At 38.7% G+C, this 109,734-nt stretch overlaps 2 protein-coding genes across 8 annotated transcripts in view; one reads left to right on the forward strand and one right to left on the reverse strand.

Annotated features, from left to right (window-relative positions):
* Positions 1 to 15,954: 15,954 nt before the first annotated feature.
* On the forward strand, positions 15,955 to 86,335 carry ct (homeobox protein, cut). Of its 2 annotated transcripts, none has more exons than XM_017145954.3 (7): positions 15,955 to 17,201; positions 54,488 to 55,612; positions 69,438 to 69,982; positions 70,082 to 70,260; positions 71,844 to 72,749; positions 81,316 to 81,772; positions 82,259 to 86,335. In XM_017145954.3, the coding sequence occupies exons 1-7, from the start codon at positions 17,079 to 17,081 to the stop codon at positions 85,449 to 85,451; spliced, it is 6,528 nt and encodes a 2,175-aa protein (XP_017001443.2). In that variant the 5' UTR covers positions 15,955 to 17,078; the 3' UTR covers positions 85,452 to 86,335. The 2 variants fall into 2 exon arrangements, with proteins under 2 accessions (XP_017001443.2, XP_070074441.1); XM_070218340.1 differs by having other exon boundaries at positions 70,085 to 70,260.
* A 6,067-nt stretch (positions 86,336 to 92,402) lies between these two features.
* Positions 92,403 to 109,734, reverse strand: part of CHES-1-like (Checkpoint suppressor 1-like) — a 23,638-nt gene continuing 6,306 nt past the window's right edge. For 3 of the 6 annotated variants that reach the window (XM_070218299.1, XM_070218296.1, XM_070218300.1), the window contains exons 2-6: positions 97,751 to 99,256; positions 96,952 to 97,434; positions 95,976 to 96,887; positions 95,693 to 95,914; positions 92,403 to 95,515 (exon numbers count right to left, since the gene is read on the reverse strand). In XM_070218299.1, the coding sequence (XP_070074400.1) occupies positions 94,864 to 95,515; positions 95,693 to 95,914; positions 95,976 to 96,887; positions 96,952 to 97,434; positions 97,751 to 99,255 (3,774 nt within the window). In that variant the 5' untranslated portion in view covers position 99,256 and the 3' untranslated portion in view covers positions 92,403 to 94,863. Of the gene's footprint in view, positions 95,516 to 95,692; positions 95,915 to 95,975; positions 96,888 to 96,951; positions 97,435 to 97,750; positions 99,257 to 106,424; positions 106,792 to 109,734 lie in introns of those variants that run through there. The other 3 variants (XM_070218297.1, XM_070218298.1, XM_070218301.1) reach the window with 3 other exon arrangements.

Consider the following 109,734-nt stretch of genomic DNA (forward strand, 5'->3'; position numbering starts at 1 on the left):
ACTTAAGGGAGTTGTTAACTTTGCCGTGGATATACGATAATTATACAGTAATCGAAAGGCAGCAGGAGCTAATCAAATTTATCATATAATTTGGAAGCCTTTTTGCTCAATTTAATGACATTTTTCATGTAACGTTACAGTATATTAAAGAACTATTAGAATTAAATATAAAATTCCATCTTTAGATCATTATTATTGTTTCAAAAAGAAAAAAACAGAGTTTTTAGGGATCTGAGTTTTTGTTTTTTCAAACATTCTGATTGGTTTTAGTGGAATATCAGAAATTGGGGTTTTTAACAAAATAGGGATATTTTTATGTGGTTTTTATACCCGTTACTCGTAGAGTAAAAGGGTATATTAGATTCGTGCAAAAGTATGTAACAGGTAGAAGGAAGCGTTTCCGACCCTATAAACTATATATATTCTTGATCGGGATCACTAGCCGAGTCGATCTAGCCATGTCCGTCTGTCCGTCTGTCTGTCCGTCTGTCTGTCCGTCTGTCTGTCCGTCTGTCTGTCCGTCTGTCTGTCTGTCTGTATGAACGCTGAGATCTCGGAAACTATAAAAGCTAGAAGATTGACATTTTGCATGCAGATTCTAGGAGTTCCTACGCAGCGCAAGTTTGTTTCAAAAGGGTGCCACGCCCCCTCTAACGCCCACAATCGCTAATATACGATTTTAAAAATTTCAATATTTTGGAAAAGTAAAAATGCAGTTTTATTGTGTTTATCAATACCTATCGAAATGTAGAAGAAATTTTTTAAATCGGACCATTCGTTAAAAAGTTACGGCGGATCAAAGTTTTTCACCATCTCCTTCGCACTCCCTTTAGCTGAGTAACGGGTATCTGATAGTCGGGGCACCCGACTATAGCGTTCTCTCTTGTTTTGCTATAGTTTGGTCAAAAATTGTCCCAAATCGAAGATACCTACTGTTTTGAACAACTAACAACCCAATAAATAAATATCTTTTACTTTTTGACTGATTTATAAAAATTAGATTTTTGCCAAATTTTTGCATTTTTTATAAGGGGTTACATCATATTTTTTGAAAAAAATGACAAAAATTAAACATTTTCAGGTTGAAATGCCAATCTATTAGGGATTTTATTACGAGTTCAACGAGGTATGGCATTCGATACTTTGACCATTACTTCAATTTTTATGACCAAAATACTATTTTCGTTTGGGTGGAAAATCAGGATTTTAATTTTTGGTACAAATTTGAAATTTTTATTAATCGATTTTTTGCTGTAACTTGGGCAAAAATGGTCCCAAATCAAAAAGGCATACCTAATAATTAACATTATTACATTTTTTGGCAGATTTAAAAAAATTAATATTTGACCCAATTTTTTCATTTTTAAAAGGGGTACCATCATAATTTTTTGAAAAAAAATGGCAAAATTAAAAAAATTTCTGGTTTAAATTCCAATCGTTAGGGAATTTAATTACGAGCTCAATAAGGTATTACATTCCATATTTGGATCAATATTTCCATTGTTACGGCCAAAAAACTGATATTTTAGGGTGGAAAATATGGATTAAAATTTCGGACAAAAATAAACATTTTTTGCGGTTTTTCACTCGTAATTTGGACAAATAAAGGCCTACAGCTAAAAGACCGACTGTTTTGAACAGCTTACGACTTATACTAACGAATCCTATCACTTTCTGCGAAATTTATTTTTTGATCAATTTTTCCATTTTTACATGATAATTTAAAAAAAAAAATGACAAAATTTAAAAATTTTCAGGTTTAAATGCAGATCGATTGGGGATTTTATTACGAGTTCAACGAGGTATGGCATTCGATATTTGGATCATTATTTCTATTGTTTCGGCTAAAAAACCGAGTTTTTGGATGGGAAACAGGGATCTAGATTAATTTTCCCTTCTCTATTTTTGCTGTAACTTAACTAAAAATTCATTCATATTTTTAATCTAAAATTGAGGAACCTCTTGTAGCACTACTCTTTCCACACCAATAGGTCGGGGTGATATCCATATTAATTATGCATTGGGACTAACCTGAAATTTCACACATTTTTTATCTCGTTGTGCGGCCATCAAGTGGCATTGATGCTCCGATCGGCTACCGTTTCACCTTTAAGGATTCAGCTGCCGTCCTGGTATTTACATATGAAACAAACTGACAAACTGCAACTCCAACTCCAGGCGAAATTCCAGCGAGAAAGGAAGGAAGCAGGGATCAATCAATAGGAATTTCGGTTATGTAAATGACGAGGAACAATCGAGCATGTTTTCGTTTCCATTTCCATCTGAAGACCCTGAAGACTCTGAAATATATATATCGACACCGACTCGGAGGCCGGAAAGGCCTGCATTTATAATTATGAGAAAATCGGGCTGGCCAAAGGTAAAATCGATCGGGCGGCAGACATCTGCACCCATTAGAAGAAGGAGAAGACTGGCGAAATCCGAAATGAGAAATGCCCGAAAATAATGGAAATAAATAATATCCGCTGGCATTGATATGCAAATGATCGGAAGGAAGTGTATTGAAATCGGAATCGGGAAAAGGGATCGTCAACCCTTGGAAATACCTCAGAATTGCCTCAAGATTATGATTATGCAAATCGGGGCGAAACAACTGCCGCTTCTTTTTTTTTCTTCAGGGGGTTGAAACTCACTTCACCGATAATATATCTCACATCCTTTTCAAGGACCTTGCGATTTGGCAAATTTGCCAAAATCAAATCGATTGTTCGCATTGTGCGATTTGCGACAATTTCGAGTGGCATTTTGTGGTAATTGATACGAGTCCGAGAAAACCATTATCGAACCCAAATCCCAAACCCAAATTCTTTTTGTGCGAAAATTTGCCAGCCTGGTGAATGGAAAGTTGGCAAAACAGCGCAAAAACATTTGGCGAAAGGGTGAAAGTGCCAAATCTGAACCTTAACCCTTTTCAGCCGAAAAAAAGGCAATGTATCATGTAATGAGATCAACTTGGCTTTGTTGGGAAAGTGATATGCGAGATCCCAAGTGCCAAACAATAGTTCCCGCTGGGATTGTGTCGTTTTTCGGGAGTTAATCTGTCGTTTATGTCGGCTGACTTCTATATGCTAGATTGGATCTATGAATGCCAAATTTTACAGTGATTTTTGGGAATTAACTTTGTGAGGCAAAACAGTTGAGCTTGTAAATAAAATTAAGGAATATTTATAATATAATAAAATAAAAAATAAGAATATGCAGGTTTTTATATTAATTTTAATTTTCTATAGTTAAATATAAATCATTTATTTAATATTTATTTTTATTATTTATCCACTAACTAACTAATTTAGTTGGTTGAAATAACTCAACATAATATTTATATGTATACTTATACTCTTTTCGATCCCACCCTATTTTAAAAATATTTTATATCTTGGTTATTCCCACTTTATCTGCGCTTTCATCTGCTTATTTTGTCCGATGTGGAATCTCGTCTTGCATTTCGAGATACTTTTTATGGCTGCTCTAGATGCATCCATAACCAATCTGCTTTCAAGATCATCTGTCGATTGTCGAGAAGTCAAGAGAACGTGTGTGAATTTTTTTCAGTTTTTATTGAGTGGAGGGGGTGGGGGGGGCTATAACCCCCCTTTTTCTAAAACCCAGGGGGTTCACGTAAGCTTCTGTGGTCGCAACTGTTTGTCTATTGTTCTAGACAACTGCGACTGTTGCACGAAAATTAATTTCCAACGGCAAGTGCAATGGTTCTATGTGCGGGGGCGGGGCTTCAGGGGGTTAAGGGGGTAAGGCAGGGGTGTGGGTTAAGGGAGGGGGCATTGCAGATTTACCAGGCACTGATAAAAACCAGACACTAAGGCTTGAAAAGGTCGTCGTTTGCGGCTGTTGTTGCTGCTGCTGCTGTGTGTGTTGCATGTTGCTGTTGGCCATGTTGCTGTTGCTTCTACTACCATTGTTGTTGTTGTTGTTAAGTTTTCGCGGGCCGCATAGCAAAATGCACCGTTATGCGAACGGCGAACGGCAAACGGCGAATTGCGAATTGCGAACCATGTGCCCTGCGTATCTATGAGATACAAATGGGCAAAAAGGCAAGTTTACATATGCCGCATCTCAACTGCTGCCTCTACTGCCACGCCCCCCTCCGCAGCCCATTCCGGCCGCCCCCATTTTGGCCAATGTTATTTAGTAGTTAATAATGAGCATGTTGCCGCTGTCGTTGTTGGTTTTTCGCCCACGCTTCCCTTGATTTTTTTTGGATTTTAGCCAGGGTATCATGGGTTAAGCCGAATTTTTTGATATAAAATAAAGCAAATTTAAAGGAAAAGTTTTTTGGAGATTTTTAGAGGCTATATTTTGAAGTTAAAGTGCTAAAAAAATTTAATTTATATTATTAATAATATTTTAAAATTATTTATTATTAATATTTTTAAAAATAAATTATTATATATATTCTAAATATTTGAAATTGTTTAGAATATATATTTAATTTATTTACTTTATTTTCTTTTTTAGCTTGGAGGATATTTTGTGAATGCAACCCTGCGAATGCAACCCTGTGTTCCTCTGGCACGCACTTGTTGCCCTGCTTCGCATATCGATGCGTGCATCTAGTGCACTTTCTCCCCGCCCCTTTTCGCCCCACCCCCTAAAATACTGCTCTAAATTCGCAGAGGGAATCCTGGGCTGCCTGGGCTGCCTGTCCTGGCATAATGTGATATAGGGATACATATAGGTAACTGCCTTTGTGGAACTCAAGGACATGCCGCTTCTCACGGACTCACAAACTCACAAACTCACCTCCCCTGAATGGTTATGCAAATTTGGAGCAGCCGATTATATATATAGACCTATAATGCATTGTGCGATGGAATTCCCACCGAATAAAAGGGAGCCCATTGATTGGCTCACGCACTTGTTGTTCCTGGGCCATTAATCAATGGGCCAAACGAGATGACGGCGGTTTCTTTATGCTAATGCATTGGATTCTTGGATTCTTGGGTTTTTGGATTCCAGAATTACCGGAAAATAGGGCAGAGACTTTTTGCTAAATGCCAGAAAATGCTAATAAATCACATACGAAAGAGAGAAAGAGGCAGTTTGCGGTTTTCTCATCGCTTCACTTGTCAGCGGCATCATTAATAATCCTTTACTTTGCGTTACATAGCCTACTTAACGGCGGAAAAGTGGAGAAAACTCACTGTGTATGTGTGTGTTCGAGGAAAAACCCGGAGAAAGTCTGAAGTGGATGTGGAAGGTAAATGATGCAAATAAACAAATGTCATATGCGCTGCGCATCTGCAGACGGTGGAAAACCCTTTTCGACTGCTGCTGTCAACCTCAAAAATGTCATTAGGCAGAGGACGTGCTTTCTCCTCTCTCCTCGCTCCTCTCTTTCTCCACTTTCTCTTTGGATCCTTTTCGCTTTTCCCAGCCTGTCACACATATGCTCGATTCGTGTAATTCGATTCAAAAGGACTCGCATTCCTTGATTCGGAATTAATGCAAATTAATGATGCCCAAAAAATAAAGGATCCCCGAGAATGCTTCCCTGTTTTTTTTGCCCAAGACTCTTGCAAATAGTTTTTTAATGATTTTCCCTTTCAGGCTTTTTATCCTCCACATTTTATTGTATTTCTTGGGAAAAACGGTTCACGGGAATATCTGCAACTTAAAAATATTTTAGGGGATATATTTTGATTTATATTTGATATTTATTTATTAAACATTTTTTTGGGCTAGCAAAAAATTTCAGAAAATATTTATATTTTTATTTCCATAAATGTTTTTAATTTCTAATAATAACTAGATTATTTTCTCTATTTTTTCTCCATTAAATAACACTCAATATCTTCCCTGTCTAGCTTGAAACTAACATTTTTTAAATACCCCACACACGTCAGCCAGCCAATCTCCAGCTATTTTGGCACTTAAAAATTAATAATCCACCTGCCAGCTGCCCTGGCAACAAGAAATAAAAGAAATAAAGATCTCCAACCGGCGAGTGGCACTTAAGAGTGATGGAAGCCGAACGAACAATCAAATCTGAATTATTATACAAGCCGTAAATGGGAATTAACAGAAGCCGAAGCTAAAAACTAAACTTGATGCTGAAAATGGAAATGAAAATATAAATGAAAATAAAAATACAAATAAATATGAAAAAGCCCCAAATGTGCTAAGAAAAAATTATAGTTTGAAGCTGAGAATCAAGGGAAAATCTCTTGCTTTATTTTATATACCCTAATATTTTTGTATATATTTTTTTTGGAAGCTGAAACAATTTCAAGAAGCCCCATTAACCTCAATTAGTGACTTCGGCCACGAACGATATGCAAAACAATGGCAGCCAAACAAACCAAACGCAGAAAAAACACACACACAAAACACAGAAAACTCGAACTGAAACTGCTAATTAAAATAATGTCAATAAAATTGTTGTCCATTATATGCCAGCCGAAAATTGCATCCGAATGCCGGAGACTTGAAAACTCGGAGACTCGGATTGCCAAACGCTGAGAGGGCCAAAAGTCGAACAAAAAAACAAATACAGAAAAAATAATTCAACACAAAACAGAAAATAATCACAAGTTGGCCATAAAAGTCAAACTCAAAGTACAAAGCAAGCCATAAACGAAAAACGAAAGATGAAAACAATAAGTCAAGGAGTTAACTTATTTACTCACACGCCGGCCACAGTGCGCGTCATAAGTGTATAGCCTAAATTAAAGTTTTTAAAATGTTAAATATTTAATTTTCTTCAGCAAAATAATAAACAGATTTCGATGTTCTTAAAATCTAGATTTAATATAATAAGTCTACAACCTAAATAGGAATATTAAAGATTATAATATTACATTTTTCAGTTTTTAAATTTTATATTTATAACTAAGTTTAAGCTTTAAAACCTAATTTTAATTTTTAAAAATATTAGGACACTCCCTAATATTATCTATTATTTTTTAAAAACATATCTTAAACTTTTGACAGCCACTGTATTACTAACCATATAAACTGAACAATCGAACGGGAAAATATTCCCACAAATTTCGTAAGTTTCGCTGCCTGCAACTGTGGCCGCTGGCTGGCAGAGCTAATTATTAGTTAACTTGTATCTTTAAGATACGCGGCTCAGGTCGCAGCATTGCTTAATAGACCAGAACTCCCCCGGCTTCTTCTTCTTCTTTGCCCAGTAAAATCTAGTAATAGTAATGTAAGAAGAGAGACCCCCGAGATTGCCGCCAAAAGTCCGCTCCATTGTCATAACACGTTTCCGTGCAGTTCGTCGCTTAGAGGTTTTGTATCTCATGGATGCACACACAAAGTCCATCCAATAGTACAATTCATTGGCTTTCCCAGCGCTGTCAAATGCATGATTTTCACATGTATCTATTAGATACGTTTGTATCTCTATGATTTTTTCTTTCTATTTTTTTCTTCGTTTATTTTTTTTTTGGCTTACTGAGCGTGTCAATGCGTAGCAAACGACACAGTTTACTCCGCGAAAGGCAACGCCCACCACTCGAACAAAATTATATAGTCCATGTACTATATAGTATAACTGCAGCTAGTTGGTTAGTAATTTTCCAAGAAAGATTTCTCCCCCTGTGGGAAATGTGAGAAGAAGTAGAAAAATGGGTATCTCGAAAGGTATTGAAAAGGTGGACTATCTCTCTCGAAAAGCTAACAGCTTGCTAAAAGTAGAAAAAGGCCAGCGATCATCGCCCGTAATTCGGAAATTTGCATATTTATAACTGATTGCAGGACACAGATACTTTTCATCGCACAGTGGACCCAATCTATTATAAAAGGATGGAAAAATAATTTTTTCATGATCAAATTTATTTTTAATATTAATATAAGCTTGACTAAATTAATATAATATTTATAAAAATGTATTTATTGTAAAATATTTTTACCACCTTTTGAAAGAATACAATTTTTTCCTCATCCAAAATCCCATTTAAATTATTTAAGGAAATATATTTTATTCCTATTTCATTATTAACATACATTTTATTTCATTTTTATATTTTTTAAAATCCTAAAATACCTATTTGAAACCACTGTTCCTGGGCTAAACCTCCCAGGGGTTGAGGCCGTTGTTGTGCACACTCATTAGAGAAAGGTCAGAAGTGGGTTGGAAAAATCAAACATTTGTGCAGTTGCGATGCAGGAATCCCGCAGGAATCGCCGCTATCTATAATGCGTTATGTGTATCTGTATCTGTATCCGCGATTGCCAATTGTAAACTCTCGAATACTCGTATAGATTTTAATGTTTCCAGTCGGTGTGGCATATGCAAGAGTCATAAATCTACATCGAAATGCTGCTGATGATGAGCTATGCGTTTTCCATGCAAATCGCAAGGGGGGAGAGAAACGAAGGGGGAGGAGGAGGTGGAAGCTACTCGGTTTAATTGAAATGCAAATGCAGGAGATTGGCATTTGGCAACTGGCGACTGGCGGCCATTGTGGCCAGAAGATCACGCTTTCAAAACAATTCCAAAAACGAATCCAAAACAAATTCAAAACACGATCAAATGCTAAGCGAAATCCGAGATCGCTGACGTCGGTTCTATGCATCTATGTATCCATCTGTATTTGTATCTGTGTATCTGTATCTCCATCTGTGGCTTTTGTCTTTTGTTATCCAATAGCCCCCGGCTATCCGCAATTCACAAATCCACAAGTCACAATTCCACAAGTCCAGGTATATCGGTGTCCATTGGACGTAATTAGAACGAAAAGCTCGAAAAAGATGCAACGGAAATTTATCTGGCGGATTCTAATTCCAATTAAAGAGGCGCTTACCCAGGCGTTGAAGGATGTTTACCAAAGCGTAATGCGATCTCATCTATCAGCGGCACTCAAAGAAAACAAAATATAATACATTTCAAAAAAAAATCAAATTTTAAATTAGTTTAAAAAAAATGTATAAACAAATTTTTAGGTTTATAATATTTATATTATAATATTATAGTTTTATATTTCTAGTGTTTCAATCGAACTCGTGTACCAACCTACGTTTGAGGAAAGGAGACTGTACAATTTTTTTTTTATTTTGTTTTTAATTTATTTAATTGTACTAAAGCAATTTTCTATGCAGTGCAGCCGCGTGATCATTCCGATCGAGAGCCACGTTGCCGATTTTCACGGCAATCGAAACTTGAGGCAGCTGCTGCTGGCATCTTCTCGGCACCCTGACACCCTAGACTCAAAACTCGCCACCCTCCCTCCCCCCGCTTGATTATAATAATTTAAGCCGTATAAGAAGTAACCGAAGAACCGAAGAAAGCGCCTTCAACAAAGAACAAGAAAAAAGAAAAATTGCTGCCTAGGAAGTGGAAGTGGATGTGGAAGTGGGATGGTTTAAAGGGAGCTCCGAACTGCGCCTGCAATATGCAAATTAGCACGAGCCGAATCGAGATATGTGTGTATAGTATACCTACAATATATACATACCTACATATAAAATACACCCGGCTCTCGTAAGAGGGGCACCCTTTCGATTTTTTCAAAAAGCGGACAAACCCCTGGAATCGAAGAGTCCAAAGTTCCGAGTTCCAAGTGAGGCGAATAATGAGCAAAGGTGTTTAATTGTCGGCTGGCAGGACGAGGGAATTTTTTTGTAGGTATTTCTCAAAAGCAGCTGGAGACCTGAAAATGTAGCAATTGCCCGGTAATGGCTAACTTTTTGAGACGCAATTTTAATTTGTGTGAAATATCAATCGCAAAAGGGGGTAGATTAAATAAAGTGTAAAAAAAATGTTAGAAAATATAAGGATAAATATCTTAAAACGTTGATAACTTTTGGAATAAATGTATAATAGTTGTAGATATTTTATCAAATTTTCGTAGAATTTAAAAATAACAAGTTTATTAATTTATTTTATTTAAATTACGTTACCCCTACTTTACTTACTTGGTTATATATATCTTTAGCAACTTTTCTTGGTAAATTTTTTTAAATATTTTTATAAAAAATATTAAAAAATTCAAAGTTAATTAAACAATTGCATTTAATTTTATTTTACCCCTAAGACTTACTTCCCACGTATTTAAAAGTGCTTAATTAATATTAATTCCCCTTTGGAAAATACCAACGTGCCCCCATTAACTCTTGCATTTCATTTCACTCCATCGTTTTTGGCCTGCGGCCGTGTAAACAACAATTCGCGAATCATTTATCTATTACGCAATTACGACGGCGCAACAATTGCCGCCTGTTGCTCCTTTTTACCCCCTTCGGGGTGGAATTACCCACACCATCCGATACTTTCTGCTCGAAATTCGCATTGCTAAATTTGGTGTAATTTTTTTTTTTGCAGCTTTTTGTTGCCCAAACCACCAACAATGCAGGAGCAACAATGGCACGCACTGTTATTACCCCCGTCTTTAAGTTAAGCACCCCGGCACCCCTTTTTCGCCCGCCCAACCCTTTTGCCCTTCACACACACACATTTTCAGGTTCAGCACCCCTCTTTCAACCCCTTGCAATTGCAACACCTTTTGCGTACTCGCCACCCCCTCATGGCATTTCCCTTTCTCTATTCTCCATTTCCCTTTCTCCATTCGCCTTTCTCCTCATGTGTGCAATTATCGCGCATTTATTGCGAAACAATGCAAAATACACGGCGGCAACGCAGCAAAGGTCCAGGTTCTATCAACTGTTGCTCTATCTTCTTTTGAAGTCCAAAAAATGCAAGTATCCTTACAAAAAAAAAATTTTTACTTTTCCACGTTTTAAAAGGTTCTAATTTCAATTTATATTTTAACACTTTTTCCTTTTTAAATTATAGATTCTGAAAAATATATATTTTTGAAGACACTAATGTAAGAAATGAATATCTTCGGGTATGACACGAACTCGGTACCCTAAATATCTTTAAATATTTGTAGACAAGTAAAACAGAAAGACATTTGAAAAAACCATTTTTTAATTGTTTACATGTTTCATAAAATAAATTCTCAATTAAAAATAGTTTTTTAAGAGGGAAATTTAATTTTATATTTTTTATGTACTTATTAATTTGGTCCTTAATTATTTTTCGCACTGTATTCGTGTGTTATGCAATTTGCCATTCTATTATATTTTTTTTTGGCAAAAAGGTCAAAAGACAACCGATGTCCTGCGGCGCTGCTGACGCCGACAGAGCTACTCCTGTAATTGCTGTCAATCTGCAGTATGGTTGCTGTTGTTGTCGCTCTTCTTCTTTTTTTTTTGGCAGCGAAAGGGAAAGCAAATTTTGTTCGGTTTTTTTTTGAGATTTTTCATGTTTACGTCTAATTAACAGTAATTAACGCATTAAATGGGCGTGTGTATGGGGTTTTTTTCGGAGTGAAAGTGTTTAGCCAGGCCCTTAAATAATTATAGAAACCGTGTGTGAAATAGGAATAGTACAGAAACATTTTTGGAAATAAGAAAAGAGAACAAGTTAAAGGAATAAAATACAATAGATTCTTGCAATATAAAATGGTGTAATGCTAAAATAAAATGGGCTTAAATAATATTTAAGAAGTACCGTTGATCTATTGAACAATATATTTTAACAATATCTTAAAATAAAACCATAAATTGCCATTATGGGTAGTAAAAACTAAAAAGATATAAGATAACTTAAAGGAACATATAATTGATTTCATTTACTTGTAAAAATTAAATTTACCAAATGATCCTAAAAATTACAATATTTTTAAAAATTTGAATACAAATATTTTATGATTAAATCAATGAGTGAAAATTACAAGTGTACACTGTTCAAAACCGAATTGATTCATTTGTTGCCCAAGAAACCCGAAAAAAGTCAAAACAAATCAAATCAATTTGCGACGCACACACACACGCGAGGCACATGTCGAATCAGCCAACCAAAAACAACGCTAATATGACACTTTAACAGTTAGACCAACACACACACATACACACACTCACACACACGCACAACTAATAATAAAAAATCATAATTTCAATCAGCGACAACAACAACAACAATGAATGCGAACGAACGAGCGAGAGCAAATGAGAGAGAGGGAGCGAGATGGAGAGGCAAAGCATCATCGGCACCTGCATATCGCTCACTCCCTTGCACACATGCACTCACCATTGCCGCAGTCGGCAGCGCAGTCGACGCAAAAAGAAATAAAACAAAAATAATAAAAGTAAAGCAACAGCAAAAAATATCACTCAAATATTTTTAAAAGCCGACGACGAGAGAGCGCTTGCGCGCGCCTCAAAAGAGAGTGAGTGAGTGTGAGTGCGAAAATGAGTGAGAGAGAGAGTGCGGTGGAGTGAGTTTCTGGTGCGAGCGAGAGTGAGAGCGGGGGGGCAGTGCGTGCGAGCGAGAGAGGGCGAAAAGTAAACTTGAAAGCCGAAGAAAAATCAAAGCCAAAAGCTGTTCGAAAAAAAAGTAGAAAAAAAAGTAGAAATATAAAGAAGAGACATTCAATGGCGTTTGGTGCGAGCGAGATGGAGCGTGGAAGTTGTTGTGTCTCTCTCCTGTTCTATCACCGCCTTTCCTTGATTTTTTACCATTAGTATTGGCCCTTAATTTTAACCTTCAAAAAAACTATTGATAAATTAAATACCTTTTTGGCTAATATGGTTAATATTGAATTTTTTATACTCGTACTTTTTTTTTGATATTTCTTATTAATTTAAAAGTTGTTTTAAGCCCTTCTTGAGTTTATATTTACTTTATTGTTATCTTTTTTCCTATTCTAAAAAAAAGACTATGTTTTTCAAACCGTTTTTTCAAAACTTTTTTTTAATGTTTAGTGAATATTAATTTCTGTCTTTAGTTTATTTAATTGTTTTACATTTTTAAATACTAAACAACATTTTTAATAAGTTTATGATTTTTTGTTATCTACATTTTAGTGGTACGCTTTGGTGTTAAATCTAGAAGTTAATTTTCACATTTTAATATGTTAAACAAATTTTGATAACGTTTTTTGGGTGTTTGCTGAATTTTGCTTTTAATCTACATTTAAGTTTTAGATTGTTTTCTAAACTTATACGGTAGACTTTATTTATTTTCAGAAACGCAATTTTAAAGTTCCTTAACATTTGTTTAAACTACTTTTTTGCTAGATTTTAAATAAATTAATTGCCATATATTGTTTATAATTATATTTATATTTTTACATAAAAAATTTATTTGATTTATGTTTTTAGTATTTTATTATGGTCTATATAAACTTTAAGATCTCAATAAAACAAGAATTTTAGTAGTGGCATTTTTAAATTTATTTTGTTTTTGTATCTTTCCTAAGCCACGTTTTTTTCTTGGGATTATCATAATTTTTTGTCGATGTTTTTAAGTTTTTGCGAGAGCAACAGATATTGGATGCTCCTCTGCCGCTGCGCAGGTAGCAGCGACGTCAAACACACACATGCACACATGTCGCATGTTCACGTGTGTGTGTGTTGTCCATTGACGTTGTCGTCGTCTACTTTTCTGCTTTTCTTTTTGCTCGCCAATCAAATGGGGCGGGGCTTAAATCGTTCGCCTCGCTTTTTTCTTCTTTTTTGTCTGTCTTTTGCCCTCTGCCACCAGCCGCTGCCTCGGTCGTCGGCGTCGCTGCCGCCGCGCTTCTTCTTCGACTTTTTATGTGACACTTGTCTGTGTGTGTGTGTGTGCCTGCGATTTGGTTTGGTTTTTATTATGCGAATTATCGAAAATTGAGAGCGCCTGTCATCCGAGTGCTTTTTTTCGTTTTGGCGCTTGAGTGAGTTATTTTCTATGGCGGGTTAATCGAGCGATCGAGGGTTAAGGATAACTTCGGGTTTTTATGCATTTATTCGGATTAAATATATTTTATACAATAAAAATAAAAAAATGTTAAAGTAAATATATATTTTTGGACATTTTTATTTTACCTAACCATAACCAAAAAATAGAGCCCAATAATATTAATTCGATCAGGGTAAAAATGTAAATAATCGATTGAAAATATAAGCTATAAGACATTGTAAATATATCCTTAAAATAACTGATCAGTAAAAAAACACAATCGAACATTTAATGAATGGGAATTCTTCAAACAAACAAGTTCGAAAATGTTTCGATAACGAGTTCGAACCCCTTGCATTTGCGACTCAAATGAGAGACTGAGTGAGTGAAAATCTTGAGAGTTTTCCGATTGAGTCGTTCGCTTAGTTTAATCTAGTTGGAATTTGGCTGGTTGGCGGAGACACTTGTTTTTTATGAGGATTTTGAGGGGCTTAAAATGCATTTTATTTATGTTTTGATTAAATGGAGGAATCTTTATATTTACAAGTTTAAAGAGATTTAAAAGAAACTTTCTATCTTTGAATTCAGTGTAGGGACCATATAAAAATAATTGTAAATGCATAGTTACAGATGGTAGGTTAAGGAATTTCGTTTGGATTAGCTGATAAATTATTTTTATTAATAAAAAAAATAAATATATATTTTTTGGTATATGGTTAGAAATTTAAGAAGAAAATATAATACATATAAATTATTTTGTAAATTTTTTTAAGGTTTTTGTACATGTTCATTTTAAATTCAAAGATGTTGACCTTACTTTATTTTTTAACTTAATTTGTTCTAAATATAAACAAATGTTGTGCTGATTTTTAAGTTCTAAGATTTTTTATGAAGTATAAAAAAATTATAGAAAAATACCTATTGGTTGTTCCAATAATATGTGGCCAAAAACTCTTACCTTTGGGGTAAAAAAGAAATGAGTAATATTTTTTTTGGGGTGAGTACATTTTTCGTCGGCTACGACGGAACCGAGCATCGTTTTTTGTCTTCGTGTAGGTGGCGCTGCCCTTTCTCTCGGCTCTCCCGTTATTTTCGTTATTTGCCAGCCGACGACAAAGTCCCCGAGCAGATCCAAGCCCCCAATATCCCCCCCCCCCATTTTCCTCCCGCCTTTCAACCGATTTTCCTCTCAGACTGCAGCAACGCATCTGCGACTGCGACTTGGGTTCTGAGTCTCAGTTTAGGTGTAAGCCATAACCCCTTGGAAAATCCTCCCCTCCCCCTTTCAGAATCATGGGTTAAGAGGAAAAATAGGGGCGGGAAAATCCAAGGGGGGCGTCTGCATTGCACTTGGCGCTTCGATACAATTTGAACTTTTCTTTATGCGAAAATCCCGCAACGGGACAGCCGAATTCCAGGGGTGTGCGGAATAAAAAACACAAAATACCTGCAGGCTGAGTGGGGGTTACACGCCCATTAAATATTCCATGGATTTCTGAGGAGCCAAACAGAGAGGCAGTCATGGGAATTAAGTTTGGATTTCGGTTTAAGGTGCATCGCAAAATTATGTAAAAAACTGACAAGGCTATCTTTTCTTGAATAAAGGGATATTTTTCGAAACCATATAAATTGTACAGTAAATTTTATATTAATTATAATTAATTATTTATATTAATTTCAGGTAAAACCCCCTTTTTCCACACCCACTCAAAAACCAAAATAAGAATAAGTTTTGAAAAATCCGCAACCGAAATCCCTCTGCCGGCGTCGCTGCCGCCGTTGCACTCAATCCTGCGCTCAATAAGCAGCAACAACAATGCGAAGGGAGAGGGAGAGCGGCTGGTCCGTTCGTTTCCAATAAGAAAGGCGGCGTGCGAGCGAGAGGGCGACAGGGCCCAAGTGTCTGTGAATGAATGAATTTCAATACATGCAACTGACATGCGGCGGCGCAGAAAAATGCTCAAAATAAGAGTAGGAAAAAAAAGGTAAATAAAGGCAAAAAAAGGGGAGACGAATGGAGAAAAAAAGCGAGAAAATCAAAAAGCTATTGAAAGAAATCAAAAGCAGTGCAGGAAAATTGAGTGAGATTCCCGCGAGAGCGGGAGCGCGTGAGAGCGCGAGCGAGAGCGTGTGTGTGCCGTGGCGCCCGCTGCCGCTGCCGCCGCCGACGCCGCAGCCGGCGAAGGCAGAGGGTTGTCGGCGCTTCGTTAGGGTTCGATTTGTTCAGTCATCAACAGCATTCGTGACTGGCAACGTCGCCTGGCTAACGTCGCCCCGTTCGAAAGAAATCGAGACTTTCGGAAGAAGACTTGGGACTCGGACTCCGATTCTCCACTGCCCCGCTAGAAGGCAGTGCTTTCTGCAGTCGCATTCTTCTGCTGCCTCTTCTTCTTCTTCGTAGCCGCGGCGCGGGTGTGTGAGTGCGTGTGCCAGCCCCCCTCTCTCTCTCGCTCGTTCGATTCGATCTACCTGCTGCTGTGTGTGTACGCGCGTGTGTGTGTGTGTGTGTGCGGGCAGAAGAATCCAAACCACCCACTACTCCACACAATCACAACAAAATAGAAATGCAAGTGCATTAATTACCTGTAAATCGATGAAGAAGAAGAAACGGTAAAGAGATCAAAGCCAAAAAAACCAAACAAAAACAAAACGAAGCACACAAAAGGACTAGAAAGCGAAACTGTTTATTATTTTTTTCAAGTGTATTTCTGTTCGCTGACATAAAAATATGTGCGCGTGTATGAGTGTCAAGTGTAAGCAACAACAAGAGCAGCAACAACAAGAGCCACAGCAACAACAACGACAGCAAACATGTGCAAAATAAGCCAAAGCCAGCAAGCAACAACAACATAATAATAATAATAATAATGGCTTGAAAAATCATAATAAAAAATCAAGCACACACAACAACCAAAACAACAACAACATCAAACCCTCACCATTCGCCAACAACTACAACTACAACAATCCCCCCACACAACTACAACAACAAGCCCCTTTTCTAAAAAATAAATACCAGAATTTATTTGATTCGAAACTTGAAAGTGAAAATAATTAAATTAATAAAATATTAACACACAGAAATTGGCTTATTTATGAATTTTTTTGAGCACGTAACTGAAAACATAGAATACTTAAGGTGTAAATGTGATGACTAAAACCTAAAAACATAGAAATCAATATAATAACAACTAACAAAAACAAAGAAAAGAACCTATATAATGCCAGGCCTTATTAGCCCCAAATTGGTAGAATCCAAAAACTGAAGAGCGAAAAAAAAAACAACACAACTAAAAACCCGAAAACCAAAACCGTGGAAAACCAAACTGACTGAGCAATTGAATTAACCCCAGAAAGCCCACGAATGCAGCCAACATTGCCACAAGCCGCTGGGACAGCCGATATGGATCTGACGGCTGTTCAATCAATCAACGATTGGTTTTTCAAAAAGGAGCAAATTTATTTATTGGCACAGTTTTGGCAACAGGTAAGAAAAAAGTCAGCGAAAATTAGGAAAATTAGGTGTTTTAAATGTGAGAGGTGAAAATACACCTGTGATATCAAGTGCTTTTAAAGGGAAAATAATTCGAAATGGACCCTATAATTTTCTGTTCTTATAAAATAATATATCTTTTTTTGTGAATGGGTTCTTATAAAATGTTTCTTATCCCAACGTCTTTTGTTTTTGTTATTTTATCCTTTGTTTATCTTCAATATATCTCGGGTTCTAAAAGTTTACTCAACAATAAGTTGAAATTACACCTCTTATATGCGGTTTTTAATTTGATTCCTTGTTGTTTTGGCTAAAGTTTATATGAATGAAATGAATTTGATTCACCCAAAAAAACGGCCACAAAAAGTGTGATAAATAAATTTCATATTTCATATGAATGAAATAAATATGTTTTTGGATTTTCAAGTGAAAAGTTTCAAGTGAATTTTAAAGAAAAATACAAAAAAAAACCGATTTTATTAGAAAACAATAATGAAAAGAAAATAATAAATATCATAGAATATTCGTTGCATTCGCTTCAAAACTCCCACGATTGACAACAATAACCCTTGAGCGCCCAGCCGCCCAACCACCCACTTTAACCCCCCAGCAGCCCCCATATTTTTGCCCCGCCAACTGCTTAACTTAACTTAAGTTAACTAATTGAGTTTGCGTGTCTATGGCAAATGTGTTTTTATTGTTGCTGCCACACCCCCCCTGCCCACCGCCCCCCTTTTGTTATTGTTGTCTAATTTCTTGTTGTTAATTTATTTATATTTTTTTCACCGCTATTATTGATTTCTGAACACACAAATTTGTTTACACAAAAGGAAGAAATAAAAATGCAAAGTGCAACAAGCAAATAATAAGTGAACAATTTATTGCTTGAATAATTGTTAGTTTTTTTTTAGTGAACCGAAAAAGTTAAAGCCAGACGAAGAAGATCGGCCAGACAGACAGACAGGAGAGATAATGCTAAAGGGGGGCGTGGAAAATCGGTAGGCGGGGTGGCCCAGACGAGGCTAAGAATTTCGCTGGCCAAATGCCAGACTCCGAACAAATAAGGCGGCAAAATAACATTAGAGAAAAATGAGGGAAAAAGAAAATACTGCCAGACGACCAGACATGGAAATATCAACTCGAATATATATATATATTTTTGCGAATATTTCTATATTTATAGACAAATGCACACTCTCTATATGGTTTGGCAAGTTAATTAGGTTGCGTCGACAGCCGGGTAAATTTTTAATTGGAGTCTCTTCTTCGATTGATCCTGAAAAGCGAAGGAAAAGTTCCCGGAAAAACTAGACATTTGCCGTCGGTGAATGGCGTTTTTTTCTCTGCAAACTGCAATCAATAAAACTAAAATAAGCATTGACTTTTTCCCAAGAACCACAACAAAAAAATATTATGAGAAGCCGCAGAACTCGTTAGGATTGTCGAAATACAGGGGAGTACGCAGGATTTTATCAAGGGGGTTTAAATATTTTTTAATAATTTATCATTTAGCAAGTTCGTTGATTTTAGATAACCCAAAGATTCCCCAAAAACTTATATATAAATAACGCCCCTGACTTTCCTAACGATCATTTGATGGTTTTATTCATTTCAAAAGCTTCGAAGAGCCCAAAACTTTCAAGACCCCGTCCGTCGAATGATCGATTGTAATCAATGAATCAATATTTGAAAGGTTCCGTCATGCCTTCGCATATGAGGTTTTTTTCGTATGAGAGCTCAAAACAAAATTAGAACTCGATCCATAAATACCATTTCACTACGGAATACGAATAAAAAGGTTATTCAACATTTTTTGTTTTGTTTTGTTTCAATTTGCTAACCAAAAATAGAAGTTTATTAAGTAAATTAAACAAACCGCAGACAGACTACAGTCTACAGCTGTCCAAATGAGTTGATGAAATACTTTTTTTATAGTATTTCTCTTATTTATTTATTTACATTTCAAGAACAGAGAGCGCGCGCGAAAAAATTGACACAAATCGAAATCGAAAAGGCAACAACAAAAACAATAAAAAATGTGCTTGATTAACACAAAGTTTTGTCATTAAATATATAGAGCGGTGGCACCGAAACAAAAACGATCACAAAAAAACCAGAGTAGTAATAAAAAAACAAGAGCAAGAACAAGAAACCCAAAGAAGAACCACCAGTTAAAAAGAGCAAAATTAATTTCCGTAATGCAATCTATAAACTTGACCCATTAACATCGAACAGAGATTTTTTTTTTTAAAGCTTCTACAATTACCGAAATCCGAAAAACCCAAAAAACTAAACGAAAGATGAGGTTTTTTGTCATTGATTTGATTTTTGTGCTGATCCAAACTAGAAATATACAAAGAGTGGAAAACGAAAAGACAACAAAACCAAACTAATTGCCAAATGCATTTGCTGACTTAAAAAAAAAATAGAATAGTAAAAAAAGATGAGAGAAAATCGAGTTTGGGTTCCGTTTTTAATCGAATTGAAACCGGTTTATAGGGTAGTCACCACCACCATCCGGCACCATCACAGATGCAGATACGGATATAAAGTACGAAATACGAAATACGAATTATACCGGGGACGACGAGCATTGATAGTTTATAAAGTTTAATTTTCAAAGATGGCGCTCATTCTGGGCATTTGCATATGCCGAAAATCGAAAATGAGCAGCCCAAGGGTTGTCGCGTTGTCTCTTAAGCCCTTCAGGAAGATACCCCCAGATATGATATATAATGTACCAAAGTAGAGATACACTCTTTATACGGCTACCAGAATATATAGATTGAGATCTGGGCGGCGTGTGTCGTATAATTTTTAGCGTTTTAAGTGCAATTTACTCGCCAGCTAGCTAATGAGTCAGAGACCCCGGGAAAAAAGGGGTTATACCAAGAATCACAGACCGAATTCAACCACCCACACACAACGCAGATACAATATACATACACACATACGATATGCGACGAAAAATATTTCAGTCAGTTCAATCGTTCGATCGCTGGAAAGATATGTTAATATAATTAAATTAATTTGTCAGCACGGAAATTAAAACAGAAGCAGCAGAGGCAGAGGCAGCGGCAGAAACCGAAATATCCATCCCATCCACATCGTATCGCACAATATATATATGGTATATGGTGTCTATAACACAGAAAAATGCGACGAACGAATCGAAACCGAAACGAAACGAGACGAATCGAAATGAAAATCGAACAATTAAAAGCTTGTGGGTGGAGATCGGCGATCTGAACCCGAGAACCCGAGAACTCGAACTCGATCTGAACTACCACGCAACTAATAATGTGAAATAAAAAATCATTTGGAAATTATTATTAAAAATTGAGTTCATGAACTATGTGTGTGTGTGTGCTATGCTGTGCTGTGCATTTGTTTGTGTGCTTGATCAATTTTTATTATGATTATTTGCTGTTTCCCTCTCTTTCCGGTTTATGGCATTAATTATGAATAGCCATTGAAGCTAATTGAAGCCGGTCGAGTGGAGTGTCCTCAAGTAACTTGGGAACTAGCCATCAAACGCACTTCAAATTTCCCATGTGATATGTTTAGGCTGTAATTAGCCGATTTTCAATCGAATGAAGCATCCAACTATGCAATGACCTCAAGTAACTCAGCTTGCAGTCATCTTAATCAATTGAAATTTCACATTGGGCATTCAAAAGTATGTGGGTATTGTGTTTGAGAAGTTTTAAAAAATTAATCTAAGGAAAGTCAGCTTGTGGTCATTTATTAATTTTTTAAAAATGAAAATTGGTATTTAAGTTCATTCGTCTGTGCAATAGCTAATAAAATCAATCTAATATTTGTGATAAACACTGTAATCAACCTCTTGTAACTCCGGTTCCAGCTGTTAAATCAAGCTGAAACTTTGCATATTTGTAGTAAACACCAAAATTAGTACATATAAATGGTGGCCAGCCGGTTGTCTTTCCACCAACCTCATGTAACTCAGCTTGCGGCCATCAAATCAAGCTGAAACTTCACACTCGCATCAAGGGGGGCGGGGGAAAAGATCTCCACACGGCAACAGCGACACTAATTGAGCATAAATATCATAAATGCTAAATGCGCTTTGCGTGGTGTGCATCAATTGTCATTGCATCATTAATTCCGCATCTAGACGACCGAACCGAACTGAAAACCATCTCACAAAAGCTGTGCGAGATGCCAAAAATGAAGAAGCGGCATCAGCGTTAAAGAAAAGATTCGACGGCTTTTGTGTACAACTTAATAACAACTAATTGTCTTTTTATATGCATATATATATGTATATGGTTGTATGAGTAACCAGAGGGACATAGGAAAAAGCCAAGCCAGACCAAAAACCGATTGTGGAGCGGAAAAAAAAGGGGGAAAGGATGTGGCAAACCTGTCTTCAAAATCTTTGTCTTTGTCTTTGTTTTGTTTGATTTGGTTTTTTTTTTTTCTCTTTCCGAATGTTGAGCCCCGCGCGCTGATGCTTCTTTCATCTTTCAGTTGTCAGTAATTTGTGCAGCTCAATATATCAGTCGATATCTTATGAGTTTTTAATTTCAGGTTTCTCATGTGTGTGTCTCTCCATCAATTTGATTTCCTACACGGCGAGTTTTTCTTTTTCTCGCTTGAAAAGGACAAATCGTTAAAACGAAAGAGGCAAAAAACAGAAAAACTGAAAACCCAGTGATGTTGAGGATATTGAATAAAATATCATTTTGTGCACGCCCCTTTTTTTCGAGAGGAAAAAGGCGAAGAAGAGGAAGAATAAATATAAACCGAACCAACTGATGATGATGAGTTTTGTGTGAGCTGTGAGCTTCTCTTCCTCTCGGGATTCCCGTGGTATTGGCAACATTTTGTGTGATCGATACGTTGAATGCAAAAAGCAAAAAGTTAAAGGCAAGCGAAGAGTCCCAACTGAAGCTACGAAGAATCCCCTGAAAAGTTCGTTTCTTGAGTAATGACCAACGCCCGAGGAGTGCACATTAAAAAGGAATCATCATTATTGGCAGGGGGGATCAAGGATTTTATTGGCGGGCTCACTCCATTAAGGCAAAAAACTTAAAAAAATTATATCTCTTGATCTTTTCTTTATTCTTTAATTTTTATCCCCCTTTTTTTTGATCCGAATTTTTGCCCACATTTTTACAGCGTTTTTCAGATGTTTTTACAATTTTTTATTGATGCTTTAATTAAGTTGTTGGTTTTTGCGCGCCTAACACGCCCACGCCAGACTCGCCCCCTTGCCCCCCTTTGGCCCACGCCCCTGCATTTATATGCATTTCGCCGTCTGCCTCGGCTCTCTTTTTATTATTTTTGGCACGACATGAAAATTAGTTTAGAATTTAATTCGCTTTGACTTTTGAGTGCTTGTTACCATTTGCAATCGCCCCCTTCTTCTCTTTTCCCGCCGCCGCCGCCCCTGTTTTCCTATGTGCACAAAGCAGTTTTATGTTTAATTTGATGTTATTGAAATATTTGATGTGGCATAACTTTGACTGTTTACCTTAGGAGTAGGCACATCTAGAATCTAGAATCAAGCCAAGTCAACACAGAACGTATATTTCTTTTTCATCGGAATCGACAGACGCTCGATTGAGCTTTATAGTTGCACAGTACAAATAACGGCAGCTTGTCGAAATGTTTATATAATTAATTATGTGAAATTTTCCCCCCAAGAATTCCATATCGTTTCTGCGGCTTTGCACTGCGGTATAATGATGTTTGTGTGTGAGATTGCTGATTGTTTTCACAGGGAATAAGCCTTGAAATTTCCTCCTGAAGAGAGAGAGCTCGTTGGAATTTTCGGGTGCTTTTTTCGTATGTGCGATAAGAGGGTTCCAAGTAAAACTTACTTGGGAACACAAGGCGTTTCGCTTTAAAAATATAATCATATGCGCGAGGGGTTGAGCAACCTTCTTGATAATTAGTTGCGAAACACTGAGTAAATCAAATTAAATATTTAAAGCTGTACCGAAACTAAATGCGTTGTTTAAATTTGGACGAATTTTATAGTGATTTGTGGGTTGTATTTTATAGGGTATGGTATAGTTTAAGTATTAAATCAGATTAAATATTAAAACTAAAAATTTGCTTAAATTTTGCCGAGTTTCATAGTGATTTGTGGGTTGTATTTTACAGAGTATAGTATAGTTTTTCTAAATTGTATGCTTTAAAAAAAAAACCCTTTGGGATGCAAGCTGCTCTAGGTATATATTTTCCAAATTCTCCATGGTTAACCTAATTGAATTAATTTTCTTGACTGTACTGCTCATAGAGAGAGGCCAGGATATAATCCCACGAGGAGAAGAACCCGTTTGCAGCTCGGATCTTGTCATCGTTCGATTAATTCCCTGTCTTGGCAGGGTTTTGACCCTTTCACATGGGTGGGTTGCTCTTTTCCGCCGGAAGGGTTGGTGGTCTTTTCTGGTCCTGGGGTTGGATTGGCTTCGGTTTTTAGTTTTTTGTTAGACCGTTGGGCCAGTTTGTCAATTGTCGGGCCTGTTTCGCTATAATTTATCAGTTGGTATGCAAATGAGTTTGATTTATTCAATGAGCTGAGCACAATTCCAATTTTTATATTCGAGAGGAGCGCATTGCGCCGAAAAAAATCAAACGAAATTATATATTCCTCTGATATTTTTTTTTTATGGACAGCTGGGATTAAATTCTCGATTTTTTTGATATTTTTTTCGGTGTTTTTTTTGCATTTTTTCTAGCTTTGCCTGCAGCATGCCACAAAATGTTGCGCCTCATTGCAAGGCAACAGACGTAAAAAACAAAAAACAAAATAAGAGATAGAGAGGGGAGAAATATATCTGCGGCATATGCGGCATATGAATATCGGGGGTTGGTTAAGATTCCCCGATTCCGATTCCGATGCCGATCCCGAGTAAAATAAAAACACATTTATGCATTTTATCTGAGAGTAGAGTATGTGCCCCACTCAATCATAAAGCATTGGCAGGCGTAAATCAAATCAAGTAGCAACGGTTGCAGTTGCAGATGGAGAAGGAGAATGGAGATGGAGAATGTAGACTGGAGAACGGAGAATGGAGATCGAGTTGAAGATGCTGCATGCTGCACGCACACAACACAAAGACAATGATTAAGTAGGCAAAATACACTCACTTCCCTCTTCTTCCCCACAGATTCTTCGGCCTTCTTCTCCAATTCTCCGGATCGGATCTCCCGGTCTTTAGTTCGTCAGTCTTTTTCAGTTTTTTCGGGCTACCCTTTGCCGGTTTTTCATTTCTTTCCTTCTTTTTTTTTTATGTTTTTAATTATTGCCGTACGGTGGCTGACAAAAGTCTGCGGCCAAACAGTGACAAACAATGCGCACATGTTGGCTTCCCTTTGCTTCCCTATATTTAGATTCTTGTGTTTTCCCGCTTGATTTCCCTATTGATCACACGATTTTTTACTCTGTATGTGTGTGCTTAACCATATCGTTTTCATCTTTCGCTTGAAATGCAACTTGAACTGCAACGATTGATAGAAGAACTCAAGAACTTTGGTGGCATAACTCGAGAATAACTCAAGAGTTCGATTTTCAGATAATAAACGCCCACATGCAATTTGGGAAAATTCTCATCGAGTTTTGCTTTTCACACACATCAAAGCTTCTTCTTCTACTCGAAAACTCAAAACTCCGCATTCAATTGAAGACCCCTCATCAAAACCAAGATAGATTTCTACTTCTGCTTCTGCTGACGCGGCTTTTTCAAGTTCTCCCTCTCATTGTGCGATGATCATCTTCGCTTGTTGTTCCCAAATAATGCTTAAACATATGAATTATTATATAGATCAGCTGCAAATGTACAGCGACAATGAGAAGAGAGGACAGATCAACAGGGACACTGGAGAAAATAAGGGTGTTTTTTAGTAGATGATTATAAAATAATATTGCAATTTAAGAAGTTAACTTCTTTACTTACAATAATATTTAAAGAAAGGAAAGTTGGTAGGCAACACTGTATTTTAATTATTTATTTAAACTAATATTTAATAAAAGGAAAGTTGGTACTCAAAAAGTATGTAATCTTCACGTTCTTCTGAATAGTACCCACTATTTTTCTCAGTGCTTCTGCAGAGACAGCTACTTGAGATATTTGTTGGTGCTTGTGTTTTACTAAATACTTTGTCTGTTTAGATATACAGACACACACAACTGGCAGCCAGCGATCAATGTGATCAATCGCGCTTCAATTTTTCTTCTTTTCAAAGAAGAAAGAGATTTGGTTTGCTGCTGCTTTTTTTTTTGTCAGCGGAAATCTTTTGTGCCACTCTATATATACTGTGATGTGGCCTCAAGTGGCTGCCGTTGTTGTTGTATTATTAGCTAGTTTGGTTTTTTATATATTTCTTTTTTTTTTTGGGGGTGTAGGTCTCCAACAAGTGGCAGTTGAACGGTTGCTAAGTAGCTCAGATAATGGCATAGCGTAATGCCTTCCACTCCCCTTCAAAAGAAAAACAAAAAAAATACCATATACACCCCCGCCCTCGAATAATTGAGTGTCAATTATACACACACATGAGCCAGGGGGCTCTTCAGTCTTTCAGTTTTTGGTGTTACTCGATGTCAGCTGTTGAAAATATTAGAAAAAATTATGGACGTAAATATTATGCATTTCATTGATGGTTTTCCGCTCTTTGGGGGAAAATATATGGGGGCGTGGAAAAACAGTTTTTTAATGTGCGGGGGAAACCAAAAGAAAAAAAAAAACATCTTCATTTATTAATTTATGGATCTGCAGGCCAAAAGAGGAAAATGTGTGTGTGTGTGGAAATTCGGGGAAAAATTAAACAAGTTTTTTTTTGTTTTTATAATCATGCAGCAGCTTCTCCTTTTTGGCAAATTGATGATCTCAGTTGATTTTTGTGCATCTGCAGCAGCAGCAACTCAACTCTACGGTTCTCGAAATGTTTTCAAAAGAACAAGGAAACACAATTTCCATACATATAGACATGCATAAAATCAAATTGCACTTGTTGGCAGCCATCGTCACTGGGGAACTGAGAGGCTAATAAAAAATTTTCGCTGCTGCCATATCGAACGACATAAAAACTGATCGACAACGACAAATATAACTCGGTGCGGCGGCGGTGGCTTCGTTTTGTTTTCAGTTTTTCAGTATACCCCTGGTATTATGTGGGGGTATATAGGAATCTCGGGACCTTTAAGAGCCAGGTCGATTGAGTATAGATTTTACTATTCATTCTAATGATATTAGCTCACATACCAAAAATTGTGGATATAGAACCATTTATAAGAAAGTCAGCTCTGAATCTCAGGACCTTTAAGAGCCAAGTCGTGTAAATATAGATTTTATTATTTTTTCTAACGATATAAGCTCACATACCAAAAATTATAATAATCAGGCAATTTATAAGAAAGTTAGCTTAGTTAGATTTCGTCCCCTTTGGGTATGCAATATATTTTTGTTAATAAGTAGCGGGTATTTCCTAGTCGTTGCATTATAAACTCGTTGCTTTGGGAGGCATGAAAAAATAATGCCTGCCTTTTCTGGGATCGGAATCAGAAATCGGGACTGGGACTGTGACTACTGGGCCTTTCGAACTGTGGGGCCTGGTGTTGTTGTAAATTTTAATGATCTGTCATTTCGATTTATTTTATTTTCAACCGAAAACCCAGAAAGAGACAGAAACAGAAACTGAAACAGAAACAACAGAGAGACAAAAGCGAACTGACTGACTGATCGGACGGCGATCGTAGAGCGCACGTCAGCTGCATATTAAATTAAAAGGTATTATATTGTACTAAATATATATATATGTATATCTCTCGTGCGAAAGAGTGTGATGAGTGGGGGTTTCGAGGGGGGGGGGATTGCGCTCTTCCTCTTTGTTGTTCATGTGACATGACGAAGTGATCTGCTCCGGTCTCGACTCGACTTCGATAAAAATATCCACACATCGATAGAATTTGAATTTGAATTTGACTTTTCGGTTTCAGTTCTTGTTTTTTGTTGTTGTTATTGTTGTTTTTTTCAGGGCCCCACCACCACCCTTCCCCCAATTTGGCATAGTTTTCGTGGCCCATTGTTGGGGAACTAATTCTTGCCGCCGTATATTTGATTCGATGGGAACTAGAGCGCATTGCATGCTTTGTTCTGGTGTCTCTTCTAGTTCACATGTCGCTACGTTATACTTTTTTTTCTCTATATTTTTCTTTTAATTTATTTGTTTTTTTGATTTCACAATATTTCGATCGGGCCAGGCAAATAAATTCTCAAACAGAATATACGAATAATAATTTTACTGGGCTTTCAGAAAAAACGGGAAAATTTATTGAAAATCCAAGAGCAGACAAAAAACAAAGAAAAGCAAAGTTTGTCATAAAATTTTATAACTTTTCCCGACGCCGCGCTACTTATAATATATACACTAGATCTAGTATATCTATAGTCTATATAGAGTCTAGGATATCAGTTGTGACAATTTATGGTGATTGCCAATACTTTTGCCTCTATGTGTGGGCGATGGTCCATTGTTATGTTCCGGGGGATTAGTTTGCCACTGTTAATTTGTTAAAATTTATTTCAAATAGTTCTGTTTCTTGTGGTGTTTTCTTTCCCCGCGGTTTTTATGGGGAATCGGGTATGGGGATGGGTATAAGTATTTATGGTGTGTGTCCATGATAGTTTTGCTCATTTGGCTGGGGCTCATTTGGTATCGGGGCATCATAAATATTTAAGAGGTCATAAAAGCGAGGGCAGGACCATTCACCCACCACCACCCCATTCTCTCCTCATAATTGGCAAGCACTGATAAGCGCACACACACACACTTGCTAATATTGTATCGTATATTCCCTTTAATTATGATATAATGTTGTTGGGCCAAAAGTTTTCCCTTCGCTCTTAATTGCCAAACATTTTTGGCATCCGAGGGTTTTTGGTAAATTTCTATTGAATTCTCTAGTCTTGTTTGGTTGTTGTTTTTTTTTTTTTCTGCTCGTTCGAGTAAACCGTTTATGAAGTCATAATTTCTGTCATATCATGCTCTTGGCCCAGATCGGTGACTTATGATAAGCCCGCTTCAATAAAAACCAACAACAACAACGAGGAAAACAACGAGGGTCAACTGATGAATCTTAAGTGGCCTGTGCCGAAGGGTCTCGAGTGTTTAATTTGATTTCGGCCGAATCAAATTGCGGTGTTTGTTTAGGTTTTAAGGTATTTGCGCTACTAGTGTGGCCAGCATGGCATTCTACGCACTCCACATTCGTCTGCCAGTGTGGCCAGCCTCCAGTGTCATTAACCTACACACACACGCACACAAGTGCAGGGTTTTTAGAGAGCATTAACTGCTTTGGCTTGTGTTTCGGTGCCAGCCAAAAACTATGCCAAAAACTTTCAAGGACACATGCAATGCACGCAGCAGCAGCAACAACAAAGCTTTTGGGTGGGTGGTTGGTGGGTGGTGGAGGAGGGAATCATGCGTTTGCGGCATTTTCCGAGACGCGCACATGCAGCCTTGCCACCCATCTCACTCCCACTCCACAAACTCTCTATCTCTCTCTCTCACTCACTCTGTCGTCACCGCAAAACGTGCGTAATTAAAAGTGCCGTAGTGTGCGTGGCTACCGGCGTATGTGTGTGTGTATGTGTGTGTTTACAGTTAAATTTTTGCATTCACAAAAGTCTTTAAACAACTTAATTCAAGCTAATTCCAGTTTGTTTTCTTTTTCGAAGAGTGACCAGCTTTTAATATTAAAGTGACCAGCTTCGCAAGAGAAGCAAGGCCTTTACCTATTTTGAATTATTTCACTTAAGGCACCTAACCATCTCTTTCGCCTGGCTTAAACTGTTGCTCGCTTTAAAGTTGTCTCAGCCTTGTAGACATTTTAGGCTCAACAGCTCACACACACATATACTTATATATATATGTAGCCTGGCATATTGAAGCTCAAGGACGTGGTCTAAGTTTAAGACAGCACAGAATAAAAAAAAGAAGAAAATACACTCACAAACAAACAACAACACTAATACAAAGCCAAAAGTGCCTTGTCTTTCTCTGGCTTTGAAACCCCCTACCCCTAAACCCCCCTCCCCCCACACACACACACACTACTCCACTGCTCCTACCCCCTTTTTTAGACCACGTCTTCGTCTTTTTGCTCGGCTCTTTTTGCTACTAATTTTGCTACTTTGCCTGCCAGCTGAAGAAAGAGAAGGGGCTAGCTGTGAGTGAAAGAGATGGGGCTATATAGAGCGTTTAATTTACTTCAGGGCGCCTTACACTAGGCAAGGTTTTATTTTCCTTGCTTTTTTTGTGGAAAAGGGAAGGGGGTTTGGAAGGGGTTTCTAGTAGTAGTTGTAGTAGTAGTAGTACTACTCCCCGGTTTTTCCTTTAAATTTAATTTCTTTTGCTAGTTTTTCGCCGGGCCAGCTGACGAAGTCGTTGTCGGCTTTTGCTTAGAATTTTCGTTATTGTTTTGTTGTCTGAGGTTAGTTTTCACTGCCGACGTAGTCGTCGTCGTCGTTGTCGTCGTCATCATCATCATCATGATGATGATCATCATCGTTGCCTCTTGGCACATTTTCCGTCTTTTCCCGTCTGCCACTCTGTGTGTGTTTGTGCCTTTTACTGTTGGCTTTAATTAGAACATTTCACTCTTTTTTGGGGTGGCAACAGTTGGGCGGCTTTAAGCCAAAAACTCCAACTCAAGGCCTCGAATTTAATCGCATTAAAATTGAAGCCAAAGTCGCAATTTAAATACTCTAAATTTTATAAAGTTCGCTTATAAGAAAAACACATTTTCAACTTATCTAACCATGTTTCTTTTTTTTCTATTTTATTTCCAGGTATGTGTACATTGACGGCTCATTGCAGTGTGACCCCAATTTGTTTAGTTTTTAATCAAAATTAAATGTAAGTACAAAAATTTCATGGAACGGAGGCAGGAAGTGAATCAGTGATAAAGAAAAAAAAACTGATTAGCAACAAGTATGTAATCCTAAGAATTTTATTTGATATTAGTTTTGGGTTTAGAAATTTTAATGGGAAATATTTAACAAAAAGAAAACGGAAGCTGAGTAAGAGATTAGAGAACTTCGGTGTTCTGCTATTATACTTGATTTTGTATTAGCTTGAAAAATAGTCGTCGGTTTTCTGTTTTTTTTATGACACCCAGAAATATCCCCAAGATATAATGTTTTGGTTGCACTTATCGCACATCTGTTGGACATAACACTTCATAGCTCCTTTGGTTCCCATCTTAAATGTGGGATATATGGATATTCCCCTCCTTGATCCCGAAAGAGCGCATCTCATTGAATTCGTCGCACATCCCTCACACATACAAATATGATATATGGGCACACCTTTTACGGGGGAGATACCGAAAATGAGGTCTGTAATTCCTTGAGGAAGCCAAAAATAGACAGCCCAAGCGCAGCCTTTAATTGGGAGGAAGTCATTGAATCACATATTTCATTGTTGGAGAAACATAAGTCCGCATTTTGATTTATATGCACGCCCGCGCATTTAATGTATATCTTCTTTAACGCTTAATGTTCGATCGCCACGACTTCAACTGAATAGAGGTTCAGTTCAGTTCTGTTCTGTTCTGTTATGCAAATCCCGAACTGAAACTGAAGAAATCAAATTAAAGGCGGGCGAAACGCATCATTGTCAGCAAAGCAAAGCAATGCACTCCCGCTCCCTTATGGCATTCAATTTTAATTTGAATTTCCGTTGAGCATAAAAAAAAGAAGAGAAGAGAAGTACGAGATCTGTAAAGGAATCGAGGGTCTGGGATTGTGGATTGTGGATTCTCTGATGGGTCTGCCGCCTAATAAATCTATAAAGTGGCAAACTCAGAAGTACACGCATTATTACTTTGATTTTTTATGATGAAGCAGCACAGGAAGCAGCTTCTTCCCCACACCATCGAACACACAGAGGAAAAACCCATATGGATATGGAGTAGAACAATAAAATGTTGGCCCCGCTTCTGTTTCGACTTTTGTTTCACTCCTACTGATTGCCTTTGATTTTCGGGCTATTTATGCTGTGAGCTCAGAGCTCAGAGCTCAGCTTTGCTTTTGCTTTGCTCTTGCTTTGCTTTCAATTTATTTTGGAGCGACTTCCGTTTGTTCTACATTGACATGCCAAAGTCGGACCCGCTCAGTAGTCAGTAGTCAGTCCATCCATCCATCCAGTCAGTCGTCAAATCGAATTCAATTAAGTGTCTTTCCGCCGCCAACGTCCGGCGGTGGATCTCATATCTCATATCTGAGATACGAACTCAGCCGGTAGTCGAACTGATTTACCAGTTAAACGCAACACTTTTTCTGCTCGCTACCCGGGCAATTGATCATACTAATGATTATTATCTGGCCCCGCCGGACGAGACAATCCCAATCCCATTCCCCATATCCCATATACCGAACCAAACCAAAAAATAAAACCCAAACCCAAACCGAAACCGAGTCTGATAATTGAAGTCAACTTAGCCGAGCTTAGGCTCATTGTAAGATTGTTTAACTACCGGATGTTTTAAGCTGCGCGATCGCCATAAATGTGGCTTCGCTTCTGTGTTGCTTATTTCTTTGGTTTTATTTTTTTTATTTGATTTTTTGGGTTGGCATGTCTCTGGATTTCTTTGATTTCGTTGTACATGTTCGGTTTTCCAATCAAAGTTTCAATCGTGCAAAGTTTGATCATTATTGCCCGAGCAGAAGTCAAGTTACTTGGGTTAGTTTTTGGCCTAGGGGCTTCTCTTGGTCGAAACATGTAGGTGGTTGGCTTGTTTTCAACTGAATTTGGGTTTAAGGTGAACTGATCAATGGGCTGATTATTAGCATTTTGCATGTGGGTTTGATTTAATTATATTATAAGCATTAATCATTAGTTTCTTATTATAATGCCGTTTGCATGTGGGGATTTAATTGATTTAAATATATGTTGGTTATTCTAGTGCAAGTTATAATTGGACCGAGTTTCCTATCACTGGCTTCCCTACAAGCCGAGTTCCTTGGGTTAGTTTCCCGAAATCCGTTGCAGCAGGACCCTAAGCTGTCGGAACTGGAAAGATTTGCAGTTATTATTGATGGACCAGGCGAAGGGGCTTAAGCCTAAGTCAAGTCTCAGCTTCATAGCCACTCAAGTAACCGAGTTACGTGAGGTTACTCCATAGATTGGGGGATGGTGTTTGGGGGATGTGAAGATAGGGAGCATAAAAATCATCAAATAGCGCTGGCAGAGGGCAATTTATTGCCATGTACACGGCCAAAGCTATTCAGAAAAGTGCTCCAGCCATTCTAGATTGTATATAGCATGCACACAAATATCTATAGCCATATATATATATATATGCATGGGGCTCTATGTATGGATTGCTGGCCATGTATATATATAGAAAATGGCAAAAATCCTGCGCGCGCTCGAAAAGAAATAAATTCCCTTATTTTTTTTATTTCTTATATGCCGCGATTGCTTTTTCTTCTTCTCCAACTTCGTTTTTCTTTCATTTTTCCTCGTTCCTCTTTTTTTTTGTTTTTGATTTTTTTTTGTACATATATTTTCCTCCCGATTTTCATTTCTGCTAACGCGCGCAATCAAGAACAGGAGCCACACACAAACACACACACTCATACTTATAGAGTGAGAAAGAGAGCGAGTCGAACTCCTAGGACCTCCCAAAGACCCCATAGACCCCCCCACCTCCCAATTTCCTCCCATTTTTCCTGTCTTTTCTTTCGCTTCGAGTTTCTCTTTATTTTATTTCATTTCATTTTTTCCATTTCTCCTGGTTCTCCAGCTCCTCCACCTCCTCCTCTTCCTTTTTCACATATCGGGAAATATCCTTGAATCGGAATGTACGGGACTCCTCCTTCCTCAGTCAACCCCCTATATATATATCTATATATATATCCTGATATATCCATCCACCCCCCGAAAAGCTGGCAATCATCCCTACCGAACAAAAATCTATACACGTCAGAAAGAAAGAAAGAAAACGAAACCCGAAAGTGAAGATGAAATGAAATAAAGCAGCAGCAGCCAAAAGGAGGGGGTGGTGTAGGGTGGTTTAGGGTGGTGTAGGGTGGTATAGGGGGTGGCTTAGCTGGTTCGGTCTGGAGGTGGAAGAAAAAAAGACGAAAAAAAATGTAGGGAGCGCATAAAAATTGGCAGCAGTTTGGGGCAGACAGCATCGCAGACAAGTAAACTTTTTTATGCCACCCCCTCAAACACTCACACACACACACATACAGCTAGTCCCTCCGCACACACAGACAGGGGCAGGCACACCAATACACAGATGGGAAAAGAGACAGCAGCGAAGCCATCGTCTCGGCCAAAACGACAAATGTGAAAGGACATTGTCGTCGTCGTCGTCGTCATCATCATCGTTTGTGTAGTCCTCGGCAGTGCTTCCTCTTCCTCCTCCTGCTCCTCCTGCTCCTCCTTCTTCTTCTTCCTCCTTTTCCCAACTCGTTATTACGACGAGTACGAAGGGTATCCTCCTCCTCCTCTTCTCTCTCTCTTCACCGGCTGTCCATGTCCGTTCTGTTCAGTTCAGTTCAGTTCTGAGTGCGTCGACACTGACTCCCCGAAAGACCCTACCCCGTACCCCCTAAGCCCCCATACCATATACCATACCCTATAGAACTCCCATCCTTTTGGTCCTTGGGTATCCCTCTGCAGTCTACAGGGGGGGCTTGGGTCGGGTCTCTCAGTACAACGCCTTCTTTTTGTATTGGCAGACTTCGTTTATGGCCATGGGGATAAAAGAGGGATTTGTCTCTCGTATGTGTGTGTGTGTGTTGTGTGTTTGTGTGGGTAAGGGAACTCTTGGGCAATCGGAAACCAATCGGAATCGGTAATCGGAAATCTTGGGAGGAAACGAAAATCTCTGAAAGGCACTGCAAGCAAAGAAAATGCATCAAATGAGACAGGGGATTAAAGGATTCAAACAAAGAGATACTGAGATGGATTATTGAAAGTTACCTATCTATTTAAGAACTGGAGAACCCACTTCACACATGGTTATTCTATAGCAACAAATCGACAGCCGTCTAACAACAACAAGTGGTGAACATGTATGTACCACCTATATGTGGATATATATATAGCCAACTATAAACGACAAACGAAGCGAGTCCTTTCTCATTTTTTACTTGTCCTCCCAAGTGTAAACGTGTGTGTGTGTTGGCTGGGAGGGATCTATGTACGAGGCCAGCCCCTTAAAGTCCCCCTTCCGAAGCCCCCACGTTTCGTACGTTTCGTTTCGATTCGTTTTACTCGGTATTTATCGACCAATGATATTGGAAATATGTCAGAGATGCGCACAAGGAGCCAGCACTTGCTGCGCTTGGACCTCTAGATTTTTGTGTGAATTTCTAGTAGGGGGGCGTTAGTTAGTGATAGGATAGTAGGATGGGAGAGTAAGAATAGCTATTTAGGCTATAAACCCCGCTTAATGCATCAATAATAGGTGCTATAGTGTGGCTGCACTTCACTTTAAGTGTGGCTGCACTTTGTTTTTCCCTCCTCCTTTAGCATCCCTTTTCTCACAGCGCCTGTCGTTAACAGTTTTATTTTCTTTGTGTGCCATTTTGATTGGAAAATCGTACGCAATTGGAAATTTTTGCCATTGGCCAAGAGTTCAATACACACACACACACACATACATCGAGGGGAGCTCGGGCAGCGCTGCCTCTGCCGGCGTCGCTGCCTGGGGTTGGATATTATGGAAAATCAATCAGTGAAAAAAAGAAATAAACAAAAAAATGCACGAGAGAGAGCGAGTGAGAGAGAGGGAGACAGGGAAAGGAATGGAGAGAGCGGAGAGAGCTCTCTTTCTGTCACTCTCTGTTGCAGCCAAGAAACTGCAGGCAACAACAATTATTTATTTGGATTTTTTGCTTGATTTTTTTCAAGAGAGTGTGAGTGAGAGAGAACACTCAAAATAAGGCTCAATACGCAGCGAATCATTGAGTGAAACTGCCACCGAAAGAGAGAGAGCGAAAGAGAGGGGCTGTGCGAGCGAGGGAGAAGGAGGATGCGAGGAGAGCGAGTGAGTGTGAGAGAGAGCGAGCGAGAGCAGTTCGGTTCAATGTGTGTTCGATAACCCAGAGCAAAGCAAATGAATGAAAGCAACGGTGGTGGGGAAAGGGGAAGGGGGAGGTGGTGGGGGTTCGCCTGCAGTTGAGTCCGTTTTTCGAGAGGGTCTCTTCCTCTCTCCCTCTCCCTCTCCCTCTCACTCGCTCTCTCTCCTCACATCTCTCTGTCTTTCACGTGTGTGAGTGTGCGGACATCGACTGCGTCGCCGTCATCATGAACATCATATATAGATAGATTTTTAACAAACCTGATTGGACGTTATTGACTGGCGCACACACACACAAGCGAACGCCCGATGATTCGTTCGCTCTGCCTGACTGGTTTCGAAAATCCACACATGTGTGTGTGTGTTTATGTGTGTGAGCTATCGACAGGCGAACCGAAAACCGAAAAAGGTGGAGGGGCCAATAGACGAGCGCGGTTCGAACCACATACGATATCATACCACCGATTTTTATAACGATTCTTATCCCGATAGCGATACCGATTACGATACCGATTCCGTACGATCTCTTGCATGCCTGCGCTCTGATTCACGATCGATAACTGGTTTCGGTTCATTTTCCCCGCGATAAGCAAGCAGCAGCCCCCATGTGAATCATTAAAATTTGACGATTTTATTTATTTTATTTTTGCCACGGACCAATGTGCTTTTGGGGTTTGAGTTTTCGATAATAGGGCGGCGGGCTTATCTCAACTTTGACTAAGGCAATTCGTTTGTATTTCCGAAATATGTTAGATTAGAAAATATTTAATTTGGAATTATGTTAGTCGGCTGGCCAAATACTTAAATTAAAGATTATTCGAGTTTTAAACATCTGCCATCTTTGTACTTCCTCTGAGTAAGCTTAAAAAATTTAAAAAAAGAAAAGCTTGTCGGCAATAATATATAGATTACAAAGAATTTGAGTATTACTAATACTGCATGAAATTTCACTTAAAAATTATTTTATTAGTTAAGATTTTATGAAAGATTTATTTAGATCTCGACTTTAGTTAAATCTATGACGTTCTACTGATAAAATTCTTCATATGGGCAACTAAAATACCGTTTAAAAGACATTTGGAGTTTCCAAGTTAATCAGGAGTCCAGTTCCTTGGGTTATAACAGGGACTAAAACCATTTTCCAAGCCACCCAATTGGCGCATTTCTTTGCTCTGCTCAAATTCGACACTAAATGGCCCGAGCAGGGCACTCCCAAAGTTTCATCTGGCCAGCTCGAGCAGAAATCGAGTTACTTGGGGTCAACTACTGTGGGAATATATCAGCGCTACCCCAAGCCGCCCTATATGTATGTATATACTGCGTGTGTATGTGTGTGCTTGTGCCTGTGCCTGTGCGGTGAAAACCAATCACAAGTGGGGCCCGAAAGGCGTTGCCGATATGTATTGAAAGCAATCCATATATATACGGTGGGTATCTCTCTCTGTATGAGTGTGTTTATGTGCGAAAGGTTAACAGCTTTTCGTTGTCGCTGACTGCGCTGCCAACAGCTCTGCCCTTTTTTTTTCCATTCTTTCTTTCGCTCCCTACACACACACACACACTCTCACACAAATCCAGTCGTGCGTTTCTGGATTCGTCCAATCGAATTCAATTGACGCACAAATTTTTATGTGCGGAAAAAAAGGAAAGCGAGGGAGACAACAAAAAGGAAAAAAAAACAGTAAGGAGAAAGGAGAGGAAAATGTTGTGCTCCTTCTCAGTCACCCAGCCACCCTCCCCTAGCTGCCAATACACGACATCCATCCAATCACCCAAAAACCAACCCCCCCGAACAGAATTCTACACCCACTTTTTTCCCCCCATAAAAACCGAACCGAACCGAAACTGAAACCAATCCAATTTGGTATTGCCCGTATGGGTTCCTTTTTTTTTTGGTCGAACCCCCCCCTTTTCCATCCTCCTTACTTTTGGGAAAAGGTCCTCTCTTGCTCAACACTCGCTGTCCCTTTCTATCTTGGCACCCGAACTCGAAAACCGAAGCTTTGGCGTCAGGGAAAAAAAAAGAAAATATAACAAGAATGAGAGGGAAAAAAAACAACACACAAAAAACCAATGAACGGGGGGGAGAGGGGGTTTGGGGGTCTTACTACCAGACAGCCATAAAACAGAAGCAGCAATGGGTGCAAAAAAAAAAAAAAAAATTTACAAGGCGGCACTTTCACTCGACTCAATGCCGAACATCGTTGAAGCCTTAAAGCTGCCCAAGGAAAATTGTCAACCAAGGACCACCCAAAAAAAATAAAATGAGCCAAACGAGCGAAAGAGAGAGAGCGAACGAGTGAAATTTCTATTCTAGGGTGGTTCGGTAAAAAAAAAGAAAAGAAAAAAAAAACCGAAACGTAACCGAGAAAAAGGAGCGAAATACATACGAACATCGATTTCGATTGGGAAGCCATCAACAGCTAAGGTCCTGAAAATGGGAGGCTGCCACCCAGTATTACCCACTACCCACCCCCTTTGGAGCTACGCTTCTGCTTTTCGAGAGGAGCTCTTCGTACGCTTCGTTTTTCGGTTCGTGTTCGTTTTCCTGTCGATGGCGATGTCGCTCTCTCTCAGCGCCCTTAAAGCTTCGCTTTTTTTTCTTTATTATTATTATTATTTCTTTTTTTTTTTTTTGGATTCCAACCCCCTACAACCCCTACTTTTTTTCTGCGTGCGTTTTGGGGCATTGAATTGGGGTGGAGATTGGGTTTTTTCGGGGGGTTTGGGTTGACAAGTTCCAAAGGCGCCACCCAACCAGCGTTCAGGGTGGGGGGGTTAACGTCAATATATATTATATACATGTGTAGGGAGCCAAAGAAAAGGAAGAAAAAAAACCAAAGGGGATAAGGATGAAAAAAAAAAGAAATGGGGAGAAGCAGGAATGTAATCAAGTGCACACACACAGATACAGGCAGCCAGGCATGTGTTGGTGGGGAACCCTTGTTGTAGTCGAGTGGCGAGTGGGGAAAAAATAGTAGCATGCTTTTAGGTGCTAAGCAGCGCACTCAGGAGCGGCAAGGAAGAAAAGCAGGTGTAAAGAAGGGGTTTGTAAGGGGGTTTGGAAGGGGCTCGTTTGTAAGGGGTTCCTGTGCGTATGTGTTATTTATGTCATTATTGAATATGCGTTCGAGGCGCAGCCAACCCAAATCCAGCCCGCTTAGACATGTGTATACTATATCTTATGGATACAGCATCGGCTTATGTACTCAGGACACACACACACACACATACGTATCCTTATGGCATGCGTTTTTATGCTTATTCGATTTTATTCGAGTGCTGGCAACTACAGATACAGCTACAGATAGAGACACACAGAGACACACGTGTGTGTACAGCGACAGAGACAGATACAAATACAGATACAGATACATTCGGTGGAGCATCAGGATTTGCTGGATGCTGAAGGCTTCCTTCCACCTCCATTTTCCATCCTCCTCCTCCTCCTTCTCACCCACTTCCATTTCCATTCGCATTTCCACTGCCATTCGAGCTTCAGCTGGCTCCGATTTCTTTTCACTTGGCGGATTTTTCTTCTTTTGCTTTCGCATTTCTCGTTTCCTTCATTTCTTTTCGTTTCGTTTCGATTTTTTTTATATTTTATTTCTTTTTTTTTGCCACTTGTGCTCCGCCCCGTTTTATTGTAGGGATTTTGCTTAATACATATAGATATATAGATGGGCCACGTACATGTATCAGTATACTCGTTTTAATATATAAAAATTCCCCCACCGATTGTGTGCAGAAGATAGAAGCGATATATAGAATTTTTTTTTGTTCCTTTTACTTAATTTCCATTTTATTCATTTATTTCTTATTGTTTCGATAGTTGACACATCCAATTAAAATGTTGTATTAAATAATAAATATTATTTTTCGCATAAAACCTATAGCAAGATCATTTTCTTCTTGAAAAAACCTCCAGACATCAAGAGCAAATACTCCCAAGTAGCTCAAGGTTTCCACTTTTCACACTTAACTAACCTAACAAGTGACGCCATTGCCTAATCGCCTAAAAAATATACTATAGCTATATATCTGCACGTATATCTGGCCGATTTCTTACAAATCACTATATGATGGGCCGTATAGCCCTACCATAAATCTTTCAACATGTTTAGCCAACAACTAAACAATTTATGACGATTGTCTCCGCCATGCGGGTGAATATCTCTCGTTTGTGTGTGTATATGTGTATATGGCACTCCGATTAACTGATATCTCGACTATATCTATGGCTATATCTCGTGCTCGTCAGCCAGATATGACTGCTGCCTGCCACTTCTTGAATTGCCTTTAAGGGGGGACTTATCTTGGATGGCTGGCACCCTCGTCGTATTATTTTTTGTTGTAATTTGTTTTTATTTATACACCTATTTGTTTGTCCACTAAGCAGGCGAGGAGATATATATATAAATGATATATATGTATAAGTCTTTTATATAGTCTCGTATGTATATATATCAGGGGCAGAGATAAGGCGTAGATCTTATCTGTAAACATGGGGCGGTACAGTAACTGTATCTGTAGCTTTGGGCCAATAGACGAGGCTCCACTTGACTGACTTGATTACGTCTCTATATAAATATGGCAGCTATATGTCTTAGAAGATATCTTAAGCACACATTCGACTCTAACTTTATCTGGGCTGTATCTGTATCTTTATCTGTATATATATATGTATCTCTACCTCTCCCTCGGTATCTTTAGCAATACTTAAACATTGCTACACAAAATGTATGGCCTTTATAACACCTGATCCCCTGCTCCTCCTCCCTTTTCGCTGGGCCACAAATAAAATTGATAAAAAAGAACGGAGCAACAGGAATTTAATTTTATAATTATGATGATGATGATGTATTTGTTTAGAAATTGTTGCTCTTCTTTAGCTTTATCCAACTAATGCCACCAACACACACACACATATTTTCAGTAGCTGCCTTGTGATTATTTTATTTCATTCGGGTTTTTTCTTCTTTTTTTTTGGGGAGCTTTAGATTTGATTTTATTTTGTCGTTTATCACAAAATGCTGCGGCCATTGCGTGTGTGGCTATACACACACTTACACAGTATATGGATTTGATATATATATATTTATGTATGTATTTGTCTGTATGTCTCGGTGGGCTCAAGTTTTTTTCGCGCTCAGAATATTTTGTCCAGTGAATTATCTACATCAGTTGTTAATTGCTATTTGACGCGTTATATCGGCTACCGACGTATTCCGACTTTGTGGTTTTGGGTACTTAAATATCTCTAACGTTTCCGAATCTGTGTGAAGTTTGGTTTAGTTACTTAAGAAAGTGAGTGAATTAGTGGATATGGTTTAGAGATTGAAAGTGTATCGACAGTTTGCTATTTATTGAAACTTAAGATCGATTGTGAAAATATCGAAATTATAGATAATTTTCAAGCTTTATGATTAATAAGTATTTTCTTTTGTGAATTTCAATTGCTTTATCTTGAAGTGGAATTTCAAAGTGATTCACATTCGCTATCTTTGTAGATTTAATAAAATCATACATATTACCTAACCTTGATCACAGGTTGATACAAAATATAAAACGTGGAATTTCAAAATGATTCACTTCTTTTTCTGCTGAAATTAAAGAAATGATGTAAGATATTTTTACTTGACATTATAAATATATAAATAACTTATAAAGCTGAATTTTACTAATAATATTATTTTTTTTCTTCTTTTTGCTGGTAATATTCCCACTTCATTGCACTATAACTCATTCAGAATTCGTAAGTTTTTGCCTGAATATTTTGTTTTTTGGCCAGACTCTTTGCTCCACTTAAGGTGGTGAGAAAACTAATGATGTTTGTCGCGACTCTGTTGGCATTATAATGATAACTACACACACACACATACGATTGGGGGTCCTGTTTTCAGATTTCTCTTTCATATTCCTTTTTTTTTTCTCATATTTTTTTTTTGTGCTGCCTTCGAGCCGCATTTCATTCATTTGCGTTTCATTCATGTCGTTGCCGTTCGTTCGCTCCATCCTCCTGCAACAAAATATGTCAAAACTTGTCTCGTCTGTCTGCCATTAGCAGCAGCAACAACAGCAGCAGCAGCAACAACAGCAACATCAACAGCAGCAGCAACATCGGCAGACACACCAGCAACATCTCGCCCACACAAAGTGGGCGCAACTTGAACATCATCATGCTCATTACGATGGGATGATCATCAATTTGGGTACCAGTTTTTGGGCTTTAGGGTTCCGTTTTCTTTTTTTCAAGGTTTACTTCACCTTAAATGTAATTTATGTTGCCAGTTCACAATAGACTGATCCTGAAACCCAAAGAGTTAGCACACGACTTGATTGCAGCTACTGTGCAAGCGAGGCTTCATTCATAAGAAAAAGAAAAGAAATCTGGAAAAAAAAACCCCCCACTCACCCCCTTTATTGAACGCCCCCAGTGTGTCGCCTTCATTATATGCAAATTTCAATTATTTGCACAAATCAGACGCTCAAGATCTGCCAGATCGCAGATCCTCCAGCCGAAAGGCATTATTATCAATCCCCCGCAAAAAATTTTAAAAAAAAATCTAAAGCTAAAGAAGAGAGCGAAAAATATTGTTCAATTTCGTTCGTTCGTTTATTTCTTCTTTTTTTTTGTATTTATCGGAGCAAACAGGAAGAGCCATAATATAATTTATTGTATTAATGCTGTCCCGCATATAACGTCAGCATCATCATCATGATCATCATCATCATCGTTATTATTATTATTATCAGAGTTCGCGTTCAATGGGCAGCATTTCATTGATACCCTTCTTATATTATATTTATATACACATATCTACACATTTATATTTGCTCTGCTCTCTCTTTCTCGCTCACTTGTATTATTATTAATTTAAACATAAACATGGATTTCCTGTTTGCCCTTGTCGATATGCAAAAAAACCAAAAAGAGACGTAAAAAGAAAAAAATTCTTTGTTGGGCTTTTTTTTTGTTTTTGTTTTTGTTTTTTTCGACATACAAAATGCTTTCGATCGAATTTCACATTTTGTCTGGAGGAAATTAAATTAAGCGTTCGCCTCGTTTTGGCTCGGATTTTTGTCGTTTCTTTCTTTGTTGGGAAGATCATCATTAAGCATTCATCCATTGAATGCGTGGGAGCATTCGATTTTAATTTTGATTTTGATTTCGCATTGAAGGTCAGGCTGTAGGTTGCTTGCCTGCTCACAACCGTTGAGGAATTGATAAAGAAAAAAATAAAGAACAAGTTTTGAAGAAGGGGAACATGCATTTTAAGGAATCTAAAGTTAAGGGAAAATAGTAATGTCATTTCATAAGATTAATAAAAATTCTTATATATTTTTAAAATAAAACTTTAGATAACCCTTAGATAACCTTGAGTTGACAATAAATTGTTAAAAAATATATATATACAAAAGGATTCTAAGAAAAGGAACTAAAAAACTTAAAGAATCTAAATTTAAAGGAAAAATCTTACAAAATATTAGTTTAAAAATTCCGAATTTTTAAAATTTTTTGAAGTTAAACTTTAGTTAACCCTTAGTTAACCTTGACTTGACATTGAAAAGTCATAGGCCTCGGGAGTTTGCCCAAAAAGCAACGAACTCGGAAATTGACCAACCCCCCTCCCATTCCCCTTTTTGCGAAAATTCGCGCAACCTGCGCATGTTGTTGACATTGCGTTGAGTGTGTGTGTGTGGGTGGTTGGGGGTGTGAAAAGTGGGCTGCTTGGGTGGCGGGGTGGTGACATCTCCCAGTGGCCACTGCAATTGACACAATTTCGCTGGGAGACAAGGCCGGCAGTCAGTCGGCTGTTTGTTGGCCGTTGGCATTGACCAAAAGGCACTCGCAATCGCAGTCCAGCACAGCACGTGGCCAGTTTGTCACTGTACGGGTTAATATCTGTGTGTATTTGTATCTCAAACACACACGCACACGCACAGTCACCGCAGCATACACATGCAATTGATTTGTACTTTGGGGTCAGAAGCATACCAAACATGCCAACGCAAAATGCCGAGCAGAGCAACAGTTTGTCTCTACCCCTCTCTTTCGCTCGCTTTGGCATCCCCAAACGTCAACCCCCCAACCCCTCTTAGCATTCGCACAATGTTGTGCGTGAAAAACCGCAACATTTGCAGACTCTGAAACCACCCACCTTATATCCCTTTCCCACCCAACGATTCGCTTTTTTCCTTTGTTTATCCGCGAATTTTTTCGAGGGCTTATTTTCATTTTTTTTTTTCCTTTTTCGAGAGTAGCTTTAAGTCTGCTAAACAGCCTCAAAATCAGGTCAAAACTAAGCCGGGGATTGAGAGCAAACAGCAGGGGAATTAGAAGAATGAGTTGAAATATTTCTATCGAAGTGTTTAGATTTTTACGATAAACTTATCGATATAATGATTTTTTTAACCATCCTTTAATAAAATTTGCAGAAGAGGGAGCATATTGAAATGGGTGTAGAAGAAAGTGAAAAAAGGGAATAGGAAGATAGATATTATTATATCTACAATATTTCCATCGATAACTTTATCGATACAATTTATTCCTATAAAAGTTAGAGACCAATTCTCCTCGCTTTGTTCTCAGCTCTGTCTGCCTTATTCTTCCTCCTCATCTGCCTCTTCTTCTTCTTGTCAATTAGTGAAAATCGAATTAATATTGTAATACTTTAATGAAATAATGCATGCATCATGCCAGACAGAAGAGACTGAGATGGAGATAGAGAGAAGGCGACAGTTATTTATGCGGAACGACAAGATGAATCTGAATATGCGAAATGTCTCTTCATCTCTCTCGCCATCTCTCTCTCTGTCTGCCGCATAATAAGTGGAAAAAAGGCCAAAAACTAAAGTTGATAAAAATAAACGAGAGCCACACATCAGAAAGACGTGAAAATACAGAGGAGTAGTTGTAGAAGAGTCGAAGGGGGGGCGACACAAAAAAGGAGTGCGATGTCTCGTCTCTTTCTGCCCGCCATCTACCCGTCTCTTTCGGCGAAGCCTTTGTGCAACTTTGTCAATTGTTAGGGCGGTGACACTTGAATTCTACGGAGGTTGGGGGATTTCGCAAAGTGTGTACATGGGCGGGGGGTAGAAGGGGGGATTTGACTAAATGGCAAGGTGTGGAATGCGTGTATGACAAGAATTGATATAAAATATGCTAATTGCCTTCTAGAGATGGAAGAAATGTAGCAGTGAATGAAATCCTCTGGTTCAGAGAAGCATGGGTTTGAGTTAGGATCAAATAAATATATAGTTTAATTAAAAAAAAATGTTAAATGCATAATTCATATTCCCTCCCATTGAACTCCACTTTTGCTTGGCATTAACTCATCATAAGTATCAACTCAAATGCCATTTCATTGTGCACATTTTTGACTTCATTCCCATTTATCCAATTAAAATTGCCTATTAAAATAGCAATGTTTTCTCTTTTTTTTTTTCTTACTTCAAGTTGCAACAAAGTTGCTTCTGTGTCTCTTCGTTTAAAACATAGAAAGATAGAAAACAATTGCAAATGTCTTTTTGCGGAGACGGGAACGTCGGGGTTCGCCATTTATGTGAATTATTGGCAAAAATGCATAACGGCAAACAATTGAAAATGCAATCAAGTGTTGGCCAAAATGCCTCATCAGCCATCTCTTTCTTTCCCCTTATCCCCTTATCCCCCCTCTCTTTCTCTTTTTTTTTTTTTGCCAAACGACGGCGGCAACATTTGCATGCCCCAACAACTACAACATCAACAACAACAACAACAACAACGTTGCCAATTAATCAAGAAATTCTTAAATAATTATTTGCCTATTTTTATAGAAGAGTCGAGAGGGATATGAAGACACAAATGCACATATATATATATCTCAACCGATATGAGGAATATGGTACGAAGGCAGGGGCGTCGGAAGGGGAAAGGGGTGCATTATAGACAGCCGCTCTGGCTGACTGAGTGACTGGCACGACGACATCGTCTGTTGGAGTGTAAATTTGTTGTTGCCCCGCACTCTGCAGGCTACAAAGTATATAGTATTTTGATATACATATACAGTTGCAGATATAGGATGCACAGCGAAAAAATTAGGCTTTTTATAAATATATATTGAAGATATTAAAGTGGTTTTTACACAAGAAAACATTTTTTTGTTTGATCATATGCACAGAAAAAAGTTTTGATAATTGGAAATGGTTTTTACCCATTTTTAAAAAAATGATCTATGACCTATATATTTTATTTCGTTTGTAAAATATATATAGATGCACATAAAAAAAATTAATAAACTTATTTAGTGGTAACTACTACTTGAAAAAGGTTTAAAAACCAATGATTGAAAAATATATCTTTATAATATCATAAAATAGATTATGACCTATATATTTGTTTTTTTGTCTGTACAAACACATATATATATGCATATTTGTGTCTGTTCATTAGCCTGATATTATATGGGAGAAGCATGCACTTTTCGATTTTCATTTCTGTGATTTGTGCCCGCTGCGCCTCTCTCGTCCTCCCTCTCTCTCTTTCTCGCTAGCTCTCTGATTCATTGTTGTTGTAAAAATAAGTTGCCCGCCAGCCAGACCAACCCCCCTCTAACCCCCACCTTAACCCCATAATGCTCCCTTTTCCGATACGATACGTTCCTCCGGCCATACAAACAAATTTCTATGAAGCATTGCAGTTAGATGAGCCGTTTAGTGACAGTCAAGTCGTTGAGGGGGGTAAATAAAAAAAATATAAAAAAAAACACAGGCAGTGCGAATCAGTGGCATGCATTTTTATGCAGATATATAGATATATATACTTATACAGACATATGTATATCGAGTGGTGGCTGGCCGAGTGCATTGCCATCGCCATTTGCGGGTCGACTAATAATAATAAATATTTTTACAGAAATTAATTAACAGCGGCGAAGCATCAAGAACAACAATAGTCAACAAAAGTGTTAAAAGAAGAAGTCGTGTATGTAAGGAGGAATCTTAAAGATTTTGTAGAAATGTAAATGCCATTTGGTTGTGTTGATTAATGCATATTGAAATATAGAAGAAAATTTTCAAACCGGACCATTCATTCAAAAGTTATGACCAAATAATGATTGCAAATGCAAGCAGTACTTGCATATCTCTTTAACCCTCGCACTTCTATTAGTACTTCTGAGTAACGAGTATCTGATAGTCGAGGTACTTGACTTTAGAAATCAAACTTAAAATGTAACCCAAATAAAACCACCAAAAACGCGGGGGTAAAACAAAGCTTTTCTCTACTTGGGGCAATTATTCAAATTCAAATTAAGTGGCAGGCTCACCAACACACACACAGACAAATACATATATGTATTGTATTTGGCAGCCCCAAAAAGGAACCCCCAACCCCTCCTCCTTTTTTGCATTCCCAAATTCCGAAATGCCGCAACTTGTCTCGTTTTGTAAATAACAAATCAGGCATTTATAAATGATGTGAGCATAAAATTTTGGCGCCACTCCTCCAACCTCACCCGAAAAGTTCACCCTTAACCACCCACCACTCCACCCCCTGAAAATACCACCCAAACTCATCGAAATTTAACCCACTAAGCTCCTCCGCTGGCAGCACTTGAAAACAAAAGCAACTCTTTGGCAGCTGACACGCGCTGTTGTTTCATTTTGCCAGCAACAAAACTGTCGCCCTTTTGCCTCGATTTTCCCCATCCTTGATTTTCCCTTTCTTGAATTTCCCAAAAGGAAAACGTCGTCTTCGTCTCCTTCATACGTCTCTAATAAGACATGATTGTAATTAATTAAATTAATTCGTTTCGGTTTTAATACACGAAATGTTTTTCGATTTTGGCCCAGGACAGCCACCCCATTTTCCACCCACTTTTCGATTTTCCTCTACTGCCACACAAAAGGATTGCCAAATGAAAGCGAAAGATTTCTGATTTACGTTCTCAAATATTTGTTTGTCACACACTCTTCAGGCTAAGCTGAGGGAAAAAGGTGAGGTCCTCTCTATAGAGGGAAAACCCCCTTCAAACCCCCTGCAAACCCCCTTCCACTCAAACTATAAAATGTTGTCGATTTTGATTAGGCAAAAACTTGACAGGCAACTTTTGGGCTTCCATCGTCGTCGTCGTCGTCGTGGCTTTTCATTAAAAATGCCAACTGAGTTTTGTCTTTTGGGGTTGCTTTAGTAGCAGAATTTTAAGCAACAGCCAAACAACCTACAAACCACCGTCTCCATCTCCTCGGTTGCCTTGGTTTTTTGGAGATGGAGCCTGCTTTCGGCATAATGAATTGACATTGATTGGAAATTTTGATTGAAAAAGGGTCTCAGAGAAGGAAACTTGTCTATAAAGCGCAAATAATAAATTGCTTCATTTTCGGTTTAATTAAGAGATTTTTCGTCAGACACCCAAAAGAAATATTGATTCTCTAGTTTGGTGGGTGGTGTGGTTGCTCGCAAAGACTTAAACATTAATACTTTCATTTATATTAATGCCTTTGGCTCTGATTAAGGATTTTATGAAAAGGATTCACATAATATTTAATTAGGTATTCACATATATGCCTTTTGTGCACAACTGTACTGTACCCACTGCAAAACTGAAATCATTAATTTCGTTTAGATTTTAAAATGTCAAATTTTTTGGGTAATGGAAGGGTTCGGTTTTCCTTTTTTTTTTATCCCCACTGAAAGCATTTTGAGGCCCGCATAAAAATGTCAAAAATTACAAGGGTTTTCAGGCGGGGGGCGGAGAGTGTGGGCTTTTCTAATCATTATTTGTATGGCCTGACCGAACACACACACGCTTACGAACATCCTTCAAAAACCCCATAACCCCCGCACTTTTGAACCCACACAATGCCCACATATGAGTTATATTTATTTGTATTTGTCTGGGCCCGTTTTCTGCTGCCTTGACTTGACCATTCTATGCTATTTGGTCAGTGTAATGCTTAATTATTTACTTAGCAAAAAAAAAAAGAGAACAAAAATCCTGACCGAAAAAGGCCTATCGAAAAAGGAGGTTTGGCATGAGGTAGACAGAACAATGGGTCCAAAAACACCCGAAACACCCACCCACCCACTGGATCACAAAAAAGGGTCATCTAATACACACACACACACATGCACACACACACATCATGTGTTGTCCAGCATTCATTTTTGATGTACGATTGGTCCTGGTATTTTTTTGTTTTGTGGAATGGGCACACCAAAAAAAGGTATGCATACGTTATGTAATAATAAGGATAAGCCAAAAAATTATTATTACTTTTGGTCACACAATGCGGAGGAGGAGGAGGTGGTACGAAAATTCCAAAAGGGTTGCTTAGAAAACCAGGGGGAGGCGGGGTGATTTGCAAAGCCCCTCGTTAATCACAAAAATGGCAGTAAGACTTGGAATTAACATTTTTTGTCTAATGAAGGCGGCTCAAAAAAGGGATTTACTTAAACTTTATGCGTACATCGTATGTATTTTCCAACTATTGATCAAGATTTCGTTGTATTATAATCCGCCATTTGTATTTTAACCCCTTTTAATGCCCCTTTCCCTACGCCTCTGGCAATTAGAAATCCTCTAATTTGATGCCCACTCACACACACTCGCAGATGTTTTGGGTATTATGAATACTGTAACAGTATCTTTTCAGCTTGACACACACACAGAGAGACAAAAAATCGTAGGAACTTGAGTTTCGCCCCCCTGAAATTCTTTTTCGCTGTCATGTGACGCATTAAAAATCGAAACTCCCCCCAATGTAAATTTCCGCCAAGTCTCGTCTTCTTCTTGCTTTGGCGCACGCATTAATCCTTTTTTCCAGCATCTTTTCACACAAAACAGACACATATGCAGGGCACGCGTGTATATAATCCTTTTTTACTCGGGGACCCCCAACCCCTTCGAAACCCCTTCCCTTACCCCTGCCGAAACCCCTGACTTTTCTCATCTTCGTCAGCAGCTTCGCATATCAAAGCTAATTTATATTTTGTATAGCATACATTTGGGCGTGCACGCAGTTTTCAGTTACCAACAACCCCCCCACCTCACAAGAAAAAATGAAAATAAAATAAAATACAAAAACAGCAACCCCTTCTCAATGCCTTTTGCCTCTGATTTTTGATAAGTAAATAGAAAATGTTATAAATTTACATACATGTGTGTGTGATTGTGTATGTGGGGTTGCTCTGTGTGTGTGGAAGGCAATAAAAAAGAAACAGAATTTTAAATTAGAAAATATTAGTTAGCCAAAGGAAGAAGAAGAGGAGCTCAAATCTCTAACGGTATCTCGTCGAATGTACAGTTATGTATTTGCATATCGCTATCTCTTTTCTTCTTCTTCTACTCCTCCTTGTCTTCTGTGTGTGTGTGGGTGTTTTTTATTTGTGTGCAGACAGGATCCCCATATCATCGCCCCCTCTCTTTCAGCATCAATACATCATTTTCGTCTTTTCTCTTTCTCTGCATAAGTGTGTGTGTGAGTGGTTCTTTCTCCATGTATGTGTGTGTTGATTTTATGCCACTCTTTTCACTTTGTTGTTTTTTTTTGGTTTTTTGTTGCAGTTTTATTTACTTTTTTTCTCCTTTTTGGGGTGGGGTTTGAACTCGTTCCTTCTGTGTGTGTTTTTGGGTATTTTTGTTTAATATTTAAATAAATAATTAGCAAAAAGGGATATGCACATGTGTGTGCGTGTGTGTGTATTTCCCAGACCCCCCCCTCTAAAAAAAAATCTGCCTCTGTGTGCGTTGCTAATGATGTTTGAAATTGTAAAGCAAATGCAAAGGCATGCCCCGAATCTGAAGAATATGTTTTTTGGGGGGGCGAAACGAAAAGTGGGGGCTTTAGCACTGAAGTTCCTGGAGTATTTAGCCGAAAAGCAGACCGAGCAATGAATGGCTAACAGTTGAGCTGCTTAAATGCGCTATGGCAAAGAAATTATGGAAAAATGATTGTAAAATTAAAAAATTTTTTTTTTAAATTTCTTTCTTATAAGTTTTAAGATTTCTATGTGATCTATTTATGCCATTTATATATATATATATATCCTTCTTCTAGCATTTGTGGCTGTCAAAGCGTAAGCTTAACCTCCATTTTAATTTTTTTCTGCGCCTTATGTCAGGCAACAATAATTTTTCGCTCTCATTACACACGCACACATATGTATTCTTAACCCCTTCCAGACATCTTCTACTTTTCCTAGAGCTTTATCTTTGGCTTGTGCTGTTTAATGTGTGTGTAATTGTGAAAAACGCTTTGGGTTCGTCGTCATCTTCTTGATTTTCTTTTATTTTTTTGCAATGGGGATTGGGGCCATAGCTTCTTCTTCTGCTTCTTCATCTTCTACCCCCATGACAGCCTGTCATGTCATGTAGGCGTTTAAGTGGCAGTCATGGGTTAAGGGAGGGACGACGACGACTCATTTTCAAGAGTCCTTCGACTCTGGCAGCTAACTAGAAAGTTGGGAATATGCCCTGGCTTCAAAGGAGTAACGGCGTGTGCCACCTAAACCCCTTCTTAACCCCCTTCTTAACCCCTTCCCTAACTCCATTTGTTGTTGTTGCTGCATTGATTTGCTTTGATTTATTGTCCAAAAACCGCACAATGCAAAGCAGCAGCAGCAGTAGCAAAAATGAAAAACCATGGATGTAGCTACCCAGCTACCCTTTTTCGGGCATTCAAGGGGGTTGAACGAGAATATATGTATGCCCAGCAGAAGAAGATGAAGGCACTCGAGCTTAAGTTGAAGCACAATTCATAACATTGCCTTCGTACTAATTACAAAAAGTGCTCTCGCCCAACAGCCTGCCTCCCCCTTCGCAGCGAAAAAAAAAGTGCGGGAATCGTCGTGAAATTCAGAAATCCAGAAATCCTGAAATTCAGTAGCTCAGAAATCCCGAGGTCCTGACAGCAGCTGCTACTGCTGCTCCTTGCCAAAGAGCGAGAAGAATTCCCCGCTCGCGGGTCTTGAGGCAAGCTCACTTCAGACAAACAGCTTGAGACAATGCCGCATGCTGCAACTTCAGAGGGTGTGGTGGCAAAGAAGGGGGTTGGCAGGGGGTTTGGAAGGGGGTTTTTGGCGAATGAGTTGACATGTGCCAAGCACACGACAATTGCGAGCAAACAACTCAAACACACACACGGCGGCAACGGGCAAGCATAAAAATCATATAAAGAAAAAGAAAAGGAAAAAAACGAATAAAATACAAATAAAATACAGAATTCGAATCAGAAACAGGCGCTCGAAAAAAAGGGATAAGGGCTTTCAATAGTTGATACAATTGCAATCAGAAAAATATAAGAGTGAAAGAGGAAAAAATAATTATTATTAATTATAATAAGAAATATATTTCATTAATCCATCCCTTACCTTACCATTCCCAAAATTCAATTTTAGTATGACTGGAATTTTAACAGATCCTTAAACAAGGACTAACATTTCACTTAATATTTTTGGTTCGCGCGCGAGAGTTTTTACCCGTTTTCTATATATATATATTTTTTTTTATTTTGGAAAAAGCTCCTTTGAAGTGGCAACCGGCAAAATATTAAATGAAACCCAAAAATAAAAAGGGGAGCCACGCTAAAAGGGTGCTCAATACGAAAAGCCTTGCCTTGCCATAAGCTGACCACACACACGGGGGCCAAAAGGGCCATTGAAGTGGGCAGGACCCAAAAAAAAAAACGAGAAACCCTCTCCAACTTGCAGGAAAAAAAAGAAAAAGGGAAAACCAAAAAAATGCCCAGGCAAAGCCACCCGCATTTTAGTTAATTAACTCATTTGGTTGGCAACTGCTGCTAAGCTAAGCTCGCTGGCTGGCTGGCATTAATTGATTTGCCCAGACTCCAGAAGAATCCCCGAAAACCAAGAAAACTATTTTCCGAGGTGGAAAAACTGGACAGTCGAACATCCGAACAACAAGTGTTGCGCTTCCCACGAGGATTGCTTTTCGGTGATCGATTTTCCAGGGGGTCCGAGCAAAAAGTCAGGCTAAAGAAATGGAAACCGGGGAATCGCCATCGCCATCGCAATCGCAATGAAAATGAAAACGCAAAAGTATCGCTGTCTCTCTGTTTTTGGCCATTATGAAAACAATTTTCAAGCTTAAGCAGCTCACGGGAAAATGGCAAAAGCAGCAGTAGCCACCGCCGCCAACCGAGGTCTTAAAACAGAGCAACCACTGAACCACCGAGAGAGAGAAGCACCCATCACCACCCAACCACCCATTTTCCAGCTGTCTGCCTGTGTGTCTGGCATTCGAAAGGACGTCGTCGGCCGAAGGACGAAGGACAACAGAACTGCACCCAACCACTTGTCTGTTGTTTGTACTTAAGAGCTTTTAAATATCATAAATATATATCTATGCGACTTCAACTCCATCCTCGAACTCCCATCTCAACTCCCCCATTCCTTTCGATTCGTTCGTAATGAGGATGATGATGTTGACAAATATGCCTGGCAGGGCAAGAAAAATGATTTGCTTTTTGCCATTCGGTTTTCCCAGGGATATTGTCATTAAGCGCACTCAAAATCATCGAATGTCGATGGTTTTTTCGGGGTTTGAGTGGAAGCCATTAGGGGAAGGTTCTCTGTAAGGGAAGAAGTGCTTAAATAATACATTTTATTATCTGTTTTATATTATATAATTATTTCTGTATTTATATATTTTTTTTTATGTCAATTCGTTTTCGTGATTTAGGCTACTTCTCTTTTTATTGTCCAGATTTTTATATATTAGTATAGATATAATCTATTTTTATAAAATATTTTTCAGTTATAAAATATTGCTTTTCTAGTTAAGATAGCAAACTCCGAAAAGAGCTCCTCCTCTTTGCCCATTTCCACACTCTGTGTAACGACTTCCTGCTTAACTTTATTCGGCAAATCGAAGGAAGAAGAGAGAAAACCTTCATCGATATGAAGTAGAAGTAGAACTCTTGGCCAAGAACGGAACCGAATGGCAAAAGGCTTAAAACTCACACCAAATAGTTTTGTTGGTAACAGCACTAGCCGATCGACTAATTTCCAAAGTTCTTTATTGCCTGCAACGCCCACTGAAGTCCTGGTTTTTTGCTAGCTTCCGGTATTTATACAAATAAAATTGCACAAAAACCCCAGAAAACCCAAAAAAAAAAAACAACCAGAAAGGAAAGCCGAACAAATCAACGGAAAATCGAAGCAAAAGTCATTGCCATTTGCTTGGGCTTAGGGAAAATGGAAAATGGGTGTGGGAATGGGATCGAAATGGAATGGAAGCCTTAAAACTTGGGGGAGATTCTGATTCTGGTCTGGGTCCCAGACTAATTTGCCAAAAAAGTTTGCACCGCATATTTTTGTAACCTTCTTTAGGAGTTCTCAACTCTTTTTTTTTTATTTATTTCTCTATTTTTTTGGCCAATGGTTTCTGTGTTTTGTTGTTTTAATTTCTCATTTGGCATTTTGGGGAAATCCAGGAGAAAGCAGGAAACATCGAAGGTCAGGTCACTAATAGCTGGGGAGAATTTTCAAGTTGGGCTTATCGATACCGACGATAAACTATAAATTTGTTGGTCCTGGCCCGTAGATCCTTGTTGTTTTCGGTTGCTAATGCAGACGGAAATACCCCGGAATGTTTTTTAAGCCTTCCGTCTGTGACTCCTTTTGGCCTATTTGGTATTTAGTTTGTGTTTGGGTTTGAGTTTCTGGCCTTTTTGCATTTTGCAGAGGGGGTAGAAAGCCGACAAAAGTTTTTGCAACGTATTAATTTGGCTAAATTTAACCCGTAATGACTTTAAAAGTAAAATTAATGAGGGTCGATAGTTGTTGGCTAAGGCTGGCTGGGGGGTCTGTAAACTTTTTGCTTTTTGTTTGTGGCAAAAGCAACATATGTGCCTGACATTGCTTTAGCTTGCCTTCCAAAAATGGGCTGTAAAGTTGAAGACCCATGGAAAATGTATCAAAATCATCCTTTTTTTTATATACCTAATTGAAGGGGATATATTAATTTTAAGGTATTAAAAGTAAACTATACCTTAGCATTTAGCAATCAATTTATAAATACTATAAAAGAGTGTCGATTTAAAATGGGAAGATAACCATAAAGGGAAAACAGTTGGACATAGAAATCTAAAATAAAAAACCGAAATTCGTAAACAATATTATAAATAAAATAAAATATTTAAAAATTAAAAAAAATAAAAATTTTAAATTAATATTTTATATTTTTAAAATTTTTTACAGCGCGCTACCCTGGCCGAGAAGGAGGTGAACACACTCAAAGAGCAGCTATCCACAGGCAATCCCGAGAACAGCGACAACAGCGACACAGCAACAGTTGCAGCAGCAACAAACGACAGTGAGGAGGATCAACAGCAGCAGCAGCAGCAGCAACAACAGCAAAGCGACAGCGACAAGCTGCTGAACAGCTCCATTGTTGCAGCGGCCATAACGCTGCAACAGCAGAACGGCAGCAATCTGCTGGCGAACACAAATACGCCGTCGCCCTCGCCGCCGTTGCTCAGCGCCGAGCAGCAGCAGCAGTTGCAGAGCAGTTTGCAACAGAGCGGCGGTGGCGCCTGCCTCAATCCGAAGCTCTTCTTCAATCACGCCCAGCAGATGATGATGATGGAGGCGGCAGCTGCGGCAGCAGCGGCGGCACTGCAACAGCAGCAGCAACAGCAATCGCCGTTGCATTCGCCGGCGACTGAGGTGGCAATTCCCGCAGAACAGCCAGCAGCAACAACGGGAGCGGCTACAGCAGCAGCAGCAACACCGATTGCCAGTGGCAACATCAAGAGCAGCAGCAACATCAATCACAGCAACAACACCAGCAACAACAACAGTCACCAGGAGCAGGAGGACCAGGAGCTGGAAGAAGATGAGGATGAGGAGGAGGAGGATGAGGACGAGGACGATGAGGAGGAGAATGCCTCGATGCAATCGAATGCCGATGATATGGAGCTGGATGCACAGCAAGAAACCAGAACTGAGCCAAGTGCAACAACGCAACAGCAGGATCTTGCCGATCTTGAGGAGCAGAACAAGGATGCGGGGGAGGCTAGTTTAAATGTTAGCAATAATCACACAACCGATAGCAATAATAGTTGTAGTCGAAAGAACAACAATGGTGGCGGCAATGAGAGTGAGCAACATGTTGCCAATTCGGCGGAGGACGATGATTGCGCCAACAACAATACAAACACCAGCAATAACAACAATACCAGCAGCACCACCGCCACCAGCAACACCAACAACAACAATAACAACAACAACAGCAGCAGTGGCAACAGCGAGAAGCGCAAGAAGAAGAACAATAACAACAACAATGGCCAGCCTGCTGTTCTATTAGCTGCCAAAGATAAAGAGGTAAGTTTAAGTTTAACTGGAGGTTAAATAAATTTTAAATTGGGCGATAAATAAATTTCAGTTTAGGTAGAAAAGTTGACAGGAGGTTTAGAAATAGAGATAAAATCAGCTAGAATTGAGATCACACTTTACCTGGGTGTTAACCAGCTTAAGAAAAAACTAACTACAGCTTAACTTGGAAGTTAAATATTTAGTATAAAAAGATTATGAGTGATTCACTTGAATGTAAGCCGTTAAGTAAAGGCTAGATTATATAAAATGTTTTAACCGGAAGTTAACCCCCTTTTAAACATCAAACTCCTGACGTCTACCCGAGTAAAAGTATCAACTTTAAGTGACTTTTTAATTTAATAAACTGTAGCGGTCTTGGGTCGAATATCCTTAAAAAAACGAGAAAACCCCCCAACAAACCCACCGACAGACAATTACCCAGCGCAATGAAATGTAAAACCGTTAAGATTAGACAAACGTCGCCGCCCACACCGGAATTTGGAATGTGCTAGTGTGTTTTTTGGGGGGCAAAGCGGTTTGGGTTTGGCTAAGGGGGTGTTTGGGCAAAAAAGGATGCCATGGGCTGCCAAAAGGAGTGAAGGAAGCGTAAAAAAATAAAAAAACAGAACCAAGGAGAGGAATTTCAACCGCAGACGACGACGACGACGCACGACTGACCGACCGCCGTCGCCTCAAACCAGTACGCACAATTGAGAAAACACTTGCACAAATAAACAAAACCCCCCACCACCCACTCGGCCACTTTTCTTGTAATTTTCTAGCCAAACAGAAAAAATGTTGCCCGAGTACGACGAAACCGAAACCGGGAAAAATAGAAAACACAAAAAAAAAACAGTGTACAAGGCAAACAAATGAGCGGCGGGACTTTTGACTTCTTCTTTACACGCCCAAGAACAAGAAGAAGCAGCAAAAAGGGACAAAAAATGGGAGGAAAAAAATCATACAGCCTGGGATTTGAGCCTTTTTTTCCCTGGGACAGCAACCAAATCAACCCAACAAGGGAAAAAAGTTAGAAGGAAACTTTTGCGGCAGGCAAATAATAGGAAGGGCTACCCAAGGACAAGGACCAAGGACCCAAAGAGCACACAGGGGGTGTAAAGTGATATCATTAAAATATTGACAAGACAATTTTTACGCCTACAAATTTGTTGAATGCCTTTGTTTACACAGTACCAGATGAGATGAGAAGGGGATGGGATGTACAAAAGCTAAGGGAAAGAATTGGTATGGTATACGAGCTTTAGAAGTAGAGGAACTTATATTTATAACTTGTAATATAAACTATAGTAGCGGATACTTTTCGCATCTTTTTTGAATACCACATTTTCCTTCATTTACCCCATTTTGAGATTTTAAAATGACAACGAAATCCATTAATTTAACCCACCAATTTTCCTAATGCAAAAATAGGAATAAATCTTCCCCTTTTTATTTTTTTCTTTCACCGCATTGAATGATTGCTTATCCTGAAAAGAAATAAGAAAAAACCACCCGTGAAAAGCTTCGACTTGAAGTGTTTCGTGTGGCTTTTTGTGCTGATTTGAAGATGTGCACACGGGAGTGGTGCATTGCATTTTAGCATCAATCATTATCATTTGCCATTAAGTGCAACAGCAGCAGCAGCTCCTTTTCCATTAGCAACCCCTAGGTGTTGCTTAAAAAGAAGAGAGAAAAAGAAGCGCATTTCTTTAATGTTTTATCACTTCACTTGGCCAGACACCCAACCAAACCAACCAGTGGCTTAGAAGGGCTTTCAGAAGGGGGTTTTAAGAACTCTACAATAAAATATATTAAACTGAAAAACAAGTATCAGATATATATATTTCTTTAAAATTTATAAAGAAAATTATTATGAACAGGTGCTTAGAATTAAAGCCCCCTTTGCTGCGCACCTCTGATTTTCGCGCGTTTTGCTGGCGTTTTCTGCGCGTTTTCTTATTTGAAATCCATTAAAAGCTATTTTTGCCGCCTGCTGGTGGGCCCAAGCTCATTAGTTTGATTACTGGCGCTTCCCCCCTCTGTGGAAAAAGAGCCCCCCCTCCCACAAACCGACGTCCATGCACAGCTGTGATAAATGCACTCGACTGACAACTAAATCACTTATGAACGCTGCGCTGTGCGCGTAGATTCAGATTTATCTGTTACACATGTTCATAAATATGCGACAATATTTTTGTTGTCCTCGAAGCGCGGCAGCCAAAGATGATCGACAGGCCCTGGGATATAACTACAGTGGTGGCAAAAATAATAGTGATCAGAAACTATTATTAAAATATTTCAAAAATGGAAAATATAAAAAAAATGTCATTATTAATTTACAACAAATTTTTGTTGCATTCCTTTTGAATATGACATTTCCATTCATTTTTCACTCGATAGGATTTAAATAAATATACAATTTGATTTTATTTATTACGCTTCTGCCACCACCATTATTTTTGAACTCAGCTGTAAGGGGGCCGAATATTTTTTTGCCCAGAAAAAATCATGTTAAATGGAATTGCAACAGTTGTTTGTTGTTAGAGTCGAAGTGCAGCTCCTCAGTTTGTTTTGGCTATGAGGCATATGTTTATTTTTTCGCAGAAGTGCATTTTTATAGACAAAGTGCTTTGGGCCGCCGCGTCTCGCTTCCAAAAATAAAATGCAAGGCAAAAAAAAAATAATCGAAAAAACGCTGAAAAAAAATAGTGGAGAGAGAAAAATTAAACGCTTCTTGACAGCGCAAACAAATGAACAACAAATTAGCAGCCAGCTTCCGCTTCGATTTTGTTTTGTTTTATTTACCAATACTCTAAGCACACATTATTTTTCAAACAAAAAAACGACACGTTCGGTGGCACTTTGTTATATTTTTCTACTTTTTTTTTTATCACATGCGGCAAACAAAAACAAACAGCATATGCGGAAAAAACCAGCGGAATACAAGAAATGTATTTATTAAATAACATTCTCGATTTCGTTTTATTTTTTATCTGCCCCAACGAAAAAAAAATGTGTACGTATTTATAGAATTTCTTTATCGACATATTTCCACATATTTATTTTTTGTGGGGAAAAAACAAAAGGGCCAAACCCCAAAAAACGAAATCAATTTTTTATGAACTCTTTGTTTTTGTGGCTAGTTTTAGTTGTTTATCATAACACTACGAAATTCAAATAAATCCGATTAGCAGTTGGGAAAACCACAAAACATTCATGGGAAGTCATTGATAAGTTTGAGGTTTTATTTTGCATATATACAAAAAAACACATTGTATAGTTTATCTAAAGAGTAAAAATACCATGTGAATTGAAGGCCTGAAACGCAACTAATTTTATTTTTAGAAAATGTGGCAAAAATTTTGACTAACTGACTGATAAGAGCAACCGATTATTGAGCACTTAGTTTTCGGTTTTTAGGTCCCGCATCTCGTCGATCCATCCATCCAATAATCATCCATTGACCAGCATAAACCGACAGTTCGGGCGTGATAGATAATCGGTTTAGAAATAATAGAAATAATCATAATTTTTCATGCACAAAATTCGATTTGTGCTTATCATCGCGTGACTGCGATCTCCCCATTTAATTTGTTTCGTTTCGATCCCACGATGGGCGCTCAAAAATAATATATATGTATATTTCTATTACTGATTCTAATTCTTGGCTTTCTTGGTTAATTGAAATTGGAGTACTTGTATGTTTTTGGCTCTGTTTGCTCAGACCGCCTACGTCAGAGGCAAAACCCCGAAAGGGTTGGCTCGTATATTATATGCCAAATACCAAAATATATGCCACAATTTGGCTGACAGAGCCAAATATTTGGATACACGCTCCAGGCGAAAGACAATGTGTGTGTTGTGTTATTTTTAAATGCAAATCGAGCGGAAAATCCATCAAATGTCTAACGCAAATGGTCTAAAATTAAACTTCAGCCGTTGAGAAAACCAGATCAACTGTTTAAACATCGAAATCATCGATGATCCCCTGAGAAACTCTCATCCATTTCACTCGCTCTCTCTCCATCGCTCCCTCTCTCTCTTTTTCTAATCAAAATTGAAATTCGTAATCTTTGATTCAAGGCAAGAGCTCAATTATTATTGTAGATTTTTTATTAATTTGATTCTCATTAGGTTCAATTGTTTTTTGCAAGCAAGTGTTCCCAAAAATTATTGGCGATTATTCGAATTTAGTATGAGTTATTATGCCAATGGAGGCAAAAGTTGAAGTCTAAGTTACGTTCGGTGCTCCTTGAGAAGAAATCAAAACATGAAACGGGTGAGGGATTAGTTTAGATTTAGTTATTGAAATGGTTGCTTGGTCTCTCCACATGTCATTAGTCTCAATTCGAATACAAAAACCGAACTGAAATTGAAAATGTACAAAAAAGACATAGTACGAATAAAACGAATAATAATAATGCAAATACGAATACAAATACAAATACAAGTCGCACAATTGCAATTATTCAATTCAAATCAATCAGCACACGAATACCATAGCACATGGATTACTGGAGACATTGAGCTTAGTTTAGGACTACTACTGCCTGCAATGATTGCTGCTGTATGTTGATGTTGCTGCTGCTGCTGTTGTATGTTGCTGTTGCTGTTGTGCTTATCGTGGCTGTTGTTGCTATTTGTATTTGCTGATTAAAGTGAAAAACAGTCATTATCGTGTGCAGTGGCGCAGAGAAAAGGGGTCTTTGAATGTCTTAATTTAGAAAGAATTTTTATTTATATTTTATTTTTGATAAAAAAGAAGAGAGGTTTTTAATGTCTAAAATTGGATATTTTCATTAGAAATCAAATTTATTTGAATTTTAATTTTAAAAAAATTTGTAGGTTGTACTTATATTATTAAAACTTTTTTAGAAATCTCTTTGATCCCCTTTTTCCTACGCCCCTGATCGTACAACACACACACCCGCACACACTAAGACACCAACCCTCTGGCTTTTTCGACCAATTGCGGATAAATTCAATTTATTTATCGCATATGGATTCTGATCGGCGAGTGTCTGAGCAGTCCGGCCATATAGATAATGCCTCTCCATCTGCTCGACTAGCCCCCTCTCTTTCGCACATTGACTGATTGCCCACTGAGCTTTTGTTGTAGTTGTAGATGTTGTGTACTTAGTATAGTTTTGTGCTGGGTAAATGTGTGATTTTGATTTTTTTAAATTGATTATTTCCTTATTTTCGTTTCGCCGGGCTTTTGTTGTTGCGTGAGCTAGTTCAGTTCAATTTGGAATTTAAAAAAATTATTGTTGATTCGTCGTCTGTCGTTTGTCGTCTGTGTTGCATTATTGTTGGATTTTGAACTTTCCCGCGTCTCATTAAAAAGGGAAAAATGGAAAAGTGGAAAATGGCCCTTTAAATAAATATAGAAACATGCACACGGCTCTCTCTAAATATCTAATTGGAGGCCATTAAAACGGTGACAAGTTGAAAATGCAATTGGCCAAAAAGAAAAACCGAATTTGCTCGATGATTTATGGCCAACAAATAATCGAGCGAAGAAGGTGGATGGGTGGGTGCTTTAAATGAAAAATCTGCCAAGTCTTGGCCCAAAGTCTTGTAGCCATTAATTTTTGGGAAGGGGATTGGAAGGGGTAAGGAGGGTGGAAAATCTCTAGCAATTTCTGGGCTAACTGCAAAATTGTCAATTTCGATTCCACATCTCGCACCTCTGGACTTCCCACTCAATTACAGGCATGAACGGAAATTTAGCATTTCAATTAGCAAAAGAAGACACACTCCTTCTACTTCTTCTTCTTGTCTGTCGATAAATCAAATTCAATTTCTTTTTATTAATTAATTTACCATTAAATTGAGTTTGCAACATGTTGCTTTGCCTGCTTTTTTGTGCTGAGCAATTAATTAAGTTTGCATTTGAATTTATTATCTTGAAGATATAGTGACAAAAAAAACACAGAGATATTCTCTCGCAGTCATGGCTTTAAGTTAAAGTTAAAAGTTGTTGAGTTGCTGATGTGTTTGATTAGCCTCCGGTTGGCGTTTTTCTGTTTGCTAACCTTCAGCGGCGTTTTGCGATGTGTGTACGTGTGACAGACCAAAGCGATTATTATGATAGATAGCCAAGAGCCAAGTGCAAAAAACAAGACCAAGAATTCTGCTGCAATTGTAGTAAAACGCGATTAAATAGAGATTTATAAATCCATAAAAAATCTAAATATATATAAAGAAGCTAGACGGAAGCTTAGCAATTAACTAGACAATTGATTTCAAATTAGAAAAAAGAAGAAAACCCAAAAAACACCCTGAAGAAATGCCATAAAAATCGTGAAATATGTCATTATAGCGCCTGCTGCTCTGCATTTAAGTTCTTATTTAGGGGAAAGGCGACCATCAAACGCAGGTCCCAAAAAAAACCCAGCCAAGGAAATTCGAACAATTAAAAAAGGCTAAGCATAAAAATCATTCAATTTGGGGCGGTAAATGCCTGGGCTTTAATTAGTTTGCTATGCTGTCGCTTCAATTTTGATGCAAGTTAACCGCGACATCGTCGCCATCGCCGGCCCCATCTTCATCTGAACTCATCTCATCTCAACTCAACTCATCTCCGTTTTCCTCGTCGTCATCATCATCCGCATCCGAGAAATCTCCAACTCAACGCAAATTAAGCGTCGTCAAAATAATTGCCGTGGCTCGGTCAAAATGCGACCGCAGTCGCCAGACACAGCACAGTGGGCGTTGTGGGGTTAATTTAAAATTAGTAACACTTGCTTGATTTTCTATATATTTTTTTTTTCCTATTTTGTTTTTGTGGCTTTTGTAAGTACTACAATTTTATTAAAGTTTTAAATAATAAATATTCTTCTTTCGGGAACTCACCGTTAATTTAAAATTAGTTTCATAAATACAAAAATATTAATTTAAAAATACATTTAATTTTGTTTTATATTTACATAATTCTTCTACTTTTTTCGGGAACTTTTAACCCACCGTTGGCTAAGCCAAAACCTCAATTTCACTACCATTTCCTTTTCTTTTTTTTTTGCTCCAAAACAAGACGGGCAATTAAAATAAGCTGGCCATATCTATTTTTCCCCGGCTGCTTTTTCGGTGCTTTTTATTTTATGCATTTCCAGTGGCATTTAACCCCCCGTTCGTCTCTACTAATAGGAATGGAAATTGTCATCAAACGAAGATTGAGTTTAGAAGGAGACGGCGGCGGCGAGTTAATCGATGCACAGACTCAGCGATGAGGGGCTGAAATTCAATTAGATGTTGACGCTGATGTTCAAATCAAATTAGTGTCCCGTCATAGTAGTACTGACGCCCCTTTAGTGCCACGCCCCCAAAAATTCCAGAAAAAAAACCTACAGCGACTTTCTTTCGTATTTGCTTGGCGGCTTTTTTTGATATCATCGATATCTTTATTTGCCCTGCAGTATGCAGCTGTCCACTGTAAACCCCCACCTTTCTTAACCCCTTAAGTAGCTTTGTGTGTTGCAATATCTGCAGAGACACCTGCTTAACCCTCTATACATTTCACTCGAAGCACACACTCCACACAAAAAGCTGGTTTCGAAAAAAGGACAACTGCAAGCGGAAGGAAGTTGAAACCATTAGAAACTGACAAACCCCCCCAAAAATTCGTATTTCATATTTTCATATACCATATCCATTGAAGGCTAGAAAAAAAGTAAAAAAAAAAAAAAAATGAAAGGCACACACAGAAAACAATGACAGGAACCAGGATCATCAGACAGGATGGAGAGGACTTTCGGTTCGAGCCTTACGACTGTTTGCTCGAGAGATGTTGATTGGCATTCGAGGGTTAAGCGGTGGGTGGGTGGTGGGTGGTTTTGCCCTCCTCTTCATGCGGGCAAAGGACCAAAAAACCGAGAGGACCGAGAGATGAGCAATGTGCCGTGCTCATAAATTATTGTCTAGACTATGATTTTAACGTTTTTTGATTATGAAAGACCACTCAAACCTTTTCAACAAAATAAAAAAAAACCTATATAAAATAAAATTTTGCTGGCATACACAACCTTTTTTTCGGATTGTTTTGTTTCGTTTTTGCGTGCGCGCAGATATCATATCAATAAGCAAAAGGATTAGACATGTGACTGGGCCCCAAATAACCCATGGGCCACCCATCTCAGATCCCAGTGCTTATCGACAAAAAATATAAAAAAAATATATATGTGAAAACCAGATTCAACTTTGTTCCGTTTCCTTTTTTCCTGTATTTTTTTGGCAATATGAATGAAAGTCAAGGGCGCTTTTGCCAGACAATTATTAAGCAAAAGTTTAACGAATTAGAAACAAAAGTGCGAGGTGGGCAACTTTGATTAAAACATATACACACATGTCAAGAGCGCTGAGGGGTTAAAGCTAGCTGCCATCCCGCTCAAGGGTTAAATATAGACAAGGGCAAAGGTAGAAATCCTTGAAAGGGGGGGGCAACCCCTACTCACGCACAAAATGGCAGACAATAAAATCGAAACATAAATCGAAAATTGTAAAATTCTAATAAGAAAATGCGCGCCGTCAAAGAAGAAGAAGATTTTGCGCCCCCTTCTCAATTTTTGAGTGATAAGGGGGGCGGAGGGGGGTCCTGGGAATTGTAAAGCTGTCAAATTTTAATTACAAAACTTTATAATCCAAAAAATACAACAACAAAATCAAAAGGGGGTGGGGTGAAGGGGGTAAAGAAGAAGAAAGGCGAAAGACGAACGAGTTGCGAATTGCGTGCCCCCAAGGGGGAACTTCCAACCCCCCATCTACCCCCTCGGAAAAGCGCCCCCTTCAAATCAATTCAATAACTCTGGAAACTGTGTGCGTGTGTGCGTAAATAAGCGAATGAACGAATGACTGACTGACTGACTGAATGACTATTTGACTGACTAACTGACAAACCCCCCCAAAAAACCCCTTCCCTGTTGTTTTGGGGGTCCCAACGAAACCCACGTTTTCGTGCCAACTTCAACTTGCAAAATGTTTGATTTATGCCTTTGAATTGTTGTAAATTGCCAGCGAAACCCACCAACCCCACTCCAAAAACCCCTTTTTGAACGACGCCCCTACCTCCCCCCGGCAATTGACAAATAATGCAAAAATTCTGGGGAAATTACCTGCGATTTGAGGTCTTTAAGTTGATGAATTGTCTGTCAGTGGGAATGAATGTGAATAAGTGAATGAATTAGGCGATTGAGTGGAGTGAATAAGGGCGAGCAATTGAATATTTTTCAAAAATTTTCAATTCACAAAATATTCAAAGTCAAATGGGAGTTTTCCATAATTTAAACAAAGAGAAAACGAAAGTACCTTCCATATAAATATGATAAATTCGCAAATCTTTCAGATGAATCATTTTCGATAGCGAGGGAGGCTGGGTGAATTTTAAGGGGTGAGGTGCTTACTTTAGGGACTCCTCCATATGTGACCTCTTTCGGGGTCTTTGTTTCGGCTTTGTATTTTTGTGTTTGCTTTTATTTTTTTTGTGTTTCTCGTTTTTTCTCCAGCATTATTTTTGCTCTTGTTCTTGTTTTCTTTTCACTCTTTTCTTGTATTATTTTTTCCATCGTTTCTGTTCTCGCTCGTCATATTCTTTGTTATCTTTTGTTGCAAATTGCCAACTTGGGCATTGCCAGTTGCAAAAATGCAACATCCACAGTGCGATGCGATACAAACAAACAAAAGCCTTGGCGTCAAAGCTCTGGGGTGCACTTGGCAGACTTTAAAGCTTCCTTCCCCCAGCAAAAATGCCCCCTTTTTATCACTCGAAGGCCCCGTACCGCCCTCGCCCCCGCCCCCTTTCGCAACCCGTCGAAACATCGCCAGCTATACTCCTTTGCCAACACTTGAAACAATCAAAAATCAATGACAAGCTGCACGGCCAAGAACGATCACTGAGAGAAAAAGAAATAAAGAGATTTTAAGGAAATTATTTTAAAAGATTCTATTTTTATATTAATCATAGTTTTTAACAGTAGCGAATTTAAGCTGGGTGAGGATTTAAGCAGAAAAACTACTTTTTGAATACCACATTTCCCTTCAAAATATTAATTAGCTAAAAAAACATCAAGTGAATTAAAAAAAATTAAAAATAATGAAATACAAAAGCACTTTGCTTTTCTCTCTGTGTGGCCCATAAAATTCAGCAAGGAGTGCTCGAAAAAAAACAGTTGACGACATTGAGACGAAGCTTCTTCCCCGGCTGTTGCCTTTTACTCATTTGTCTTTTGGCTTTTTGGAAATTAACAACAGAGTCAACCCCCAGCCAGCCCACATCCCCCCCTTATCTCCCCCCCCCCCACACTTCCACCTGATGTTGATGTTGCCGCTGGCAAAAGTTACCCCTTTTTTATATGCGCTATCTCTATCCATCACTCCACTCAGCCAGTCATATATATATTTTAAAATTTTTATGCCCGAATGAATTTTAATTCCTTTGACGGTTTTTGCCTTTGCCATTGGCAGCTGACGGCCTAAAAGTCTAAAAAACAAAAAACCAAAAAAAAAAAAAGGAGGAAAAATACAGAAGAGAATTATTTTATAAGCAAGCCCTGAAGAGCTTCGCTTTTGCAAGTGTGTGTGTGTCTTTGATTGCTTATTGTTAATTTGTATTTGTAGATTGGTGTCCCTGTGTGTGTTTTGTTGTGTGTGTGAGATGCTGCTGCTCGCTGATTAAACCCTTTTTTTACACCCCCACCACCACCCACTCCCCTCCACCCAGCTGCAAAACCCTTTGCCTTTGCCTCATGTGGAATATACATATGCAGGGAGATATATATGTGCAGAGATGTAGAGACAGACCGAGGCATAACCTTAATTCCTTTTGGCATTTTATGCTTCCTTCTGAGGCACGCGGAGAAATTTTTAGATTTTTACATCTGTTATAGATTTTTTATTTATTTAAAAATATTTATAGTGAATATTTAAAGGGATACTAATTTATGAATGTATTTTTAGTAATTTATTCTTTAACTAAAATATTGAAAATATTTCATGTTTAAATTTCTAAATATATTCTAAGTACAACTATTTAATTCTATTTCTTTATTTGCATTAGATTTATTTTTTTAAATATTTAAAAATATATCTTTTTACTTTCCCTACTCGGTATTTAAAATATTTCCCTCTGTGTAAGCGAAAAGTCCTGCTGCCAATTGTGCTACGTTTCTCTGCGTCTTTTGCCTTCGAGTGTTTGTTATTGTTGTTTCAGATCCCAAAACCCCCCCACCTCCACCCCCACATATATGTGTATATTGACTGCTTTGTCAATTGTTATGCAAAAGGGTAAAAACAAAATTCAGCAAGGAATGGGTTACTTTTCGGCTGCTTGGCAATTTTGTTAATTACAAATCGTTTGCTTTTCGCTCGCTGCTGTTGCTAATGTTCCACATTCCCGTTCTATCTATCTATTCCGTTTGTAAGCCAAAAATTATTACCCAAACTAGAGGGAAAATCCAACAGCAGGGCAGTCCAGTCTTTTGTCCAGCATTTTCGGTTGATTTTTTGAAGGAGTGAGTTGGGAAAAATGTAAATTTTCATAATTTCACAGTCAATACAGGAGGGAAAAACCAACACAGGAGTCCCTGTCCCCCTCTAAAGTATTTGTTATAGTTTGTTTGATTGCTGTTAGATGTTACATATATATAATAACTCCCCTCCCCATTTCCCCCAGTTTGCAGCCTCATCAACCACAGAAAACTTTCTGCTCAAGGGTTGAAAATGATTTCTACTGTCTACTACTTTATGTGTGTTTGTGTGTGTGCTGGCTCAAAATCCAAAAAGTTGATTTATCGTTTTAATATTTTCCAAAAATGTTCGAGGAAATACGGAAAAATCCCAATGACAATTTTCGTAGCTTTCAATTTGCATAGTCGCTGTTGCCAAACTTCATTGTCATTTAGGTTTACTAATTAGGTTTCTCCTCTTTTTTTATGAAAAAGTACATAAATTTACCATACAGTTACCATTCGCATATCGATTTGATCCCGTCGTGTTTTTTTGGGCGTATAAAGAAGGTATTAAGGAATATCATATTGAATATGCAGAGGTACAGTTGCCACATGTGTGGACTAACTCATCAGGCATTCTCCCCTGCCGACTTTCGCTAATTACGTTTATTTAAGAAAGCTGAAAAATTCCAATTTTCCAAGGGATGTCTTCTCCGCCAAGCAGTTGGCAATTAGAAGAGCCACCCCTGCCTGCCTGCCTGCCCGGCTTACCGCACCCATAAGATTTTTATGCAATTAATTTGAGTCGTTTGTCGTCTTGTCATGTCTCTCTACTTTTCGTACTTTTCGAAAAGGGTGGCTTCGTATCCCGTATGCTAATGAAAAATCGAACACGCATGCCAGCTAACCCAGAAACCCAAACTCAAACTCAAACCCAAACCCTTTCACATATCCTTTGGGTTTCTGGGCTCGAGGTTCGGGGGTCCTTCCTTTGATTGATAATAGAATTAACCGGCTGGCGGCTGTTTTGCATTTTTCGGCATGCCACATGGCAATACACGCATGTTCTTGATGCTTTTTTAATGCCAATTATGTTCTGGCCCATTGTTTATGGCCAATAATCATCAGCAGCGTGTGCCCCTCCACAAATATTGATAAAATAGACACATGAAGTGGGGACCCCTATATCGTGTGTGTCTGTGGTGTTCCCATGTTGATGAAATTATTGTTTATGCCCATGTTCGACACAAATCACGCAATGACACGCAAATTCGTAGTTAGAATTATGTTGATTTCTCAACTTATTTATTTATTAGCATATGGGTTAAAGTTGACTCACTCCCCGAAAAAAAAAAAATATTCAAAAATCAATAAATAAATGAGAAAACAAGTAAATATTTTCTAAACTTCTTCGATCGATTTATTCAAAGTTTTTGCTCCCCCGGCAGATGCGTCAATTAAAAACCGCGCCATAAAATTAATTTTAATCACATAATAACAAATACACACACATGAGAAAAAGGGGAAAGGGACACGCCCACCTGGCTGTCATTAAAAAATTTCGTTGCATACCACACGGCGCTGTCGAAAAACTTTATCTTGTCAACTTTCGGAAAGAAAAGGGGGGGTTTTTTTTTGGAGATAGTAGGGGTTGCAAGAAAATTAAGAGGGGATGTGTGCTGTCGACGCACTTAAGAAAAATTCCCTTGTCAAATTTGCCAATTATCATATTTTCATCAAACAAACAAAGTTCCCAAACAAAGCCCACATCGGCAAAGCTTTGGGGGTGGGAATATGGTTTGGGGGGCTTCACTGTACCTGGCGGCATTTGGCGGTTGGGTGGGTGGTTTCTACCCTACATATATATATGTACATCACCAGCATCAGTCCCCGGCAATCACCGCCGAGCGACATTGACGTCGTTGTTAATTTTATTAAAAATTATTTTATAACTCTAGAGAACTTTTCACACACACACACACACGCGCAGGCACGCAGACACATGTGAGGAAAATGTGAATTTTCCCAGAAGGTAAATGGGGAAACACGAGACAACAGCAATCAATGGATAAGGATTTTGATAGAGAAAGAGAGTTACAGGAATTAGCTTTGAATTAAATAAGAATTAAATTAGAATTCCTAATAATCGATAAATATAAAACTCGCTTCCTTCTAATTCGAAGGTTGAAAGCAGATCCCAAACCAGTAAAGCCACAAGGTTTATATTTTCACAAAAAGTTTTTACTACAGTGTAGATGTTAGCTAGGAAGTGATTTCTCCGTAAGATAACCCAAACAGCAATAACTATAAAATATATAATATTGTAAATTTTAGTATTTTTAGTAAACTTTATAATACCTAATTTTTAATCCCCACCTTTCTCACTTTTCCAGATTAAAGCACTTCTGGACGAACTGCAACGCCTGAGGGCGCTGGAGCAGACGCATCTGGTGCAAATCCAGCGACTGGAGGAGCATTTGGAGGTCAAGCGCCAGCACATAATGCGATTGGAGGCGCGTCTCGATAAGCAGCAGATCAATGAGGCTCTCGCCGAGGCGACCGCTTTGGCGGCAGCAGCTGCCACCAATAACAACAATAATAGCCAGAGCAGCGACAACAATAAGCAGAGCAACAAGGCAGGAGAAGCCGCCACACCGCTGGATGCGTCATCATCCGTCATCAGCATTGGCGATCTGCCGGAGGCCACAAAGACTTCAGCAGCAGTTCCTTCTGCCGCCGCCGCTGAGGATGAGGATGAGGACGAGGATCAGGCCATGCTGGTTGACTCCGAGGAGGCGGAGGAGAAGCCAGAGGAGCACCAGCGGGGTGACGACGACGAGGAGGAGGAGGAGGAGGCCGAGGATCGGGAGGCGGTCAATGCCACCAACACCACCACCACCACCGATAGCAACGAGCTCAAAATCAAAAAGGAACAGCAGTAAGTGCCTACACCATGAAGCTTAATATTAAATATTTCCTATATTATATTCTATATTATAACGATTACTAAAAGTGCAATGTCTTTAACAACTTTCAGCAGTCCGCTGGATCTGAATGTGCTCAGTCCGAATTCAGCTTTGGCCACTGCAGCTGCGGCCGCCGCTGCCGCCGCCTGCGCCAACGACCCCAACAAATTCCAGGCGCTGCTCATCGAGCGGACCAAAGCCCTGGCCGCCGAGGCGCTCAAGAATGGCGCCAGTGATGCCATCAGCGAAGGTGAGTCCCGAGTTCGCGTCCCGAGTTGTGTTTTTTTTGCTTATCAGGGTGGATCAAATTGTATAGTTTTTGGATTACAAGTATAATAACCAAAAATATCTTCTACCAAATTTTTTAAGATCATTGCAAAATATTAAATTTTAACTAAAGAAAAAAAAATATTTTTTTAATCATAATATTATAACAATAATTTCTAAATAAATTATTTTTAAATGATTTAATTATTGGTCAGCTCTTAATGGTCCACCCTAGTGTGCGTACTGTACTTCCGGTTTGCCTTGCTGCTGTTTGCCTCTCATTCTTCCTTCCTCCATCCTGCTTCCTCCGCCTGTCCGATATATTTCTTGGTTTATCAATCGCTTTGATTTGAAACCGACGACTTGTATTTCTTTTTCTTTTTATGGTTTATTTAACCGCTTATCGCCGGCGGAGGATAAACCGTCCAAAGAAGAAGAGGAATAATTATTTATATCTCTGTGGGGGAGGTGGAGGAGTAAGGGGTTTGGTAAGGGGTTTCTATAAAGGCAGACGGCGCCAGATTTTATGGGCCAAAAAGGCAAACAGCTCTCCTTTTCTTTTTTCTGTTCTTTTTTTTTATTTCCACCTCTGACAAAATATTTGCATCGAGCGAATGCGAATGAAAATGAAAATGATGGTTATTGTTACTCTTGTTGTTGTTGTTTTGTTGATATCAATGTTGTTGTTGTCGATGTTGTTGCTGTTGTGTTCCGCATGTTTATCGATAGCAGAACGACACACACACACTCCACATCTCTCTTTATCGCTATTTTCAATCATAAATCGTTTTTATATATACCATACATACACATACAAAAATCAGAGATTCTTTGTTATTTTGTTGCACTAAATTGGCGAAAAAAAAATAAAAAAATTCCTAAGAAAAATTAAAAAAAAAAAACAAAGAACCGGCAAAAGACAAATTTTGATTAATTTTTGGCGTTTTGTTCCTTGGATGTTGTTGACAAAAAACAAAAAAAAAACTATCAAAAAATTATGATCTTGCTTTCCCAAAAAAGCAGCAACAACAAATAGCCCAATTTGTTTGTTGTTATCCCCAGAAATCAACCGAAATGATGAAGAAGAAGAAGAATCGCCAGCAGCTGTAAATGCAACTCTGGCCACACTGACAACACCTGAAACAACAAACGAAACGGAAACGAAAACGAAAAATGACATGGCGCCCAAGCAGGAAATCGAAGATGTGGATGAGGATGAGGATCATCCTTCGGTCAATCTGGTCAACGATTATTGGCGACGTGGCTTTGAATCCTCAGCGAATAATAATGTGAATGCAAATATGAATACCACTTTGAATACAAATGCACAAATGCCAGGGAGCAAAACGCCAATAAATTATCAAAATCTTAGGGCCGAGCAGCAGGCACAATTGCTGCCGCCGCCGCCACCACCGTTGCCCCCCCAGCAACATCTACACTTTCCACAGCAACAACAACAACAACCGCAGCAACAACAACAGCAGCAACATGGACCATCGTCCACAGCCCTGCTTAGTCAACTGGTTAACTCAACATTTTCCAACTCTTCCAACTCTTCTCGCCTAGATGCCCACCACCACCAGCAGCAACATCACCAGCAACAGCAGCAGCAACACCACCACCAGCAACATCACCAGCAGCAGCAGCAACACCACCAGCAACAGCAGCAACACCACCATCATCATCACCTGCAAAATAGCGGCAGCAACAGCAATCCAGCGACCAACAGCGACTTGAATCATCATGGCCATCACTTGCATCATTTGCATCACTTGCATCACGAATCCAGTTCGAATTCGAGTACACCTTCGGTTACGGCGGCGTCTGGGAACGGTGGTAGCAACAATGCTGGCAACCAGGCCACCCAGGCCACCGCTCAACTGGCCGCCAGTTTGGCCAGCACACTGAACGGAGCACAGAAATCGCTGCTGCAGGAGGATAGCAATGGACTGGCCACCGCCGCCGCAATGGCCGCTCATGCCCATTTGGGTCCAGTATCCGGTTTTCTGCCCGGCCTACCGGCCTTTCAATTTGCCGCCGCCCAAGTGGCCGCCGGTGGTGGCGATGGACGTGTGGGTCACTATCGTTTCGCCGATTCGGAACTGCAATTGCCTCCCGGAGCCTCGATGGCCGGCCGTTTGGGTGAATCACTGATACCCAAGGGCGATCCCATGGAGGCCAAGCTGCAGGAGATGCTGCGCTACAACATGGATAAGTACGCCAATCAGGCGCTGGATACCCTGCACATTTCGCGTCGCGTTCGGGAACTCCTGTCGGTGCACAACATTGGCCAGCGGCTGTTTGCCAAATACATATTGGGCCTGTCGCAAGGCACCGTCTCGGAGCTGTTGAGCAAACCCAAGCCATGGGACAAGCTGACGGAGAAGGGACGCGATAGCTACCGCAAAATGCACGCCTGGGCCTGTGACGATAATGCCGTCATGCTGCTCAAATCGCTGATACCCAAGAAAGGTGAGTGGATTAGCCAAGTAAAATGGGTTGAGAAGGGGGTTGGAAGGGAGTTGGGAAGGGGTTACGGAAGGGGGTTAGGAAGGAGGTTTAGTATGGGGTTGATGCATTACAGAGCAGCTTAGCAACTTGGACAGGTAAGCGGTGGTCATAAAGTTCAACTGTCCAACAAAATGAGTGAAAAGGATAAGCAGGATTTTTGTAAAAAAAATAATTACACTGTGCAGCATTTTTAGTGCTTTTTAAATTTACCTCGATGGATGCTATATTTTTGGATTCGTTACGAATTCCCAAGTTAAACTGCGTTTTCCAAAAAGTTCCCCGACGCAAGGATTCTTAGCAAAAGGACCTCAAAGTTCGAAAAATGCTGAAATTGGCCAACTTTGCGGAGCTCTCAGAGGCAAATGGATGCATGGTTTGATTCGATGTTAAAGTTTTTTAAAAGATACACCCTTTATCTTTTAAACCCCATACTTAAAAAATTTTTAAGATTTTTTTTAAGGCAGAAACAAATTCTAGAAAACATAGTCAAAAAACATGAAAGTATACAGCTGCGGTCAAAATGGTAGTAGTGTTGCCGCCCTGTGTATTTAAAAGTTTGTTGTTGTAATTGATCTTTTCCTGGTAATATTGTATTGATTATAATTTTACTATTAGACTAATTGGATAAGAAAAAATTACAACATCAAACTTTTAAAAACGAAAGGCGGCAACACTGCTACTATTTTGACCGCAGCTGTATGTTTTTCAGTTTTTTGACTATGTTTTTTGGAATTTATTTCTGCCTTAAAAAAAATCCTAAAATTATTTCATGTATGGGGTTTGAAAGATAAAGGGTGTATCTTTTAAAAAACTTTAACTTCGAACCAAGCCATGCATCCATTTGCCTCTGAGAGCTCCGCAAAGTTGGTCAATTTCAGCATTTTTCGAACTTTGAGGTCCTTTTGCTAAGAATCCTTGCGTCGGGGAACTCTTTGGAAAACGCAATTTTACTTGGGAATTCGTAACGAATCCAAAAATATAGCATTCATCGAGGTTAATTTTTGATGCTGCATAGTGTTATTAAACAAGTTTTAAAAATTAAAAATAGTAAGAGTTGAAGGGGGAACTAAAATGTAAAAAAAAAGTTAAAAGGTATATTATTTTGAAAGCTTAAAAACTTATCAGCTCATTGAACTCTAACCGATTCAAAACCGATTCAAAACCGATTCAAGCCTTAACCGATTGAAAAGAGGGTCTTGAAACTCGAACTTCAAACGATGTCCTCTCGCTGTCCCCTCACTTTCTTCGGGTTTTTTGTTGATTTTTTGCGGCTTTTGGCGTTTTTCATTTCGTTTGGCCCGCGGCCAAAACATTAAATTGTGAAATTTTAATTATTTTTGATTTTTGCGTATAATCAACGTGCCAACAGCAGCGGCAGCGACAAACTTGACGATGCCCCCCTTTACCAGTGGCGGGGGTGGCGGAGGGGCGGCGTTGGGGGGCGGTGGGCGTAGCAAAGAGAGACATTTGCGGTGCAGTTGGAGCGGCCATTTGCCTGTCGCCATAAATTTCGGCAAATTCGCACATTAGGCGTGAAAATGAACAGGAATTCGTTTCATTTTGTCTGGTTTTTTCCCCCCCTCCCGTCTTTAGTTTAGTTTTCGTATTTTCATTCACCACGGATCTTGAGATCTGTACATTATAATGGGTACATTAGCTATAGGAGATAATTTTATATTATTATTTTCTAGGGGTCACATTTCTTTCAACCGAACCCCCCCTCCCATACGCCCATGTCAGCTCTTGTTATCTAGTTGTCTTGGTTTCCCGTTTCCCTTATTGATTAGTCATCAATTTTATGGCCGGAAAAGTTTGTGGCGGCGGAAAAAGCGAAAATATGTCAATGCAAAAGTATGTTTAAAGTGCCAGCACGCACTCCCCCCTTTCTACTATTTTTGCCTACGCCCCTTCTTTCCCTTCACCTGCCACAAAGTTAATCAAATGTGTGTGTGTGCGTCGTGTGTGTGTGTGTGTTGGTCTAAGTGCATGCAAATGTTGACAATTAATTTATGACGATTACTCATGGCAGCTAAACTAACTGTGACTGTTTATAGAGAGGAGTTGTGGCCAAAGGGGGGCTAAAGGGGGTTAAAGTTGGCCAGCCGAGGGTTAAAGTGCAACAGAGGTTAAGCTCTATATATTTTTTAGAGTTACCTTTTGCTCTTAAGTTTAGATAAATATTTCGAAATATTATAATTATCTTGATCTTCGATCCTCATTTTTTTTCAATGCCCTTTAGGATTTAAAAAATCTAAAATATTTTTAAACGTTTTAATTATCTTGATCTTCGATCCTAATTTTTTCCAAGTGAACTCTTGCCCCCCCATGACCTCCCCCGCATCCCCCTTTTAGACGTGCGCCCCTGTCAACTCGTTTGGTTAACAATACTTTGAAGTCATTGTGGCAAAAGTTAACCCAGGATGCGCGTCAATGAATTTTGAATTGTAATTGTTTAAAGCGCGTTATGAGCGAAACGGTTAAAATGGGGCGGTGGGTGGCTTATAAGGGGTGTAGAAAAGGGGGTAGAAAGGGGGGTTTCGACGCGACGACGACTGCCGTGACAATTGGTCTGTGAAAGGCTTGAAACAAAATACAACAGAAAAAGAAAAAAATTAAAAAAAAAATAAAATACAACACAAAAAAAATAAGCATACATATATAGCGAACAACGTGAAGTTGAATTAAATGTAAACAACAACCAGCGATGACGACAACAACAACAACAATAATAACAGCAACAAGAACAACAACTGTGAGCAACAACAACAACAACAAATAGCAACTGCAACAGACTTCAACGAGGCATGCAAAACGCTGACGTGCCGAGCGTTTGAAGTCGTCTTTGTGGCTGGCCAAAAAGAGGGTGGCAGTGGGTAGTGGGTGGTGGCTCAGGGGGTGGTGATTCAGGGGGTGCCAGTCGTTGTAGGGACAGAACACCAGCACTAGCTTGACGCAAAAGTTTTTGCGTTTTCGGTTTGTGTTTCCCTATTTCTTTTTGCCTTCCCTCTTTTTATTCTGCTTTTTTTTTATTTACAACATTTAACGACAATTGTTGCATATTAAACTGCAGCCAAAAAGGAGGGTGAACAAGAGTTCAGAGCAGGGCAATATCGATAGAAGTTTAGGTTTTTTATTTATATTTATAAATTTATAATTATAGAATACTTAGGTGATTGCCTACTTTTTGAATACGCTTTTTTTAATTTTTCACCCCATTGGGGGGATTTATACCTTATTGTATGCAAAATATCTTTTCTACCAATTCCCCTTTTTCATTATTGCCCCCTCTCTAATTTTTTTTTGAGTAAAGTTTGCTCAAACCACAAACGCAGAAAAAACTGTTGACAGGACTTTTGCCGAACAAGAACAACAACAACAAGAGGGAAAATAGTAAAGACCAGGGGAGAGTTAAGTGCTCAATTGAAACTCGTTTAGCAGGGAGCCTCAAAGCCAAGGCAAATATAGCGAGAAATTACGCGGCGTATACGTAATGACAAAGGCGAAGAATGGAGTTTTCAGAAGGGGTGGGAAGGGGGTGGAAAAGAGGCAGCCTAACGGAGCCATTATAGCAGCTAATAATACTAGCATATTAACACATAATTTTCAGCAGACAACGCCGTTGTCGTTTATTTGCTTTTAGCCAGGCCAACTCGGGCCAAAAAAATAATAAAAAAATAATAGAAAGAATAAGAGTGCGAGTGCGAGTGCCTAAGAATAGAACCAAAAACACACGGGATTCGACAAAACAAAAGCATTCCAAACGCCCGAAGATGCGGCTGAATAAAAACAAAAAACCAAAAAAGCAAGGCAGACTGCCACACATTTATTTGCGGCCGCTTCACAAATTATTTGTCACAAGCCATAAAGCGGGCTAAAAGTGTGCGTGTTCGTGTGTTCCGTGTGCTCTGTTGATGCCACACGAAGAAAATAAAAGAAAGAAATACTGGGAGATATTGCTATTCTTCTGACTAAGTGACCAACGGGGCGTATCAATTCCTTCGCCTTTGCGCGATTTCATTTCATTTGATTTGACTTGATTTTATTTATACATTAAGCATTAAGCACAGGTACAGTGCTCTAGGGATGAGCTTGTTAAGATAAATTATCGTAATGATCAAAAAAAATCGATATGATAAATGTATTGTAGAAAAGAGCAGGATAACATTGATCGATAAAAGTTTTTTATATCACATATAATCTTAATTATTTTTAATACAAATATTACAAGCTTATCAACATATATCGAAATTTAAAATAATACCTATCGAAATGATATTAATTCATCGATCTTTTAGGGATGTCACCCCTAAAATACTATAACTTGGCCATTCAAATTTCGGTGGCATCGCTTAAGTGTGGCGACTCATTGCGGTAACAAAAACAGACAGATGAGGTGGTTTTTTTCTTTCGCTGCTATTTTTTTTCTGTTTTTGTTTTTCGGGTTGAAAGGGGGAGGCGCAGGTTTGACTGCGTGGGCCGGCCAAACAATACGCATAAATTAGCATAAAGCTCGCTCAACAATTTTCATAAATCTGGCGATCGCCAGCAACAGCAACAAAACTGTGGCGTAGCTAAAATTTATTTTATTTTGAATTTCTTTGATATCTTTTGTGATGAACGAAATGAGGCAATCAGGAATGAAAGAAAGAGCCAGAGCCCCGCGGCCGAAGAGTAATGGCCTCCGATCAGGGAGTGCTAATAATTTGATGAGGACTAACCGAAAAATACTGTAATAAAAAGAATCAAATAAAATAAAATCAAATGAAATGAAAAATAAGCAGACCAAAAAAAAAGAGGGAAAAACAGAGAATTTAATGTTGCACATGTCGTGTTCGTGCTTGATTTTTGTGCTTTTTATTTTGCATATAAGGCAGCTAATTACTTTGTAATGAACTTTGACAACAGCAGCGAAATAAAAGGAAGAAGAAGTGATGGTGGTGGTGGCTTTTGCAAGGTGGAAAAGAGAACAAAGCAGCGAAATCATGACGAAAACAAATTAAAATGCAAGACAAAGTTGTTGCACGTAACCCCCTGAAACCCCTCCCCACACCATAAATGCGAAAAATTCCTCCTGGCTGCTGCTGCTGTCTCTTTCCCTCTTCTCTGCCCCCTTCTCTTTCGCACACCCTTTCTCTCTCATATTTTCTGCTTAATTGCAAGACAAACAATGAGTGCGAAGGTGCAATTGGAATGGGTTAAATGGCAGTGAAACGTTTTATATATTTTTTTTTTTGATAACAGGTGACGACTCTCTGCAGTGCAGAAGGAACCCACATTCGTTCGTATATAGAATAAAACCCCTTTTCCTGTCGAAACTCTTCAATTCGCCATGCTACGTTTGCTTTCTGCTCAGCTAGAAAGAAGAAGCCTCCAATTTCGTTTCCAATTCGAAGGCACTTCTTTGCCAGTGGCGTAGCCAGAATTTAGTTGAGGGGGGTTTCAGAAAAAATGTTGTGTTGAATACTTTTTAAATACCCAATTTCATATATTTGTTTTTTTTTTGGGAGGTGGATTTATCCTAAAAAGCCCCCCTTTGTCTACGCCCCTGCTTCTTCTCTAACCAACCACCCACTTGGCCTTGTCTTCGTTGGTACTTTTATTATTTTTTTTTTTTAATTGACACTTTTGCTAATACACAGGAACAAGAACAGCAACCAAAAGGGGGTCTATACCAAAAAAGGGGGGGCCCAAAGGAGTCACAGGACTCACAGTCACAGCGAAAAGGAAATACAAATGACTGGCATTTTAATTAGAAAATTTTTCTTGCAATTAATGCAAATTGCGTGCGTGTGCCAATTTCAATGTGCCGTTCAATTCCGACCTTCTATATTTCTTTTTACACCATCCAACCCACCCCATATATATAACCCTTTTGAGATCGACGCGACGTATGTTGAAGTATGATTACATATTTCTCCGTGTGCTGGCAAATATTTATTGTATTAGAATATAAAAAACAAACGAATTCAACCCCAAGGCCCCAAGATATAGACACTTCACTCCACTGTCTGTGTGGATCTCCTCCTGCTTCTGGGCTCTGGTGCTTCCTACTCTGATTTGTTATAAAAGGCAAATATTCATCAAGCAAATTGCCAGGGGTATAGGAGAGTGGGGTGGATAGATAGATTGTCATATAAAAATATACGTTATACGTTATAGATATACCTCTATGCTATGTATACATTTTTATTTGGTATGCGCTAGACAAATATGATAGCTCATATCTGCTGCTTCTGCTGCTGCTGCTGTGGTCCGAAATCCCTTTGAATGACAATTTGGTCAACATGTTCCTCTCTAATAAATTACAAAACAAAAAATCCCCAAACAGCATCTGAGAAATGAGTGGTGTGGGTTACAACACACAACGGGGGAAAAAAAATAATGTAAATCGCAGACAAAAAAGTGGCCAACGGTAACGACAAATATATATCCATATCTGAATGTCCCAATCTCTCTCTCTCTTTCCCTCTATATATATATTTATATATCTGGGAAATATATAGTAAAAAGTTGAATGATGGCCATAAAGGATGGCAGCGAAAGTTGGGGGCCAAAAAACTGCGGGCAACTTCGAAATGGGAAAGTCGGGAAGTCCTTTTGCAAAATATTATATTGTATAGGATGGGTTGAGAAAGGAGGAGGAGGCGACAGCTTTGTCTGTACGCCACGTGAGGCTCTTAAATTTCTGTGTGGCCAAATATTAAAATGATGCCAACAAAAATAAATATGGAAATTGGGTAACACACAAAAGTTTTGCGGGGTGAACTTTACTAATTGGAATTTCGATTCTCTAAATCCTCTAAATTCAGGTGAAAAATGAAAGGAAGTGTGTAATTCAAAAAGTATGCAACCAAGTCTTAGAAATGATAGATTCCTAACCCATATTCAGCTCAGCTTTAAAGTGTGCTTCATACTTAAAACCCAATCCAATCCCATCCAAAACCCAAACCCATCCAAACTGGCCACAATCATCCGTTAAGACCGCTTAAGCTGTCTGTGTCTGACCAACGCCATACCAACGATAACCTGGGTCTGGGTCTGGGTCATTCCAGGTGTCATCAATGTCATCTTCGACTTTATAACACAAAAACACTTTGTAATCCCCAAATGAAGCGACGACAAGGAGTCCGAGTTCGAGTCCACTCATAAGAGGAAAAAAAACGTATAGCACACAAAATGATTTTTCCAATTTTTATGCCATGGCAACGAAAGAAAGAAAAAACGGGGGAGTTGGATCTATTGTAGTTGGCCATTTTATCGCCTTTATCCATCTACTCGTTCAGTTGCCCCCACCCCGTACTATTCAGCTATTTTTCAAATCTCTCGCTTCAATGGCTGTCAGTCCAGGAAGTTTTTGGAACGGTGGAAAGAGGAAACGTTGCCCGGTGCCTGGACATTTGTCATTCATGTGTTGATTTCCGTTTCCGCTGGCATACCGATTCTTGCAGTTTTATTTGCGGCCAAGTGTTTGCTCCTTTGGGCATCGATTATGCTTGGCAATTGTAAAGCGATTTTCAGTTATTTCATTTCATCGCCGCCCGTACCCATTCCCATTCGATATTTGTACTTATTTCATTCCGCATTGCGTTCCATTCCGCTGAACGTGTGCGGCTGATTGATGTTTTTGCTGTGGCAGCCACAAAAACATGCCGCAGGACATCACACAGGAAATTCAATGGTCCCTGCTCGGGCGCCATGTCCAAAGTATGGGTCATGTCCCTGTTCGGGCGCCAGTTGACTGCTCTGTAGGTTGGCTTGGGTTTGGTGTCTCGAACCACTTGTGTGATTATTTTGCAATTTACCACTCGATTCTCTGTCACGAGTCAAAAGCAAAAAGCCAAAAAGCAAAACGCTTCTCCATTTCGTTTTCAATTGAGTTTCAGCAAAACAATTTTCAGTTGAAATTTTTTTTTATTTTTGAATTTTTTTCAACCTGCCTTTAACCATTGCGATTTTTTGTTTGCAATTGAATTCATTCATTTATTCATTTCGTTCGTTTATTCAACTCCTGGACGCTCGCTTCGATGAGCATTTTTGCAGGGTTTGAGGAATGGCGCGTGCCAAATTAGCGCAACGCTTTTGCATCGAACAACTATTTGAGGTCTAGAGTTATGAAAAAAAAAAATGCCAAAAAGGAGTATATATATTTTTTCTATACCCATTCATGGTTTCGGATGCATTGGATGGGCGGCTCAGCGAAGAGGCGTGGCACTTTTGGTGGACACTTGGCCACGGCGGCGACCCTTTTTGAACTGCAGCGCCGCTTTATGGCCGCAAATTCGCTTTGGCTTTTTGAACGCTTTATGGCTTAATTGGTTTCGGTCTGGTTTGAGTTTCAGTTTCAGTTTGAGTTCGAGTCCCATTTCCATGTTCATGTCGATTTCCATGTCCTGCCAATCGAGCGAGCAACCCATCATACCCCTTATAAAGTTTTTACAGCATTTAATGGGCTTTTTGCGATCATCTCCCCTTCCCTTCTGCCCCAAAAAAATAATACTAATCTTGGGTTTATGTTTTCCCCTTGCAGATTCTGGCCTGCCGCAGTATGCGGGTCGTGGAGCCGGCGGCGCTGGCGGCGATGATTCCATGTCCGAGGACCGGATTGCCCACATCCTCAGCGAGGCCTCGTCGCTGATGAAGCAGACGAGCGTGGCCCATCGGGAGCATCGGGAGCTCCAGCAGGAGCGTCGCAGTCACGGCGAGGATTCGCACAGCAACGAGGACAGCAAGTCGCCGCCGCAGAGCTGCACCTCGCCCTTCTTCAAGGTCGAGCAGCAGCTGAAGCAGCAGCAGCACCAGCAGCAGCAGCATCTCACTCCCGAACAGGCAGCGGCCGCCCAGCAGAGGGAAAGGGAGAGGGAGCAGCGGGAGAGGGAGCGAGAGCAGCAGCAACGACTGAGGCACGAGGACTTGGCCCAGGACAAGATGGCCCGGCTCTACCAGGAGCTAATTGCACGCACTCCCAGGGAGACGGCCTTTCCAAGGTGCGTATTATTGTATACTGCGTGTGTGAGAGAAAAGGTGGCAGCGCGGCGGTAGAGAAAATTAAAAAACCTAGTCAATCCAAAGATTTCATATTTAATTTAAATATTTTTTGCGGTATTAATACATTTTAAAAAGGAGAATATTTGATTTTAAAATTATAGTAAATTTAAAAATATGAAACATTGATTTTAATATGAAATTCTTATTTCTACCTTGATTTAAATATTTTTTTATTTAATTAAAAATTATAGTAAAAATTGTAGGCCTTGATTTTAATATCAAATTCTATTTTTCTAATGACGTAAAATATTTCAAGTAAATAGGAATATTGTTGTATCAGTATTTTCTAACTCGATTCAAATATTTTCCAAACGTTTTATATATAAATATCACCATATTTTATTTAAATTAAATATGTAATAATAATTTTTATATATATTATAGTTAGTTAAACCCTTTCTAATTAATTTCTTTCTCCCCTCTAGCTTCCTCTTCTCACCCTCGCTGTTCGGAGGAGCCGCCGGCATGCCGGGAGCGGCTGGCAATGCCTTTCCCGCCATGGCCGATGAGAATATGCGTCATGTCTTCGAGCGCGAGATCGCCAAGCTGCAGCAGCACCAGCAGCAGCAGCAGCAACAGCAACAGGCGGCCGCCGCCCAGTTCCCCAACTTCTCGAGCCTGATGGCCCTGCAGCAGCAGGTGCTCAATGGCGCCCAGGATCTCTCGCTGGCCGCCGCGGCCGCCGCCTCCAAGGACATCAAGCTGAATGGCCAGCGATCCTCGTTGGAGCACAGCGCCGGCAGCAGTAGCAGCTGCTCCAAGGATGGCGAACGGGAGGATGGCTACCGGAAGTCCGAGGGAGGCGGTACACCAGCTCCCCCAGCACCGCCAGCGGGAGCAGCTCCACTGCCCAGCGGAGGAGCACCAACTGGAGCACCAGGTGGAGCAACCAGCGGCAACTCGGCGGCGCCCAGTCCGCTGAGTAACTCCATCTTACCCCCAGCTTTAAGCAGCCAAGGAGAGGAGTTTGCGGCCACGGCCAGTCCGCTGCAGCGAATGGCCTCGATAACCAACTCGCTGATCACCCAGCCGCCGGTGACGCCGCATCACAGTACTCCACAAAGACCCACCAAGGCGGTCCTGCCGCCCATCACCCAGCAGCAGTTCGATATGTTCAACAATCTCAACACGGAGGATATCGTGAGAAGGGTCAAGGAGGCGCTCTCGCAGTACTCCATTTCCCAGCGTTTGTTTGGTGAATCTGTGCTGGGATTATCGCAGGGTTCCGTCTCTGATTTGCTGGCGCGGCCCAAACCCTGGCACATGCTCACTCAAAAGGGTAGGGAGCCCTTCATCCGCATGAAGATGTTCCTGGAGGACGAGAATGCGGTGCACAAGCTGGTGGCCAGTCAGTACAAGATTGCCCCCGAGAAACTGATGCGCACGGGCAGTTACAGCGGCAGTCCGCAAATGCCGCAGGGATTGGCCAGCAAAATGCAGGCGGTGGGCTCCCTGCCCATGCAGAAGATGATGAGCGAGCTGAAGTTGCAGGAACCGGGAGCTGCCCAAGCGCAGCATCTCATGCAACAGATGCAGGCGGCGGCCATGTCGGCGGCCATGCAGCAGCAGCAGCAGCAGCAGGTGGCTCAGCAGCATCACCAGCAACAACATCTCGTTGCCCAGCAGCAGCAGCAACATCTGGCTGCTCAGCAGCAACAGCAGCAACATCTCGTCGCCCAGCAGCAGCAGCAACAGCAGCAACATGCCGCGGCCGCTGCACTGCATCACCAGAGCATGCTGCTCACCTCGCCCGGCCTGCCGCCCCAGCATGCCATCAGCCTGCCTCCGTCGGCTGGCAATCCGAGTTCCAATCCCAATCCGAGCAGCAATCCCGGCGAGAAGAAGCCCATGCTGATGCCCGTGCATGGCACGAATGCCATGAGGAGTCTGCACCAGCACATGTCGCCCACGGTCTACGAGATGGCTGCCTTGACCCAGGATCTGGATACGCATGATATTACCACCAAGATCAAGGAGGCCCTGTTGGCCAATAACATTGGCCAGAAGATATTCGGTGAGGCTGTGCTGGGACTCTCGCAGGGATCCGTCTCCGAGCTGCTAAGCAAACCGAAGCCGTGGCATATGTTGTCCATCAAGGGAAGGGAACCCTTCATTCGGATGCAGCTGTGGCTGAGCGATGCCAACAATGTGGAGCGATTGCAGCTGCTGAAAAATGAGCGGCGGGAGGCGAGCAAGCGAAGGAGGAGCACGGGACCGAATCAGCAGGACAACAGCAGCGATACCTCGAGCAATGATACCAATGATTTCTATACCAGCAGTCCGGGACCGGGTTCAGTGGGTTCCGGTGTGGGTGGAGCACCGCCGAGCAAAAAGCAGCGTGTGCTCTTCTCCGAGGAGCAAAAGGAGGCTCTCCGATTGGCCTTTGCCCTGGATCCCTATCCCAATGTGGGCACCATTGAATTTCTGGCCAATGAATTGGGTTTGGCCACTCGAACCATCACCAATTGGTTCCACAATCATCGCATGCGCTTGAAGCAACAGGTTCCCCATGGACCCGCCGGCCAGGATAATCCGATACCGAGTCGCGAGAGCACCAGTGCCACGCCCTTCGATCCCGTCCAGTTCCGCATCCTGCTGCAGCAGCGTCTGCTGGAGCTGCACAAGGAGCGGATGGGCATGAGTGGTGCACCGATTCCGTATCCCCCGTACTTTGCAGCTGCTGCCATTTTGGGACGCAGCTTGGCGGGGATTCCTGGAGCAGCGGCGGCGGCAGGAGCAGCTGCAGCAGCGGCCGCCGTGGGAGCAGCCACCGGTGATGAACTGCAGGCCCTGAATCAGGCCTTCAAGGAGCAGATGAGCGGATTGGATTTATCCATGCCCACGTTGAAGCGCGAGCGCAGCGATGACTATCAGGAACTGGACTTGGAGCTAGAGGGAGGTTCGGGTCACAACCTCAGCGACAATGAGTCCGAAATGGAGGGTGGTCAGGAGGAGGATAAGACAACCAGCGATTACGAGAAGGCTTTGCACAAGTCCGCTTTAGCAGCCGCCGCCGCCTACATGTCGAATGCGGTGCGCAGTTCGCGACGCAAGCCGGCTGCCCCCCAGTGGGTCAATCCCGCCGGTGCAGTGACCAATCCCAGTGCCGTCGTGGCAGCCGTGGCAGCGGCAGCAGCAGCAGCCGCAGCAGCGGACAACGAGCGCATCATCAACGGGGTGTGCGTGATGCAGGGATCGGGATCCTCCTCCTCCGTCGAACCAACGGATAGTGGGGCCACAAACGAGGAGGCGGAGGAGCATGAGCATGCCCAGCTGGAGATTGATCAGCGGTTCATGGAGCCGGAGGTGCACATCAAGCAGGAGGAGGACGACGACGAGGAGGAGCAACCAACGGCGACAGCGGAGAACAGCGGCGAGGAGAACAGCGAGCTGAAGCTGAAAGTGGTCAACGAGGAGAAGCTGCGAATGGTGCGGGTGCGACGACTGAGCAGCAATGGCGGTGGCTCCTCCGAGGAGATGCCCGCCCCGCTGGCGCCTCCACCTTCAGCAGGAGCGGCCACTTCATCATCCAGTGGAGCAGTGGAAAGCACCAGTTGCAGTAGCAGCTCCACACCGGCAGTGACCACAGCAGCAGCCGCCGCCAGTTGGAATTACTAGATAAAAACTATTAAGTAAAAACTAAAAATATATATGAATATAAATTCAGTGCAATTGTAGAGAGAAGGAGAGAAGAAAAAGCGCGTTTACTTGTGATTAAGTTTGAATGTTTAAACGATGAGGATACACACCCATACATATATTATACATATATAAATAGCACTTAGGAACACTTAGGAGAACTCTATATATATATTTTTTTTTGTTTTTTTTTTTTGTATTGTCATTAAACATTAACTACTAAATATAGGATGTTAGTTGTAGAGTTATAAGATTATAGCCTTAGGTTGAGCAGTTGTAATAGTTGTAGCTAAAAGTTTAGAGAAGCTATGCGATGGAGGATAGAAGTTGAGATGAGGGAGCAGCGCAAAAGTATTAATGAGAAAAAATAAACCCATTTAAGACCCCCGACTTGCCGAAGAACTTTAACCAAAACGTCGAGATCCGATTGATAAGGAAAGATTTGATCTTGCTAAGATTTTCGATTTCGATTTTTCAATTTGTTTCTACTTGAAGACTGTAAGCAAAGGCGGTAGGATTGATAACTACACACGTAATTCGTAATTCTATTCTATGCATACATTATATTCTATTTTTTTTTTTTGAGTAACTATTATCTATGATTATTAGCAGTTTAGCTGGCTTAAGTGTAAATAAATCAAGTTAAATAAATAAATGAAAATGTACATAGATTTCTCGCGAGGCATGAGGCATGATCTTGCTGTCGTTCTTCCTAACAGATCCTACCTTCTACACACCACCCTCAGCAACCGACTTGTTTAACTATCTTTTGATCTCAAGCAAAAAACAAAAACAAAACAAAAAACGTAACCGATATTTAAAAGGGAATTGTGGAAGGAGTGGAGTGAAAATCCAAAGTAAAAGATAGTTAAAAGTAAAGCAGAAAATATTCCCCCTTTTTTTGTTGCCCAAACAAAAATAAAATAAATATTTGACGATGAGAAAAGTAAAGGCAAATCGAGAAAAAAAATATATAACAATAAACTTTGTAAATTCTGAATTTACATAAAAATCACACACACACCCACACAACAAACACACATACACATACACAACAACAACACACACAAATTGAGTAATTCATAATTATAGCAAAAATAAACATGCAAAATGCACTAAATTATTTATAATCTAATTATTCTATACATAATTATATATATATAATTATACATAATGCATATAAAGCGAAAAGCGGAAAATTTATCAACTTAGCCTAACGGTAATTTAAATTTGCATTAAACCCTAGCATAAATAACAACAATTTTTTTCTGTGAATCTAAAATATTTAAAGATGAAAATAAAAAACAAAAACACAAACCGCATATCGTACTAAAGAAATTACACAAAAGAAAAGAAAAAAAGTAAACAAAAAAAAACAAAAACCCTAAACTAAGACAGCCAATTTTTTTTTGCTTAGACCTTAAGTTTACAACGTAATCGTAATATTAAATAAATTACAAAATAAACAAACAAAAAGAAAATTAACAAAAAAATGAATCTGTTTTCCTATACGAACAAGAGACAACAACAACACAGAAAACCAAGAAGAGCAAAAACAAATTTTAAGAAATATTTAAAACATTTTTTTTCCTAGGCTAAATGTTTAAGCTAAACAAAAAACAGATTTCTCAAACCAAAAACAAAAAAATGATAAATAAATTAAAACTACACGAAAACCATTTTTGCATAGGCCCGAAATTTTGCCGCGTTATTATTATTATTATTATTACATACATATATATGAGAAGAAGAGGAAATAAAGAGAAAGAAAATTACCAACATATACCAAACACATTTCAAAAACCTAATAAAAAATACAATTTGCGTCTTCAAGCAAAATTTATACAAGAAACGAAAACTCAAAAAAAAACTACGAATATTTTTAAAAAATATGCAAACACTTTTTGCCCGCTGTCAGCGAAATTTGTTAAGATCTTCTTTAAATTATAATTTCTCTCCTTTCCTCCCGTTTGCGTTTAAGTTATCGAGTTAAATACTTTGCATTTTCATACGCTTTAGCTAAAGAATAAATTACATCTATATGAATATGAGATAAACAAGTAATAAATAAATATATATTAAATATATACAAAATATGGATAAAGAAAGTTGAGAAAGCTGAGACAAAAAAAAACAAAAATGGTTCGCAACTTTTAGTTTTAATTATTTCTTAAATACAATTTTTTTGTCTTCGTATTTTTATTATTATTATTGTAATTATAATATAAATAATATATATATATATTGATATATATATATATTTAAAGAAGAGGAGAGAAAGCGAAAACACAAGCGACAACATACCAATAATACATGAACATGAACGAAACTTTATCAAATAAAAATGTTTTCTTAAACGAAAAAAAAACCCATCGATATCCTTTTTTATTTTCCTACAACAACTAAAGAAAACCACCAAAAATCGCAGAAAATGCCGCTGAGGAACGAAAGTACTCGCAATCTTTTGTAATCCCTGTCCCCGAAGCTCCCGTATAACCTTTAACCCCCGGAATCCCACCCTCATAAAGCAGATAAATTGTATAGCATTGGGGCGGCCAAAAAAAAGAACTCTCCATAAATTCTGCATAAATTTCATCAGAAATCAGAGAGTCTCCACACCCAGCCGATATAAGCCTATATAGACCTAGTTATATATATATGCATGATCAGCATTTTTATACATACCATAAATAGTTATATTTATTAACAATATGCGGTGCTAGCCAAGTAAAGTAAAGGAATGTCGCTATATATATACTATAAATATATATATACAACTTATGGTAGTGACGTAGGCAGGTGGAAATTTTTTGCATAGATCCGTACTGCTCCAAAAAATACATACGTAATTAATTTTAAACAAAGCAATTTAAAGCGGAAACGGTTATTACTTCAAATCAAAAGAAAAGTTGAGCTGTAAATACGATATATAAGAAATTATCCTTCCAATTAAAAAAAGAAACACACAAACACGCGCCACTTTTTTATACCAAGTGAGAAATGATTGATTCGTTTTTTTTTCTAGAACTTATAGACACAGATATCTATAATATGAATATGAATGAATTTAAGCCCATGGTGATATGCGCACACACTCCACACACACTCTCTCCACTCTCCAGTTTTGAGACTTTGCCAATTGTCCTACCTTCCTACCTTCTTTTTCACCCATTAAATATTAGCTGTACATACGAAAAGGAAAACCCAGAAGATAAATCGAAGTTCAGATCAGAAAGTAATTACAAGAGAAAACAAAAACCAGACCATATCAATATTATGTTTAATGCATAAGAAATAGCAAGTCGAAGGGATACCACAAGCAAGTTATTTTAGCAGATATGAAAACCGACTTGAAATAACCACATAGTGTTAACCAGCAGATATATATATATATACAAATCTCTATAATATAATCTCTATATAACATGCATTCAGAACTGTTGAATGGCCATGAGAACCAGGACAAGAACCGTAGTTAACACACAAAAAAGAAAAATCGATTAATAGATCGATTAATCGATCTGTTGCACCGATATACCAAGCCGAATCCCTAAGTTTTCAACCGACAAAGATCTTGATGAGAAAAGCCAGCTCCGTTTTTCAGTTTGAAATCCGCCCAAAAATGCAATGAACAAAAAATAAAAAACCAGAAAACGAAGCGAGGAGAGTAACACAAATTAAGAAGAAGAAGATTCTTAAGCAAATTAGCAAAATGTGCCCAAAAAACAATTTAAAAACAAAAAAGCAGCAAAAATATCAAAAATATACATATAAACAAAAGTAAATAGAAAACCAAATACAAAAAACAAAAACCATATATAGTTATATATATATAAATTATACATAGATATTAAACTTAAGCACATACACTTTTTGGCAACCTCGAAATCATTTTCTAAGACCTAAGCAAAGCAAAAAACATGAAACTTAACCGAAAAATGAACTTAAAAACAAACAAAACAAAAGCAAACATTTTTTTGTAGCATTTCTTGTATAAATGCACACGAGCATTAAATTAACGACAAGCCCAAATAAATTAAATTAATGGTAATGAATATTTTTTTTAATTAAGCTAAACTGTAATTGTGTTTTTGATTTCACAATTATTGAAACGTATTTCCAGCAAATCGATTTGCAAAGCAAAAGCAAAAACGAATTAAAAGAAATCAAACGAAAGCGGAAACGGAAACAGAAACAGCCACGAAAATTATTATCAAAATAAACGATGGACATGAAAAAAGGCGAAAAGACGAAAGGGCGAGGCATTTGAGATGTCGCCGAAATGAAAAACACGAAATAATGCGAATATAAATAATAATAATATGATTAATAAACTAGTTTATATAGCATGTAAAACTGAACAGAAAAATCAAATTCAATAAAGACGAATCTACTGTATTCCAATACGAAGGCCATATTTAATTATGGGAGAGGATTGTGGGTGATAAATTATGGAAAATAATACATCAGATTTGCATTTAAGAATTCAGAAAATAGATCATTGGATCATTGAAGAGGGTGAAAAATATGGATAAAAATTTCAGACAAAAATAAAAATCTTGTTGTGGTTTTTTACTCGTAATTTGGACAAATCAAGGCCTACAGTGAAAAGACCGACTGTTTTAAACCGCTAACGACCTACACTAACGAATCCCATCACTTTCTGCGAAATTTATTTTTTGATCCATTTTTCCATTTTTTAATGATGGTTACATCATTATTTTTTGCGAAAAATGACAAAATTTTAAAATTTCCAAGTTTAAATGCCAATCGTTAGGGAATTTAATTACGAGCTCAGCAAGGTATTTCATTCCATATTTAGATCATTATTTCTATTGTTACGGTCAAAAAACTGATATTTTAGGGTTAAAATATGGATTAGAATTTCAGACAAAAATAAAAATCTTTTTGTGGTTTTTCACTCGTAGTTTGGACAAATCAAGGCCTACAGTTAAAATACCAACTGTTTTGAACAGCTAACGACCTAAGCTAACGATCCCCATCACTTTCTGCGAAATTTATTTTTTGATCAGTTTTTCCATTTTTTAATGATGGTTACATCATGATTTTTTGCGTAAAATGGGTCAAAATAAAAAAGTACAGTTTTGATTGCCAATCGATGGGAAATTGAATGACGACCCCAACGAGGTAATACATTCCATATATTGGACCTTATTTTGCATCATTACGGCTAAAAAACTGAGTTTTTTAGGCTTAACCATTTTATTTAAACTCCAATGATGCCCATTGCTAGAAAGTATTTTAAGGCTTATAGATGGCGTATTTTAAATGTTATTTTACGCCGCTAGAGGTCGCATGGAAGTAAAGTAAAATGGCGTGTAAAGTTTATTTTACATTTGTAAAAGCCTGTAATTTTGGTAAACTTAAAAAGCTTTTACGCTTAAAGCCCTTTTTCAAGCCGCTGATATTTTTAAAATTATTATTAAATAAACAGAGCTGTTTTTAATTTGTGAGTATATTAAGAAATTAAAACTAAGAATTATTTATTTAAATAATTGATTATCAAGTTAGAATTAAAAATAGATTAAATGTTAGTCACCTGTGTTTTTTCCAGTACTCTGTACCAAATTTTTCCTTACTCAAAAACCCTTTATAAAATTTTAATCAATAAAATATTTTAAAAAATCAAACGCCAGATAATTTTGCTCGATATCAACAGATGGGTGGAGAGTAATTTATTTATTGTATGTCATACACAATTCGCTTATACACAAAGATACAGGCCCAAAGATCAGTCCCAAATCTGTTTCGCACTTGGTTTGTTCGTCTTGTTCCGTGATTTTCTATATAAATTAGCAACAAACTGAAATCAAAAGTTCTTTCCCTTCATATGCATTCATATTTTTATACATTCGTTTCTTGGTTTGGTTTTTTTTTTCGTCCAAAAAGTAGAAAAATGTTATGTCTAAAAAAATACAGGGTAACATTTTCATCCTAACCGTTTTTATCTTTGGTTTTGTCGCATTTGCTTTGCATACATATGTATGTATATATATAAATATAATTTACGTTTGATTTGCTTAATTTTTGCTTGGTAATTCTTAAGTGTCTCCATATCTTAATTGATTTACTTTGCTTTTGTATATGTATATTTTGTATGAAATATTTTGTTGGTACAGAGGTGTTGTTTTAAAGACATAAAAACAGGCGCTAGTTGAAACCTTGGAGGGCAAACAGATTGATCATCGTCCATTCATCAGAGAGATTTACATATGTGTGTATGTTGTGTGTGGGCCACTACACAGAAAAAAAATTCGATATGATTTATGTCAAATTTATGCTTCAAACATATCAACTTGATATTCTATCATATCATATAAAATAAACTAAGGTAAACATAATCCTTATTCATATCAAAATGATATGATCTTAAAAAAATATAAAATTGACCAGCACATATCAATCTGATCTTTTGTCAATTTTTTTTCTGTGTATATCTCAATGCCTTCGGTTCTATCGAGATGTTCTCGGATACCCTGTAGTCTGTACATTTTGTGTGTAGGTGAGTGTAGTGTAGGTCTTATTCTTTGAGGCTAAAGCAAGGCGGGGCTCAAGGATCTCGAGTTCTTCTATTTTCTAGCTTCAAGCTAACAATTTAATAATTTAATAACAAACGAATCTATGAAAATTGGCAACAGTGCGTCATTTAATCAAAGCTCTACGCTGGTTTCGGCCCAGGACTCACATTTCTAATCATCATCGAGGGTGAAAAGGCAGGCACTTACTATTTACTATTTAGTTCAACAGAATCCGATCTCTCTATATAAACTCTATATTAATTTCTGTACAACTACAAGCTATATACACATTAAAAAAATACAAATAAAAATACAGAATATTGTTTAAATATAATTTAATTAAAAATTAAACATTAAAAATCCAAAATATATAAATAAAACACATGTCGCGTAAAGAAAATATTTCACATTTTGATTGGTGTGTATTTGGTACGCAAAAAAAGTTGTATAATCAATTAAATATATAAGTAATATATACCAGCATGTATATATACGGTAATAATAATAATAATAATAATGATGCGATATAATAATTAAAATAGAAGAAAAAACACGTTAACAAAACTGGTTAGCTCATCGGTTGTTTGTTGTTTTGGGGGAGATATAGAAGATATAGGGGATACGGGATATAGGATATAGGATTCGGGATCGGGAAGATAGTTATCCACCTTTCTCGGCTAAAGCTTAAGGTTGCATAACAATATTTGTCGTATATGTATGTACTTTGCTATTGCTGTCTGTAATTTATGCATATATATATTACTCATTACTCGTAGGTGTCTATAGCTACATAGAATTTGTTTAAACTTAAGCGAGACAACGACAACAACAACACGGGCGGCGATTGTCTTTCACTGTGTGTCGTGTGCAAAGGGTTTGTGGGGCTATGGTTATAAAAAGGGGGTGTTTCGGGATTTCTATTTCCTTTTTTTTTAGGACCTTAAGTTTAAAGCTAAGTATACAATTATTTTGTTGTTCTCGCTTCTGGTATTTAGTCACATTTCTTTCCCCATTTAACATGCTTCAAGGCAATATTCTTATGTAATTGAACTAAAATTAACAAACAAAAAACCATAATCGTAATAATAAGTTCTTGAGGAAACAAAATATTTTTAACATTTTCTTTTTTTTCTGTTTTGTTTTTAACAACTAGCAAATTGGTTTCTCTTTGACATCAACATTTAGTTTAGTTTCGTAAGTGGTAATTTAAATATATATATTTTTATATTTATATTTATATAATTTTTAATGCGATCTTTGCTTTTGCGTTTTTGCTTTTTGCTAAAAAGGTACATGAAGTGTATACACTTAGGGCGTTCTTTGTCAAGTTCGTTCTTCCTTTTGCTTATTTAAATGTTAATAAGTATTTCTTGGTTTCCACAATATGTAAATATGCCTATGTAAAGATGTGCAGCATAATTTCAACAGCTAATTCGCTTATTCCATTCTCTGTATTCTGTATATACACCTGGGGATTGTAGGATTGGAGGTTCATTCAACTAAAATCGGCTAGCTTACGGATTTGATTTGATTTCCCTTTAACAAATGTTTAGCATTTCAACTACGTAACCATCTAAATGAAGCTTACAACAAGGATTTTCGTTTTTCCTGACTTATTAACTAAATATCTTTGATTTAACATTTGCTTGAGGGGGGTGAAAAGAGTAGGGGGGCCTTAGTTATATAATATATATATATATATATATTTACTCATGCATTCGTATAACAAAGCAGTTCAAACAATTCTTCAACAGATCTCTCTTTTGTTTTTAGCTAAGGACTCAATATATAAGGCGCTAAATGTGTGTTCCTTTGTGGGTTTCTTGCTTGGCTTATCTTAAGTTTCTCTAAATAACTCTCTTTCTATATATAATATATATAATATATATTTTTATATATTTTTGTATATGTTTTATATCGCTTTCTCTTTAGATCATTGTAAGTAGGGTGTGTTTTTTGGATCTTATAAGTGTAGGAAAAACATTTTCTTGCGGCACATATAACCAAAATAAAAAGGATCTTAACTTTGTTTGTTTTCTAGCTTTTTTCCTTTTTCTTGCGCTTTTTACAATTTTTTTTTGTTGCTTTATTTCGTTATTTTGTTTCATGTTTTCTTTGATTTTTCTTACTTAGCTCAATTTGTTGGTGTTGTTTTCGTTTATCGCTTAGTTTTCCTATTCCTTTTTGATATAAACCTTGTCACTGATACGCTGGAAAAGTTTACTTAGTTTGTGTCCCTCATATTTTGCAATTTAAAACGAATAAACTAGATTTCTGCCTTAAAAGCTAACAACGATCGGGGAACACTTTTCCACTCTATAACTTTTTCTCGTTTTTCATCTTTTCGCTTTCAATTGGTCTGTAAAATATTTGCACAAATTAAAATTACAAGCTAAAAAAAATCATAATTGCACTTAACAGCTAAGAGTTATAAGAAATTGCAGCTAGGATGGCTAGTAAATCATATATATAATTAATAGTTAATAATGTAATAGTTAAATGGCCAACAATCAATTGCGGTTCAAAAAGGTAAGGTCAAAAAAAAAATACATTTAGGGCTAAATTTAAAAAATGTAGTAATAATAATAATAATATAAAAAAAATAGTCAGTAATTTGTATAACAAACACGGAAAGGGGTATAAAAAACACACAAAAAACTTGTAAAAAATAGAGCAAAATAAAGGAAAAAATTTAAGGTTACGAAATTTGTTTAGTCTAAATGCTCTGTGATTTGAACAATATTTTTTTTTGCTTTAGAAAGAGACAACAATAGGTCGCAGGGGGGCGGGGGGTTGGTGCTTTTTTCCGGTTGGCTGTTTTAGGTGCATTTGCCGCCAGCCTGCCGCCATATTCACCGCATCCAGGCGGACTTTCGCTTGATCTTGGTGCGCAGTCCCCTCAAGGGTTTCACCTTATTTTTGCTTGCCGCCGCCGCCGCCACCATGGCAGCACTCAAATGCTGCGGCAACATGCCCGCCGCCGCCACGCCCACCGCCACCGCCGAGCTCACACCGCCCACCGAGGGAAGGCAGTGATTGTTCAGCCCACTCAGATATATGCTGGCATTATGCCCGGCCGCCGAGTTGGTGTATAGATCCTGCTGGTGAATCTGCTGTTGCTGTTGCTGTTGGGCCAGAGCCACATTGGCAGCTGCACTGCTCAATAGAGCCATCTTGCTGCCACTGCCATTGGTGTAGACCGCCTGACTGCTGCCAAATTGCTGATGGAGGTGTTGCTGTTGCTGCTGCTGCTGAAGATGTTGCTGCTGGTGCTGCTGCTGCTGCTGCTCCCTGTGCTGCTGCAGGTGCTCCTCCTCCAGGCTGTGACTCGAGGCTCGCTTGTGCGGGGAACCGTGACTGCTGCCACTGCTGCCGTTGCTGTGATAATGAGTGGTGGCCACCGAGCCGCACTCCACAATGGAGGAGCGGGAAAGCGATAGCAGGGCGTCCACGCCATCGCGATGTCGCTGCCGATCGGCCATCTCCTCGGGCGTGATGTTGTGACTGGTCAGAAAAAAGATATAGTTAGTAGTGCTTTCATGAAAAATATATGAGGCTTATCGGAATTATCTATCTATTTATATACAGAATAATATTTTTAATTCCTTAATTTCCCAGAATATGTTATTTTTTTAAAGATTTTTAATGACATATTTGTGCTCCATAAAACCCCGCACTCACTTCTCCTCACTGCTGTCATAGGCGGCATCCGAGCTGGCGCAATTGCTATCGGATCCAGGACCTCCTCCCTGGTTATTCTGGGCCTGGACGACGGCCTGCGCCACGCTGGCCAAAACATTGCCATTGGTCAGCGGCGTGGAGGAGCCACTGTCCGCATTGCTGTTGCCGCCCGCTGAATATGTATGATCCTCGCTGGGGGAACTCGTTATCACCGGTGCACTGCTGGAAAACCAATTCAGGATTAGCTATATAATATATTTATATATAATTTATATTTATTTACCCATTCTGGAAGGGCTCACTGAAGGCCTTTGGTCCGTGTTTGAGGAAGAGCATCGCCGCCGCCGCATGCACATCGTCCATGCTGTCCGCTCCGCAATCGCGGGCCAGACGCTCGAAATTAATGCCATCGGAAGCTCCATTTGTGGCGGCACCTCCTCCGCTGCCATTTGCAGTTGCAGCTCCTCCATTTAAGGCCACATAGTTGCTGCCATACTTGCTATTATTATTCTGATAATCCCCAGAGGACAGCTCATCATCGAGGACATCTTGCAGCAGCGGCTGTCCGTTGGCCGAATCTTCGCGAATATTTCGAAAGGCCTTGGACAGATTGGGAAAGAGCTTGGGATCGAAGCGGGCATGACTGCCGCTGCCGCCGCCGTTGGGACTGTGCGGCCTGGCTGCACTCGTGGCCTGACTAGCGCCGTTGGCCAGCGCCACCAGACCATTGCTTTTCGTGGGCGTGGAGGACAGAGCCACGGCAGCGACCCCGGCGGGAAGAACTCCTGCTCCCGTTGCTCCACCTCCAACTGGTTGGGAGCTGACAACCGAGGAAGGCGGTACTGCTGATGCCACACCATCGACGCTATCGTAGGCCGATCCACCGCCGGGACTCTTGAGCGAGGGACTGATCTTGTCCACCGCCGAGTTGGGAAAGAAGGGCGATCGATTCAGCGCCTGGATGAGATTCTGGCGCTGTTGCGGCTCCACGCGCCACAACGAACCCTTGCCCATATTCGGCGCCTTCTCCACTTTCACGAAGCTCTTGTTCAGCGACAGATTGTGACGCACGCTGTTCTTCCAGCCATTCGGTGCCGTCTTGAAGTACGGAAAATGCTGAACAATCCACGCGTAGATCTCCTTCACAGGCAAGGCCTTTTCATTCGAACCCTCGATGGCCATGAAAATCAGGGAGCTGTAAAGAGCAATTAAATATATAGTAAATATAAAATAAATATATATAGTATTAATATATATACCTAAAGCTATATGGCGGCTTGTTATTGGTATGCACTAGCGGATCGTATGGCACGTTATTGGGATGCTTCTGCTTTTGCGGCGTATTGGAACCTGCTCCTCCATTGCCTCCACCTCCAATCACGTTCGAACTGTTATTATAACCATTGGCTCCTCCATTCTTGGCCACCGAATATTGCGGCGTGCTTGTGTGCATCCTTGAGCTGACCACCAGATCGAATTCCTTGAGCGAATCCTCGTTGTCATAGCTGGTATAGCTGTTGGGACTGCGCAGGTTAACTGCTCCAGATCCAGCAGGATTTCCTCCTATTGATCCATTGTGCACATGACTCGTTGGTGGCGGCGGGGAAACGGATAGCTGCAGAGTGCGTGGCTGAATGGAGGTTGTAGATGTGTTACTAGTGCTTCCTGTGGTGTAGTAAGTTCCCGGCAACAGAGCAGCTCCAGTCGGCGTCTCCGGTGAGTTGACATGTGCTGGGGCGGATCTAAAAAGAGGCATTCGATTAGTTTATCATATCTTATAATTTTAAAAACATTAATAAAAGTAAGCCCAGAGAATTTTAGTTACTTTTAAATAAGTTACATTTGTATTTCCTAATTTTCCTTATTTTCTATATTTTTTTTAGATTTCTAAGTCCAGCCATTTTGGCTACCGTTTCAACTTCTCCTTTTTTTGGGTTCTTTTTTTTTACTAGTAATAGATTAAAAAATACTAAATATAAATATACTAAATATACTAAAACCAATGTGGTTTCTATTAATATTTTCCTTATTTTATATAGAATTCTAGTTCCAACTCACATGACATGCGGCGTGCTGGCCACGTGGTTGACAAAGCTATAGCCCGGCGGCAGCAAGGTTGTTGTGGTGACCACAGCCTGCGGTGTCTCCTGGACTCCATGGAGCATCGCCTGGCTGCTGGGCGTAATATTCCCATTGCTATTGCTATTGTTAACCGCTGATGTGGCATAGTTAACCGCCTCGAAGACTGTGCTAAAGCTACTGGCCTTGGGCACTGGACTATTGCCACCATTTACGGCCGCTGTCGAGGATCCCGATCCTGTGGATCCCGTTCCCGATCCCGCATGGCTGGAGCTGCTTATCGAGGAATTGTTCGAGGAGGCCGGCGAGCTGACCACCGTTACGGTGGAGGCCACATGACTGCTGTGATCCATCTGGACGTGCATCTTCTCGCGCAGATACTTTTTGTGCGGATGGTGGGTGGTTGTGTTGCTGGTGGTTGGCGAACTTAAAGCCGGCGTGGCTGCTTTGTAGATGGTTCCTGATCCTCCTCCTCCTGTATTCCCATTGCTGGTCACATAAATCTGTTGCTGTTGCTGCTGCTGTTTGGCGGGCGAGGAGGAGAGTATAGTTGGATTGGCCACGGCAACGGCGGCACTGCTCACCACCACCGGCAAATAGCCATGACTTCTCGTTGGCGTGGGCAAATAGCCCGTCTGCTGCTGCTGCTGCTGCTGCTGATTGGAGGCTGCCTTGCTGGCTTTGTACTCCACCACTGTGGTGGTGCCACTGGCTCCCTTGTGCACCGTTGTGGTGCTGTAGACAGCCGCTGATCCACTCGATGACGCCGATACTCCAACCTCCTGCTGCTGTTCGCTGCTCTCACTCAGATTTGTGGGCAGCTCTTCTATGAAATCGCTCACTATGCAAGCAACTCCTGATCCTCCAGCTGCTACTGATCCTCCTCCCGCCGTCGTCGTCTTAATGGCCACTGCACCACGTTTTCCCGCCTGCCCGGCCGCCGTTGTGGTGGTCACAATGCCCTTGATCAGATTGGTATCGTTGAGCCAGGACAGCGAACGCAGCTCGCCATCATCGCCGTCGGTGGTTCGCACATTGACCAGCGTCTCCGCGGTGCCCATTTCCAGTGGCTCCGCTGCCAGGAGCACTATGTTGCCACCGCCGGGACTTCCCGTCGTCGTCGTTGTCGCCGCAGCAGTGGAACCATCGTAGGCGGTGAAGCCACCATTGTGATTGTGTTGCAGAAATACATATTTCGAGGCACTGGCCGGCATGTTGCTATTGCTTGTTGATATATGTGGTGGTGCTGCTGCTGATGCTACTGATGTGGTGCTGCAGGCGGAGGAGGCGGAGGAGGAGGTGACTGCTGGTGGAGCTGCAATGGTACGGTATCCATGGGCGGCAGCCACTGACGCCGCCGCTGCCACCACAGAAGAGGAGGATGTGGGTGAAGTGGAGGCCACCGCTGCGCCGGATTGCAGATGGCCACGCAGTTGGCTCAAATCGCGGGTGGTCAGCAACTGTGTGGGATTATCTGTGGACATGCTGCAATGGTAAGAAAGGGAAATGAAGAAGTTAGAGACATGTTGGGGGAACTTTTAATTAAAAAGTAAGGTAAACAAATGATAATGGATTTTTTTAGATTTTAATTAACATAAATAATATATTATATAAAAAGAATATATTAAAAAAAATTATAAATTAAAAAAAAGAATATTTTTTTATATTATATGATGCTTTTTTTAGATTTTTATTTCAATCCGTTTTGGTTGATTTTTGCTATTTCCCGGTTTATTTGTATTTGTATGTGTATTTGTATTTTTATATGTTAGTTTTGATGTTGTAAACATAAAAATCTCTTTAAAATATTAAGAATCATTATTATTAAGAAACCAATAACGTTCCAACGTCTTGCTTAGCTAAGAACTGATTTCCAACTCATTAACTCTTAATATATTTATTACTAAATATTTATTTTTATGACTGATCAAACAAAGTGATTAACTATTACATCATTGGGCCAAAACTTGAAGCCAAAAGGCTTTGCACTGAGTCAGAATGTGTAATTCCCCTTGGTTTAAGTTTAAAGCTTAATAGGCAATCCAAAAACCATAGTTATCTGATCTTACATCACAATCAGATACGTATATATGTCATATGGTAATACATCGGTTGTGATATTGGGATATCATTCATTAAAGAATGCGATCATTAAATATTGCCTCATCATTAGGTATGAAATTCCTTGGAAATAACTTTTGGTGATCTGCCGGCAATTTCAAGCCAAGTTTGTATTTTTAGCCAAGCCCAATGATGAAATGATGATCTAATGATTGACTGATGAAATGATCAATTTGCACTGCACTTTGTTTTGTTTGTTTGGTCATCAAATTGGTTGTTCGTGAGTTAAAAGCGCATAATTATTTCATTTTTTATTGCTGTTCAATGTCCTTCGCCATTTTTATTGCATACTTTACGGGGCATTTCCAGGGGATAGGTGATAGGGGATAGGCACCCCCTATCTATAAGGCTTTTCCTCATTTTACGCAATCGAAGACATATTTTCTTTCTTTTTTTTTCTGTTGTTCCATCTAATTTACGCGTGTTTGCTTTTTGTGGCATTTTTATGACGGCAACAGCGTGGTTGGCACCACTTCACCTGCTCTCTTTCTCAAATACTCAACCCGTCTCCCTCTGTTCTTCGTAGCCCCCTCTCTTTCCGACATTTCTGTGCGGATTATCTTATCAGTGTTTTCTGTATGCGGGTGCTGTATATGTACCTTCCCTTAAAGTTTCACACTCAAGTTATTTCCTTCCAACTAATGATTATAGTATGGTATAGTATGGCGTTCTCAATGATTCTACTTTAATTGAATGAGAGTCCAAAGATCAGTGATCGATAAATAGTTTAATACAAACTCAGGAGCGACCTTTAATTAAGTAAACAGAAAGTTTAAAGATCAATGATCGTCTTTCTGATAAATATTATTTCTTTCAGTTATTTAGATATTTCAAAAAACTCTGATTATCGGTTTCAAAGATCGATCATCGATCGATAACCAATGTAATCGGTAATGTAATCATCACTTATTCATCCATTCAGTCGTCTACTCATTTACTCATCAAATGCCATTACATCGAAGGCAATTAACTTTAATATTCATTTCGCCCAAGGGACAACATGTATTTGTTGTTGGGCTCTGGCCAACCGAACGCTAAACGCTGGTTAAACAGAGAGGGGGCGAGCGGTAAAGGGGGTGGGGTGTGGTGCAGCCAACAAAGTGTATTATTATTTATTGATTTTCATTTGAGGCAGTCACATCAGGAATAACTACGGAAACTAACGAAAAGTCAACAATAGAAATGTCCAAGAAGCAAATTTACTTTTACTAGTTTATACAGTGGAGCTCCAGTAGGGGAGATCTTAGATTGCATTTTAATGCGTTTGCTATTTTTGTAATATTTGACAATATCTAGATTTAATCACCTAAGAACCAAAGATAATATTTTAATATTTTAATTCCGATTTAAGCATAGAACACTTCAATAAATATTTGTATTTTTAATATTTATTTATTAATAAATTGTTTAAATTCAAGTGTTTTTTACTTGAGAAAATAAACTTTCAATATAAATGTAGCAATTTAATTCATTTAAAATCCCTTCAATAGAAGCTGTACTGTATTTCCTTTTTCTTCTTCTTGCGCTAACCTACCTTATTATTACCCATTGTTTTGCATGTGCAAAAAGTAAGGCAAAAAGGGGGGCAAAAAGGGGGGCAAAAAGGGGGGCAAAAAAGGAGGGCCAAAGAGACAAAGAGGGGGAGAACGAGAAGAGGGTGAAAAGTACGCGCCACAACAAAACCGTAACCGTAAATGCCAAAAACACAACAAACGCGACGAGAACGAAACGCACGAGCCACAAAAACAAAAACAGAAAAATAAAAGCTCCGCTGACCTCCAACACGGGCAGCGCTGTTGACGTCGACGTCATTACACTGGCCGTCCAAACAAATAGTACAGCCTGGTATTTATTTATCATTGTACACAGAAAAAAAAGCAACTTTGTGAATTTGCTAATATTTTAAATGTTTTCTGACTAAAATGCAGACATTACATATTTTTTAAAATATTTGTTAATTTTTTAAGCATCAATTTTAAGAATTGGGTTCAATTCAATACATTTCTTATCATCATCTATTATTTTTAATTTTTGTGTAAAGTCTGGAATTCGTTTATAGTAGCAACAACGACGCAATTTTGTTTTCTTTTTTTTCGAAAGTCTACTCGTTGTCTTGGCAACTTTTTATTGTGCCTTTTTCTATATATGTATATATATATATATTTTTTGTATTTTTCCAACAACAACAAAATCATAACAAGACGCGTACGAATATTTTATTTTGCAGCGTCGCAAGAGAGCGGCAGAAAACAAAAAATAAAGAGAGAGAGAGAGCAAAAACAACGTGTTTGAGATAAGAGGAAGATAACTGGGGTTGGGGGAGGTGGTTTGGGGTGGTGCGTTTCCTTTGACATAATTAATTAGCAAATATGGCCGCATGGCGACAGCAACAACAACAACAATAAGAATGGAAGAAGCAACAGCAATTTTTGGACAATGCAACACTGTAAAAACTCTCCATCGAAAAATGCCGATACATATGCGCTCTCTCTTTCTCTCTATCAGTCCGGTGAAAGGCTCTCTCTTTTTTGAAACATTTCTCTTGACTTTGTTTATCTCTGTTTTTGTTGTTTTCCAAAAGAGAGACAGAAAGAGACTGTCAGAGAGGTAAAGCCACGCATTTGTTTTTGAGCCGCTATTTCGGTTTGTCGTTACAGTAGAACTTGACCATTACAAAACGATCAATTTAAAGATTTCAAATGTAAATTTAATTAAATTTAATAAATTAAAGTGATTCTCTTAGGAAATATGTTTAATTCTTCATTTTTACAATAAAACTTTGAAAGTTCAAATCTTTGTAGTACACAAAATTAATTTTAATGAAAACAATTTTTTTTTCCTCCTGCACATTTTTCTTTTTTACATTCAAAAAGCTGTCATTCCTTAGAGCGTGCACTGTAAACGTTTTGAGATTAGTTTTGTGTTCTAGAAACGTCAACGTCACCGTCAAAATTGCTCTCTGGTTAGCTTTTTAGCTTTTTGGCTATGACCTGCGGACTTTTCTCCGGCACCGAGCTCCTTTAAATGTCAACCGAGACCCCCTAAACATCCATTACAACCCACCCACCCACCGAAAAAGGGAGAAAGAGAGTGCAGGAGAGGAGAGTGCAAGTCTTGCATTTGGGTCTTTTCTTCGGCAAGCCAATTAACAGGCAAAAAAAAACACACACACAAAAAACAGCGGTAACTGTACCTGAGCAAACTGCTTGCTAAAAAACAAAAGCCAAACAAAAAAAAAGAATAGAAAAAGTAGAAAAGCAGCCACGCTGCTAATGAAACGCCATGAAACTACTGAGGAGAACATGATTATGATGATATGATGGTGATGGAGGAGGATGAATCATCCAGATATATGATATATACTAAAGTGTGCACAAATGCGGCACACGGATGCTTATGAGCGTGTCAAAAAAATAATCGTAAGGGAGCCACTTTAGCAGCGAATAAAACCACCGACTAGCAAGTGGAGTTAAACTAAGTCATGGTATTTGGTAGTCCAAACTAAATGATACCCTTTAAATTGTGGAAATATGAAGAAGCTGAAATAAATGATGCTAATTCTAGTAAACAAAATTAAAAAAATATAAAATAAAATGTATTATAAATATTGAAATAAATGGTAGTCAAAACTTTATGTTACCCTTTAAATTGGGGAATTATTAAAAAATCGAAAATAGAGCAATAATAAATATAATACAAATTCAAAGCACTACCATTTTCTGCAAAAAATAAACTTACGATAAACTAAATAAATATTAAATTTCTTCACAGTTCACTAAGATACTATTAAAGTATATAATTTCCTGAGAACATCAACCCTTTTTCCGCTTAAATTTCCTGACCCACATATCGTTGTTTACCCAGGTTTTTTTCACCAGAAATTCCCATTGATACCCTCGAAACGGTAGAAAAAAAATGAAAACCTCGTGGAGTAATCAGCGTGCGACTGACGACTGACTGGTTCAATAATAATAATACTACACACAAACAAACAAATAATTGACAGCAGCCAGCATGTTTTGTTTTTCTTGCTGTTGTTGTGAAAATTGTCGCCCAATTGAAAAATGCCAGTGGGGAAAATGGGGAAAAATCTATGGAAAAAATGTTAAATGAGTTGTTTCCTCTTTTAATAAAAGTAATACGAACAAAAAATAAAGTAGACCAAGAGATGAAAAAAAAGTAGGTATATGGAATATTAAAATACAAATAAATAAATGCTAAAGAGAAAGGAGACAAGAAGCCGGCATTTCTCCCTCTCTCTTTTTCGCAATGTTGTTGTTTCTGAATAAAATATGATTGTAATTGCCTTTAATTACAGCGCTTTGTTTGTTTGTCTTTCCCTCTCCTTTTGTACTACTGTTTAAAATAAAATATACAATAAACAATAGGCAAAATATTGCAACAGCTTTCAATACAAAATTTCACGTAACAAAGAGAGAGAAAGAGAAAAAGCTTTTGCATACTTCCGGCCATCAACAAAAACATAGAAGGCAAAAAGCTAAAAAAAAAAAATACGAATATATATATATGTATGTAATAAAAGCGAGTAAAATAGCGAAAAAGGAAAAGCAGCAGCAGCATTTTTTGAGAGAACTTATTGCTCTCTCTTTCATTGTGTTTCTCGAATCGCGCTCTCCCTTTCTCTCGCACTTGATGAAATATAAACAAAAATGTCTGAAATTCATACAAATAACAGAGAACAAAGGTTAATTAAAAATGCTTCTTGAAATGTAACATTTGTGAAAATGTTTATTATAGACAATGGCGAATTTGATTTTTTGAGTTTGAGAACTTTTAACAACGATTGGAGGAAATTTGATAACTATTTATTCGAAAAACTGTGTATTTTGCCCTAATTTTTTGTGTGATGAGTAGTTATTTTTCTATTTTTTTATATTTGACCTTTTTTATTTTAATTTACAAATCTCTTAAAATGGTTTTGAATTTTTCACAATTTGTATCCCATTGCAATTTATAAACAAGTCCTGAATATCAAAGTAGTTTACTTTTATCGTCTATATATCAATATATGTACATATATAGTTCAGAATTTTCTCGATAGACGATGGAAATAATAAGAAATGGAAGGAAAATAAAAGAAGAAAAGAAATGCGATGGCGACAACCACGCGGCGTATACGTAATGCCTGACGTTGTGGCCGCCATGTCTGTGTTTCTACGCTGGTATGCGTGTCTGTGTGCTGCTGAATGTTTGTGTGTGTTAGTGTCTGTGTGTCAGTTCTCCTCTCTCTCGCTCTTTGCCTTGCACATTACGTATACGCCTGGGACAAATCATCGAAAAGAATATTAAAACACCGACAACAGGGCGTATGAGTTATGAAAACTAAGAAATCAAGAAGGAAATTCTAGGAAAAACACTAAAAATAAAAACAGAAACAAAAATTATTTACAGAATATATTCGTTAACCAACTATGATATTTATTACCCATTTAAAAGCATTTTAAATAATCTAGAAGAAAATAAGAAAACAATCGACGTCAATCTAAAAATATAAACAAAGGTTAAAAATAAGTATTTTTAGCCCAAAAACTACTATTTACCAACTAGGCAAACACAAATATTTTGTGGAAAAAAGTGAGAACAATAAAATCAAGTGCTTGGCATAAGTATAAATAAAAAGCCAACAAATCTATCTATACAAAGTTTGGTTAAGTTTTCTATATATATTCGCTTCAGTTGTATTTGAATCGTTTTGGTTTTTGTTTTTGTATACACTGAAAAACGCAACAAGGCCGCTAGAAAAACGCTTTTGGCGTTTATAATTGCTGCCGATCGCCTTTGTTGTTGTCTATTTATTGTTAGTTTTATTGTTAGCTTTTTCGCGTCGTTTTCGAAAAAACAAAAACAAATAACAAATGTCATTGCACGTGTGTGTGCGAGAAAGCGTAAAAGAGAGAGAAAGAGTGTGAGAGAGGATGGGAGAATTAATTTTTTAGTGTGTCACCGATTTTTTTCCAGTCTTCTCTTTTGAAAATATCGAGATCCAACTAATTTCTCATGAATATTAATTTTATTATCATTTCTAGGGAGGTACAGTACTATTTTCGCAAATTTAATACATCTTCCATAATTATTAAATAGCAACTTTTGTTCATTGCATGAGCTTTCACTGTAGAAAAGCAGTTAGAACTGCTTCAAAGCCAGAAAAGAGCAGCGCAAAGAGAGCGCCTAAGAGAAAGGAGAAGAGAAATAAACGAAAATTTCAACGTGGTTTTCTTTCTTGGCATTTTTTTTAGTTGTTGTTATTTTTATACATTTAGTGGCTAAAGTTAAATGCATGATTATGAAATCGGAGAATGTATAGAAAATTGGGCATTACGCAAAATAGACCGAAAAGCTAAAATGGGGGGCAAAAAAGATGACAAAAGGCCAAGTTGTACATTTGATTGGAAAAAACCAATTTAAAATTCAAATTGTAATCTGCGATTCGCCTTCTCTCTCTCCCTTACTCGCTCTCTCTCGCTCTTTGTTTGCCATTTGTATTTCTTATTATTATTTTTGTTTTACTCACACACAAACACCAACAAACAAACACACACTTTGTTTTTTCTGTTTTTTTTTTATGGCCCGCTTTTAATTATTTTGTTTTCTTTTATTTTGTATTTATCTTTATTTTGTGTTGATTCAGATTCACATACCTCCATACAAGGCGTTCTCGCAGTTTTGTTGTCGTTTTATTGGCACGCAAAAAAAATATTACAAGCTTAGGCAATTGTTTAAGGCTTTTTTGCTCTCATGTAACTCAAAGTTTTTTTTTTTTAATTTAGTTTAAGAAACTGGGGAGTGATTTTGAATTTTTTGTTTTCAGAAAGGTTTTTACAAGATTTTCTCGTTAATCTCGAACCGTAAAGCACGCGAGCAGGCAAACGAATGAAGCGAAGCGGCGGCAACAGCAATTGAAAAACCGACCCCCACCAACACACACTCCCCAGCACACACACCACCACACCACACCCCACCAGACACACACACACACACCCTCTCTCTGGCGAAAATCACACAAAGCTCTCATTGTATGCGGGAGCCAGCAGAGAGCCCACGGAGAGAGAGCCGGCAAAGCGAAAAAATAAATAAAAATAAATAAAAGCCAAAGCAAAGTCAAAGCGTCGTAAACAAGCTTGTGAGTAGGTACAGTAAAAAAAAAATAAAAAAAATAAAAAAAATAAAGAAATGTTAAAATTGTACGTTAATTATAAAAGAAATTAAAAAACTTTCAACATAATTGTAAAGAAACTATTTTGAGTAATGTTGTATAAAATTATTTTACTCTTTACGAACTTTACTTTTAAGAGTGTTGTTAGAAATTACAATATTCTATTTTGAAAAAACAAACCAAAAACGATCTTCATAGAAGATCGACTCTCGATGGCATATCAATTTCGAGAGCCTACTGTACACCTCTCTATATATTTATATGTGTGTTGTGCGTTCGCGCATGACATTGCCATTTATTGAAGTGAGCAGAAAGCAATACAAATGCGAAGGAAAAAATGCGAAATAAAACTATAGTTTGACAACAAAAACAAATGCTTAAATTTGTGGCTCATGGAGGCCAGTCGTCCACAGCTACCTGTCTCTTTCTGTCCGCAGCCCCTTGGGCTTTCTCGCCCACTCTCTCTTTGCCAAACCCCCTTTCATTCGCTCTCCTTTTTTGGCTTGCCTTAACATAAACAACTTTTGGCAAGGATCTCGGGGCAACAACAAAGGGCAAAGGCAAAAACAAAAACAAAAGGAAGGCACAACAAACAGCTGTTTGGGCTAGGCTTCAAACTCTTTATCCGCTCTTCATTCAATCTTTGCCCTCTCTTTCAATCTTCTCTTTGGCTCGCTCTTAAGTGAGCCAAGTGACTCACAAAAGTCTGTATTTTTGTTACAATCCTCTAAATATTTATAAATAAACAAAATGACAACCACAATTTATGCCAAACAAAACACGTCATTGGTTCTGCAAAAAAAATTAATTTTTAAGTTTACCAAAACGAAATTTAACGGTTTAGAGCTTTATAGCGATTTCATATCAACAATATATCAATTTAGTGCTTTAAACATTAAACTATTTAGAAAATAACCAGAATTTTTAGGAAAATATAAAGTTACAATGAGTTATAGCCTTGCAAAAAGTTAAATAGACTTCTTTGCTTACGCAAAAAATCAAGCGCCTAATTAAATTAATTAAAAATGTATCACAAGCCGAAAATCGTTTACCTAAATGTCAATAACTAAAAATACACGTCATAATTAAGAGCCTCACAAAAACTTAAAACATGTGTTTATTTTCCTAGTAACAAAAACTAGCTCTGATTGTTGATTAAACGCATAATTAAATTAATTAAAATAACGCCAACATTTTTTCCGCTTGCCAAAAAAAAACAAAATCTAAAGCGACACGTGCGACAAAAAAAAGGGGGGAAGGAGAGGTGGTGGCGGAGAAGGGGGAGGGGGGGAAAGAGAGCCAAAGAGGAGAGCGATAGAGCAGGAAATACAAGAAGCCAAAACACAAACGCACACTCACTAAAAAAAAAAATTAAGCGAACGCAAAAATTCCAAGACCAACAAATAGAATGCAGCAAAACACTGAAAAAAGTTAACCATATTAATTGTTATGACTTTTTTTTATTATATGCGACTTTAAAAAGCAAATATAAATTTGTTTTTTATTTAAAATCAAAAATGTTCTTGAATTTTTTTTACCATTTTACTTATAATTAAAGTTTCCAAAATTTTTTGCGATTTTTTCTCGCAGTGCACTCATTTTGTTTGAGTTGTTTTTAGTTTTTATATTAGTTGCTTTTTGGTGTTGCTGCCTAACCATATTTAATTTTAGCAATAGCAGCGCTTATGTATCATCCTGTATTTGTTGAATATAAAAATAAATTTATACAACTTTTTCCCCATTCCACGGCGCACGCACAACAACGAAATTGAAAATGAAAACGCCAAGAAAACGGAAAAAGAGAAAATCACAGAGCGAGAGAGAGAGCGGCGAAGGCCCCAAAGAGCTCCAAAGACAAGAAAAAAAGAGCGCAAATAAAAATGAAGTTTGCCGGCTTTTTGGGCACACCAAAAAAAAATACAAGAAAAATAAAACAAAAAAAATGGAAAGAAACCAAAGGAATGGAAAAAACGAAGACGGTGAAAACTGCAGTAGGAGCGACAACAAAAGAAAGAACTAAATATAAAAATGTATGCATGTAAGGTATGTATTTATATGTGCATACATATTATATACATACGTGCCAATGTATATAAATCTATGTACGTATCTGTAAACAATTGCGGTTAAAAAAGTAGCTACTCTAATTAATATGTATATCTAATTGATATTTACCTGGTTTACAAGAAGATATTATTTTTAAAATAAAGGTTTAAGGTTTTTTAAATAGATAACAAGAGGAAACATTTTAAAATTTCTTTTATTATATTTGCATTTTCAAAGATTAAATATTTAAATCCAAAAATAATAATCTAAAAATCTTTTTTTTAATAGTTTTTTATTATTAAAATAATAATCTAAAAATATGGTTTTAAAATACTATTATTATTAAAATAATAAGTCGAATCTAAAAACTTTAAATAAAAATTAATTTATTTTTGGAGTGCTATTATTTAGGTAGAATGTTATTTTATGTATACTTAATGCCACCATATATATTTATGTATTTATGCAGTATTTTGTTTGCTGTTTTTGTCGCTTTGGCATTTAAGTCATTTTCATTTTCGCTGTTGCCAGGCCAACTTACATACAGTCCCCACGAAAAGCAGAAAGAAAAGGGAAAAAAACCCAAATACACCTCGATCATCTGAGGCTACAAACGACAGTC

This window comes from Drosophila takahashii, chromosome X (assembly GCF_030179915.1).
Source record: "Drosophila takahashii strain IR98-3 E-12201 chromosome X, DtakHiC1v2, whole genome shotgun sequence".
Taxonomy (NCBI): domain Eukaryota; kingdom Metazoa; phylum Arthropoda; class Insecta; order Diptera; family Drosophilidae; genus Drosophila; species Drosophila takahashii.

Coding starts and splice junctions, on each gene's coding strand:
- ct (XM_017145954.3), top strand. CDS start 17,079: ATGCAGCCAACATTGCCACAAGCCGCTGGGACAGCCGATATGGATCTG. Junction 72,750..81,315: donor ATCGCTGATACCCAAGAAAG/GTGAGTGGATTA, acceptor TTCCCCTTGCAG/ATTCTGGCCTGCCGCAGTAT. Junction 81,773..82,258: donor AGGGAGACGGCCTTTCCAAG/GTGCGTATTATT, acceptor TCTCCCCTCTAG/CTTCCTCTTCTCACCCTCGC.